Source organism: Agelaius phoeniceus, chromosome 32 (assembly GCF_051311805.1).
Source record: "Agelaius phoeniceus isolate bAgePho1 chromosome 32, bAgePho1.hap1, whole genome shotgun sequence".
In the NCBI taxonomy this organism is placed as follows: Eukaryota; Metazoa; Chordata; class Aves; order Passeriformes; family Icteridae; genus Agelaius; species Agelaius phoeniceus.
The window spans coordinates 54,342-182,382 of NC_135296.1; the positions used below are offsets into that span (position 1 = coordinate 54,342).

Below are 128,041 nucleotides of genomic sequence, written 5' to 3' on the forward strand. Positions count from 1 at the left end.
CTAGACCTTGGAGTGGGCTTGAGGTGAAGAAAGGTCCTGTGAGGAGTTCCTTCCCCTGCACAGCCCTTCGTCTGCCCCTTAAACCATGGGGTGCCAGACTTCCCTTTCTAAGGAAATTAACCGTCTTTCCTCTCTGTGTGCCCGTGGCCGAAACGGCGATTCGGCCTCCAAAACTGCAGAGAACGATTTCTCACGGACCGCGGCTGCCGACGCCGAGAACTCTCGCCGCCCTTGGAGCGCCACGTGCCTCCTGCGAACGGACGTCGACGCGCAGCGGGGGTGAGTTTGGCTTTACGGGGAAGAGGGCCGGCGCAGGATTTCTCAGGGAGCAAAGCTGCCCCCGTCGAGAACTCGGGCTGCCCTGGCAGTGCCGAGCACCTCCTGCAAACTGACATCGGGAGACGCGGGGGGTGAGTTTTTCTGTGCAGAAGTTCTCCCAGACCAAAGCTGAGAGCATCTAACCCTAACCACAACAACTTAGCTGGGTCTAAAACTTACAGCCTTTGGACTGGCAGCGTGGGACCCAACCCGCTGTGCCACCGCTGGCCCCTTGCTCAAGCATTCCCCTGCAGTCCTAAAACTCTGCATTTTCAGAGGGTGTTTCCTCTGACCCTGACCGTAATCTTCAAAATATGCTAAAGACTCATAAAATGGCTTTGAAAAAGCCCCAACAATACCCTAAGAAGTCCCAGAAAAGTCCCTTCCAAAATCCCCTAAATACCTTTAAAAGTCCTGGAAAAAAAGCCTCACAAAGACATGCTCAGTCTCCAAACTCTACCTCTTGCTGTCTAGCCCACAGATGTCGTCCCTACCTTTTTGCAGTGGGTCTGTTGTCCTCTGAGGGTTCTGTCATTGTGCTGCTGTGTGAGGGTTGCTGTCTGGTCTCGCTGTTAGGGTTGCTGGTTTGTGCTGCTGTTGGGGGAAAAGGCTGTTTTTAGGGGGGCTGCTTAGGCTGAGGTTAGGCCTGGGGTGAGGGGTGGTACAGCTGTACCGTGCACCCCTGATCTCCACTGGACTGTCCAGCCCTCAAGCCCTCTCCCTTTACCCCTCAACCGGTCCCTCTGCCCCCCAGCCCTCAGCTCCTGTGTGTCACCCTTGACCCCTCTCCTTTGCCCCTCAGCCCCCAGCTTCTCTGTGTCACCCTACAGCTGCCCCTGCCACCCTCAGCATCTCTGTGTGTCACCGGCTGTCCCCTCTCCCTGTTCCTCCCTCAGCTCCCAGCCTCTGTCACCCTCAAGCCCCCACAGTGCCCCTCAAGCTGCCCCTCAGCGTCCATGTGTTGTGCCATGAAAAACCCTAAAAAAACCTAAAAATTCCCTGAAAACCCCCTGATCTTCAAAATGTCCTATAAACCCCATGAAAACCTAAAAATAGCCTCAGGATGCTGTTAGAATACACTGGAAATACAATACTTTTAAAAAACCCCTAAAAATCCCCAAAGAACCTTTAGAAATCCCTAAATATACCCTAAATAGTCGAAAAAGAGCTCTAAAAATACCCCAACAATCCTTAAAATGCCCTGATAAGACCCTAAAAAAGCCTAAAAATTCCCTCAAAAACCCTAAAAATACCCTAGCCCTAAAAAGTCCTCCACATACCCTCAATAGTCCTAAAAAACCCCCAAGAACACCCAACCCCCCCCCCAAACAATTCTTAAAAGTACTAAGAAAGCCCTTAAAATACCCTAACAAAATCTTTTAAAAGCCCTAAAAGCATCCTAAATGTTCCCAGAAATTTCCTGGAAAACTCCTCCAAAAAAGCCCTGAAATATCCTTTTAAAGCCATGAGAAAAACCCTAAAAAAACCCCTAAAAAACTGCTCAGCCCCCAACTCCTGTCACTCTCTAGACCACGAACATCATTGCTACCTTTTTATTAGGCTTGCTGCCTGCAGCTGCTGGGAGAGTTCTGGGGCTGTCCCAGCATTGGGGTTACTGCCTTGTGCTGCTGTTGGGGAAAACTGGGGTCCTAGGGGTGCTCTTTAGGGTGACCTTGGGGTTGGGTTGAGAGCTGCTGCCCCTGTACCCTAACCCTACCTGGTACCCTGTGTCCTTTGTACCCCTAACCCTCAGTGTGAGCTCTCCATCTGTCAAGCCTCCCCCTCCTTGCCCCTCAGCCCGCAATGTCTGCGTGCCACCCCGAGACCTCTGACATTGTCCCTTGGCCCCCTGGCCTCCACCGTGCGCTCTCCACCTGGTTAGGGGTGGTTTTTAGGGTAAGGTTAGGGGTGGTGTGAGCGCTGGTTCACCTGTCACCCTCAAGCAGCCCCCACTTTGCCCCTCAAGGCATCTGCTCCCCCTCACCCTTTTCTTGTCACCCTCAAGTTCCCCACTCTCAGCCTCTCAGCATCTCTGTGCCACCCTGGAGCCCCCCAGTTGCTCCTAACGCCCCCTTCTGCCTCTCAGCTCCCCCCATCCTCTGTGTCACCCTCCAGCCCCCTCCCCTCAGCCCGCAGCCCCCTGTGACACCCTGCAGCCCACAGACGTTGTCCCTGCCTGTCTCGCCTGGGTGTTGTCCTGCTGCGAGAGCCGCGCCGTCCTCCGAGGGTTCGGGCTCCTGCGTGCTGCTGCAGGGGACTCACGGGTGGGCGGTGGGTGAAGTAACGGATGGAGCGGGAAGTGTGGTGGGACGGGTTAAGGGCAGAGTGAGGGATGGAGCAAGGGCGGGCTGGAAAATGGAGTAGGGTTAGGGGCGGAGAAGGGGACGCAGCAGCAGGGGGCTGAGGTGAGGAGGTGAGTGTTAGGAGGAAGCGTAACTCCGTAACTCCAAGACCGAGTCTGCAGCCAACGAGAACTCTGAGTGACCTGGGAGCGGTGAACGTCTTCGGCAAACTGATGTAAGGAAACTGGGGTGATGAGTTTTGTTTCCCGTGGAAAAGGGATGGCATTTGTGTCCGTGGGCCTGCACCCTGCCCAGGACCTTTGATCTCCAGTGGGCTGCCACCTCCTAAAATTCCAAACATCGCAGGTGAGACAGGGGGCTGCAAATTTTACTTGGGGTAGAAACCAATTTTGGATTTAGCTGAAGTCTGCTGGTGAAACTTGTGTAGTCTGTTAATCGGTGTGCTTACAAAAAGGCCTGCAGAGAGAACAAAGGAAGTTTGAGGATTCTGTGGGAAAAAGAGAATCTGGGTTACAACCGAGTGCACGGCCTCGTCCCTGTGTGAGTAAAAGTTTGAGGTTTTGCCGGCAGCATCGCTGAGTGCTATGGGGTCCCCTGGTCCATAGGGCAACTCGGGAGGGTTTGCTTCAGGCTTTGCTTGTGAAAGGTGTGAGAAAAGCAAGCAGCTCTGAAGCAGATGAGCCCCCTCTTGCCTGTTGAAGTGTTGCATAAATCAAAGATAAACCTCAAGGTCCCTTCCCACCCAAACCATTCCGTGATTCTTTGCCCTGGAGGCAAGGGTGCACCTGTCACCGCATTTCTCTTCACAGAGAAAAGCAAGGCACAATTCTCCCCAAGAATATGTCTGGGATTCACATTCTCTGAACCTCAGAGGAAGTAAAATCAATTCTTATCTCATTTACTGTGCCTGTGTTTGTGCCGAAGTAGAATGCAACGTGGAGATTGTTTACCCAAAGTGAGGGTGTTTTGTTTCCTTGGCCTGTCGGGGCCAAGCGTGTGTACGTGTCGGGACTCTTGGGTGACAGTCACGAGTTGTGTGCGGGGTTGAGTACTTGGCAGATTGGGTTTAGATGTAATGTAATATAGTATAATAAAGCAATTAATTAGCCTTCTGATAAGGCAGAATGCAGATGGGAAATATTTGCACATATGATCTTAAAGGACATGTGAACCACCTTTCTGTGAGACAAAGACACAAGACTTGGCCCATCCCTAACTTAGGACACAGCTAAAAAATAATAGATAAAATAATTTTTAACCTATTTTTGAAGAACTCTCTAAAACTAATGGCAGATGATATAGCTATTTTATCTGGTAAGCTTCCGTGCAAAGTTTCCTGCTGATGCTGCCTCAGACGGATGGAGATTTGGGAGGAGGGGGAAGAACAAAGTGCCACGGGGCTTTATTGGATGAGCCTTGAAAGGTTTCTGCAAGCTTCTATTGCAAGGTTGATGAACCTTGTGTTTGTTAACTTCAGTTTTGCTCAGTGTTTTAACCCTGCTTTATCTCCTGTGGTCCAGATGACACATTCACACATCGTTAGAAAATTCAGTGGGATGCTCTTCAAACAACATGTGACTTTGCACCAGTGAGGGCAGAAACTTGATGGTTTTACCTCAATCTATAGTTTTTCAATATTGCTATAGAAAGTGCTTTTCTGTGAAATGTCTACTTTGGTTAGATCATGCAAATTTAGTGCTGGCTGGTACTTCCATAAGATGAAGAGTAAGAGGGGCTAACGGGGGCATCCCAAGGGTCCCTCCAGGAATTACGGTCGGAGCATCCAGCACGGACTAGGGAGCAGCCAGACCCACCCGGGCACGGAGCATCACTTTGAGAAAATGCCAAGGGAAGAGCCCTTTTGCCCAGGGGCAGCATCTGAGCAGGCCAGGCAGCATGTGGGGTTCCATGAGAGGGCTTTCAACTTTCCCCTTTTACTGTGTCAATTACAACACTTTTTTCAGCAGATTCATCGTGTCACAAGAGGCATCTGCCCAGGGTCCAAGGTGATGTTTGAGATTGAGGCTTCAGGTGAGTTGAGGATTGTGACTGGGAGAGGGAGGGTGAGCAGGTATCCAGTTAGGAGTCATTGTTGGGGGGGTGGTTTTGAAGGCAGCAGGGTGAGAAAGGGTGTTTATTTGAGCCCCCCACCCAAGGCTTTTCAGAAGCCGAGCAGAGGCATTCACATGTCTTACAGCACACAAGGTCACCCACTGCACTCACAGGAATGCCATTTCACTTTGCCTTTCTCTAACCCAGGTGGCACTCATAATAATGGCCACAGCCTTGGAATCAGGATGAAGCTGGAGCCTGAAGGGGCCAGGCACACTCAGGAGAGGGCAAGTAGCTGACTCGCTGGGATTTGGCCCACAGAACTCTTTTCTAAGAATAACTCAGGAATGTTTCATCATTTGTCCCTGCACTGGTCAGAAATGGTAATTTGAACTCCAATCTGTAGAAATTTAGCAAAAGAAGTTGGACACTCAGAGGATAAAAATAGAAAAAACTGCATGGGAAGGATTTTTCCTTGCTAGTGAGTGAGTTTCTACCTGTAGGAGCATCGGGGGGTAGCACGGTCGGGACGGACGGAGACGAGAGATCTCTGAAGCCGGGTCGTGGAACTTGGGGTTTATTGCAAAGGGCCCGGGGGCAGGGGCCTTTTGGAACTTGGGGTTTATTGCAAAGGGCCTGGGGGCAGGGGCTTTTTGGAACTTGGGGTTTATTGCAAAGGGCCTGGGGGCAGGGGCCTGCTGGAACTTGGGGTTTATTGCAAAGGGCCTGGGTGCAGGGGCCTGCTGGAACTTGGGGTTTATTGCAAAGGGCCTGGGGGCAGGGGCCTGCTGGAACTTGGGGTTTATTGCAAAGGGCCTGGGGGCAGGGGCCTTTTGGAACTTGGGGTTTATTGCAAAGGGCCTGGGGGCAGGGGCCTGCTGGAACTTGGGGTTTATTGCAAAGGGCCTGGGTGCAGGGGCCTGCTGGAACTTGGGGTTTATTGCAAAGGGCCTGGGGGCAGGGGCCTGCTGGAACTTGGGGTTTATTGCAAAGGGCCTGGGGGCAGGGGCCTTTTGGAACTTGGGGTTTATTGCAAAGGGCCTGGGGGCAGGGGCCTTTTGGGGTTTGGGGTTTATTGCAAAGGGCCCGGGGACAGGGGCCTTTTGGAACTTGGGGTTTATTGCAAAGGGCCTGGGGGCAGGGGCCTTTTGGGGTTTGGGGTTTATTGCAAAGGGCCCGGGGGCAGGGGCCTGCTGGGAGCTGCCAGGCACAGCTCAGAGCAGGCCTGAGGGAAGAGAGGGGGAGAGAGGATGAGAGGTAAGAGAGCAAAAGCATAAGAGAGTAAAAAGGGGTAAGCGAGTAAAAGGGCAAGAGAGTGAAGTTCCCATTACAATACAATAAAGCATCTTCTGTGTTGAATATTCTAATTCCCACTAGCCAATCCAGTACAATACACAAATCCTATAGCATTTCCATACAGCCTATAAGAATCACTACATTACCATTCTGTGTTACATTTTAAACCCTAAAAGCTCCTCTTTGGACCCCTTCTGCCAAGCTGTAGGGTCTGCTCGGCCCCTTGGAGCTGTCTGCAGGCAGAGGGTGTTGTTCCATCAAAAGGGGATTACCTTCAGCTGGCCACACCATTGTTTTCCTGTTGTTCAGTAACTGAGGGATCTCAAAGCTCGCTTTCATTTCAATCTTGCTTATAGTTTCTATGTTCTCAAAATCTTTTGCCAGGCAGTCATATTTATAAGGCTTTCCTGTTTCATCTTCCCCAACATCTCTCCCCCATTCTGATGAACAACTAAGAGATAAGGCACTGTTTTACTCATAATTCTTTGCACACACTGAAGTATACAGGGTACTGCTACTAAAACTACAATGATTACTATTAGAATAATCAAGCCTATTTTACAGAGTTCCTTTAGGCAAGGTGCAAAAGCTCCGACTGTCAAACAAACTGTCTAGCCAAGATGGGTCCCCTGTTGTAATTTGGTTAGCTAAATCCTTTAGGTTCTGTAGCTGTTTATGAATGGAAGCGGAATGATCAGGTAAGTTCATACAACATAATCCTTCAAAATCTTCACAACTGTGCCCATGTGCTAGTAAAAGAAAATCAATGGCAGCTCTGTTTTGTAAAGTGGCATGTCTGACCGCTTCTTCATCTGCCAACAAATCACTGATTGCAGCAGAGGTGGCATTTACTTCTCTGCTGAGCCAGCACCCTAACTTGTTTAATTGTGTCAGTGCAGCTGAGGAACCCCATGAGGTAGAAAAATGCTGGCAACAGTTGATTTTCCAGAGTTCTGAGAGTGAAAATTGGTATCAGGGTTGCTTTCATATTAATGTCCCCAGGAGGATCTAATCTTTCTGCTTTTCTTTTTGCCTCTTGGACACTTGCTTTTCTTTTTCTTTTTGCCTCTTGGACACGGGGAGCAATTATTGTAAGTTGTCCCAAGGCACAAGGGCCACCATCAAAAGAATGGGATAAAGGGATTGGTCTATTTCCATTAAAAGAGGCTCCCATAGGAGGGGGCGGACCAGGGTTTGTAAATGCTCCTTTGACTTCGTCTGAGGTCTGAAATTTTAAGAAATAAATAAAAGGGATATTTGGAGGATCCCATAGGCATAGCTGAACAATTAGACCAATTTTTAGGTCCAAACATTTATACTTCAGAAGAGATGTGGTCTGTAATGAAAATAATATTTTTCTCAGGAAGAAAGGCAGTTAATCAGAGCAGCTGAAATAAAAGCTTAGGAAAAAAGATCATCTGCGGGGACCCCCAGAGAAGACAAAATGCCAACTGTACCTCCTGAGTGGGGTAAAAATAACGAGGAGGGGAGTAAACACATGAATAATTATTGTAATTACATAATCAAAGGAATAAATGAGACAGCATATCAAAGGCGAAATGCAAAAAAAAAAAAAAAAGGTTTTTAAGGGACAGCTTTTCGAGGGGAAAGAAATATCTATTTATTGCAACTAAATAGATAAACAAACTTAAGAGAAATAGGAAAATGGTCCTAAGTAAGCAGAAGATCTGAAAATCTTTAAAGAGATGGGCACAGAGGAGGAATAGGGAGGTCATAAGCTCTAATTTTCTGGGGGGCACAAATACCATCTGGAGCCTGTGATAACTTTAAAAGTGGGTCCTCAAGAAGAATTGGAATTTGTAATAGACACAGGGGCAGAGAGAACCTGCCTGTTAAATATTCCAAAAAGTTATAGTGTGAGCAAACATAGAGTGAAAGTAACAGGGGCAAAGAGGGAAAGTTTTACATTTCTGGTCATTAAAGATGTAGTAATTGAGGGAAGAAACTAAAATTTGGATGGGAGATGTCTTATTGGTCCCAGGGGCAGGTAGCAATTTATTGGGAAGAGTCTTACAAGTGCAATTAAGAACAGGAGTTATATCAGAAAATGGGAAAATGACAGCTAGAGTTTTAAAATTATTTAAAAGAGGATGAAGAAAAAAAAAACAACAAAGAAGTTTGAGGTGGGGAAGGAAATAGGGGAGGATTAAATATCGACCCCATAAGGGTTACAATTGAGAGAGAAGATTGTCCCGTACGTGTACGTCAGTATCCTGTATCTTTAGAAGGACGGGAAGATTTGAAGCCGGTAATAGAAGGACTAATAAAGGATGGGGCATTAGAACCTTGTATGTCTCCTCATAATATCCCTATGCCCCCAGTAAAGTCTGATGGGAGTTATAGACTAGTACAGGATTTAAGGGAGGTTAATAAAAGAACTCAGACTCACTACCCAGTGGTAAAATATCTTGGACACTTAATAAATAAAAGTAGCTAGAAAACCAACCATGAGAAAATTGCAAGAATTTTATTCATTCTCCCTCCCTCTTCAAAGAGAGAGATCAGAAAATTACCTAGATTATTGAAATATTATAGATTGAGGAGTACGCACAAGTAGGAAAATTTGTGTATGAAAAAAACGGACGGAAGGAGATGATATAAAACAGACCAAAGAAGATATTGTTAAATTAAAAGAGTTAAGTTAAAACTAGCCTAAGTACCAGCTTTAAGCTTACCTTTGTTAGAAAAGTCATTTTTCATTTATACATAAATACAGAAAATGGAGTACCTCATAAAATTTTAATTCAAGAGTAAGGAAGAGTAAAAAAATATCTAGTAGCTCATATATCAAAGATGTTGGACTCAGTAAGCCACAGCTAGCCAGTAGGTATTTAACAGCTACTGCAATCCTAGTAAAAGAAAGTTGTAAGCCTACTTTTGGAAGTAATTTAGTTAGGTTCACTTCATACCGTCTGAGGTGTGTTGAATAAAAAAAAAACAGGTAAGAAGAGAAGAAAGAGAGAAGTTGAAGTAGGGAGGTGGTTAGCAAACTCTGAGGTGTTAGAATGTGAAGTGATGACATCTTGGTGCTAGAAGAGAGCAGAAGTGTGAATGCGGGGTTTTTGCATGAAAGGCTAAAACAATTAAATTCTGCCCCAAAAGTAAAAAGCAATAGATGTGATACATCTAGTGTTAAAATTGGTCTAGTTTTTCTTATTTAACTAACTGTAACTCACAAAAAGAAGAATTTGCCTCTGCAGCTCTTAGCACAGCTGGATAGAAGAAGAAGAGGCTGCTGTTGAAAAAGCTTTTAGCTAAACCCAGAAAGTTTGGAAGAAAAGTGAATGGTAAAAGTTAATGCAGTATTATCTTGCTTTTATTACTATGCTATTAAGAAGTCCTATCCAGGTACTACTGAAGCAACAATCAGAATCACGGAAAGAGGGTGAATTCATGCCAGCAGAATCAAAGGACTTGTGAAGGAACCTGAGGAATGGACTATCGCATTTAAACAAGTGATGCCAAACTGACTTTCCAATGGGGACTGAGTGGTAATAGTTTCGAAAAAGGCAAATGATCCAAGAAATGTACAAAGAACAACACAGAATTAAGAATTAAGACAACGCTTATGCCACTGGTTTCAAGCTCTGCCTGGTTTTATTCTGGTCTTGCCTGAATAAAACATCTCCTTAGGGGAGGAATACTCCAGATAGAAGGATCAAGCCTGTTTTTGTGTTCTGACCTTAGCCTGAGAATTGTACAGGGGAGAAGGGGAATTACCATTTCCATCAGTAAACTTTATTTGATTCATTCCAATAGTGGACATGCTAGCTGGGTTATAAGTAAATGCTTGAATTGTGAGAATAATTAGTATGGAAGTTCACAACATTTTTGCTCTTATTGCAAAAAGTGTTCAAGTAATAACTTAGCTTTGTGGATGGGAATTATCAGTGCCTGGTGAATGAGAGATACCTGAAGAACGGTAAGAGACCACAGTTAAAGGGTGTCCAAACCAATTTGCCTGGAAATTAGTTAAGAGAAAGTGACAAGGAAATAGAGGGCACGACCAGATTGGCCTCTGTATTTTGCCACCGAGAAGATCAAATACACCTGCTGTGGGTTGCAACCTCACAGGCCTGGGAGGTGGGAGTATAAGCCATACTGGACCTCTGTTATTCCTGTTTCTGGCACTCATTTGTTCTCTTTTCCCTTTCGGGATACCAGCAAGATTGTGTCACAAATGCTGCAGAAAGCATCACGTGGAAAGAAACCAAAGTTCCTCTTTAATTACACACACCTATGTCAACAGCGACTGTTATAACCCATCCAAATTAAGAACCTGTAGGCAAAATGGAGTAAATTATTGGATTACAAGAAACTTAGGAAAAAGTGGTAATAGATTTGGAATTGAATGTCTAAAAGGAGAGAGATGGATTTGTTTTACATTTAATCTTGAAGATACGGTTCGAGATTTGGTAAAAAACCAAATAATAAACGAAAAAGTAAAACCAGCACAGCAACTTAACTCTGTATTGACCCCAAATTATCTATTGAGTCGTATTACAAGACTCCAAGCAGTTATGGAAATGATAGCAAATGGAGCTGCCCAGGCATTGGAGTTAATATAAAGTCAGCTAAGCCAAACAAAAACTGTAGGGTATCAGAATAGGTTGGCTTTACACTATTTATTGGCCAAAGAAGGGGGTGTTTGTGGAAAGTTTAATATATCAGATTATTGAAAATTGATGACCACAGAAAAGTCATTCTAGAAATAGCAGAAGAAATCAAAGAAGAAAAAAAAAATATATATGCATATAATAACCGAGGTACCGGTCCAAAAATTAGAAAACAATGTTAAAACCTAGCTGGTAGGGTAATGTATTAGAAGAAATTAAGATCTTTCATTTTATGTGTTGCAACTATTTTTATATTTCTTCCTTGTGTAATCCCCTGTTCTATTTTGCCCGCATAGTCCAGAAGATGCAAGTAGATAAGAAATGTTGCTCAAGCCAAAGGATTTACAAAGAATAAGAGTGGGGATTGTGAAAAATGCAGGTATTTTATGATTGGCTTTTTGGAAATATTAAACTGAATATTATATGTGTTGTGTTAGAAAGTAATGCTGTATTAATTCTCTTAAGTAGTGTGTTAAATATAGTTATAGGTAACAAAAACTGTTAATATAGAAACGATGCTATGCAAGATACTTTTTTTAAAGAAAGGACTTGCAGCGAGATAGTGGCCACAGGACACCTGCATCTTTCAGAGAAAAAGAATTTATTGCCCTCTTATCAGAAGAAACAAACTTCTTCCTGCCTCCAAGGCACTGTTAGGATTAGAAGGAAGAAGTGGATGATGACCAGACAGAATCCTGTGTTTGAATGGAATTTATGCACCATGTATGAAGTGTATGACTATGCAACAGGCTATTGCTTTTAAGGGTTAATCCTTTGTTAACGGGGGTCCTTTTTCGGGCCCGTGCTGCCCAGAAAAAGGTACCCGGACGTCCGTAACTCTTTGTTTTTGTTGTCTCATATTGTCCTAATTCAAATTGTCCAAATTATTATTACTCTAATTGTATGACTATTTTTATAACCATTTTATTACTATTAAACTTTCAAAAATTTTAAAAGCAAGTGATTGGCGTTTTTCACACCAGTCTGTTAGGTGAAAATTATCAAAAGATTTTTGTGAGTTTTCTAATTTTGGCATTAATGCTGGCGAATTTTCAGGGTTTACTGTCTAATTTTGGGTCGAGAAATCTGTCCCAAACACTGAGGGGACTCTGGAGCTATTTGGGAACAGTTCTTTTTTGAAATTCTTTTGTGTTGGGATCAAAGGGCTGGCATTTGCAGGGGCAAAATAATTCTCTGTCTGTCCTGTATTTATTAAAGCAGCTGTCATATTCCAACCTCCTCCTCCTCCTCCTCGTCGCACGGTTTGTGTGCACGGATGTGGCTGTGCAGACGAATCGTGACACAAAGCAGTCCCACTGGGTGCTAGGAGTGTGAAGGCGAAAATGCAGAGGCATTTTCGGTATCGGTTGTCAGACTTACGCGCTGCGGAGGGGGGGGGGGGGGAGCGCTCGGTGCCCGGCAGCGGCAGAGACGCGGAAGGATACGTGCAAGGCGCTGCCGTTTTCCCCTGCTGCGGTGCCGTGTACGGACCCGGTGGCGGCGGGAGCGGCGCGACAGGGCACAGGGATGCCGGCTGTGGCCGGACAGCGGCACGCAGCGGCTCGGAACCGGAACCGGGCTGTGCGAAAGCGGCGGCCATGGCAGCGGCGGGCGGCGGCGGGAGGCGGCGGGGCCGTGCAGATAGAACTGCGCATGCGTGCGGCTGATCCCGGAAGCAGCGCTGTGGTTCGATGAGTCGGCGCGGAGGGATATCGCTGGTGCGGGGCTTGTAGCAACTGCGCATGCGTGGGTTCCGTCACTGCCGCGGCGCGGGCCGGGGGGTGCGGGAGGGGGCGGAGCTGCGGGAACGGGAACGGGGCCGCGGCTGCGGCTGTGGAAGGGAACGCCGGGACGCCCGTGGCTGCAGGAGGCGGCGGAGTCGCGCCATCCGGCAGCTCTGAAGCGCGGGGCCGCGGTGGGGAAGGCGCGGCTCGCCCCGCCATGCAGCGGCGGCGGCAGGAGCGGGGAAGCGGCCGCGGGCGGCGGCGGGGCGGCCTCGTCAGCGGGAGATGATCCCGGGGGGGCGGCAGGAGGCGGGAGGAGCGGCGGGGAGGCGGCGGGAGGCGGCTGCGGGGGGGGCCATAGCGTGCAGCCGCCGGGAGCTGGGCTGGCTGCTGGCCCGGCGGGCAGGGCCGGCGCTGACGGGAGGCTGCGCTGGAGCGGCGCCAGGCGCGCTCGGCGCCGCAGAGCCGGGAGCCGCGGGGAACGGCAAAGACGCAGCAGCGACGGGACTTGGGCCACGGCCGGCCCCGCTGTGTCGGCAAAGGGGGCGAGGGGGACGTGGGGGGCGGCAGGAGCGGCCGCACTCGCGGGAAACGGTGGAGAAGCGGCGGGGGCAGGAGGGGGCGGGGCCGCGGTGACGCCGGTGGGCGGGCTCATAGAGGCGGGATTAGGGAGCGGGGCCGCGGTGGCCGGGACAGCAGGGACCAACGGGATGGCAAAGGCCGGGATGGCGGGAGCGGTGGGAGGGGCCGCGAGGTCCGGAAGTGCGGCGGGGGCCGGGGGGGGGGGGCGGCAGGGCGAACCGCGGCGAGCCTGCGGTACCGGAGCCGTGCGGTCCGGCGGGGAGGTGGGGGGCGTGTCCTGCTGGAGGCTCGCGGCAGCAGGGGGCGGAGTCGCGGCAGGAGCAGAGCTCGGCGCGGCAGCGGCTGCGGGCGCCCCCTTGCGGCAAAGAGCTCAACCAGCGCCCAGCAAGCCGGGACCGGCTCCGCGGCAGCCAAATCCCGGTGGCAGATACTATTAAAGTGCTCCCGCTGTGTCCCGAGAGTCTCTTTGCGACAGTCGCGCTTTACGACAGTTTCCATAACAGTCGCGCTTTACGGCACCTTTTTATGGCAGCCACGGCTTTACGGCGCCTTTTACGACAGTCACGCTTTACGGCCCCTTTTGCGACAGTCGCGCTTTACGGCCCCTTTAAACGACAGTTCTGCTTTACGGCGCCTTTTACGACAGTCTCGCTTTACGGCGCCTTTTGCGACAGTCGCGCTTTACGGCACCTTTTGCGACAGTCGCGCTTTACGGCAGTCTCGCTTTACGGCGCCTTTTGCGACAGTCGCGCTTTACGGCAGTCTCGCTTTACGGCACCTTTTACGACGGTCGCGCTTTACGGCAGTGTTGCTTTACGGCACCTTTTGCGACAGTCGCGCTTTACGGCACCTTTTGCGACAGTCGCGCTTTACGGCAGTCTCGCTTTACGGCACCTTTTGCGACAGTCGCGCTTTACGGCACCTTTTGCGACAGTCGCGCTTTACGGCAGTCTCGCTTTACGGCACCTTTTGCGACAGTCGCGCTTTACGGCACTACCTTTTATGCAAATTTTACGGTACTTTATGGTTTTTATTTTGTTTCTATTTATTTTTAATTAATTTTATTTTTTAATTTTATTTTTAATTTAATATTTTTTTTTCTATTTTTAAAGCTTTTTATTTTTTAGTTTTATTTTTAATTTTATTTTTATTTTTAATTTTTTTTATTTTAGTTTTAATTTTATTTTTATTTTTAATTTTTATATTTTTAGTGCTTTTAATTTTTTTATTTTATTTTTTATTTATTTTGCATTTTTTATTTTTCTAGTTTTAAAGCTTTTTTTTAATTTTATTTTTAATTTAATTTTTATTTTTAATTTTTCTATTTTTAATGCTTTTTAATTTTTAACTTTATTTTTAATTTAATTTGTATTTTTAATTTTTCTATTTTTAAAGCTTTTTATTTTTTAATTTTGTTTTTTATTTAATTTGTATTTTTAATTTTTCTATTTTTAAAGCTTTTTATTTTTTTAATTTTGTTTTTTATTTAATTTGTATTTTTAATTTTTCTAGTTTTAAAGCTTTTTATTTTTTCATTTTATTTTTTATTTAATTTTTATTTTCAATTTTTCTATTTTTAAAGCTTTTTATTTTATTTTTTTAATTTTATTTTTTATGTAATTTTTAGTTTTAATTTTTCTATTTTTAAAGCATTTATTTTTTATTTTTTATTTAATTTTTATTTTTAATTTTTTATTTTGATTGGTGATTGCTGACTGCAGCCAGGCCTGGTGAGAGAAGTGATCATGAATACACCACGTTTCTGTGTGTAAAATGAGGAGCGGGTTTGGCCCAAGGCAGGTGTCGTGGTCAGATCCTGTCTGCTCTGCACGGAGGTTTTGGTCTCTGGGAACCTCTCGTGTGGGGCAGGAGTTCACGGTGCAGCATCTCCTGCTGGGCTTCACTCCCAGATGCTCCAGCAATGACATCTGAGGGTTCTCTGGCGGCACTGGCCAAAGATGACACTTAGTGAGGAGGGAAGAAGCCACGCACCAAAATGATTCTTTTCTGAAAAGAGCTGCTGAGAGCTTCTTCTGTGCCTAGCCAAACCAATTGCTGCCTAGCTCTGAGAACAGGCATGTTAATAAGCCAATTAAAGCTTTTAAACGGGTTATCCTTAAAAATGGCACCCCAATAAGTTAAATAGCCCAAAAAACGCAGCTGTGGGAGGGCTGTGGAAGATGAGAAGGACTTCATGAATGCAGCTGCTATTCATGAAAATCGAAGCCACAAGAAAACTGTTCCTTGTAGAGAAATCTCCACAGCCATGGCAAGAAAGACTTCTCTCCCTAAGGAAACTGATGAAAGATTATTTTAGCAGAAGAAAACTAACTGAGAATACCACATTTGTCTCGGTACATTGTCAGTAGGAAAGATAAAAAGTTGTGGGGAGGAGGTGTTCCTAAAGTTTTATTCTGATTCTTACTATTCCTTCTTTTAGTCCTATTACTAAAGTTTTCTTTATACCCTTTTAAAGTTTTAAGCCTACTTTAACTTCCTCCTAATCCTATCTCACAACAAGAAACAAGTAAATAATTCTAGAGACTCTGCGAGCATTTAGCCAACACTGAACCCTCCACACCATATCACCCCACTGCTGGTCCCATCCTGCTCCCATCCCAGTCTGGATCCCATTCCCAGTCTCATTCCCTGTCCCGAATTCTCTGTCTGGTTGCCATTCCCATATTCCCTGTCCTGTTCTCGTATTCCTGGTCCAACCTTTCCATTTCCATATTCCCTGTTCCATTCCCATATTCCCATTCCCTGTTCCCTCTCACCAGGTGCCGCCGCCATCGCTCTGGCCCCTTGGATGCCTCCCTGCTGTGCTGGCCGTAATTCCCAATTAAATTCCTAATTAATCCCTGCAGGGCCTTGTCCCGGTGCTGCCCAGAGCCAGCAGGAGCTCAGGTGCACTTCCCAAAATTCTTCCTCTTGTGCCAGGACTGGGATCCATGCCCATTCCTGGGATCCGTGCCCATTCCTGGGATCTGTGCCCATTCCTGGGATCTGTGCCCATTCCCAATCTCCAGCGGGATCTGTGCCCATTCCCAATCTGCAGTGGGATCTGTGCCCATTCCTGGGATCCATGCCCATTCCTGGGATCTGTGCCCATTCCCAATCTCCAGCGGGATCTGTGCCCATTCCCAATCTGCAGTGGGATCTGTGCCCATTCCTGGGATCTGTGCCCATTCCCAATCTCCAGCGGGATCTGTGCCCATTCCCAATCTGCAGTGGGATCTGTGCCCATTCCTGGGATCCGTGCCCATTCCTGGGATCCGTGCCCATTCCTGGGATCTGTGCCCATTCCTGGGATCCGTGCCCATTCCTGGGATCCGTGCCCATTCCTGGGATCTGTGCCCATTCCCAATCTCCAGTGGGATCTGTGCCCATTCCCAATCTGCAGTGGGATCTGTGCCCATTCCTGGGATCTGTGCCCATTCCCAATCTCCAGTGGGATCTGTGCCCATTCCCAATCTGCAGTGGGATCTGTGCCCATTCCTGGGATTATCCCAAACCTTCAGGACTATTCCAAATCCCTCCATCCCCTCTGGATCATCCCAACATCTTCATCCCTTCTGTCTTTTCTTCTTTTCCATCCTCTTTTCCACCTTTCTATCTTCTTTTCCTGTTTTCCATCCTTTTTCCCCCTTTTCCGCCTCTTCCTCTTTGGGAAAACAGGCAGGAAAAAACAGGGAAAATATCAGAAAAACTCTGGAAGCGAGTAATTAAAATAATAAATTTTTAAAATAATTAAAAACCAGGCAGAAAGGAGGGGGGGAAAAAGTCATCAACTCCCACCAAAGGCCAGAGAGATTTTTTTTTTATTTGCCGTCAAAATAAAGATGGAATTTGGCCCCGAAATTCCCAAAAAAAAAATGGAAAAACCCAAGGCAGAGCAGCTCCATGCGCCATGAATCCAACGGAATTCCAGAAGAACCGAGGAGGAGGAGGAGGAAGAGGAGGGGAAAAAATTGCAGAATTGCGAGAAAAATGTGGGGGGAAAAAAAATCCTATGAGCTGGGAAAAAAATGGGAAATAAAGGGGGGAAAGAGGGAGAAATGGGGGAAAGAGGGGGGAAAAGGGGACAAAAAAGGAAAAAAGATTAAAAAAGGGGAGGAAAAAAAGGGAAAAAAGAAGGAAAAAAGAGGGAAAAAAGAGGGAAATGCAGCATAGGTACAAAATAATGGAAATAAAGCAGAATTAGAGTTTGGGACTCGCCAAGAACTGGGAATTTCCACCTCGTCATTGCGTCCCTCCGGAATTATTCCGCAGACGGTAAAGGGGAAGCGTGGAAGCGTAGAAAACAAAAAGCTGGGAATTCTCTCTCTCCCCTTGGGAATGTCCATCACAGCTCTCCGGCCGTGTTGATGACGTGGAAGAGCGTGACATTGTAGATGACCTGGTGGCCATTATTCCAGGTGTAGAGCACCCTCTCCCGCGGGTTGTAGTCCAGCATGGAAATGTGGGAATACTGATTATGGAAGGGGATATCCGTGTACTCGTAGCTGGAAGTGTTCGTGTGGTAAGCGAAATAAATCTTGGCGCCGGCCAGGTGGGAATTGGTGACGTAGAGAATCCCGCAGATCATGAAGGACTCGCCCGCGCTCCGTTTGGGGTACCCCGTATCCCAGCTCCGCAGCACTTCCAGGGTGTGCGGATCCATGCGACTCACCACGATATTCCCGGCGTTCTGGTTGGTGGTGTAGACGGCCCAGAGGCCGTTCTCGTCCACCATGAAGTCGATGTCGGAGAAGCCGCCCCAGGAGTAGGGGAAGGTGTTGTTGTAGCCAGCGCCGGCGAGGCTGCGCTGCACCAGGACGCTGCGGGAGCGGAAGTGGTAGCGGACGGCGACGTTGCTCTGGAATTTGTTGTAGTACAAGGAGCCATTGAAGACCACGTGGCCAGTGCCGGCCCAAGGGTGAGGCAGGAGGTGCTGGACGAAGTTTTGGCCGGAGACAAAGTCGCTGAGGCTGCGGAATTCCAGCACGCGCCGGCCCTTGTAGTAGCCGTCCATGTACCACACCTGGAGGGGGGAAACGGGGTTAAAATGGGGGAAAACGGGGTTAAAACGGGGTTTCGAGGTGGGCAAGGTAGGATCAAACTCCTTTCAAGGTGGGGTCAAAAGCCCCTCAGGATGGGATCAAAACCTCTTCAAGGTGGGTTCCAAAACCTCGTCGAGGTGGGCTCTAAACCCACTGGAGATGCAATCAAATCCCCCACCCAGGATTTTCTGGGAACAGTGCCCAAAAAGTACAGGGATTGTGCCCAAATCCCAAATCCGTGGTGTGGGGACCACAAAAACAACCCATGGGTTCCCAGCCTGGTGCCAAATCCATGGATTTTCACCAGAAAATTGCTGGGATTTTGCCCAAATCCCCCTCAAATCCAAGATTTGAGGACCCCAGGAAGTTTTGGGGGATGTTAAGGGAGATTTTGGGAGGGGATTTTAGATTCCCTTCCAGGTGCCAAATCCATGGATTTTCAGAGATCACCATGCCTGAAAATTGTCGGGATTGTCCCCAGATCCCATCAGATCCATGGGATTTTTTGGGAAAACCCTGGGTTTTGGGGGTGGCCCTCACCCGGCTGTCGGTGCTGGGCGTCATCGTGTCAGTCATCCAGGATCCAAAGCGCGATCCCGAGGCGCGGATGGTGATGGGGTTGCTGACCCCTGTCAGCTTCCCACAGCCTGGAAAAATTGGGGGAAAAAACTGGAACTTTGGGAAAAAACAGGGGTTTGGAAAAGCAGGAGTTACGGGAAAAATCAGGGAGTTGGAAAACCAGGGAAAAAATGGGAATTAGGGGGAAATCAGGGATTGGGGCCACAAAAGGGTCAGGAAAGCCCTGGAGGGTCTGGGAATGGAATTGTGAAGGGAAAACGGGATTTTGGGTGTGTTTTGGGTTATTTTTGGGTGGATTTTGGACAGAATTTGAGGGGATTTTGCAGAGGTTTTGGGGGGGGAGTTTTGGCAAGGTTTTGGGGGATTTTGGGATGGATTTGGGAGGGATTTTATAGATGTTTGGGGGCATTTGGAGGGAATTCTGGAGACATTTTGGGGGACTTAGAGGAGGGGATTTGGGGCAGATTTTGGGGGGATTTTAGGAGTGGATTTTGGGAGTGATTTTAGAGATGTTTTGAGGGGATTTTGGGCAGATTTTTTGTGGTTTTGGGGCGGATTTCAAAGACAACTTTGGAGAGGGTTTTTAGGCCGATTTCCACCACATTTTCTTAATATTTGAGACAAAATTTGAGATTTCTAATGCGATTTTTTTACCCAGTTTCTGCAGGCAGGCGTGCAGCCGCGCCTCCAGCAGCAGCACGCGCTGCTGCAGCTCCTCATAGTCGTAGGCTCCCATCTCCTCCTGGATGGCCAGGAGGATCCCAGAGAGGTTCCTGACCTCGTCCTTGAGGTGCACGATGAGCCGCGAGTCCGCCTTGTACTGCTCCAGCACTGGCAGCAGCGGCAGCAGCTCCCGCATCTTCTCCTTTAGATCCTGCAGGAAAAGATTGGGAAAAATGGCCCCAAAATCCTGGGATTCGCCTTTAGATCCTGCAGAAAAAAAAATGGGAAAAATGGCCCCCAAAATCCCAGGGTTCACATTGTTGTTCCTTCAGATCCTGAGGAAAAGAACTGGGAAAAATCAGTCCTGAAATCCCAGGGTTCACCTTCCAATCCTGAGCGAAAAAAAAATCGGGAAAAATTCGTTCCAAAATCCTGGGGTTCAGGGGTTTTTTTGGAAGCTGTTTGTTCCTTGGGATAAATGGGGGTGTTCAGGTTTGGGAACCCCAAAAACATTTTGGGATTTTCAGCTCTGGAAGCCCCAAAAGGATCCTGAGGCCTGATCCCATGGGAAAAATCCTGACACGTGGAAGGAGTAAACAAGCAGAAAACTGAAATACAGCGGGAATAAATCAGGGGAAAAAAGGGCTGGAACGCTGGGATTTTTTTGAGATAAAAAGTGTGAATTCCTCACCTGGAAGTTGCGGGCGTTGAGGGCTTTGTGGCCCTCAGAGGCCACGCGGAGCCGCGAGTCCAGGCCCTTCATCAGCGCCTCCGTGTTCCGCACGTACTGCAGGTCCCGGAAGGTGCGGAGGTCCAGGACTTCCATGGATTGGGAGATGTTCTGCACCTGGAGAAGTCGTTAATGGGGTTAATTATGGTAATTAATGGGGTTAATCAGGGTGATTAATGGGGTTAATCACGGTTATTAATGGAGTTCATCATGGTCATTAACGGGCTTCATCAGGGTAATTAATGGGGTTCATCAGGGTAATTAATGGGATCAACCACGGTCATTAATGGGGTTCATCACAGTCATTAATGGCGATCTCCATAAGGATCCTCATCCCTGGAATCCCATAGAGATTTTTCCCCCCCAATCCCAACTCCCCACATTCCCAACACCAATTAACCCCTCCCTTACCCACGGCAAGTTAATTCATTAACAGAGTCCACAACAATTAACCCATTCCCGTCAATTAACTGATCAATCAGCAATTGGTTCTGGACCATTTGGGAATTCCCGACCTTTTCCAGGAGCTGCCGGAGCTGGAGGCTGCGGAGGTCGCGGGAGCAGGATCCCTGCACGGGGATCACGGCGGTGCAGAGACATTTCCCGTCCGGAGCCTGCGCCGAGGTGAAAACCTGCCAGCCCTCGTCTGGGCTCTGGAAAAGGGTCTGGAAAATCGGGATCGGCACCTCAGCATTCCCAAAAAACACAGGGAGATCTGGAAATTCCCAGGTACCAGAGAATCCCGATCCCAACATTCAGTTTATTCCCATTTGTGTCTCTTTTCAGCCTCTTTCCCCCCATTTTCCCCTTTCTTCCCCATCTTTCTTCCGTGTTTTCCCCCTTCTTCCCCATTTTCCCCCATTTTTCCTTCTTTACTCCCCTTTTTCCCTTTTTTCTCCCATTCCCTGGCAGATGACGTCACAACTGCACTGACGTCACACTCCACAGGAAAAAAAATAAAGAAGGGAAAATCCCTCCAGGATTTCCCCAAAAATTCGGGATAAACCCCTCAAAAAAACCGGGATAAACCTCGGGGATTACCCCACTTGGCGCCAGCCCCAAAATCGCCGTTTTTCCACCCAAAAGGGAAAATCCGGAAATAAAAAAATTCCCAGAGAAAAAACAGGAGCGGGAGCAGCCGCAGCCCCTCCCCCAGCCTCTGGAGCCGTCATGAATCCTTAATTAGGGAGCGTTAATGAATAATTAATGAGGGAGAGTTAATGAATAATTAATGAGAGCGGCCTGGCCGGGGGAGGCGCTGGGAGGGGTTTGGGATTTTGGGGGGAAAAAAGGGAAAAAAGGGAGAATTTTCCAGGGATGGAGGCGAGATTTGGGGTTTTGGGGGAAAATGGGGAATTTCCCAGGGATCTGGGATTTTCGGGGAAAAAAGGGGGGGAACGGGAAAAAAGAGGGAATTTCTCAGGGATGGAGGCAGGATTTGGGATCTGGGATTTGGGGGGGAAAAGGGGGGAATTTGGGATGAGAGGGAAACTGGGGAGAGGAATTTGGGATCTTTGGGGGAAAAGGGGAAATTTCCAAGGGAAGGGACCCCAAATTCAGGGATTGTGTCCCAAACATTCAGGAATGAGGGACCCCAAAACCCAGGGATTCTCCCTCATTCCAGAAACCCCAAAATCCAGGAATAAAAAAAGAGGGAGCTCTTCCCATTTTTTTGGGGATGGTGTGAGAATCCAAATTTTTCTACCCAAAACCCAATTTTTTCTCCCCAGATGCCGAATCCCCGGGGCCGGACTGGGAAATTCCATCCCATCCCTTTGGGAAGGGGAGGAAAAAAAAAATTTAAAAATCCGGTTTTCCCCAAAAAACTCCAAAATCCCTGGGGGAAAAAAATAAAAAAATAAAAAAACAACCCACAAAACATAAAAGCAAACATGCAAAAAAAAAAAAAAAAAAAAAAAAAAAAACAAAAACTCCCGGGATTTTTGGGCTGAATTCTGCTCATTCCTGGTTTTTATTCCAGGGGCCGCTTCCCGGTGATAAATGAGGGACAAGGGTGGTTAATGAGGCGCTAATTAACGTCCGGCGGCCGCTAATTACCCCGCAGTGTTGATTGACAGCTGGTGGGGGGGGGGGAAGCTGCGAATGCGGTCCCAAAAATTTAAAAAATCCCAAAAAAACCCCCCGAAGTCCAAAAAAACCTCCAAAATCCCCCAAACCCCCAAAAAATCGCCCCCCCTTTTCCAGGCCTTCCCTCCCACCCCCCCCAAATTCCAATCGGGATTTCTCGGGGGGGTTCATCCAAATTGATCCCAAATTTTCCTCCTCTTCCTAAAATTCCCAGCAATATCCAAAGCTCCGCTCCCAAATTTTAGCCCCCCCCCTTTCCAGAAAACCTCTAAAAAACCGATTTTTAACCCCAAAAACCACCCCCGTTCCAATTTTGGGGTGGAGGGGGGAATAATTTTGGGAATTCTTTTTCCCCCGGAGCTGCCGCAGTCCCAAAATTCCCCCAAAATTGGGATTTTCCAGGGGCAAAATGGGATGGGGAGCCCCCAAAAAATTGCGGGGGAGGTCCGGGGATGATCCCAAAATTTGGGGGGGGGAGGATCCCAAAATTCCCGGTGGGAATTCCAGGGGGGGTTCCAGCGGAATTTTGGGAAGTGGGAGGAAGAATTGGAGGGAGAATTTCGGGGGGGGGGTCCCTAAAATTTGGGTTTTCCGGGAGGAATTCGGGGGGGGCGCCAAAACCGGGGGGGGTCCCCAGAAATCGGGGGAGGCCCGGGAGGGTCCCCGGGGGGTTCTGGGGGGGTCCCGGGGGGGGCAAAGGGAGGGTCCCCAAAATTCGGGGGAGGTTCCGGGGGGTGCCCGGGGGGGCCTGGAAAACGGGGGTGGATTTCGGGGGGGTCCCGGTGCTCCGCGAGGAACCGGGGGGTAGCAAAGGGGGGGGTCCCTAAAATTCGGGGGTGATGGGGAGGATGCAGGGGGTGCTCGGGGGGGTCCCCAAAACCGGAGGGCGGGGATTCAGGGACGTTCCGGGGGGGTTTGGGATTCAGGGGGTGGCAAAGGGGGGGGGGTCCCCAAAAACGGGGGCGTGGGGGGGCAGAGTGGGGGTCCCGGGGGGATTTCGGGGGGTCCCGGTGCACCGGGGAGGGCTCCCCCCACCCACCCCACCCCCACCTCTGCCGCATCTCCCGATCGCAGCCTCCGCCAGCCCCAAAAAACCCCGAAATCTCCCCAAAAATCCCCCGCCCAAAAAAAACCCAAAACAAACCAAACCAAAACCGACCCCTCCCGGTACCGGGGGGGTCACTCACGATTTTCTCGGATGTCCCGGCTCGGGACACGGCGGTGCCGTTGAGTCCCACGAGCGACGGGAGGGTCTGGGACATCCAGTTGGTGACCATGGCCATGGTGCTGAGCACGGCCCCGATCTTCAGCAGCGGCACCGTCATTGTCGCCGCCGCCGCCGCCACCGGCAGCGCCCCGTGCCCATCACCCCCCCCCGGTGGCACCGGGAACCGGCAGCGGCTCGAAGAGAGCTCCCCCCCCCTCCCTCCCTCCCTCCCTCCCCACCGCAGTAAAAACGCGGTACCGGGAACCGGGACCGGGACCGGTTCGAGCAGAGCCGCCCACCGAGAAAACGCGGTACCGGGAACTGGGGGTGGCACCGGGAATAGGGACCGGGACCGGTTCGAGCAGAGCCCCCCGCCGTAAAAACGCGGCACCGGGAACCGGTACCGGGAACCGGGGGTGGCACCGGGAATCGGGACCGGTTCGAGCAGAGCCCCCCGCCGTAAAAACGCGGCACCGGGAACCGGGACCGGGAACCGGGGGTGGCACCCTCAGCTCCTCCCGGCGGTGGTACCGGGAACCGGGACCGGTTCGAACGGAGCCCCCCTCGCCTTAAAAACGCGGTACCGGGAACCGGGGGTGGCACCGGGAACCGGGGGCGGCACCGGGACCCGGTACCGGCCCGATCGGAGCCGCCCCCGCGGTTTTAAAAGGGTCCCGGGGCGGCACCGGGAGCCCCCAAAGCCCCCCGGGGGTGTCGCCCCCGTCCCGGTGCCGGTGCCGGTGCTGGGCCCGCTCCGAGCCGCCCCCGCCGGGAGCGGGACCCGGGGCTGACGTCGCTGCCGCTGGCCCGGGGCCAGCCCCGAACGGCCCCGAAACGGGGCGGGACCGGCACCGGCACCGGGGGCGGCTCCGGGGCGGGCTCGGGGCGGGCTTGGGGCGGGTTTCGGGCGGGTTTAGGCCGGGATTAGCGAGGGGCGGGTTTGGGGCGGCTTTAGGGCGAGTTCGGGGTGGGAACCCCCCAATATCCCAAATTTACGGGACCAGCACCCCCAAATCCCCCCAGGACCCCCAAAATCCCCCAACCCGCGCGGTTTTGGCTTTTTGGGGGGGAATTTCGGGGTTTTTGGAGTTTTTTGGGGGGAGAATTTTTTGGGGTTTTGGGAGAAATTTGGGCGGTTTTGGGGGGAATTTTGGGGAGCTCCTTTCCCCCAGTGTCTTCGGCTGTCCCCAGAGTCCCCCCAGTATTTCCCAGTATCCCCAGCTGCCCCCAGCTGCCCCCAGTTCAAACTGGGGTGTCCCCAGTGCCCCCCCAGTGTCCCCAGTGCCCCCCCAGTGTCCCCAGTTCCCCCTCCCTCCCTCCCCGCCCCCCCGCGCTGTCCCCACCGCCTTCCCCCACGGCCACACCCAGCGCCATCCCCGCAATTCCCAAAATTCCCGCAATTCCCAAAATTCCCGCCGCCGTCGCCCCCCCCCCCCCCCAAAAATAAGCCCCAAATCCCAAAAAATTCCCCCCACAAAAAAATTCCCGAAATTCCCCCCCTTACCTGCCTGGCGCAGAGGAGGAGGAGGAGGAGGACGAGGCTCGGGGGGAGGAAGCGCATCCTGACCCCCCCCAAACCCCCCAAAATCCCCCAAATCCCCCCAAACTCCTCCAGGACCCCCGAAAATTCCCAAATAATTCCCACACACCCCCCCCCCCCCCGCCCCCTCCCCACCCCGGAGCCTCCGCGCAGCCGCAGCCTCGGAGCCGCCCAAAAGAAAATCCAAAAAAAAAAAACCCCAAAAATCCCCCAAAAATCCCCAAAAATCTGGGGAGGGGTCGGCGGGGGCAGGTGAGGGAGGGGGGAGAGGATTTTGGGGGGATTTGGGGGATTTTGGGGGGGACTTGGGGGGGGAGGTGGTGGGGGGGCGTGGTCTCGTGGTTCCCACCCCTCCCTTTCTTCCCGGCTCTCCAAATCCCCCCAAATTCTCCGAAACCGCCCCCAAATTCCGCAAATCCCCCCTAAATCCCCCCTAAATCCCCCCAAAACTCCCCCAAATCCACTCCACACCCCCCCCCTGAAATCCTCCTCCTCAAAATCCCCAAATCCTCCCCAACCCCCTCCAAGCCCCCTCCCAAAAAATCCCAAACCCCCCAAAAAACCCCAAATCCCCCCAAATTCTGCCCCTCGCCCCCCAAGCTAAAATCTCCCTCCCAAAAACCCCAAATCCCCCTAAATTCCCCCCAAATCCCTTTGATCTGGAGGATATTTTGGGTTTGGGAGGATTTGGAGGGGATTTGGGAGAATTTAGAGGGTATTTGTGGTTTTTTGGGATTACGGGGAGTATTTGGGGGATTTTAGGGCGATTTGGGGGTTTTAAGGGGGTCCCCAGGACCCCCTGCAACTGCCTCCTACATCCCATATTCCCCATTAAATAAATCCCATATTCTCCATTAAATAAATCCATTCCCTATTAATTAAATATTCCATATTCCCTATTGATAAATCCCACATTTCCCATTAACCCCATATTTCCTATGAAATAAATTCAATTATTCCCTATTAACAAATCCAATTATGTCCTACTAATAAATCCCATTTTCCTATTAAATAAATCCCAAAATTCCCAATTTTAGCCCGTTTTCTGTCCATTTTAAGCTCCAAATCCCACCAAAAAAACCAAACAAAAAAAAAATCCAATTTATTAAAAAAAAAAAAAGAGGGAGAAAGAAAGACCCAGAATTACCAGAAATTCCACTGGAGGGGGATTTATTTCTGCAGGAAAAGAGCCGGGGCTTTACAGCTTTTTTTGGGAATTTTTGCACGGATCCAAGCTGGGATTTTTGGGATTTTTCCTGGTTTTTTCCCACTGAACGAAGCAGAAGAAACAGCAGAACCAAAAAATCTCGGAAAAAACCTCCCCAAATCCAACTTTTTTTCACCCCAAACTGAAAACCTGTGGCCCCAAAAGGGCGGGAAAACAGAACTCCGGCCACTTTTTCCCAATTTCCTGTGAATTTACCCCAAAAATCCGGCGGTTTTTTGGAAGTCCAAGCGATGGTGCCAGGAAATTCCCGGGATAATCCGGACGGACGCTGTGGAGGGACACCACGGGAGCTGCCTCATCTTTGCTATTAATTAACGAGTAATTATTAATTAATGGCTTGAATCAAGCGGAGCCTTCGGATCGGGGGCGTTTTTTGGGGAGAAAAGAGCAGGAATGAGTTAAATAAACATGCAGGGGGTGGGGGAGAGGCCTGGCCTGGCACTGGCCACGGCACCTTCGGCGGCGGCGCGGTCATCGGTGTCATCGGTGTCATTGGTGTCATTGTCATTGGTGCCATTGTCATTGGTGCCATCGGTGTCAGCGGTGTCATTGTCATTGGTGTCATTGTCATCGGTGCCATTGGTGTCATTGTCATCGGTGTCATTGTCATCAGTGTCATCATTGTCATTGTCGTCATTGTCATCGGTGTCATTGTCATCAGTGTCATTGGTGTCATTGTCATCGGTGTCATCGGTGTCATTGTCATTGGTGCCATCGGTGCCATTGTCATCGGTGTCATCGTCATCGGTGTCATTGGTGTCATCGTCATCGGTGTCATCATCATTGGTGTCATTGTCATCGGTGCCATTGGTGTCATTGGTGTCATTGGTGTCATCGGTGTCATTGTCATCGGTGCCATTGGTGTCATTGGTGTCATTGGTGTCATCGGTGTCATCGTCATCGGTGCCATTGGTGTCATTGTCATTGGTGTCATCGGTGTCATCGGTGTCATCGTCATCAGTGTATTCATCACCACTGTCACTGTCATCATCATCATCATCACTGTCATCATTGTTGGCCATTGCCATGGCTGGTCATCGTTGTCATCACCGTCGCTGGTCATTGTCATTGTCACCTTTGTTGGTTGTTGCTCACAGTCACCATCGTTGGTCATTGTCACCCTCATTGGGCATTGTCATTGTCACCTTCATTTGTCATTGTCACCACCACTGGACATCGTCATTGTCACCATCATTGGTCATGGTCATGGTCATTGTCACCATCGTTGGTCACTGTCGCCATCGTTGGTCATGGTCATTGCCATCACCACCATTATCGTGGTCACTGTCACCACCACTGGTCATTGTCATTGTTGTCACCATCGTTAGTCATGGTCATGGTCACCATTGTTGGTGATTGTCATTGTCCCTGCTGTCACTGTCACTGTCACTGCTGGCCATTGTCCTTGCTGTCACTGTCACTGTCACTGTCGGGCATTGTCCTTGCTGTCACTGTCACTGCTGGCCATCGCCATCGTTGCCATTGTCACCGCCACCACCATGGGACCGCCGGGAGCCGGCTCTGGCTGACCCAACATTCCCAAAAACTGCAGGAATTCCCTGTATTTCCTCCCACCCAGGAGGGAATAATGGAGTTGTGGGATCTGGAGTTCGTGGTGGGGAGCGCAGGGCGGGATTCCCATGGATTTCTGTGGATTCCCATGGATTTCCGTGGATTCCCATGGATTTCTGTGGATTCCATGGACTCCCGTGGATTCCATGGATTTCCTGTGGATTCCCATGGATTTCCTGTGGATTCCTGAGGATTCCCACGGACCTCCACGAATTCCCATGGACTCCTGAGGATTTCCATAGATTCCCATCAATTCCTGAGGATTTCCGTGAGTTCCCGTGAATTCCTGAGGATTCCCATAGACTCCCATGGATCTCCATGGACTTCCATGAATTCCTGTGAATTCCCATGGATCTCCATAGATTCCCATGGATTTCCTGAGGATTCCCGTGGATTCCTGAGAATTCCCACAGCTTCCCGCAGAGTTAACAGATTTCTACAGATCCCGGCGGATCCCCACGGATCCCCCAGGACTTCCACGGATTCCCGTGGCTTCCCCATGGATTCCTGAGGGCCTCCATAGATTCCCGTGGGTCCCCACCGGCTCCCCGTGGATTCCCCGGAGGCCCTGCCCTGCCAAGGCACTTCACTCCGTGCGGAGGATGATGTGGATCCCGGACTCGGTGAACACGGGGCCGCTCATCTCGCCGGCCCGCAGCGCGAACGAGGCGTCCTCGAACGGCTTCTGCATCTGCCCTGCAACCCGAAATTCCGCAAAAAAAAAATTGGGATCCGGGGTGCTTCCCGAGGAAAACTTCTGCATCTGCCCTGCAACCCGAAATTCCGCAAAAAAAAATTGGGATCCGGGGTGCTTCCTGAGGAAAACTCTGGGATTTGGAAGGGGTAGGGGGGGATTGATTCCGGGAGTTTGTCCTGCTGGATTGATGCTGCATGGAATTTTGTGTCATAAAGGGAAAAAAACCCCCACATTTAGGGAGGTTTCAACCTAAAAAAAAGAGGTAGTACCACCCAAAATTCCATAAAAGATTTGGGATTTGGGGGGTTTCCCAAAGAAAAATCAGGGATTTGAAGGGGGGGACTTGATTCCAGTTGGAATTATGGGGGATTTGGAGTTTTTTGGGGGGATAAATCCCTAAAAAACTATGGATTTGGGTTTTATTGGGATGAATCCTGTGGAACTGAGGGATTTGGAGTTTTTTTGGGAATGAATCCCTGGAATTGAGGGATTTGGAATTTTTTGGGATGAATCCCCTGGAATTGAGGGATTTGGAGTTTTTTTGGGATGAATCCCTCACCTCTCCCGAATGCTCCCAGGTCCCCCCCAGCCTTGGCTGAGCTGCAGTCGCTGAACTGCGAAGCCAAAGACTCAAAATCCTCCTCTCCTGATTTGATCTTCTGGATGTAACCTGGAAAAAAAAAACCAGGAAAAACCTCAAATTTAGGCATCCAAACCCCTCCCGAAATTCCCTGGATGCCGCAAATTCCACAGGAAAGGAGACAGAGCCCCGAAACATCCTCAAAACCACCCCAAACGAACATCCCTGCAGGTTTTCTTCCAAAAAAAAAAAAAAAACCCACAATTCCCACTTTTTTTTCCCCCCAAAATCACCATTCCCAGGGTTTTTTTCCCTGGCATTCCCAGGAATTTCCAGGAATGCCCAGCACTCGCCGTTGATGAGCTCCAGCGCCTCCTCCTTGGAGCGGGTGATGCGCTCCTGCCTCCAGCTGCGATTCCCAGGATCCCCCCGGCATTCCCAGGAATTCCCCAGCATTCCCAGGATTCCCCGACATTCCCAGCATTCCCCAGACCCCCTCAGCATTCCCGGGAACGCCCAGCACTCGCCGTTGATGAGCTCCAGCGCCTCCTCCTTGGAGCGGGTGATGCGCTCCTGCCTCCAGCTGCTCGGCCGCCGCGATTGGTTGTGCTTGACCAGCAGGTGCGAGCAGCGCACGCGCCCCGGCTCCGCCCGCGCGCCCCCGCTCGGCCGCTCCCATTGGCTGGCGTTCGTCAGGTGGTTGAAGTAATACACCCGGCCTGAGGGGGTATCGATCGGTTATTGATCACTTATTGGTTATTTGTTGTTGATTGGTTACTGATTGGTATCAAAAATCCTGGTTATTGGCACCAACACCCCTCTGGCAGGCCCCCATATTGACCCCGCTGACTCGTGTTCACCAGGTGGTTGAAGTAGTACATGCGTCCTATGGGGTTATTGATCAGCTATTGGTTATTGGTTGGTGATCAGGCATTGATTTACGCTGAAAAAAACAGGTTATTCACACCAAATCCCAGCTCAATGACCCTGCTGGCTGGCGTTTGTCTGGTGGTTGAAATAGTACAGCCTCCCCAGGGAGCTATTGATCAAATATCAGTTATTGATCAGTGATTAGTTACTGATTGATGCTGAACATGGAGGTTATGGAACCCAAAAACCAGATTAAAGACCCCAAAAATCCACTGATGGACAACACAGACTTGTGTTCATCAAAGTGGCTGAAGCAATAAAACCATCCCACAGAGTTGTTGATCAATTATTGTCTATTGATCACTGATTGGTTAGAGATTGGCAGTGAAAAAACAGCTTAAAGATACAAAAACCAGATTATAGACCCCAGGATTGACCCCACCATCAGGTGGTTGAAGTAGTACACCCTTCCTAGGGGATATTGATCAATTATTGGTTATTGATCAGTGATCAACTCACCAAACCCCAAGTTATAGACCCCAAACTACAAGGTCCTGACCCCCAGAACCAAGTTTGGACCCCAAAAAATCAACTTCTCACCCCCGAAAAACCTCCCCAATTCTGAGCCCCTTCCTGCTGGGGAGTGACCCCCACCCAAATCCTCAACTGGGGTCCTTCCTTCCCTGAGGCGACGATCCCCCCCCCCCAAATTCCCGTCACGAGGGAGACCCCCCTCAAATTCCCCTCACGGAGTTGGCGCCCCCTCAAAAATTCCCTCACGGAGGTGTCCCCCTTCCCTGAGGTGAAGACCCCCCTCAGAACCCCCTGAACTGGGGACCTCCACCCAAATTTCCCTCACGAGAGTGACTCCCCCTCCCTGAGGCGATGATCCCCACAAGACCCCCCCCCCCCCCCTCAATTCGGAGCCCTCCCCCGTCAAATTCCCCTCACGCACCGCCCCCCCCCCACGCCCCCTCATCGCCTCCAGAGCCCAACGCCGCCACCCCCCCCTTCCCACCTCCCCCATCGCCGCCGCTCCTTCCCCGCGCCCTCCCCCGGTAGCCCCACGCCCTCAGGCCCTCACCGGAGCTGCGGCTCATGCGTTTCTCCCACCCCGCGGGCAGCTTCTCCTCCTCCGCCATCTTCCCTTCCCTCTGCCCGCCCTGCGCGGGCCGCCCACACCGGCGCGCGGAGGGGGCGGGTAAACCCGCCCTGCTCGCGCTTCCATTGGTCGGAAGAGACGCGGCGGCCTTCGTCGCGCAATTCTATTGGTGAAGCCACGCGTCAATCAGGCGCGCGGTGAAGTCGAGAAGGGCGCGGGAAAGGAGGGACGGTGGTCGTGGGTGGACAAACTTAACCGGAACGCAAAGACGAACTGCCGCCTCCACTCCTGCTGGTTAGGTCGTCCCGGTCCCACCGGGAATAACCACGAAATAACCGGGACTTCAAAAGCAGCTTTATTATCAATAAATTCAACGCTCCAGAACGCGCGCGGCCGGTTCAAATCCTCAGCGTGGCGCCGATTTGGTCACAGAGGGGATGGGAGGGAGAGAACTGGGGGTGGGGAGGAAAACGAAGAACACCGGGAGAACAGGGGGACACGGAGCGGACGCGTCAGCGGCTCGTGGTCGTTCATCCCCGTCCTGGATCTCATCCGCAGTAAGAATTAAGGCCAACGGGGGGTGGGTTGGCGGATTTGGGGGGGGACGACGGGGTTGCGCAGCCTCCCCCGGGACCTCCGGAGCCTCCCCTAGACCCCTCAGGGGCGTCCCGGTATTTCCTGAGCACTCCCGGTGCCTCCAGAACCCACCGGGTACCTCCAGGCCGCCATTGTGCTGGGCCCGGAACTGACATCATTGTGTATGGGACGTGACGTCACGCCGACGCCGGTTACCTGAAGCGTTGCCTGGCAGCGGCGTTTGTTGATAGCAACGGCCAAGATGGCGGCAGGAGCGGCCTGGGCCCCCCCACGGGTCGGTACTGGGGGTTACTGGGAGCTACTGAGAGTTACTGGGGGGGTCTTTGGGTTCCATGGGGGGCTCTGAGGAGCCACTGGGGACAACGGGGACTGGCAGGGGACGAACGGCGCCCAGAGCCACCCCGGCCTCGCCTTTTTCCTTCCCTTTCCCCACCTTCTTCCCGCCCTTTTTTCCCGCCCTTTCCACCGCCCCTCAGGGCCTGCCGCCATTTTGGTCCGTTTTGACCCCAAATCCTCGGGAATTTTGGCAAAGAATTCGGCCGGAATTTGGCCCTGGTGATGAAATCCAGGTCTCTGTGACCTCGGAATTGCGGGATTGGTTCCCAAATCTAAGCTTTTTTGGGATTGTTCAGATTTCCCAGGCTCGCTTTATTTCCGTATTTGTGGTTTTGATTCAAAGGAGGAGGAAAATCCTTGAAAATTCCCAAAAAATCCCCCCAGCAGCCACCAAAATTCAAATAAAAATTTGCCAAAATCTCTGAAATTCAAAGAAACGTTGCCCAAAATCCTCAAAATAAATTTAAAAATGCCCACAAATGCACAAAAATTTACCTTTTTTTTTTTAATCCAGAAAAATTAAAAAATGCGCTGCAACCCAAAAAATAACCCATCAAGATCCAAGGAATCCATTAAAATCTTTTAAATTGCCCTAAAATTTAAAAAAAAAAAATCAGAACAATCCATAAAAATCAATGAAAGCCTCACAGAAATCCAGGAAATGTCCACGGAAATCCCCCCCTCCATCAAAAAAAAAAAAAAAAACCAAAACTAAAAAATCCACTTAATAATCAAAAGAAAAACCCACTAAAAATCAAAAAAAATCCTCGGATGCAATTCTCTGGAATTGGCTCCAAGCCCAAAAATCCAGCCCCAAAAAATTCTTGGATTAAATTTTAACCCTCTGGAGAGGAAGGAGGAACTGAAACAATCCCAGGATCATCTCCGGAGTGCCCCTGTGGCCTCTGATCCAGAAAATCAAAAAAATCCCCCCAACAATCCCAGGATGGACGAGGAGGAGCTCCAGGATGAACTGCGCCTCATCCCAGGTGGAATTCCTGGATTTTTCTTGCTTTTCCAGGGGTTTTTCCAAGGGCCTTTCCTTCTCTCTTCCTCCCCTGATCAGGGAATTTGGATAATTCCAAAAATTCCACTCCGGGGAGCTTCAAATTCCTGGGAATCCCAAAACAATTCCAGAAGTAATTGGGAAATTATTAAAAAATAATTCCCTGAATAATTCCCCAACAATTCCCAAAAGAATTCGTTAAATAATTCCCGAAGGAATCATTGAAGCAAATGATTCCAAATAAAATAGTTCTGGAATTAATCAGGGGCGAATCCCTGAATAATTCCCAAAAGAATCCCAATAAAAGAAGCCCAAAACCCACGAATTATTCCTAAATTTTCCCGTCCTGGCGGCAAACTCAGAGCATTCCCGGTTATTGATTAACCCCTGGACAAACAGAGTGGGAAAAGCTGGGGGGAAATCCTGGGAAGAGCAGGGAGGGATTTTCCTTGCATTTTCCCCGAATTTTCCCCACATTTTCCTTGAATTTTTCCCTGATTTTTCCCAGGATTTTTCCCTTCATTTCCCCTCCATTTTCCTGGATTTTCCCAAAGTTTCCCTGGATTTCTTTTCATGTCCCCTCCGAATTTGTTGGATTACCCCTGGATCTATTGGGTTTTCCCCATTTCCCCCCATTTTATCTCAGTTTCATCCCATTTCCTCCTGTTTTCCTCGTTTTATCCCTTTATTTCCCATTTCCCCCTGATTTTCCCCCTTTTATCCCATTTCTTTCCCATTTTATCCCCATTTCTCCCAATTTTATCCATTTCCCCCCGTTTCTCACCATTTCTCCCCATTTTATTCCCATTTTCTGCCCGTTTTTTCCCCGTTTCTCCCCCCGTTTTTCCCAATTTCCCGTTTTTTCCCCCCGTTTTCCAGGCGCCGGGGCGCTCCCGGCGCGGCTCCGCTCCTTCCCGGCCGTGTACCTGAGCCTGGCGCTCTCCTCGCTGCTGCTGCTGGGCCTCAGCGCCCTGGCGCTGGCCAGAGGTGGGGGCCCCCCAAACATTCCCAGAGCCCCCAAAACAGCCGCCCCAAACCCCGGAATTCCTCGGCGTTCCCGGAATCCAGGCCGGGAAATTCACCCCAATTCCCATCCGTCCCGATTCCCCGAGGTCCCAAATCCTTCAATTCCCCCGATTCACTGAGGTCCCAAATCCTTCAATTCCCCCCAGATCCCATCCGTCCCAATTCCCTGAGGTCCCAAATCCTTCAATTCCCTCGATTCCCCCCAGTTCCCATCCATCCCGATTCCCTGAGATCCCAAATCCTTCAATTCCCCCAATTCCCTGAGGTCCCAAATCCTTCAATTCCCCCCAGATCCCATCCATCCCAATTCCCTGAGATCCCAAATCCTTCAATTCCCCCAATTCCCCCCAATTCCCATCCGTCCCAATTCCCTGAGGTCCCAAATCCTTGAATTCCCCCAATTCCCTGAGGTCCCAAATCCATGAATTCCCCCAATTCCCTGAGATCCCAAATCCATGAATTCCCCCAATTCCCTGAGGTCCCATCCATCCCAATTCCCTGAGGTCCCAAATCCTTCAATTCCCCTCAATTCCCCCCAATTCCCATCCGTCCCAATTCCCTGAGTTCCCAAATCCTTCAATTCCCCTCAATTCCCCCCTCTCTGTTCCCATCCATCCCAACTCCCGGAATTCCCTGAATTCCCATCCCAAGTCCCAAAATTCCCCGTAATTCCCGAATTCTGTGTGGAGGAACTCCCCCCCTCCATCCATCCCAAATCCTGGAATTTCATCCTCATTCCCTCATTCCATCCCAAGTTCCCTGATTTCCCTCATTCCCAAATTCCCTGAATTCCCTCATTCCCATCCCAATCCCCCCCAAAAAAAAAACCCCAAATTCTGTCTGGAACTGGGGCAGGAAATTCCCAAATTCCCCAAATACTGGGATACAAAGTGTTAGAAATCCCCCCCAAAAAAAGCAGAATTCCGATTTTTCGGGAATTTTTCCCTCTTTTTTTTCTCCCCCCCCCCCCCCAGTTTCCTCCATTTCCTCCAAACTCCACCAGGAGAAACAGGAGTGGAATTTTTCCAGCTGGGATTCCTTCCGTAAGTCCCGAAATTCCCCACAATTCCCTGAAATCTCCCCCTCTGGATATCCCCGGTTTCCCCGTTCCTGGGGGATTCAGGGGCAGAGGATTCCCGAGTCCCGGGCTCTGGGTGATTTTTCCCTCCCCGCGTCGCTCCCGCAGTGTTCCCGTGCGGGGCGGATTCCCGGGAATGGGAATATTTCTCTGGGAATTGTTATTATTTCTCGCTGGCTCGGCTGAGCTGGGAGCGGGCGCGGGAGCGGTGCCGGGAGCGCCGCGCCGACCTGGCCGTGGTGGGCAGCTTCGCCGAGCAGGTGACCCCGGAATTCCCAAAATAATTCCCGAAATTCCCAAAATTCCCTGATCCCAGATCCCTGAAATCCCCACTCCCCATCCCAAATCCTCACAATCCCTGTCCCTGATCCCCATCCTGACCCCGAATCCCAATCCCGAATCCCCATCCTGACCCCAAATCCCAATCCCGAATCCCCACCCTGATCCCAACCCCAAATCCCAATCCCGAATCCCCGCCCTGATCCCAACCCCAAATCCCAATCCCGAATCCCCACCCTGATCCCCATCCTGACCCCGAATCCCAATCCCAAATCCCCACCCTGATCCCAGCCCCAAATCCCAATCCCAAATCCCCACCCTGATCCCAACCCCAAATCCCAATCCCGAATCCCCATCCTGATCCCAACCCCAAATCCCAATCCTGAATCCCATCCTGATCCCAGCCCCAAATCCCAATCCCGAATCCCAATTCCAAATCCCCATCCTGATCCCAACCCCAAATCCCAATTCCAAATCCCCATCCTGCTCCCAAATCTCAAAAATCCCCATCCCCGATCCCCACCCTGATCCCAATCCCAAATACCAAAGTCCCGTGGCCAAATCCCCATCCTGATCCGAATCCCAATCCTGAATCCTGTGCCCCAAATCCCCAACTGACCCCAAATCCTGAGCCCAAATCCCAGATCTTGAAGCCCAAATCCTAAATCCCAAAGGGAATTCCCAAATGCCGCACAAACCTCGCCATCAGCGTCAGCTTCCCCGAGCAAATCCCAAATCCTAAATCCCGATCCCAAATCTGAAATTCGGATCCTGATCCCAACCCGGATTGTCCCGATTTTCCCGATTTTCCCTTTTTTCCCACCGATCCCAAAGCCCCCGGTGATCCCGGTTTTCCCCCGCTGCAGCAGTTCCTGATGTCCCGCGCGCGGAACGAGCGCTTCTGGATCGGCCTCACCGACCGCAATTCCGAGGGAAACTGGGAATGGGTCGACGGCACCGACTACAAATCCTCCTTCACGTGAGCCCCGCGTCCCAAAACCCCGGAATTCCACCCCAAAATCCCAGAGTTTCACCCCAAAACCCCGGGATTCCACCCCAAAACCCCGGAATTCCACCCCAAAACCCCAGAATTCCACCCCAAAATCACAGAATTCCACCCCAAAACCCCGGAATTCCACCCCAAAACCCCAGAGTTCCACCCCAAAATCACAGAATTCCACCCCAAAATCCCAGAGTTTCACCCCAAAACCCCGGAATTCCACCCCAAAATCCCGGGATTCCACCCCAAAACCCCGGAATTCCACCCCAAAATCCCAGAGTTTCACCCCAAAACCCCAGAATTCCACCCCAAAATCCCGGAATTCCACCCCAAAATCCCGGAATTCCACCCCAAAACCCCGGAGTTCCACCCCAAAACCCCGGGATTCCACCCCAAAACCCCGGAATTCCACCCCAAAATCCCGGGATTCCACCCCAAAATTGGGACTGGGATTTTTTTCCCCCCTCGGAAATCCCACAAATTTGGGGGGGTATTCTTGGAATTTTCTCCGCAGAAAGCGAGCCAAGAATTGGGATTTGGGGATAGCGGAGCCCAAATGTTGGAATTCTGGGGGATTCCCTCCCAAAAAACCCTCCAAATACTGGAATGTTTAGGGAGAATTTCTCCCCCTTAATGTTGGAATTTCGGGGAGTTTCACTCCCCAAAACTCGGGATTTTTGCTGAATTTCCCCCCCCCCCCCAAAAAAAATGGTGAATTTTCACGGGGGCTTCCTCCCGCCAGCCCTCCCCATCCCAAACCCCGGCTTTCCTCCCAGGTTCTGGCGGGAGGGGGAGCCCAACGACAGCGGGAAGAACGAGGATTGCGCCCACCTCTGGATCTCCGGCAAGTGGAACGACGTCCACTGCACCTTCGAGTGCTTCTTCGTCTGCGAGCGCCCCCTCTCCCAAAAATCCCCCTTCGCCCACTGAAATCCGGGATCCCCATGCCCGATTTTCCCGATTTTCCCGATTTTCCCACCCCCCTGCGGGGCTGCGGTGCGAAATTCCCGAAAAAAATGTGGATTTTTTAAGGGAATAAAAGGAGATTCCTGCTCTGGTTTGGGGCGAATTTGGGATTTTCCTGAACTTTCTCCTTGAGTTTTCCCAGATTTTGGGAGGTTTGGGGTGGGAGATTCCCGGGGCTTTGGTGGTTTTAAGGTAAAACTCTCTGGAGATTCAGGGATTTGGGAACTTTTTCGGCCCCATTCCCCATTTTCCATAATTTTCCCTAAAAATCAGCATTTCCCAAGCTTTTCCCTATTTTTTTTTTCCCTCTTTAATTTGGATTTCCAGGGGAAATTTTCTGGGGTTTTGGTGGGTTTGGGGATTCAGGTCCTGGGTGGGTCTGGGATCCCACAGGGATTTGGGAATTTTGGGAGTTTGTCCTTCCCGTACCCCCCAATTCCCTCTGGATTTTCCCCAAATCCAACTGGATCCCAAATTTCCCCCAATTCCTTTGGGTTTGGGGATGGAATTCCTGGGGTTTTTTTGGGAATTCCCATTTTTTTACGTTTGGGAATTCCCATTTTTTGGGTTTGGAAATTCCCATTTTTTTGGGGGGAATTCCCAGTTTTGGGGGGGAAAAATGGGAATTCCCAAAAAATGGGAATTCCCTCCCCCCCCCCTTTCCTGCCCCCTCCCCCGTGCGCGCCCCCGCCCCTCCCCCGGGAGCGCGCACGGCCGGGGGCGCGCCGGGCCCGGTGTCACTGTCGCGATCCCGCTGTCGCCGCCGCTGTCGCGATCGCGGCGCCGTTGTCGCCGTCCCCGTCCCGGTGTCGCCGTCGCGGTCCCGGTGAGTTCCCTGCGGGTCCCGTCGGGGCCGCCGTGTCGCGACAGTCGCGACGGGCGGGGTGAGCGGCGGTGCCGGGGCGGTTCGGGAGCACCGGGAGGAGCCGCAGGAGCGGCCCCGGGGACGGCGCCTCCCGGTTCTCCTGCCCCGGGACCTTCCCGGTTTTACCCCGCTCCCATCCCGGTTTTCCCCCGGTTTTTCCCCCGTTCCCATCCCGGTCTCTTCCCGGTTTTTCCCCCGTTCCCATCCCGGTTTTCCCCCGGTTTTTCCCCCGCTCCCATCCCGGTCTCTTCCCGGTTTTTCCCCCGTTCCCATCCCGGTTTTTCCCCGGTTTTTCCCCCGCTCCCATCCCGGGAGCTCTTCCCGCTCCGATCTCGGCGCTTTCCCGGTTTTTCTCCTCTCCGCTCCCGGTTTCTGCCCGGTTCCCCCCCGGTCCGCTCCCGCTCCCATCCCGGGCTCTTCCCGGTCCTTTCCCTCGCTCCCATCCCGGTTTTTTGCCCGGTTTTCCCTCGCTCCCATCCCGGTGCTGTCCCTGTCCCTCCCCGTTCCCGATTTCTCCCGCTCCGTTCCCGGTCTCCTTCCCGCTCCTCTCCCGGCGCTTTCCCGGTTCCTTCCCGCTTTTCCCCCGCTCCCATCCCGCTTTTTCCCGCTTTTTCCCGCTTTTCCCGGCGTTTCCTCTGCCCCGCAGCCGCCGGGATGAAGCCGGAGGAGGCTCCGTCCTGCCGGGAGCAGGGAGCGCCGCTCCCGGGAGCCGGTGAGTACCGGGAATTCCGGGAATGACACCGGGAATCCCCAAAATTCCCTCCAGCATCCCCCATTTCGGGATGTTTTTCCCATTCCCGGGTCCCTTTTCCCGTTTTTCCCAGAGTTTTCCTCTTTATTCCCGTTTTTTGTCCCGGCTCCGAGCCCCCCCTTTTCCCAATTTCGTTTTTTCTTATTTTTTTAGGCAGAATTCCCGTGTTTTTTTTTTTCATTTTCCCGGGCTGGAATCCAGGATTTCCCCGGGGATTTTTCCCTGACCCCACATCCCCAGAAATTCCCGAAAATTCGTCCTCATTCCCTCTTTAATTATTCCCGGGTTTCCCCTCCAAATTAATCAGGAATTGGGATTTTGAATCCTCGATTTTAACCCGCGGTGGGGAGGGAATGTGATTGGGGGAGTGAAAAGTGTGGGGAAAAACCTCAGGAACGGGACAAAAATCTTTGGAAAACCCCCGGGAATTGGAATTTGGAATTTCGGGGTCCAAATCGGAGCTGGCCTTGGAATTTGGGAATTTGAATTTGGAATTGAAATTGGGATTGGAATTCCAAATCAAAACTGGGACCAAAATTCCAAATTAAATCCAAGATCAGGGGCTCCCCTCATCCCCGTTTTTCCTGGGAGTTTTGGGCTCCATCCCTGGGATCTGGGGCCAGATTTTTCCCGGAATTCGGGCAGAAGAAACCCGGGAATGGCCTCGGGAGGAGGAGGAGGAGGAGGCGCTGCCAGAGAAAAATTGGAATTTTTCCCTCCCTCCCTTCCCTTTGAGGAGCTGCCAGAGATGAAAGTTGGGATAAAAATGAGGTAGAAAAATAAAATTCCCAAAAATCCGGAGTGAGGAAAAAAAAACCCCTCAAATCCCCTGGATTCCTTCCCAAAATCCCCCAAATTCCTCTTTTTGCCATGGAAAAATATTCCTTTGGATCTCTGGGAGCTCCGCATGGAATTTCCCTGATGTCCAACCCTGTTCTTCCTGGGTTCTCCCACGTTTCCCCCTGAATTTCCCTGGTTTTCCTTAAATCCTCCCATTTCCCCCGTTTTGCCCCAAATCCCCCCATATTTCTCCCGAATTTTCCAATTTTCCCCAAATTTTCTCTTTTTCCCCCCCCCAATTTCTCCCAGATTTTTCCAGATTGTCCCCCAGACTCTCCGTTTCCCGGGATTTCCCCCCAATATCTCCATTTCCCTGTATTCCCCCCAATCTCTCCATTTCCCTGTATTCCCCCCAATCTCTCTCCATTCCCCAATCTCTCCGTTCCATTTCCCCGTATTTTCCCCAATCTCTCAATTTCCCCAAACTCTCCATTTCCCCATATTTCCCCCCAATCTCTCCGTTCCATTTCCCCCTATTTCCCCCCAAACTCTCCATTTCCCCGTTTTCCCCCAATCTCTCCATTCCCCAGACTCTCCGTTTCCCGGGATTTCCCCCCAATCTCTCTGTTCCATTTCCCGGGATTTCCCCCCAATCTCTCAATATCCCCAAACTCTCCATTTCCCCATTTTCCCCCAATCTCTCCCCTGTTCCCCAGACTCTCCATTTCCCGGGATTTCCCCCCAATCTCTCAATATCCCCAATCTCTCAATTTCCCCGTATTTCCCCCAATCTCTCCCCTGTTCCCCAGACTCTCCATTTCCCGGGATTTCCCCCCAATCTCTCCCCCATTCCCCAGTCTCTCCATTCCCCCGTATTCCCCCCAATCTCTCCGTTCCATTTCCTGGGATTTCCCCCCAATCTCTCCATTTCCCGGGATTTCCCCCCAATCTCTCTGTTTCCCCGTTTCCCCCCAATCTCTCTGTTCCATTTCCCGGCATTTCCCCAATCTCTCCGTTCCATTTCCCCGTATTTCCCCCCAATCTCTCTGTTTCCCCGTATTTCCCCCAATCTCTCCGTTCCATTTCCCCGGATTTCCCCCCAATCTCTCCCCCGTTCCCCGGATTCTCCATTTCCCTGTATTTCCCCCAATCTCTCCATTCCCCAATCTCTCCGTTCCCCCTATTTCCCCCCAATCTCTCCATTTCCCCATATTCCCCCCAATCTCTCTCCCGTTCCCAATCTCTCCGTTCCATTTCCCCGTATTTCCCCCCAATCTCTCAATATCCCCAATCTCTCCGTTCCATTTCCCGGGATTTCCCCCCAATCTCTCTCCCGTTCCCAAACTCTCCATTTCCCGGGATTTCCCCCCAGTCTCTCAATATCCCCAATCTCTCCGTTCCATTCCCCTGTATTTCCCCCCAATCTCTCTCCGTCCCCAGGCTCCCGTCCCGCCGCGCTCCCGGTGCTGTGCGCGGGCTGCGGCCGCGGCATCTGGGACCGGTTCCTGCTGCGGGTGAACGAGCGCTCGTGGCACGAGCGGTGCCTGCGCTGCTCCGAGTGCGGCCGCGCCCTGCGGGGCCGCTGCTTCAGCCGCGAGCGCCGCCTGCTCTGCGCGCCCGACTACGAGCGGTGAGTGCGGCCGCTCCCGCCCATTTACCCTCTTTTATCCTGATTTTCCCCTCTTTTAGCCCGATTTACCCTCTTTACCCCGATTTACCCTCTTTTAGCCCGATTTTACCCTCTTTTACCCCGATTTACCCTCTTTTATCCTGATTTACCCTCTTTTATCCCGATTTTCCCCTCTTTTACCCCGATTTACCCTCTTTTATCCTGATTTACCCTCTTTTATCCTGATTTTCCCCTTTTTTACCCCGATTTACCCTCTTTTACCCCGATTTACCCTCTTTTACCCCGATTTACCCTTTTTTACCCCGATTTTCCCCTTTTTCCCCCGATTTTCCCTTTTTTACCCCGATTTTCCCCTCTTTTACCCCGATTTCCCCTCTTTTACCCCGATTTTCCCCTTTTTTACCCAGATTTTCCCCTTTTTTACCCAGATTTTCCCCTCTTTTACCCCGATTTTCCCCTCTTTTACCCCGATTTACCCTCTTTTACCCCGATTTTCCCCTTTTTTACCCCGATTTCCCCCCTTTTTTACCCCCATTTTCCCCTTTTTTACCCCGATTTTCCCTTTTTTACCCCGATTTTCCCCTTTTGCCCCCCAATTTCCCCCTTTTTACCCCGATTTTCCCTTTTTTCCCCCGATTTTCCCTTTTTCCGCCCAAATTTCCCTTTTCCCCCCAATTTCCCCTTTTTCCCCCCAGTTTCCCCCTTTTCCCCCAATTTCCCCTTTTTTCCCCCGATTTTCCCCTTTTCCCCCTCAATTTCCCCTTTTTCCCCCCAATTTCCCCTTTTTTCCCCCAATTTTTCCCCAATTTACCCCTTTCTCTCCTTTTTTACCCCAATTTTCCCCCTTTTTACCCCGATTTCCCCTTTTTCCCCGATTTTCCCTTTTTCCCCAAGTTTTCTCCTTCTTTCCCCCGTTTTTCCCCCAATTTTCCCCTTTTCCCCTGATTTCCCCATTTTCAAGGGTTTTTTCCCCATTTTTCAAGGGTTTTCCCCTGCTTTTCCATTATTTTCCCATTTTCCCCCTGATTTTCCCCATCTTCCAGGTTTTCCCCCCATTTCCCAAGGTTTTTCCCTGGTTTTTCCACGATTTTTCCCATTTTCCCAGGAATTCTCCCCGCTTTTCCCCCGGCTTTTTCCCAAGGAATTGGGTGAGGAGGAGGAGGATCGTTTTCCCCACGGAAACCCCAAATCCAAAGGGATTTTTCATGGAATTCTCCCCTCCCCAGGGCCCCTTCCAGAGGCACCTGTCCCGTAAATTGGGAAAAAAAAAAGAAAAAAGCAAAAAAAGGGAGGAAAACTCCCCTCGGAATCCCTTTGAAGTCAGATTTCTGGGAATTCGGGAGGGATCCGAGCCCTTGGAGCCGTTCCCGGCCTCCTCCTCCTCCTCCTCCTCCGGAATTTTTTGGGATGAACTCGCCTTGAACTCCTCTCCCAGCTCCTTTTTCCTCAGGTTTTTGAGGCTTTTCCTGGAATTTCGGGGTTTTTTTTTTGGGATCTGATCCCGCCCCATCCCCAAATTCCCATCGGGATCCCCTCAGGAATTCCCAGGAACCTCCAGTCCCGGATGTTCCCGGCCCATGGATGGGGAAAACCCCGGGAATTTGGGCCCAGGATTTGGGGAATCCTCAGGAAAACCAAATTCCCACATTTCCTCCCCTTTTTTCCCCTATTTTCTCACTTTTCCAAGCACCCAGACCCAAAATTCCCATAAAAAACCCGGAGAAAAATCTGAATTTTCCACCTCAGGGGGTTAAAAACTCTGGGATTTGGTCATTGCAGGCGTCAGAAACCCGGAATTTTGGCCATTCCCAAGGTTAAAAATGGGAATTTTGGCTCCACTGGAGCAGATCCGTGCCCTCTCCCACCCAGACGAATTTCGGGAATGGGGCCCAGGTTTGGTTAATCTTTAATTCCATGGGGGAGCAGTGAATTCCAGAGGCAAAAGCCTGGAAAAAAATCGGGATCCGTGTCAAAATCCCTGGGATTTTGGGGCCTTTTTCCCGGTTTTTTGGGGGCTTTTTGGGGATTGAGGTTTGGGAAATTTGGGAATTTGGATTCCAAGGGGTGGGGGAAAGGGGAAAATTTGGGAAACTGGGGGGAAATCCGGGATTTTTTGGGATGAAAAAGAGGGGAAAAGGGTGCTGGGTGTGGATTTAGGTGGGGAAATTTGGGAATTCTGGGATTCCCATCCCCACTTTCCCCATTCCCGTTTTCCCGGATCCTCGTGGGATGACGGATCCCGGGGAATGAATTCCCTAAATCCCATTAAATCCCCAAATCCCACTAATTCCCGGAGCCTCATTTGCATATTCCCTTCATTTCCTGGGATTCATTAAAAGGGAATTTTTTCCGTGGGTTTTTTCCCCATTCTGGGCTGGATTTTTCCCATTTTTCCTGATTTTTTCTTTCCCTGTTTTTCTTTCTTGCCCTCTTTTTTAATTCACATTTTTCTCCTTCTTTCCCATTTTTCCCCTGTTTTTTCCTTCTTTCTTTCCCTATTTCCTCATTAATAATAATTGCTAATAATTATCCAGATTAGTGTTATTAAACACTAATAATTCTACTAATTATATATTACTTATTGTTAAAATCATTTAATTAAAATTAGTATCATTGTTATTAGTTATTAATAATCACTCGTTAGTACCATTAGATTCCACCCATCTGTTATTATTCTCCTATTATTATTATTTTAAAAATTTTATTTTATTCTACTTATAATTTATTCTTATTTCTCATTGACAGTAATTGATTCAAGTTATTAGCATTATTATCAGCCATAAGTAACTATTATTAATTATTACCAATCAATTCCACTCTTCTATTATTATTAAACAAAACTCTCATTAGTAACAACAATTATCAACACTAATTATTAGTCCAGTTTCTGTTAATTATTAATAATTTTTATCACTGCTAATAAAGATTTGGATAATAAATATGATGGATTAACATCAATATTAATTACCATAAATATTAATAACTATTCTAAAAATTATTAATATCCCCTTTTTATTCCCATTTCATTCTGACTTCATTCCCATTTTTATTCCCATTTTTATTCCCATTTTTTATTCCCATTTTTCCCACTTTTCTCCCCCTCTGCCCATCCCCACCTTTAATTAACCCTCCCCTAATGAATCATTAATGAGCTCCTCTCATTAAATCCTCATTAATTCCTCCCCTCCCCCATTCCCACTTCTCCCATTTTTTATTTTATTCCAATTTTTTTTTTTTTCCCTCCCCCCGGAATGGGCAGAAAAAGCCGGAAATTGGAAAAGCCCAACAGGAAATTGAGGTGGGATAAGATCGGGAGGAGAATTCCTGCCTGGAATTTTAATGGATCCAAACCTCAGCCCAAAATCCCTTCTTTTCCCTCTTTTTTTCCCCAAAAAACCCCCCCAAATCCAGGAGAAAAAAAACATTTTACAAAACCCTAAAATTTTCCTTTTTTTCCTTCTTTCCCCCTACCAAAAAAAAAAAAAAAACAATATCTTGGAGAAAAAAAATCAAAAATAAAATCCCACTTTTAAGGAAAACCACCAAAAAAAAAAAATCCCCAACATTTCCTGATTTTTTCCCCCAAAAAACCCCAAATCCATGAGGAAAACGAGCACTAAAATTAAAAAAAAAAAAAAAAAATCAGATTTTTTAGGGGGAAAATCCCCCAAAATTCCCGGAACTCGGGGGTTTCCATAAAATGCGAGCGGCCGGGAAGGGAAACCTCCGGAAAATCCAATTCCAGCAGCGGCCCCGGCCCCCCCGGCCCCGGCGGAAATTGCTCTGCCAGAAACCCGGGATAATCGGATCAGCTCCGTTATTAAATTTTCCAGCCCCGGCTCCGTTATTAAAATTCCCAGAATTCCCAGCTCTGGCACCGAAGGGGGAAAAGAAAAAAAAACGGAAAATTTTTTTTTTTTTTTAATCCCTTTTTATTTTTTTTCCCTGCGGTTTTTATGCGGCTGGGAAAGGGGAAAACAGGGGGGGAAAAAAAATCCCCCCCCTCCAAAATGGGAAAATCCCAAAAAACGGGAGCTCGTCCCAAGTTTTCCTCCACGTGGGTGGGAGGGGTGGAAAAGGGATCCCAAAAATGGGAATTTTCCAGGTGTTTTTTTTTTTTCCATGGAAAAGCTGCTTGGAATGTTCGGCTAATCCGGCCTTTCCCAGGGAAACGGGGCCCAAAAATTGGGATTTTCATGGGTGGTGTTTCCCTGGAATGTCCAGCTCCTCCCAAATCCTGTCATTCCCCGCCAAAAAAAAGCAGGGCCCCAAAAATGGGGATTCTCCTGGGAAAAGAGGGATTTGAGATCATTCCCAATTTCCCCATTCCCAAATTTTGGGGAGCTTCTCCCCTTTCCCAAATCCCTCTGGAAAAACCCAAAATCCCTGGAAAAAAAAAAAAAACCAACCCAGCCCCCCCCGCTTTTCCCACATTCCCGTTTCCATGGAAACCCCGAGGGAATTATTGGGATTTAAGCGGATTCTGGGGATATTAAAAAACTTGGGAGAGGCTCTCCAGGAATTCCCGGGAATTTTAATCCCCACTAATTGGAGCTGACAGGGATTTTATGAGCTTGGGGTTGCTTTATTGCCAAAAAGGGGCTGGAAAAGTGGGAAAAGTCCCCCTTTTTTGGGAATTCTGGTGGGAACATCCCAAAACCCCCCAAATACTGGGATACAAAGGGTGGGGATGTCCCAAAAAAGCCAAATCCCAGGGATTTCCCCCCAGATCCCAGGATTTTCCCCCGAAATCCCAAATCCTTCCCCCCAGTCCCGTTATTTCCTCCAAATCCTCTTTTTTTTCCCTGTGAAATCCTGGGATACTTTCTCCCCACATCCAGGGATATTTTCCCCCAAATCCTGAGATATTTTCTCCCAAATTCTGAGATATTTTCCCCCCAGATCTGGTGATATTTTTCCCCCACATCTGGGGATATTTTTCCCCAAATTTGGGGGATATTCCCCCCAAACCCCAGGATATTTTCCCCCAAATCTTGGGGATATTTTCTCTGAATCCCAGGATATTTTCCCCCGAATCTTGGGGATATTTCCCCCCAAATCCGGGGGATATTTTCTCTGAATCCCAGGATATTTCCCCCAAAACCCGGGATATTTCCCCCATAAACCCGGGGATATTTCCCCCCAAACCCGGGGATATTTCCCCCATAAACCCGGGGATATTTTCTCTGAATCCCAGGATATTCCCCCCAAACCCGGGCACGTTTTCCCCCAAACCCGGGGATATTTTCCCCCCAAACCCGGGACATTTCCCCCCAAATCCTGGGGATATTTTCTCTGAATCCCAGGATATTTTCCCCCCAAACCCGGGGACATTTCCCCCCAAATCTGGGCGAAATTTTCTCCCAAATTCTGAGATATTTTCCCCCCAAATCTGGTGATATTTTTCCCCCACATCTGGGGATATTTCCCCCCAAATTTGGGGGATATTCCCCCCAAATCTGGGGAATATTTGCCCCCAAACCCTAGGATATTTTCCCCCAAATCCTGGGGATATTTTCTCTGAATCCCAGGATATTTTCCCCCCAAATCTGGGGGACATTTTCCCCCGAATCCTGGGGATATTTTCTCCGAATCTTGGGGATATTTTCCCCCCAAACCCGGGGATATTTCCCCCCATAAACTCGGGGATATTTCCCCCCAAACCCGGGCACGTTTCCCCCCATAAACCCGGGGATATTTCCCCCATAAACTCGGGGATATTTCCCCCCAAACCCGGGGATATTTTCCCCATAAACTCGGGGATATTTCCCCCCAAACCCGGGGATATTTTCCCCCATAAACTCGGGGATATTTCCCCCCAAACCCGGGGATATTTTCCCCATAAACCCGGGGATATTTCCCCCCAAACCCGGGCCATTCCCCCCAAACCCGGGGACATTTCCCCCCATAAACCCGGGGATATTTCCCCCCAAACCCGGGCCATTTCCCCCCATAAACCCGGGGATATTTCCCCCCAAACCCGGGGATATTTCCCCCCATAAACCCGGGGATATTTCCCCCCAAACCCGGGCCATTTCCCCCCATGAACCCCCCGGCCATCCGCAGGCTGTTCCCGCGCTGCTGCAGCCGCTGCCGGGGCGCGCTCGGGCGCTCCGAGCGCGTCCTGCGCGTCCTGGGCCGCGTCTTCCACGAGCGCTGCCTCCGCTGCGGCTCCTGCGGCCGCCGCCTCCGCAGCGGGGACGAGTTCGTGCTGCGCGACGGGCGCATCCTGTGCCGCGGCCACGCGGGCACCGGCACCACCGGCACCACCGGGACCACCGGGACCACCGGGCCCGCCGCCGAGGACGGAGGTAAAACAATGATTTATAATAATAATAAATTTGGGGGGTTTGGGGGGAACTTTTTGGGATTTTTTGGGGATTTTTTGGGATTTTTTGGGGTATTTTCGGGGTATTTTTCAGGAATTTTTAGAGTTTTAGTTTTTATTTTTTGGGAATTTTGGGGATTTTTTTCAGGGGGAGTTTGGGGTTTTTGGGGTTTTTTTTCGGGATTTTTTTGGGGTTTTATTTTTTGGAAATTTTTAGGGAATTTTTTGGGGTTTTTTTCGGATTTTTTGGGGGTATTTTCGGGGTATTTTTCAGGAATTTTTAGGGTTTTTGTTTTTATTTTTTGGGAATTTTGGGGATTTTTTGGGGGATTTTTTTCAGGGGGAGTTTGGGGTTTTTGGGGGTATTTTTTCGGGATTTTTTGGTTTGTTTGTTTTTTTTTTTTTTTTTTTTAATTTTTAGGGAATTTTGGGGGTTTTTTCGGATTTTTTTAGGTATTTTTGGGATATTTTTCAGGAATTGTTAGGGTTTTTCTTTTAATTTTTGGGAATTTTGGGGATATTTTTGGGGGATTTTTTTCAGGGGGGGTTTGGGGTTTTTGGGGTTTTTTTTTCGGGATTTTTTTGGGGGGGGTTTTGGAAATTTTTAGGGAATTTTGGGGGTATTTTTAGGGGTTTTTGGGATGTACTTTTTTTCAATTTTCTTAGGGATTTTTTTAATGATTATTTTCTTAGAGGGGTTTTGGGGAATATTTTGGAATTTTTTGGAGTATTTTTTTTGGGAGTCTTTTGCATAATTTTTTTTTAAGAATTTTGGGGATTTTTTTCCCCCAAAATTCTCTTTTTTTTTTTTTTTTTGTTTGTTTTCCTGGCCGCAGCTCGGAGCGAGGACGAGGAGGGCCGGGATTCCCGGTGCTCCCGGAATTCCGGCGGGAAGGACCCCAAACGCTCCAAGCGGCCCCGAACCATCCTGAGCTCCCAACAGCGCCGGGCGTTCAAGGCCTCCTTTGAGGTCTCCTCCAAACCCTGCCGGAAGGTGCCGGAACGTTCTGGAACGGGCTGGGAACGGGCCGGGAATGGGCCGGGACTGATCCTGGATTATTTCGGGATTTTGGGATGGGGTTCTGGAATCGGGATCGGGGGCTGGAATTACAAAGGATTTTTCCCCCATTCCCGTTTTCCTTCCCGGAATTCCGAGGGATTTTCCCCCCGTTCCCATTTTCCTTCCCGGAATTCCGAGGGATTTTTCCCCCGTTCCCGGTCTCCTTCCCGGAATTCCGAGGGATTTTTCCCCCTGTTCCCGTTCTCCTTCCCGGAATTCCGAGGGATTTTTCCAGGTGCGGGAGACGCTGGCGGCCGAGACGGGGCTGACGGTCCGGGTGGTCCAGGTGTGGTTCCAGAACCAACGAGCCAAGGTGGGAATTCCTGGAATTCCGGGATGAAAAAACAACCCCAAATCCCCCGGAATCGGGATTTTCCTGGGATTTTCCCGGGATTTTTCCGTGTTGTGTTTTTTTTTCCCCTCCCAGATGAAGAAGATTGCCCGCAGGCAGCAGCAGCAGGAGCAGCTTGGGAATTCCAGAGGGGGAATTCCAGGCGGGAGAGGAGCCGGGAGGAGCGGCCGGGATGGGAATGAGGATGAGGAGGGTCAGGAATGACGGGAATGGGGGTGGGAAAACGGGAATGGGAAAACGGGGATGGGGTGGATCAGGGATGGAGGGATCGGAAATTGGGAAGTCACAACATCCCCATCCCACACCCGATATCCCACATGCCGATATCCCACATCCCGGCATTCCCACATCCCAATATCCCACATCCCGATATCCCACACCTGATATCCCACACCCGATATCCCACACGCCGATATCCCACACCCGATATCCCACATCCCGACATCCCATATCCCGATATCCCACACCCGATATCCCACACGCCGATATCCCACACCCGATATCCCACATCCCGATATCCCACACCCGATATCCCACATCCCCATCCCACACCCGATATCCCACATCCCAATATCCCACACCCGATATCCCACATCCCGATATCCCACATGCCGATATCCCACACTCGATATCCCACATGCCGATATCCCACATCCCGGCATTCCCAGGCCTGCAGCGGATCCTGGTCCCGTTTTCCCGGATTCTGCCGCCGCCCCTGGAGCCCGGCGGATTCGAGGGCGAGGCCGGAACGTTCCGGGGAACGCCCCCGGAGCTCCCGCCCTTCGGTAACTGCAGAGAATTCCGGGAATCCCCAGGCCCCGTCCCGGTTTGCCCAATTTTTCCCGATTTTTCCTAATTTTTCCCACCTTTTCCCAGACTCCGAGGGAGTTTTCCAGGAGCTGGACGGGGACACCCTGGGATCCTTGGGAGCGGCCCTGATCTCCACGGAGAATTCCCAGCAGCTGATCCTCGGGAATGCCAGAATTCCCGAAATCCCCGAGCCCGGGAATCCCATGGAGCGCCTGTACTCCATGCAGAGCTCCTACTTCACCTCCTGACATCCCGGAATTCCCGAAAATCCCAGAAATCCCAGCCCTGGGAATCCCAAAAAAACTGGGATTGACCCCCCCCCAGGATTCCGCTGGAATTTGGTATTTTCCCTCTGCTCCCGTGCCAATTTTGGGGAATTTTTTGGGGGGGAAATTTTTGGGAATGCTTCCTCCTTTTTCTTTTTCTTTTTTTTTTTTTTTTTTTTTTTTTTTTTTTTTTTTTTTTGCATGTCTGGTGGGAAATAAATCCCAGGAAAAAAAAAAAAAAAAAAAGGAAAATAAAAAGAGAGAAAAGTTTTTGGAATTTGGGGGGGGTGGTGGGATTGGAATTCCCGGGAATGGTTGAGAAGGCTTCCAGAATTCCCAGAGTTTTGGGGTTTTTTTCCATGGAAAACAGTGACTCCAATCTCCGAATAATTCCGTGGGACCACGAGATTCCCAGAGAAACCCCAAAAACTGGGAGGGAGCCAAGGAAAAGCTGGAAAAGAGGGAAAAGGTGGGGGAAAAAAGGAGGAAAAGATGGGAAAAAAAAAGAGGGGAAAAAAGGAAAAAATTTAGAATGAAAAGAAGGAAAAGCAGAATTTTTGGTCCCATCCCGAAGATTCCTGGGGAGACCCCACTATAATTTTAATTTCTTCCTCCAATTTTTGGGATAAAAGCCCAGGAATCCGCAGGGAATTGCGGATCAGGCCCCACATCCCAGGGCTCCTTTCCCAGAGGGGCAATTCCCAGGATTTGGGAGGAGATTCCGGAAGATTCTGAGGCTTTCTTGGCATTCCTGGATGGGTTTTAATTCCAGGGATTCTCTGGGGAGGGAAAGAAAGGGAAAAAAAAATATATCACATTTTTATCCCAAAATTCCAATTTTTTCCCAAATTTCCTTTCTCCAGCTTTTCCATGGGGAAAAAAAAAAAAAAAAAAAAAAAGTGCCACCTGGGTGGGTTTTGGGGAATTCAAATCCCCACTTTTGTCCCAAAATTCCAAATTTCCAGCATTTCCTGAGGCAGGAGGGGCCAGGGCCATTTTTGGGGTTTAAACTTCCATTCCTATCCCAAAATTCCAGCTCCAAATTCCCTTCCAGGGGTTCCAGCCCCACCTGTGGAGGTGGCACTGGGCGCACAGCAGGAGCTGGCCGACATTTGGGGCTGCATTTGGGGTTTAATTCCCGTTTTTACCCCAAAATTCACCTGTGGAGGTGCCCCTGGGGGTGCCCCTGGGGGTGGCACTCGGGCTGTCCCCAGGGGTGACATTCTGGGTGACATTTTGGGCGCACAGCAGGAGCTGGCCGACATTTGGGGCTGCATTTGGGGTTTAATTCCCATTTTTACCCCAAAATTCACCTGTGGAGGTGCCCCTGGGGCCGTCCCTGGGTGTGTCCCTGGGTGTGGCAGTGGCAGCGTCCCCAGGGGTGGCACTCTGGGTGACATTTTGGGCGCACAGCAGGAACTGGCTGACGTGGGGGCCGCACTCGGCCGCGCTCTGGGGCCGCTCCCGCAGGCAGCGCTCGAAGGCCCCGAAGGAGTCGGAGCAATCCCGGCGGATCCGGCGCACCAGGGGGCTGCGAGGCGGCGGGAAAACAGGGGGGAAAAAGGGGAAAATATCAGGGAAAATACCGGGGAAACATTGGGGAAAATATTGGGGAAACATTGGGGAAAATATCGGGGAAAAAATGGGAAAATATCGGGGAAAATATCGGGGAAAACATCAGGATTGGGATTGATGCCACGGGACCCATCCCTGGGATCTGCCCCATGGATCGGGATCAGAGTCCCCAGTGTGCGTCACTCACATTTGGGGACACTTGGTGACAATCCCAGTGTCCCCAGTGTGTCACTCACTGGTCGGAGCTACACTCGGTGGCACTCAGGGACACTTGGTGACAATCCCAGTGTCCCCAGTGTGTCACTCACTGGTCGGAGCTACACTCGGTGACGCTCAGGGACACTTGGTGACAATCCCAGTGTCCCCAGAGCCCCCAGAGCCCATCACTCACTGGTTGGAGGCGCAGGCGGTGACGCTCAGGGACAGTTGGTGACAATCCTGGTGCCAGCTCCCGGGGCTCGCGGCCACGCAGCGCCCGTAGCGCTCCAGCTCCGGCCCGCAGAGCTGGGCGGTGACGGCCAGCGCCTCCCTGCGACAGCGAAAGTGACAGTGTGACAGGGACAGTGTGACAGGGACAGTGTGACAGGGACAGTGCCACCTCCCCGGGACAGGGACAGTGTGACAGGGACACAGTGCCACCTCCCCGGGACAGGGACAGTGTGACAGGGACAGCGCCACCTCCCCGGGACAGGGACAGTGTGACAGGGACAGTGTGACAGGGACAGTGCCACCTCCCCGGGACAGGGACAGTGTGACAGGGACACAGTGCCACCTCCCCGGGACAGGGACAGTGTGACAGGGACACAGTGCCACCTCCTGCTGACGGCCAGCGCCTCCCTGCGACAGTGACAGGGACATTGGCAATACCGGGGATACCCGGACAGCGGGAGTTGGGGCACTGAGGGGACACCGAGGGGACACAGAAGGGCGGAACCGGGTCACAACCGGTGAGGGGACACCGAGAGGACACAAAGGGGCGGAACCGGGTCACAACCGGGGGACACCGAGGGGTGGAACCGGGGACACCGAGGGGGGACAGGGTGGCCGCGAACACCGCGGGAAACGCGGGGCCTTGAAGAGCGGGAGGGACACGAGGGGACAGAGCGCGACAAGAGGGACACGGAGGGGACACAGCGCAACACGAGGGACCGGGAGGGGACACGAGGGACACGGCCCGGCCCCGCCGCCCCTCACTCACATGGCGCTTCCTCCTCCGCCACCGCTTCACTTCCGCCACTCTCTCACTCTGCGCATGCGCCCCGCTCTCACCTCCGCCACTCCCTCGCTCTGCGCATGCTCTCGGTCCCGAGGCGGGAAGCGCGGGCTCGGCGCAGGCGCAGAAGCGGAAGCGAAAGCGGAAGCGGCGCGGAGAAGGCGGAGGGAAGATGGCGGCGGCCGCGGCGGCCCCCGAGGACGAGCTGGTCTCGTCGGTGACGCTCTACCGGCGGCGGCCGCGGCTGCTCCGCGGCACCGTGCTGCCCTTCGCCGCCGGCCTCTACCCGGCCTGGCTGTGGCTGTGGGGGCCGCGGCTGTGGGCGGCGGGCGAGGCGGCGGGGCCGCCCGAGGCGGCGCTGCTGGCGCTCGGCGCCATCGCGGCGCTGCAGCTGCTGACGGCGCTGGCCGGGCTCTGGTCCGTGCACGCCGAGTGCGCCCTCAGCTGCGTCAGGGTGAGCGCGGGACAGGGACCGGGACATGGGGCTGAGGGGCTGAGGGTGTTTGGGCTCTGGGGGGATTTGGGGGCTCAGGGGATTTCGGGGAGATTTGGGGGCTGAAGGGGTTCAGGGTTTAAAGGGGGTTTGGGGCATAAATGTATGAAATATAAACTTATAAACTAAGTTAAAGTATTCCGTAGGAATTGTTAAATATGAGGGTGTTGGCTATGAGAAATATGGGGTATTAAATATGGGAGAGTGGGATATTAAAAGAAAAAGATTTGGGATGTTAGGAGTGTGAAATGTGTGGTTTTAAAGGAATAAAGTATGGGATATTAAAAATGTAAAATGTGGGATATTAAAGGGATAAAATATGGGTTATTAGAATTGTAAAATGTGGGATATTAAAGGGATAAAATATAGGTTATTCAAAGTATAAATGTGGGGTTTTGGAGCAATAAAAATTGGGATTTTAAAGCGATTGAAAATGGGATTCTAAAGGGATAAAATTCGGAGCACTTGGGGTACAAAGCTGGGATTTTGAAGGGTTAAAAATGGGTTTTTAGGGCAATAAAAAATGGGATTTTCGAGGGGTTTTGAAGGGATTTTCCTGCTGTTTTCTCCCCCAGGAGCCCTGTCCCCAAAAAGCCACCCTGGCCAAGGTGGTGCCAACCCCCAACAATGGCTCTGTGGAACTGGTGCCAATCCACAGGGAGCAGGTGAGGGAATTCCAGGAATTCCGCTGGGATTCATCCCTGGAGACCCAGTGAGCTCAGGGCCATCCAGGTGCGGGATGAAAATCCGGGAATTCCGGTGGGATTTGTCCTGGAAAATCCAATGTGTTCGTGATATCCATGGGGGAATGGGAAAATCTGAGAATTCCTTGGGATTTATCCCCGAAAATGGGGAGAACCTGGGAATTCCAGGCAAAACAGCCCTGGAAAACTTTGGGATTTTTCTCCAGGAGACCCTTGGAAATCTGGGATTTTTTTTTCCCTCGTCCAGGCTGGAAATTTTTCCAGGAATGGGAAATTTGGAATTTTTCCCTTTTTTTTTTTTTTTCCCCAGGGTGAGGATGGGCAGGAAGCGCTGAGCTTTGAGTTCCAGAAGATCAAATATTCCTACGAAATCCATGGAAAAAAGCAATTCCTGCCCGTGGCCTTCCCTGTGGAGCACCCCTTGGGATTCTACCAGAATTCCAGAGGCTTCCAGGAGGAGCAGGAAATCCGGGAGGCCGAGAGGAAATACGGGAATAACAAGTGAGTTTTTCCTGGGGGGAAATCCCGGGAAAAGAGCCCAAAATATTCGGGGAAAAATCCGTAAATATCCTAAAAAAAAAAATAATCCCAAGTGTGCTGGGAAAGTGTTCTTAAAATAGCTCAAATATCCCAGGAAGGTATCCCAAAATATTCTGGGTAAATATTCCAGGAAAACGCCCAAAAATATCCTGGAAAAATATTCTCAAATATCCCAGTGGAATGTGCGAAAATGTAGTGAAATGTACCAAGAAAATATTCCAGGAAAGCATCTCTAAATATTCCAAAATAGGCTGGAAAATATCCCCGAAATCTGGGATTTTCCTCCCTCCTGGATTTGGGATTTTGGGCTGAGGGGTCTTCTGGGAATGGATCCCAAAAATCCAATTTTTTGTTTAAAATCATCAGGAACGGGGATATTTTGGGTGGAAAAACTGGGATTTTCCAAGGGTTTTCCAAGGATTTTCCTCCTTCCAGGGCAGAAATGGTGGTGCCAGAATTCCTGGAGCTTTTCAAGGAAAGAGCCACGGCTCCGTTCTTCGTTTTCCAGGTAAAAATCGGGAATAAAAACCAGGGAAAAATCCCCCAAATCTACTAAAAACGGGAATAAACTCAGGGAAAATTCCCGTTCCTGTGAAAACCAGGGGAATTCATTCTGGGATGGATGGGGCCGGTTTTGGTCCCTTTCTCCCTGGGATTCCAGGAATAATTTTGGTCCCTTTTCCTCTGGGATTCCAGGAATAATTTTGGTCCCTTTCTCCCTTGAATTCCAGGAATAATTTTGGTCCCTTTCTCCCTGGAATTCCAGGAATAATTTTGGTCCCTTTTCCCCTGGGATTCCAGGAATAATTTTGGTCCCTTTTCCCCTGGGATTCCAGGAATAATTTTGGTCCCTTTTCCCCTGGAATTCCAGGAATAATTTTGGTCCCTTTTCCCCTGGAATTCCAGGAATAATTTTGGTCCCTTTTCTCCCTGGAATTCCAGGAATAATTTTGGTCCCTTTCTCCTTGGGATTTCAGGAATAATTTTGGTCCCTTTCTCCCTGGAATTCCAGGAATAATTTTGGTCCCTTTTCCCCTGGAATTCCAGGAATACTTTTGGTCCCTTTCTCCCTGGAATTCCAGGAATAATTTTGGTCCCTTTTCCCCTGGAATTCCAGGATTTCCGGGCCGGGTTGGGATAACTGCCATCCCATTTTCCCCGAAATTCTGGGCTGGAATTGCCGGAATCCGGGGCTGCCCTGGCGCAGTCCCAGCCCCGCGAGGATTTCTGGAGGATTTTCCCTTTTCTCCCGGAGTTTCCCCGCGGTCTCCCCTTGTCCCTTCCCGGCATTCCCGGCATTCCCGTGGTTTTTTCCAGGTGTTCTGCGTGGGGCTGTGGTGCCTGGACGAGTTCTGGTACTACAGCGTCTTCACCCTGTCCATGCTCGTGGCCTTCGAGGCCTCCCTGGTGCAGCAGCAGCTCCGCAACCTCTCCGAGATCCGCAGGATGGGCAACAAGCCCTACATGATCCAGGTGAAATCCCGGAATGCCGAATTCCAGGGAAAAACCTGGAATTCCGGGGCTCCCTGGACATTCCCAGTCCGGCTTCCTGGGGCCCTTTGTGGTGGTTTCGCTGCTGAGTTCGGCCCCAAAATGGGGATTTTAGGGGTTTTAGCCCCTGCATTTTCCTTTTTTTCCTGTGGTTCTTGCGTGGATTCTGTCCCAGGAAATGGGATTTTTGTGGATTTGTGGGGTTTTTGGGATTTTTAGGGGCATTCAGCCCAGTTATCTTCCTGTTTCCTGTGGTTTTTCCACAGATTTTTTTTTGTCCCAAAATTGAGATTTTTGAGGTTCTTTTGGTGACTTTTCCTGTTGTTTTCCTGCTGATACTGGCACAAAAACGGGAATTTTTGGGGGACCTTAGGATATTTTGGGGATTTTTTTTTCCCCCTTTTTCCTGTGGATTTCCCACCAATTCCATCCCAAAACTTGGGGTTTTTTTTTGGGAATTCCAGGTCTACAGGAACCGGAAGTGGCGCCCGATTTCCAGCGAGGAGATCATCGCAGGGGACATCGTCTCCATCGGTGAGAACGGGAATTTCCATGGAAAAACACCCCAAAAATGGGAATTCCCAATAGGAATTGCCATGAGGAGCGTCCTTAAAATGGGAATTTCCACAGAAAGCATCCTGGAAAATGGGATTTTCTTTTAAATGGGAAACGCCCTTAAAATGGGGATTTTCATGGAAAAGTCCCTCGAAAATCGGAATTTCTTCCCTCGTTTCTGTTGGAACGAAATTGAATTTTGAGGGTTTCGATTTTCATTTTCAGGGAAATCCCCTCGGAACTTTCCTGGAGTTCTGGGTTGGACTGGGGTAACTTTGAGGTTTTAGTTGTGGGATTTTCCCCTTTTCTCCTGGAATTCCCTGCTTTTCCACCATCCTGCCGTCAAACATTTTAGCTCCCCCAAACCCTAAAATTCCAGGAATTCCAGGGGCCTTTTTTTTGTCCCAAATTTTCCCTTCTCCAAACCCTCCTCCTACAGATCTGGGGCTGGAAAAGTGGGTGGGAAAACGGGAAAACCGTGGGGTTTGGAGTGGGGAAAACGGAAAAACGGATGAGTTTGGCCTGAGAATTTTGGGAATTTTGGGGATTTCTGCCCTCAGGCCGCTCCCCCCAGGAGAATTTGGTGCCCTGTGACCTCCTCCTGCTGCGGGGCCGCTGCGTCGTGGACGAGGCCATGCTGACCGGGGAGTCCGTGCCGCAGATGAAGGTTGGGAAAACTGGGAAAGAAACGGGAAAGAAACGGGAAAAACGGGGGGAAAAACGGGAACTGGGGCGTGGTCCTGGCCGGAATTCCCTGGATCTGTGTCCCTGTTCCTGGCTGGAATTCCCTGGATCCCTGCCCCTGTTCCTGGCCGGAATTCCCTGGATCTGTGTCCCTGTTCCTGGCTGGAATTCCCTGGATCCCTGCCCCTGTTCCTGGCCGGAATTCCCTGGATCCATGTCCCTGTTCCTGGCTGGAATTGCCTGGGTCTGTGTCCCCATTCCCATCCAGAATTCCCTGGATCCTTGCCCCATTCCTGGCCGGAATTCCCTGGATCCATGTCCCTGTTCCTGGCTGGAATTGCCTGGGTCTGTGTCCCCATTCCCATCCAGAATTCCCTGGATCCTTGCCCCATTCCTGGCCGGAATTCCCTGGATCCATGTCCCTGTTCCTGGCTGGAATTCCCTGGATCCCTGCCCCGTTCCCACCCGGAATTCCCGCTGTGTCCCTGTCCCCATTCCCACCCGGAATTCCCGCTGTGTCCCTGTCCCCGTTCCCACTGGGAATTCCCGCTGTGTCCCTGTCCCCATTCCCGCTGTGTCCCTGTCCCCGTTCCCACCCCTATTCCCGCTGTGTCCCTGCCCCATTCCCAGTGTCCCTGCCCCCATTCCCGCTGTGTCCCTGTCCCCGTTCCCACCCGGAATTCCCGCTGTGTCCCTGTCCCCATTCCCTGTTCCCCTGTCCCCGTTCCCACCTGGAATTCCCGCTGTGTCCCTGTCCCCATTCCCACCCGGAATTCCCGCTGTGTCCCTGTCCCCATTCCCACTGGGAATTCCCGCTGTGTCCCGCAGGAGCCGGTGGAGGGGCTGAGCCCCGAGCGCGTGCTGGACGTGGCCGTGGACGGGCGCCTGCACGTCCTGTTCGGGGGCACGCGCGTGATCCAGCACCTGCCGCCGCCGCGCGCCTCGGCCGGCCTCAAACGTGAGCCATGCCCGCCCGTCCTGGGATTCCTGTCCATCCCCTGGGATTCCCATCCATCCCGGGATTCCCGCCCATCCCCTGGGATTCCCATCCCATCCTGGGATTTCTGCCCATCCCCTGGGATTCCTGCCCGCCCCCTGGGATTCCTGCCCATCCCCTGGGATTCCTGCCCGTCCCGGGATTCCTGCCCGCCCCCTGGAATTCCTGCCTGTCACGGGATTCCTGCCCGTCCCGGGATTCCCATCCCATCCTGGGATTCCTGCCCGTCCTGGGATTCCCATCCCATCCTGGGATTCCTGTCCATCCCCTGGGATTCCCATCCCACCCTGGGATTCCCATCCATCCTGGGATTCCTGCCTTTCACGGGATTCCTGCCTGTCACAGGATTCCCATCCATCCTGGGATTCCTGCCCATCCCCTGGGATTCCTGCCCGTCCCGGGATTCCTGCTCCCCGGAATTCCCATCCCATCCCGGGATTCCTGCCTGTCCTGGGGTTCCCAGCCATCCTGGGATTCCCACCCGTCCCGGGATTCCCGCCCGTCACGGGATTCCCAGCCATCCTGGGATTCCCGCCCACCCTGGGATTCCCACCCATCCTGGGATTCCTGCCCCGGGAATTCCCACCCATCCTGGGATTCCCAGGCCCGGAATTCCCACCCATCTGGAATTCCCTCCCATCCTGGCCTTCCCGCCCCCAGAACATCCAACTGGGACCGTCCTCCAGAGGGAGCAATTCCCACATTCCTGCCCCAGATTCCTGGGAATTCCCACCCCGCAATTCCCACCCTGGAAAGGGACCATCCTCCTCAGGGAGCGATTCCCACATTCCTGCCCCAAATTCCTGGCGATTCCCAGCCCACAATTCCCGCCCTGGAAACGTCCCACAGGGACCGTCCTCCAGAGGGAGCAATTCCCACGTTTCTGCCCCAGATTCCTGGGAATTCCCACCCCACAGTTCCCAGGAGTTCCTTGGGGGTTTCCTGGGGAATTTGTGGGAATTTCCGGAGCGGGTGTCCCGGGGGATTCCCTGGGAATTCCCTGGGGATTCCCTGGGATTTGTTCCCTCCCCAGCTGTGGATAACGGGTGCCTGGCCTACGCCCTCCGCACCGGCTTCAACACCTCCCAGGTGAGCCCGGAATTCCCGGGAATTCCAGGGAACGGGGCTCGGGAGCAGGGAGGAATTGAAGGATTGGGGAGGGTTCCCAAGCTCCAAAGGAATTCCAGGCTTTTCCCAGGGCCGGAGTTCCCGTTCCGTGCTCCTCCGGACAGAATCCCGCGGAATTTTGAAGGAGTTTCCGTGGGATTCCTGACCAAAGCCGGTTTTGCAGGGAAAGCTGCTCCGGACAATCCTGTTTGGGGTGAAGAGGGTCACAGCCAATAACCTGGAGACCTTCATCTTCATCCTCTTCCTCCTCGTCTTCGCCATCGCCGCCGCCGCCTACGTCTGGATCCAGGGTGGGAATCCTGGAATTCTGGGAATTCTGGGAATTCCGGGCTTTGGGGGAGGGATCCCCGGGCGATGTTCCCTGATCCGGACTCCATCTTTATTCACTTTTTTCCCCTAATCCCGTTTTCTTCCCATTTTTCCCCTCTCTGATCCGATTTTTCCCGTTTCTAATCCCGTTTTTCCCTATTGTGATCCCGTTTTTTCCCGTTTTGATCCCGTTTTCCCCATTGTGATCCCGTTTTTCCCCTTTCTAATCCCATTTTTTCCCGTTTTGATCCTGTTTTTCCCGTTGTGATCCTGTTTTCCTGTTTTGATCCCGTTTTGATCCTGTTTTCCCCATTGTGATCCCATTTTTCCCCATTGTGATCCCGTTTTCCCCGTTTTGATCCCGTTTTCCTGTTTTGATCCCGTTTTCCCTGTTGTGATCCCGTTTTCCCTGTTTTGACCCTGTTGTTTCCCGTTGTGATCCCGTTTTTCCCTTTTTGATCCCGTTTTTTTCCTGTTGTGATCCCATTTTTTTTCCCGTTTTGATCCTGTTTTTCCCGTTTTGATCCCGTTTTCCCCATTGTGACCCCGTTTTTCCCCCTTTTTGATCCTGTTTTCCCCATTGTGATCCCGTTTTTTCCCGTTTTGATCCCGTTTTTCCCGTTTTGATCCCGTTTTCCCGTTGTGATCCCGTTTTTCCCTATTGTGACCCCGTTTTTTCCCCGTTTTGATCCCGTTTTCCCCGTTGTGACCCCGCTTTGATCCCATTTTCCCCGTTTTTTCCCGTTTTCCCCGTTGTGACCCCGTTTTGATCCTGTTTTCCCCATTGTGATCCCGTTTTTCCCTATTGTGACCCCATTTTTTCCCTGTTTTGATCCCCTTTTTCCTGTTTTGATCCCGTTTTCCCTGTTTTTTCCCGTATTCCCCATTGTGATCCCGTTTTTTCCCATTGTGATCCCATTTTTCCCTATTGTGACCCCGTTTTTTCCCCGTTTTGATCCCGTTTTTTCCGTTTTGATCCCGTTTTCCCTGTTTTTTCCCGTTTTTCCCGTTGTGACCCCGTTTTCCCGTTGTGATCCTGTTTTTCCCTATTGTGACCCCGTTTTTCCCCCTTTTTGATCCTGTTTTCCCCATTGTGATCCCGTTTTTCCCGTTGTGACCCCATTGTGATCCCGTTTTTCCCGTTGTGACCCCGTTGTGATCCCGTTTTCCCCGTTTTTCCCCGTTTTTCCCCATTTTGATCCCGTTTTTCCCGTTTTTTTCCCGTTTTCCCTTGGTTCCCAGGCACCAGGGACCCCCGTCGGAACCAGTACCGGCTGTTCCTGGAGTGTGCCCTGATCCTGACGTCCGTGGTGCCCCCCGAGCTGCCCATCGAGCTCTCCCTGGCCGTCAACACCTCCCTGATCGCCCTGGCCAAGCTCTGTGAGGATCCGGGCATTTGGGAACGCCGGGAACGCCGGGAACGCTGGGAATGATGGGAACGCTGGGAATGATGGGAGTGCTGGGAATGATGGGAACGCTGGGAACGCTGGGAGTGCTGGGAATGATGGGAATGATGGGAATGATGGGAATGATGGGAACGATGGGAACGCTGGGAGTGCTGGGAATGCTGGGAATGATGGGAACGCTGGGAATGCTGGGAATGCTGGGAACGCTGGGATGGGGCTGGGCTGGCAGGAGACGGGGAGGGACCGGGTCCCCGTGGGGATTTTTTTTTAATTTTAATTTATTTTTGGGGATTTCTTTAAAACATTTCCCCCCAGAATCCCAAATTTCCCCCCAGATCCCTGATTTCCCCTCAGCATTCCCGTTTTTCCCCCCAAATCCCCTTTTTTCCCCCCAAATCCCCATTTTTCCCCCAGCATTCCCATTTTTCCCCCCAAATTCCCATTTTCCCCCCCAAATCCCCATTTTTCCCCCCAGCATTCCTGTTTTTTCCCCCCAAATTCCCCGTTTTTCCCCCAAAATCCCCGTTTTTCCCCCAGCATTCCCGTTTTGCCCCCCCAAATCCCCGTTTTCCCCCCCAAATTCCCCAATTTTCCCCCAGCATTCCCGTTTTCCCCCCCAAATCCCCATTTTTCCCCCCAAATCCCCATTTTTCCCCCCAACATTCCCAATTTTTCCCCCCAAATTCCCAATTTCCCCCAGCATTCCCATTTTTCCCCCCAGAATTCCCAATTTTCCCCCCAAATTCCCAATTTTCCCCAGCATTCCCGTTTTTCCCCCCCAAATCCCCGTTTTCCCCCCAAATTCCTATTTTTCCCCCAGCATTCCCATTTCCCCCCCCAAATTCCCCATTTTTCCCCCAGCATTCCCATTTTTCCTCCCCAAAATCCCCATTTTTCCCCCTAAATTCCCATTTTCCCCCCCAGAATCCCCATTTTTCCCCCAAATCCCCATTTTCCCCCAGCATTCCCATTTTTCTCCCCAAAATCCCCATTTTTCCCCCCAAATCCCCATTTTCCCCCCCAAATTCCCCAATTTTTCCCCCAGCATTCCCATTTTTCCCCCCAAATCCCCATTTTTCCCCCCAAATCCCCGTTTTTCCCCCCCAAATCCCCAATTTTCCCCAAAAAATTCCCGTTTTTCCCCCCAGAATCCCCGTTTTTCCCCCCCAAATCCCCGTTTTTCCCCCCAGAATCCCCGTTTTCCCCCCCAAATTCCCCATTTTCCCCCAAATTCCCGTTTTTCCCCCCTGCCCAGACGTGTACTGCACGGAGCCGTTCCGCATCCCCTTCGCGGGGAAGGTCCAGGTTTGCTGCTTCGACAAGACCGGGACCCTGACCAGCGAGCACCTGGTGGTGCGGGGCGTGGCCGGGCTCAGGTGGGTCCCAGCCCCGGATCCCACCTGGGAATTCCATGGGAGAGCAGTGGGAGCCTTGGCAGGGCACGGGAGGGGCTGGAAATGCAGAATTCCCAAAAAAAAACCCAAAAAAAATCGCACAAGGTCTTGAGAAAATCGTCGCAAAATCCTGGTGAGAAATAAAGAAAGGAACTCCACCAAAATCGGTCTGAAAGATCTTGCCAAAAAGGATCAATGAAAAAGTGAAGAAAATTGTCACAAAATCCCACAAAATCTTCCGAAAAAATCTCACAAATTCTTCCAAAAAAATCCCAAAAAAAACCCCAAAAACCGTCCAAAAATCTCACAAAATCTTCCATAAAAATCCCCAAAAAAATCCCACAAAACCTTCCAAAAAAATCTCACAAAATCTTCCAAAAAAATCCCCAAAAAAACCCCACAAAACCTTCCAAAAAAATCTCACAAAATCTTCCAAACAAACCCCAAAAAAATCCCACAAGGTCTTTAGAAAATCCTCACAAAATCCCGGCGAGAAATGAAGAAAGGAACTCCACCAAATCAGTCTGAAAGATCTTGCCAAGAAAGATCAGTGAAAAAGTGCAGAAAATTGTCAGAAAATCCCACAAAATCTTGCAAAATAAATCCCAAAAAAATCCCACAAAATCTTCCAAAAAAATCTCACAAATTCTTCCAAAAAAATCCAAAAAAATCCCACAAAACCTTCCAAAAAAATCTCATAAAATCTTCCAAAAAATCTCACAAAATCTTCCAAAAAAAATACCCCAAAAAATCCCACAAAACCTTCCAAAAAAATCTCACAAAATCTTCCAAAAAAAAATCCCAAAAAAACCCCACAAAACCTTCCAAAAAAATCTCACAAAATCTTCCAGAAAAAATCCCAAAAAATCCCACAAAATCTTGGCAAGAAATAAAAAAAGGAATTCCACCAAAATCAGTCTAAAAGATCTTGCCGAGAAAGATCAATGAAAAAGCGCAGAAAATTCTCACAAAATCCCACAAAACCTTCCCAAAAAATCTCACAAAATCTTCCAAAAAAAATTCCTAAAAAAACCCCACAAAACCTTCCAAAAAAATCTCACAAAATCTTCCAAAAAAATCCCAAAAAATCACACAAAATCTTCCAAAAAAACCCACAAAACCTTCCAAAAAATCTCACAAAATCTTCCAAAAAAAAATTCCCAAAAAATCCCACAAAATCCTCCCAAAAGTCCCACAGAATCCCAACAAAATATCCCCCCAAAACCCCCCACAAAATTCCCACAAAAGCCCCACAAGAAATCTCTCAAAATTCCCACAAAAAATCCCACAGAATCTGTCAAAATCCTGGGATTTTTTGGGGTTCCACAAGGATTTTTGGTGGCGTTTTCAGTTGGAACTTCTTGAGGATTTTGTGAGGGTTTATTGTGATTTTTTGTCGCCTTTTTTGGGCTATTTTGTGAGGATTTTGTGCAAAGATTTTGGGGGATTTTTTGAGGTTTTTTTGTGGGGATTTTGTGGGATTTTTGTGGGATTTTGTGGCTGGATCTTGTGGAATTCTTGTGTAGTTTTGGGGGAATTTTTTTTGCTTTTTGTGGGTTTTTTTTATGGGATTTTTATGGGATTTTGTGGCTGGATCTCGTGGAATTCTTTGTGTATTTTTAGGGAGAATTTTTGTGTATTTTTAGGGAGAATTTTTTTGCTTTTTTGTGGGATTTTCATGGGATTTTATGGCTGGATCTTGTGGAATTCTTAGTGTTTTTTTAGGGGGAATTTTTTGTATTTTTAGGCAGAATATTTTTGCTTTTTGTGGGTTTTTTTTTGTGGGATTTTTACGGGATTTTGTGGCTGGATCTCGTGGAATTCTTTGTGGTTTTTTAGGGGGAATTTTTTTGTATTTTTAGGGGGAATTTTTTTGCTTTTTGTGGAGTTTTTTTGTGGGATTTTTATGGGATTTTGTGGCTGGATCTCGTGGAATTCTTTGTGTATTTTTAGGGAGAATTTTCTTGCTTTTTTGTGGGGTTTTCATGGGATTTTATGGCTGGGTCTTGTGGAATTCTTTGTGTATTTTTAGGGGGAATTTTTTTGTATTTTTAGGTGTAATTTTTTTGCTTTTTGCGGGGTTTTTTTGTGATGCCTTTTCGTGGGATTTTCATGGGATTTTATGGCTGGATCTCGTGGAATTCTTTGTGCATTTTTAGGGGGAATTTTTTTGCATTTTTAGGTGTAATTTTCTTGTTTTTTGTGGGGTTTTTTTGTGATGCCTTTTTGCGGGTTTTTTTTGATGCCTTTTTGTGGGATTTTCATGGGATTTTGTGGCTGGATCTCGTGGAATTCTTTGTGCATTTTTAGGGGGAATTTTTTGTATTTTTGGGGGGAATTTTTTGGTATTTTTAGGTGTAATTTTTTTGCTTTTTGCGGGGTTTTTTTGTGATGCCTTTTTGCGGGGTTTTTATGGGATTTTGTGGCTGGATCTCGTGGAATTCTTTGTGTACTTTTATGGGGAATTTTTTTTGCTTTTTGTGGGATTTTTTTGTGATGCTTTTTTGTGGGACTTTTATGGGATTTTGTGGCTGGATCTTGTGGAATTCTTTGTGTATTTTTAGGGAGAATTTTTTTTTGTATTTTTAGGGAGAATTTTTCTGCTTTTTGTGGGGTTTTTTGTGATGATTTTTTGTGGGATTTTATGGCTGGGTCTTGTGGAATTCTTTGTGTATTTTTAGGGGGAATTTTTTTTGCTTTTTGTGGGATTTTTTTTTGCTTTTTGTGGGTTTTTTGTGATGCCCTTTTGTGGGATTTTATGGCTGGATCTTGTGGAATTCTTTGTGTATTTTTAGGGGTAATTTTTTTGTATTTTTAGGGAGAATTTTTTTGCTTTTTTGTGGGATTTTTATGGGATTTTCTGGCTGGATCTCATGGAATTCTTTGTGTATTTTTAGGGGGAATTCTTTGTATTTTTAGGGGGAATTTTTTTGTATTTTTAGGTGTAATTTTTTTGTTTTTTGCGGGGTTTTTTGTGATGCCTTTTTGTGGGGTTTTTTTGTGATGCCTTTTTGCGGGGTTTTTTTGTGATGCCTTTTTGTGGGTTTTTTTTTGTGATGCCTTTTTGCGGGGTTTTTTGTGGGATTTTGTGGCTGGATCCTGTGGAATTCTTTGTGTACTTTTATGGGGAATTTTTTTTTGCTTTTTGTGGGATTTTTTTGTGATGCTTTTTTGTGGGACTTTTATGGGATTTTGTGGCTGGATCTCGCGGAATTCTTTGTGTATTTTTAGGGGGAATTTTTTGTATTTTTAGGGGGAATTTTATGTATTTTTAGGGGGAATTTTTTGGTATTTTTAGGTGTCATTTTTTTGCTTTTTGTGGGGTTTTTTTGTGATGCCTTTTTGCAGGATTTTTTGTGGGATTTTGTGGCTGGATCTTGTAGAATTCTTTGTGTACTTTTAGGTGTAATTTTTTTGCTTTTTGTGGGGTTTTTTGTGATGCCTTTTTGTGGGATTTTGTGGCTGGATCTTGTAGAATTCTTTGTGTATTTTTAGGTGTAATTTTTTTGCTTTTTGCGGGGTTTTTTTGCGGGGTTTTTTTGATGCCTTTTTGTGGGATTTTCATGGGATTTTGTGGCTGGATCTTGTGGAATTCTTTGTGCATTTTTAGGGGGAATTTTTTGGTATTTTTAGGTGTAATTTTTTTGCTTTTTGCGGGGTTTTTTTTGTGATGCCTTTTTGTGGGGTTTTTTGTGGGATTTTGTGGCTGGATCCTGTGGAATTCTTTGTGTATTTTTAGGGGGAATTTTTTGTATTTTTAGGGGGAATTTTTTTGTATTTTTAGGTGTAATTTTTTTGCTTTTTGTGGGATTTTTTGTGATGCCTTTTCGTGGGATTTTCATGGGATTTTATGGCTGGATCTTGCAGAATTCTTTGTGCATTTTTAGGGGGAATTTTTTTGTATTTTTAGGGGGAATTTTTTGGTATTTTAGGTGTAATTTTTTTTGCTTTTTGATGCCTTTTTTTGTGATGCCTTTTTGCGGGGTTTTTTCGTGATGCCCTTTTGTGGGGTTTTTTTGTGATGCCTTTTTGCGGGGTTTTTGTGATGCTTTTTCGTGGGATTTTCATGGGATTTTATGGCTGGGTCTTGCGGAATTCTTTGTGTATTTTTAGGGGTAATTTTTTGTATTTTTAGGTGTAATTTTTTGGTATTTTTAGGTGTAATTTTTTGGTATTTTTAGGTGTAATTTTTTGGTATTTTTGGGGGGAATTTTTTGGTATTTTTAGGGGGAATTTTTTGGTATTTTTAGGGGGAATTTTTTGCTTTTTTAGGTGTAATTTTTTTGGTTTTTGTGGGATTTTTTTTGTGATTCCCTTTTGCGGGGTCCCCCGCAGGCAGGGCCGGGAGGTGCTGCCGGTGTCGGAGCTGCCGCTGGAGACGCACCGCGCCATCGCCTGCTGCCACTCCCTGGTGCAGCTGGAGGACGGCAGCATCGTGGGCGACCCCCTGGAGAAGGCCATGCTGGCGGCCGTGGACTGGACCCTGACCCGAGGTAAATCCCAAAAAAAACCCCTCCCCGTTTTCCTGGGATTCTGGGGCGTTCCGGGCGGGAAAAGCTCAAAAACAAAGCTTGGGGGGAAAAGCGGTCGTGGGTTGCTGCGAAAAAAAAAATCCCTCCCAAATAATCTGACAGAACCTTTAATAATCCACAAAATCCCCACAAAGAAACTCCACAGAATCCCTGCAGAAAATCCCACAGAATTTCCACCAAAAAAATCTCAAAACCCTCACAAAAATCTCAAAATCCCCACAAAAAAAAAAACTCCACATAATCCCTGCAGAAAATCCCACAGAATTCCCATGAAAAAAAATCTCAAAATCCTCACAAAAATCTCAAAATCCTCAAAACCCTCTCAAAAGCTCCACAGAATCCCTGCAGAAAACCCTACAGAATTTCCACGGAAAAACCTCAAAATCCTCACAAAAATCTCAAAATCCCCCCAAAAAAAAAGCTCCACAGAATCCCTGCGGAAAACCCTACAGAATTCCCACGAAAAAAATCTCAAAATCCTCATAAAAATGTCAAAATCCTCACAAAAATCTCAAAATCCCCGCAAAAAAAAAAAACTCCACAGAATCCCTGCAGAAAATCCCACAGAATTCCCACGAAAAACCTCAAAATCCTCACAAAAATCTCAAAATCCTCAGAAAAATCTCAAAATCCTCACAAAAAAAAACTCCACAGAATCCCCGAGGAAAATCCCACAGAATTCCCACGAAAAAACCTCAAAATCCTCACAAAAATCTCAAAATCCTCACAAAAATCTCAAAATCCTCTCAAAAATCTCAAAATCCCCACAAAAAAAAAAACTCCACAGAATCCCTGCAGAAAATCCCACAGAATTCCCACAAAAAAATCTCAAAATCCTCACAAAAATCTCAAAATCCTCACAAAAAAATCTCAAAGTCAAAATCCTCGAAATCCCCACAAAAATCTCCACAGAAAATCCCTACAAAAATCCCTACAAAAATCCCACCAAATTCTCTCAAAATCCCTCCCCCCAAAATAAAAAAAACCCCACAAATTTCTCACCGAAATCCCCCTGAATTCCACCTAAAATTGGCCAGAATTACGTCAAATTCCCACCAAATTCATCCCAAATTCCCCCCAAATTCCCCCTTTTTTTTTCCCCCCCACCCCGTTCCCGACTCGCCCTTTCAGGATTTCCCGATTTCCTTTGTTTCCAGATGAGAAAGTTTTCCCGAGGAGTCTAAAAACTCCGGGAATGAGAATTCACCAGCGCTTTCATTTCTCCAGTGCCCTGAAGAGGATGGCGGTGCTGGCGTCGCTGGAGGGCGGCTCCGGGGAAACGCGGTACCTGGCGGCCGTCAAGGGCGCTCCCGAGACCCTGCGCGCCATGGTGAGGGGAAAATGGGGTGAAAAATGGGGAAAATGGGAAAAAACGGGAAAAATGGGAGTGCTCCCGAGACCCTGCGCGCCATGGTGAGGGGGAAATGGGGTGAAAAATGGGGAAAATGGGAAAAAACGGGGATTTGGGAATGCTGGGAGTGCTCCCGAGACCCTGCACGCCATGGTGAGGGGGGGAAATGGGGTGAAAAATGGGGAAAATGGGAAAAATGGGGAAAATGGGAAAAATGGGAAAAATGGGAGTGCTCCCGAGACCCTGCACGCCATGGTGAGGGGGGAAAATGGGGCGAAAAATGGGGAAAATGGGAAAAATGGGGATTTGGGAATGCTGGGAGTGCTCCCGAGACCCTGCACGCCATGGTGAGGGGGGAAAATGGGGTGATAAACGGGGAAAATGGGAAAAACGGGAAAAATGGGAAAAATGGGAGTCTGGGAGTGCTCCCGAGACCCTGCGCGCCATGGTGAGGGGGGAAATGGGGTGAAAAACGGGGAAAATGGGAAAAATGGGAAAATACGGGAAAATGGGAGTGCTCCCGAGACCCTGCGCGCCATGGTGAGGGGGGAAAATGGGGTGAAAAATGGGGAAAATGGGAAAAAACGGGAAAATGGGAGTGCTCCCGAGACCCTGCACGCCATGGTGAGGGGGGAAAATGGGGGGAAAAATGGGGAAAATGGGAAAAATGGGAATGCTGGGAGTGCTCCCGAGACCCTGCACGCCATGGTGAGGGGGAAATGGGGGGAAAAATGGGGAAAATGGGAAAAACGGGGATTTGGGAATGCTGGGAGTGCTCCCGAGACCCTGCACGCCATGGTGAGGGGAAATGGGGGGAAAAACGGGGAAAATGGGAAAAATGGGAATGCTGGGAGTGCTCCCGAGACCCTGCACGCCATGGTGAGGGGAAAAATGGGGAAAATGGGAAAAACGGGAAAATGGGAATGCTGGGAGTGCTCCCGAGACCCTGCACGCCATGGTGAGGGGGAAATGGGGTGAAAAATGGGGAAAATGGGAAAAATGGGAAAAATGGGAGTGCTCCCGAGACCCTGCACGCCATGGTGAGGGGAAAATGGGGTGAAAAATGGGGAAAATGGGAAAATATGGGAAAATGGGAGTGCTCCCGAGACCCTGCACGCCATGGTGAGGGGGAAATGGGGGGAAAAATGGGGAAAATGGGAAAAAACGGGGATTTGGGAATGCTGGGAGTGCTCCCGAGACCCTGCACGCCATGGTGAGGGGGAAAACGGGGGGAAAAATGGGGAAAATGGGAAAAAACGGGAAAAATGGGAGTGCTCCCGAGACCCTGCACGCCATGGTGAGGGGGGAAATGGGGGGAAAAATGGGGAAAATGGGAAAAATGGGAAAATACGGGAAAATGGGAGTGCTGGGAGTGCTCCCGAGACCCTGCACGCCATGGTGAGGGGGAAAATGGGGGGAAAAACGGGGAAAATGGGAAAAATGGGAAAAAGGGGAGTCTGGGAATGCTGGGGAGACCCTGCACGCCATGGTGAGGGGAAAATGGGAAAATACGGGAAAAATGGGAATGCTGGGAGTGCTCCCGAGACCCTGCACGCCATGGTGAGGGGAAAAATGGGGGGGAAAATGGGGAAAATGGGAAAAAACGGGGATTTGGGAATGCTGGGAGTGCTCCCGAGACCCTGCACGCCATGGTGAGGGGGGAAAATGGGGTGAAAAACGGGGAAAATGGGAAAAATGGGAATGCTGGGAGTGCTCCCGAGACCCTGCACGCCATGGTGAGGGGAAAAATGGGGGGAAAAACGGGGAAAATGGGAAAAACGGGGATTTGGGAATGCCGGGAGCTCCAAGTGGCTGTGCCCAGGCCCCGCGGTGAGGGGGGAATTCCAGGATAAAACCGGGAAATCTGGGAATGTTGGGAGATCGGGGAGATGGAGGGGGGGGATGGCTGTAAATTCCAATGGAATTCCCTCGAATTCCACACAGACTCTCCCAAATCCCTCCCTCCCCCCTCAGATCTCCTCATTTTTCCCCCGTTTTCCCCCAAAACCCCCCGGAATTCCCTTGGATTCCCCGCTCAGGGAACATTTTCCGTGTTTCCTCAGCTGTCCCAGTGTCCCAGCGACTACCACGAGATCCATCGGGAATTCTCCCACGAGGGCGCGCGGGTCCTGGCCCTGGGCTACAAAGAGCTGGGAGCCCTGAGCCACCAGCAGGTGAAAAAACGGGGGAAAAACACCCGGAATTCCAGGCCTGGAGACGCCGGGAGAGAGGCTGGGAAAAGGAGAGGTGGTGGGTTTTTATTTTAGGGTGGAATTTGGGGGTTTTGGGGACTTTTTCCCAGGGAAATTTCCCATTCCTGAGCCGCTTCAGAGCATCCCAAAGGAATTTTTTCCCAAGGAAATTCCCTTTTTCTTCGGGGAGTTTGGGACCACTCCGAGCTTTTAGGAGCACCAGACTCATTCCAAGGGCTGCTCCAAATGCCGGGGATCACCGGTGGGAGGGGGAATTTGGCCTTTGAAGGGGTTTGGGGATGCTGAATCCGGGGTTTTGCCGTCCAAAAGGTGCGGGAGATGAAGAGGGAATCCCTGGAATGTGACCTGAGATTCGTGGGGTTCATCCTGGTCTCGTCCCCACTCAAAGCCGACTCCAAGGCCGTGATCCGGGAGATCCAGAGCGCCTCCCACCGTGTGAGGAACGACGGGAATTCCCGGATTCCGGGGAAAGGGGAGAAAACCGGGAATCGCCAGAGGGGCGGGAGGGGCTGGAGGGAGGGGAAAACCGGGAATTTCCAAGGTGGAAAGTGGGAAAATCCCAAGTGGGAAACTGGGAAATTGCAGTCTGAGAACACTGGGAACATCTCAAGTGGAAAATGGGGAAAATCCAAGGCTGGGAGCTGGGAAAATTCCAGATTGAAAGTGGGAAAATTCCAGGAGAGGAATGGGGAAATTTCCAAAGTGGGAAAGGGGAAAGCCGCAGGGTCTGAGGGGGCTCCCAGCCCCAATCCAGGCTGGAATTTCTCCGGGAATGCCGGGATCACAGGTGGTGATGATCACGGGGGACAGCCCGCTGACCGCCTGCCACGTGGCGCGCGAGCTGCACTTCCTGCAGAAGGAGCGGATCCTGATCCTGCAGCCCCCGGAGCAGCCCGGTACCGCCGGCAGCAGAACACGGGAATGGACACGGGAATGGACGCGGGAATGAACATGGGAATGTGGGAATGAACATGGGAATGGACGCGGGAATGAACATGGGAATGGCCCCGGGAATGGACCCGGGAATGGCCCCGGGAATGGCCCTGGGAATGTGGGAATGAACACGGGAATGGCCCCGGGAATGAACACGGGAATGAACACGGGAATGAACACGGGAATGGCCCTGGGAATGTGGGAATGAACATGGGAATGACCACGGGAATACGGGAATAGCCCCGGGAATGAACACGGGAATGACCCCGGGAATGTGGGAATGAACACGGGAATGGCCCCGGGAATGTGGGAATGAACATGGGAATGACCCTGGGAATACGGGAATGGCCCTGGGAAAGGCCCCGGGAATGGCGGGAATGACCCTGGGAATGGCCCCAGGAATGACCCTGGGAATGACGGGGGCTCAGGGGTTTGAGGGGTCTGGGGAGCTGGGGTGGGATCGGGAATGGGATCAGGAGTGGGATCAGGAATGCCGGGGGTTTCTGGGATCCCGGATTTGAAGGGTCCGGGAGCTGGGGGCAGAGCTGTGGATCGGGAATGGGATCAGGAATGGGATCAGGAATGGGATCAGGAGTGGGATCAGGAATGCCGGGGGTTCTGGGATCCCGGATTTGAAGGATCTGGGAACTGGGAGCAGAGCTGTGGATCGGGGCTGGGATCAGGAATGGGATCAGGAGTGGGATCGGGAATGCCGGGGGGTTCTGGGATTCCCGGATTTGAAGGATCTGGGAGCTGGGGGCAGAGCTGTGGATCGGGAATGGGATCAGGAATGCCAGGGGGTTCTGGGATCCCGGATTTGAATGATCTGGGGGCAGAGCTGTGGATCAGGGCTGGAGCCCCCCTGCCATCCCCCCATTCCCGCAGGGCTGCCCTGGCAGTGGCGCTCCCGGGACGGCTCCGTGGCTCTGCCGGCGCTCCCGGATTCCCTGCGGGATCTGACCGGGCCCTTCGAGCTGTGCCTGACCGGGGAGGGGCTGGAGCAGCTGCGGCTGCGGGACCGGGAGCGGCTCCTGCGCCTCATCCCCCACGTCCGCGTCTTCGCCCGGGTGGCGCCCAAGCAGAAGGTGAGGAGGGCTTGGGAACGGGAATTCCTGGATTTGGGATCTCCAGGAACGTGGGGATGGCCCCGGGGAGTCTGGAGCTCGTCCCGGCTCTGAATTCCTGGGATTTTGTGGGTTTGGGAATGGGGGGATGGCCCTGGTAGGATCCTACAGAATCCTGAGCCTCTTCCAGCCCTGAATTCCCGGAATTCTGAGCCTTTTGGGATTTTTTCCCGCTTTTTTCCGGGCAGGAATTTGTGATCACGGCACTGAAGAGCCTGGGCTACTGCACCCTGATGTGCGGCGACGGCACCAACGACGTGGGAGCGCTCAAACACGCCGACGTGGGTGAGCCCGGAATTCCCGGAATTCCCGACATTCGCCCCAAATCCCAACCCCAGCCAGGCCGCTCCCAGCGTTTCCCAGCTCTTGGGAGCCGGGAAAGGGAAAAAAGAGGGAATTTCAGGTTTTCCTGGGGGTTTTCCCCTTGTTTTTCTCTGTGCCTTTCCCGTTTTCCCCTTGTTCTTTCCTGTGGGTTTTCCCTGGTTTTTTCCCCATTTTTTTCCATTTTTTCCCCTGATTTTCCCTGGTTTTTCCCTGGTTTTTTTCCCATTTTTTTCCATTTTTTCCCCTGATTTTCCCTGTTTTTTCCCTGGTTTTCCCTAATTTATCCCAAATTTTTTTCCTTGATTTGCCCCCAAATTTTCCCTGATTTGCCCCCAAATTTTCCCTGATTTCCCCCCAAATTTTCCCTGATTTCCCCCCAAATTTCCCTGATTTTCCCTCAAATTTTCCCTGATTTCCCCCCAAATTTCCCTCTTTTCCCCCCAATTTCTCTCTGTTTCCCCCGATTTCCGCTTCCCCCTGATTTCCCCTTATTTTTCCCTGATTTCCCCCCAAATTTCCCCCAATTTCTCCCCATTTTCCCCTGCCCAGGTGTGGCCCTGCTGGCCAACGCCCCGGAGCGCGTTCCCGAGCGGAAGCGGCGGCCCCGGGAGGGCGTTGGGGACAGCAGGGCCGGAATTCCCGCCGGGAATGTCAAGCCCTCGTCCCGAGGGGCCAAGCAGCGGCTCCTGGCGCAGCGGGAGGAGCAGCTGGCCGTGCACAGGGTGGGAATTCCCGGGGATCCCGGGGGTTTCAGCCCTGGCACTGAGTCGGGAATTGGGATTGAGCCCGGAATTTGCAGCCCTGGGAGCGGGGGGATTTAGGGAATGGGAATGCTGGGATGGTTGGGGTGGGGATGGATCCCATCCCGGTGCTGTCCTAATCTGTGCGCGGGGAGCTTCCCAAAATTCCAGGGGGATCCTGTGGGAAAAGGGAGGGAATCCTAATGGGAAAAGGGATAACGTGGGATAAATCCAGGAATTCTGGAGGCAGGAAGTGACCTAAAACCAGGGAATAAACCCCGGAATTCTGGGGGCTGGAAGGGACCTGAGATCTGGGGTGAACGGGGAATAAATCCTGGAATTCCGGAGTTGGGAAGGCACCTCCAACCCCACCACCCCAGATCCCAAACTCCAAGCTCTTTTCCCTCTGGATTTGCGCGGAGTTGGAGCGCGATTTCTGGCCCTCCCGCGTGATTTTGGGTTTTTTGGGTTTTTTGGGAATGTCCAATCCCGCAGGAGCGGCTGAGCCAGGTGCTGAGGGACCTGGAAGAGGAGAGGGCGCCCGTGGTGAAGCTGGGGGACGCCAGCATTGCCGCCCCCTTCACCTCCAAGCTCTCCTCCATCCAGTGCAGTGAGTGCCCGGGAACAGCGGGAAAAACCGGGAATGGGACGGGAATGGGACGGGGATGGGATGGGAATGGGATGGGAATGGGATGGGAATGGGATGGGATGGGGATGGGATGGGAATGGGGTGGGAATGGGATGGGAATGGGATTGGAATGGGACGGGGATGGGATGGGGATGGGACGGGAATGGGATGGGAATGGGATGGGAATGGGAATGGGAATGGGAATGGGAATGGGATGGGGATGGGATGGGAATGGGATGGGAATGGGACGGGAATGGGATGGGGATGGGATGGGGATGGGATGGGGATGGGACGGGGATGGGATGGGAATGGGACGGGAATGGGACGGGAATGGGACGGGAATGGGACGGGAATGGGATGGGAATGGGATGGGAATGGGAATGGGAATGGGAATGGGAATGGGATGGGGATGGGATGGGAATGGGATGGGAATGGGACGGGAATGGGATGGGGATGGGATGGGGATGGGATGGGGATGGGACGGGGATGGGATGGGGATGGGACGGGGATGGGATGGGAATGGGATGGGAATGGGAATGGGAATGGGAATGGGAATGGGAATGGGAATGGGAATGGGACGGGGATGGGAATGGGATGGGATGGGAATGGGACGGGAATGGGACGGGGATGGGACGGGAATGGGATGGGAATGGGACGGGGATGGGACGGGAATGGATGGGATGGGAATGGGATGGGAATGGGACGGGAATGGGATGGGAATGGGATGGGATGGGATGGGATGGGGATGGGACGGGAATGGGACGGGAATGGGACGGGAATGGGACAGGGATGGGATGGGAATGGGACAGGGAATGGGATGGGAATGGGATGGGGATGGGAATGGGACGGGGATGGGACGGGAATGGGATGGGAATGGGAATGGGATGGGAATGGGACGGGAATGGGATGGGGATGGGACGGGAATGGGATGGGAATGGGATGGGAATGGGACGGGAATGGGATGGGAATGGGACGGGGATGGGATGGGAATGGGATGGGAATGGGATGGGAATGGGACGGGAATGGGATGGGAATGGGAAGGGGATGGGAATGGGACGGGGATGGGATGGGAATGGGATGGGAATGGGACGGGAATGGGATGGGATGGGAGGAGACCCCAAATTGAACACCCCCGAGCTCAGAATTGCCAAGAGTGGAGCTGTGAGCTCGGGATTGGGGCCCACGGTCGTCCTTGGTCTCATCCCGAGCACTCCTGAGCCCATCCCATCCCCACACCCCCAATCCCCGCCTGTTGTTTTCCCCCCGGCGTTCCCGGGTTCCTGAGCCCCGGAATTCCCGTTTTTCCCCCTCCCAGTCTGCCACGTGATCAAGCAGGGCCGCTGCACGCTGGTGACCACGCTGCAGATGTTCAAGATCCTGGCTCTGAACGCGCTGGTGCTGGCCTACAGCCAGAGCGTGCTCTTCCTGCAGGGCGTCAAGTTCAGCGACCTGCAGGCCACGCTGCAGGGGCTGCTCCTGGCCGGCTGCTTCCTCTTCATCTCCCGGTCCAAGGTGGGCATTCCCGGGAAAAAACGGGGGGCAGGCTACGGAGAAATCCAAAAACAGTCACCAAAAAAATCCAAAAAATAAAAAAAAAAATTCCCAAAATAGAAAAAAAACCCAAAAAATCCCCAAAACAAAAAAAATCCCCAAAAAAGACAAAAACAAATCCCGTTTGGGATTTCATTCCTGTTTGTTCCAGCCCCTGAAGACGCTTTCCAAGGAGAGGCCCCTCCCCAACATTTTCAACCTGTACACGGTGCTGACGGTGCTGCTGCAGTTCCTGGTGCATTTCCTGAGCCTCGTGTTCCTCTACCAGGAAGCTCAGGCCCGCAGCGAGCCCAGGTGAGAGGCCCCGATCCCGGAAAATTCCCAAACAATTCGGATCCCGGAAAATTCCCAAAGGATTCCGGGATTGAACAAAAAATTTCCAGGGTTTCCCCCGCAGTTCCTGCTACCCCAGCATCCCCTGACCCCATCAAAATCACTCCAATGAGCATTTCCTATGGGAATTCCATCCCAAGGAATTCCGATGGATGAAAAACCCCAAATCCTCCAGGATTTTATCTATTCCCATGGATGAAAAAACCCCAAAAAACCAAAAAAAAAATTCCCGTTTTTCCGCTCCCAGCCCATTTCAGACCCAATGCTGCCCCTCTAACAGCCGGGGTTTTTTGGGGAGCGGGTCCTGGGTGGGTCCCGGTGCTGATCCCGGTTTCCCGGGGCAGGGAGGAGGAGTTTGTGGATCTGAGCCGCGAGTTCGAGCCCTCGCTGGTGAACAGCACCGTGTACCTGCTGGCCATGGCCATGCAGACGGCCACCTTCGCCATCAACTACAAGGTGGGAAACATTCCCGGAATATTCCCATTTTCCCTGCTTCCCTGCCTTCCAAAGGTGGGAAACATTCCCGGAATGTTCCCGTTTTCCCTGCTTCCCTGCCTTCCCCAAGGTGGGAAACCCGCAATGTTCCCCTTCCCACACTTTTCCCTGCTTTTCCCCATTTTTCTCCACGTTTTTCCCAATTTCTGTTCCCCGGTGTCATCAAACCCCATTTTACAGCCCCAAAGCCTCTGGGAATCAGCTCCCAGTGCCCTCCCAGTACAAACCAGTGCCCTCCCAGTGCATCCCAGTGCCCCCCAGTTCATCCCAGTGCCCCCCAGTGTATCCCAGTGCCCTCCCAGTACAAACCAGTGCAAACCAGTGCCCTCCCAGTGCCCTCCCAGTGCATCCCAGTCCATCCCAGTGCTCCCCAGTCCATCCCAGTGCCCCCCCAGTACCCTTCCAGTGCTCTCCCAGTGCCCCCCAGTGCCCTCCCAATGTATCCCAGTGCCCTCCCAGTGCCCCCCAGTGCCCCCCAGTCCATCCCAGTCCATCCCAGTACCCTCCCAGTGCCCCCCAGTCCATCCCAGTGCCCTCCCAGTGCCCCCCAGTCCATCCCAGTGCCCCCCAGTCCATCCCAGTGCCCCCCAGTACCCTCCCAGTGCCCCCCAGTCCATCCCAGTGCCCTCCCAGTGCCCCCCAGTCCATCCCAGTGCCCCCCAGTGCCCTCCCAGTCCATCCCAGTCCATCCCAGTGCCCTCCCAGTACAAACCAGTGCAAACCAGTGCCCGCCAGTGCCCTCCCAGTCCATCCCAGTCCATCCCAGTGCCCTCCCAGTGCCCTCCCAGTGCCCCCCAGTGCCCTCCCAGTCCATCCCAGTCCCTCCCAGTGCCCTCCCAGTGCCCCCCAGTGCCCTCCCAGTCCATCCCAGTACCCTCCCAGTCCATCCCAGTCCCTCCCAGTGCCTCCCCCGGCCCATCCCGGTTGCTGTTCCCAGGGCCAGCCCTTCATGGAGAGCCTCCTGCAGAACCGGGCGCTGCTCTGGGCGCTGCTGCTCTCGGCCTCGGCCGTGCTGGGGCTGCTCAGCGGCGCCTGCCCCGAGCTCAACCTCGGCTTCGGCCTCGTCGAGATCCCCGCGGAGGTGGGAGCCCAAAATTCCCAAATTCCCAAATTCCACGGCGGGGATTCTTACAGGGAGGGGGCTCCAAGATTCCTGCCCTGCTGAGACCCCGGTTCCAGGGGGAAATCCCAACATTCCGGGGAAAATTCCTGAATTCCAAGGGAAATCCCAGCATTCCAGAGGGAAATCCCAACATTCCAGGGGAAAATCCCAACATTCCAGGGGAAATCCCAACATTCCAGGGGGAAATCCCAACATTCCAGAGGGAAATCCCAACATTCCGGGGAAAATCCCAGTATTCCAAGGGAAATCCCAATATTCCAGGGGGAAATCCTGACATTCTGGGGGAAATCCCAGCATTCCAGGGGGAAATCCCAACATTCCAGAGGGAAATCCCAACATTCCGGGGGGAAATCCCAACATTCCGGGGGAAATCCCAGCATTCCAAGGGAAATCCCAACATTCCAGGGGGAAATCCCAACATTCCAGAGGGAAATCCCAGCATTCCAGGGGGAAATCCCAGCATTCGTGGGGATATGGGAGTTGTCCCTGCCTGTGGGTCGGGGTGGCATTTGGGGAGCCCCATTCCCGCCAGGAACATTCCGGAATTCCCAGGGATTTGGGGTGGGATCGGTGGCCCCGTTCCCGTGGGGAATCCCGGAATTTGCGGGGGTCGGGATGCGGGGGCGGGGTCCGGGGCCGGTTCCCGCCCGGAACGTTCCGGAATCCCCTCGTTCCCAGTTCCGGCTGCTGATCCTGGCGGTGCTGGCGGCCGATTTCCTGCTGGCCTTTTCCGTGGATCGGCTCCTGCAGCTCCTGCTGGGCAGCTCCCGCCTCCGAGTGCCTTCCTGAGCCCCCCGGCGCTCCCGGAGACCCCAAAACCCCAGGATCATGGAATTCCCACCCCTCGGAGAAGGCGGATCCCAGATTTTTAACGTCGTCTCAGCAGCTTTCAGGAGTTCCCAGAATTCCCCAGAGTTTCTTGGAATTTCCCAGGATTTTCCGAAATTTACCCGAGAATTTTTTTTGGAATTTGGCAATGGAAAAAAAAAAAATCCTGATCAAGGCTGTTTTTTTTTTTTTGGAAAGAGTTTGGAATTGTCTTTACTGGGAGAAAAAAAAAAATGGGAATGGTGGGAAGTAAAAATATTATGGATTTAGGGGCTGTGGATGCAAAATTCCCAAATACATACCGGGAATGAAATACAAAAATTGGGAATTTACCATAAAAAATCTAGGAATTAAACCCAAAAACAGGATTTAAAAAAAAAAAAAAAAAAAAAAAAAAAAAATTAAACTGCTCAGGGAGGGCTATGATTGGCTGAGAGCCCTGAGTGACAGGCAGCCGGGCCAATAGGAAGCAAGGAGGTGTCCCACACCTTTTCCCAGTCCCGTTCCCATTCCCAGTTCCCAATCCCATCCCATTTTCCCAGCCCAGTTCCCATTCCCACCCCACCATCACCACCAGCAGCTTTCACTTTGAAATTCCCGAACCGGCGCAATGAGACTCCATCAGTCAATCAATAATTAACCAATAATTAATCAATAATTAACCGATAATTAACCAATTCCCATCCAGCCGGCCTGGATTTCCGTAAGAACCGTTAAAAAAAACCCCAAAAAAAAGGAAAATTTACAGCAGCGCCCCCCCGTGGCCGGCCGGGGGGGTGGGACAGTGCAACAGTGCAGGGGGGGGGACATTGGGGACACTGAGGAGACACCGAGGGGACACTGAGGGGACATCGGGGGTCCCGGGACCCTCTGTGTCCCCCCAGGGCCTCTCTGAAGGGTGGGGGGGGACATTGGGGACACTGAGGGGACATTGGGGGTCCCAGGTCCCCCCAGCCTCACCCCAGGGCCACCTGGGCAGGGGGGGACATTGGGGACACCGAGGGGACACTCAGGGGACATTGGGGGTCCCGGGACCCCCAGCCTCACCCCAGGGCCTCTCTGAAGGGTGGGGGGGACACTCGGGGGACATTGGGGGTCCTGGGCCCCGTGGGAAAGTGCCAGAATGGGGGGGGGGGGAGCGGGGCAGGGACCCCCGAGGTGGGGGCAGGGACATGAGGAGCACCCAGGGGACACCGAGGGGACATTGGGGGTCCCAGGACCCCCCAGTGTCACCCCAGGGCCTCAGACAGGTGGGGGGACACCGAGGGGACATTGGGGGGACACCGGGGGTCCCTCAGAAGCCGTCGGGGTCCGCAGGGGCGGGCGGGGGGGTCCCAGCCGTGCTCGGGCGGTGCCGAAGGGACTTCTCCTCCTCCTGGGGGGACATTGGGGACACTGTGAGGACACGGGGGACACATGGGGGACACTGGGGACACCCTGGGGACGCAGGGACATTTTTAGACACTGGGGTGGTGGGGACAGGACACAGCACCTGCGGGGTCCAGGCTGTCCCCAAGGCCACCGGGCCCCCTTGGGACCCCAAAAACCCCAAAACCACCAAACCCCATTCCTGGGGCCCCCACGGTGCCACCCCCACACCGGGCCCAGGACCCCCTTGGCACCCCCAACCCCCCATTTTGAGTTCCTCCCCCGCCCATTTTGGGGTCCCCCCGGTTCTCTGGGGTCACCCCAGGTTTTGGGGTTCTCCCCCGGGTTTTGGGGTCCCCCCCCGGGTTTTGGGGTTCCCCCCCCGGGTTTTGGGGTCACTCACGGCCTCGGCGCTGCCCCACTCGGCCGCATCCTCCTCGCCCCGCAGCGACTCCGGGCCCTCGTCCTCGTACTCGGTCAGGTAATCGGACTCCTCTGGGGGGGGGGGGTGTGGGGTGAGCCCCCAGACCCAAATCCCAGCCCCAAACCCCAAACGCCAGCCCCCAGACCCAAATCCCAGCCCCAAACCCCAAACGCCAGCCCCCAGACCCAAATCCCAGCCCCCAAGCCTCAGATCTCCATCCCCAGCCCCAAATCCACCCCCCCCGGGTGTCCCTGCTGTCCCCTCCCTGTCCCCGCCCTGTCCCCTCCCTGTCCCCGCCCTGTCCCCGCCCTGTCCCCGCCCTGTCCCCTCCCTGTCCCCTCCCTGTCCCCGCCCTGTCCCCGCCCTGTCCCCTCCCTGTCCCCGCCCTGTCCCCTCCCTGTCCCCGCCCTGTCCCCGCTGTCACCGTCGCCGTAGCCGTCGGACAGGTAGGACTGGGCGGGCTCGATGCGCGACACGATCTCAGCCAGGTCTGTGAAACCGGCGCTCGGACAGGTGGGCACCTGAGGGGACACCACGGGGGACAGTGAGGGGACAGGTGGGCACCTGAGGGGACACCTGAGCACCTGCAGGGGACAAAGCGAGGGACAGCAGAGGGACCAGGGGCACAAAGGGTGACAGGGACAGGGTGACAGGGAGGGTGGCAGGAACAGGGTGACAGGGACAGGGTGGCAGGGACAGGGTGACAGGGACAGGGTGACAGGGAGGGTGACAGGGACAGGGTGGCAGGAACAGGGTGGCAGGAACAGGGTGACACAAACAGGGTGACAGGGACAGGGTGGCAGGGACAGGGTGACAGGGACAGGGTGGCAGGGACAGGGTGGCAGGGACAGGGTGACAGGGAGGGTGACACGAACAGGGTGGCAGGGACAGGGTGACAGGGAGGGTGACAGGGACAGGGTGGCAGGAACAGGGTGACACGAACAGGGTGGCAGGGACAGGGTGACAGGGACAGGGTGGCAGGGACAGGGTGGCAGGGACAGGGTGACAGGGACAGGGTGACAGGAACAGGGTGACAGGGAGGGTGACAGGGACAGGGTGGCAGGGACAGGGTGGCAGGAACAGGGTGGCAGGGACAGGGTGACAGGGACAGGGTGACAGGGAGGGTGACAGGAACAGGGTGGCAGGGACAGGGTGACAGGGACAGGGTGACAGGGACAGGGTGACAGGGAGGGTGACAGGAACAGGGTGGCAGGGACAGGGTGACAGGGACAGGGTGACAGGGAGGGTGACAGGAACAGGGTGACAGGAACAGGGTGACAGGGACAGGGTGACAGGGACAGGGTGACACAAACAGGGTGACAGGGACAGGGTGACAGGGAGGGTGACAGGGACAGGGTGGCAGGGACAGGGTGGCAGGAACAGGACGGTCACTCGAGAGGTGACACCGTTCCAGGGACAGTGACAAGGCTGGGGTGGCCCCTCCCGGGGCAGGTCCCCAATGGGCCACCACCCTGCGCGTCCCCCCCGTGTCCCCAGGTGTCCCCAGGTGTCCCCAGGTGTCCCCTGGCTCACGTCCATGCGTTTGCTCTCGTAGAAGTCGGCCGAGCGCCGGTCCTGGACCATCTTCTCGATGACGTCCCCGCGGCTCCAGCCCTCGAACACCAGCTTGCCGTGCTGGTACCCCACATCCTGGGGACAGGGGACAGTGGGCAGTGGCCTGGACACCCCCAAGGTGGCCCAGGACACCCCCGAGATGGCCCAGGACACCCCCAAGGTGGCCCAGGACACCCCCAAGGTGGCCCAGGACACCCCAGTGACAAGCAGGACACAAGCGATGACCAGGGCACTCAGTTAATGGTCAAGGACACCCCAAGTGATGATCAGGACCCCCAAGTGATGGTCAAGAACATTCAACGGAGGGTCAAGGATATCCAGGGATGACCAAAGAACCTCAACAATGACCAAAGGACCCCAACAATGACCAAAGCACCCCAAGAGTGACCAAAGAACCTCAACAGTGACCAAAGCACCCCAAAAATGACCAAAGAACCCCAACAATGACCAAAGGACCCCAACAGTGACCAAAGCACCCCAAAAATGACCAAAGAACCCCAACAATGACCAAAGGACCCCAACAGTGACCAAAGCACCCCAAAAATGACCAAAGAACCCCAACAGTGACCAAAGAACCCCAACAATGACCAAAGGACCCCAACAGTGACCAAAGCACCCCAAGAGTGACCAATGGACCCCAACAGTGACCAAAGGACCCCAACAGTGACCAAAGAACCCCAACAATCACCAAAGCACCCCACCAGTGACCAAAGGACCCCAACAGTGACCAATGGACCCCAAGAGTGACCAAAGCACCCCAAGAGTGACCAAAGGACCCCAACAGTGACCAAAGGACCTCAACAATCACCAAAGGACCCCAACAGTGACCAAAGAACCTCAACAGTGACCAAAGAACCCCAACAATGACCAAAGGACCCCAACAGTGACCAAAGCACCCCAAGAGTGACCAAAGAACCTCAACAGTGACCAAAGCACCCCAACAGTGACCAAAGAACCTCAACAGTGACCAAAGCACCCCAACAGTGACCAAAGAACCTCAACAGTGACCAAAGCACCCCAACAGTGACCAAAGAACCCCAACAGTGACCAAAGCACCCCAAGAGTGACCAAAGGACCCCAACAGTGACCAGAGCACCCCAACAGTGACCAAAGGACCCCAGCCCTCATCTGGAGCCCCGCAGCCCGGCGCCCCCAGCCATGGCCAGCCCCAGCTCACGTAGATCTCGTCGAACTTGCCGAAGTCCATGGTCTTGAAGCGGTCGATGGGCGGCCGGATGTACTCGCAGTAGGAGCTGGACTTGACCACCTCGAGCTGCCGCACGCACGACACGTAGGCCAGGCGGGACTGGATCTCCGCCATGTCGGGCACCTGCCGGGACCGGACACTCGGGACGCGTCCGGCACCTCGTCATTGTCATTGTCACCATCAGCATTGTCATCGTCACCATCAGCATTGTCATCGTCATCATCAGCATTGTCATTGTCATTGTCACCGTCAGCATTGTCATTGTCATTGTCAGCATCAGCATTGTCATTGTCATTGTCACCATCAGCATTGTCATTGTCACCATCAGCATCGTCATTGTCATTGTCACCATCAGCATTGGCATTGTCACCATCAGCATTGTCATTGTCATTATCACCATCAGCATTGTCATTGTCATCGTCACCATCAGCATTGTCATTGTCACCATCAGCATTGTCATTGTCATTGTCACCATCAGCATTGTCATCGTCACCATCAGCATTGTCATCGTCACCATCAGCATTGTCATTGTCATTGTCACCATCAGCATTGTCATCGTCACCATCAGCATTGTCATTGTCATCGTCACCATCAGCATTGTCATTGTCACCATCAGCATTGTCATCGTCATCATCACCATCAGCATTGTCATTGTCACCATCAGCATTGTCATTGTCACCATCAGCATTGTCATTGTCATCGTCACCATCAGCATTGTCATTGTCATCGTCACCATTGTCACTGTCACCGTCATTGCTATCATCGTCATTGTCATCATCATCATCATCACCATCATCACCATTGTCATCGCTGTCATCATCACGATTGTCATTATCATCATCCTCATTGTCACCATCACCATCACCATCACCCTTTGATGTCCCCCAGCACCTTCTCCACCCTCCTCCACCCCGAGCCATCTCCACCAGCTCGGTCCCGTGGTGTCCCCCGGTGCCACCTCCCGCTGTCCCCACCGGGGTCTCACCTTGACCTTCTCGGCCCAGGGGTTGAGGCGCTTCCAGAGGAGCCACCATCCGGACAGGGAGTCGCCGTAGTTGCACAGGTCGGTCTCATCCTGGCTGCCCACGTCGATGGCGATCACCGTCTTGGCGCCCATGTTGCGCGCGATGTCGGCTGCGGGGACGGACAGACGGACGGACGCCGGGCGGTCAGCGGCGCCGGGGGCAGGGTGGAGCTGTCACGGGGAGGGGACACGGGAAGGAGGGGGGCACCAGGGGACACCGGGGGACAAGGTGGATAGAGGAGGGTAGAGAAGGTCCTGGGGGACATCAAGGGACAATAATGGTGGTGGTGATGATGATGGAGGAAGGCGGCTTCAGACCCAAAGATGCCACCAGAGTCACCCAACGTGGTGGGGATGAGGCTGCAGGATGGAGGAAGGCCCTGGGGGCACGTGGAGGGGACAAGGGTGACCTCCCAAGGCCACCAGAGGTGACACGGAATGGCCAGAAGAGGCCTGGAGAGGACATCAAGAGATGGAGGGAGGTGAAGGAGGATGGAAAGGAGACCTGGAGATGGGAACGTCCAGAGATGGACCAAGGTGGCCCAGGAGGTCACCAAGGACACCCAGGGACAGAGCAGGGTGGAGACCGAGGCAGGTGCAGGATGGAAACCACCCAGGAAAGGACCTGGCGCCAGCACCAGAGGTGAGAGCAGGAGGTGACACCAGAGGTGACAGCAGGAGGTGACAGCAGGAGGTGACACCAGAGGTGACAGCAGGAGGTGACACCAGAGGTGACACCAGGAGGTGACAGCAGGAGGTGACACCAGAGGTGACACCAGGAGGTGACACCAGGAGGTGACAGCAGGAGGTGACACCATGAGGTGACACCAGAGGTGACAGCAGGAGGTGACAGAGGGTGGAGATGCCCCAAGAAGCTGACCAGCACTGAAGACATCAAGAGATGGTGGAAGAGGGATGGAAGATGGATCCTGTGCATGAAGAAACCTGGAATGTTCTGGAAAAACCGCCAGGCATGGAAAAAGCACCGGGAGATGGTGGGAAGATGGGTGGATCCTGACCAGGAAAATCCATGGAATGTTCTGGAAGAGCTACCCAACAGGGAAAAGGCGTCAAGAGATAATGAACAGATGGATGCTACACATGGAAAACCATGGAATGTTCTGGAAGACCACCCAGCATGGAAAAAGCACCAGGAGAAGATGGAAGAGGGATGGATCCTGACCATGAAAATCCACGGAATGTTCTGGAAAGCTGCCTGGCATGGACAAACCACCAGCAGAAGATGGAAGAGGGATGGATCCTGACCATGAAAATCCATGGAATGTTCTGGAAAGCTGCCTGGAAAAACCACCAGGAGAAGATGGATGGATCCTGACCATGAAAATCCACGGAACGTTCTGGAAAGCTGCCTGGCATGGACAAACCACCAGGAGAAGATGGAAGACGGATGGATCCTGACCATGAAAATCCATGGAACGTTCTGGAAAATCCACCCAACACAGGAAAGAACCACTGCCAGACAGGAGCTGGCCATCCCTCGCCCACTGCCGCCGCCAGACCGGGCCGGGGGCGTCCCCGCTCCGCCCCGGCTGCGTCCGTCCGTCCGTCCGTCCGTCCGTCCGTCCCCCCGCCCCGCACTTGCCTGGCAGGTTGTTGATGTACCCCCCGTCCATCAGGAGGTTGCCGTCCTTGGGGTCGCAGAGCGGGGGCAGGTACCCCGAGAGGGTCATGCTGGCGCGCACGTAGCGCCAGAGCGAGCCTGCGCCGGCCGGACCGGGACCGGGAAACCGGGAACGGAACCGGGAGACGCCGTCAGCACCGGCACCCGCCCGCCTGCTCGCCCTGCCCGCGCCGGGGCCGTCTGCGCCCCACGGGTCAGCCCCGCGGCGGGCAGAGGGACCCCTGCGCACCCTGACCGGTGGTGTGGACGCTCGGGACGTGGTTTTGGGGCGGGGTTTGGGTTTTTTTGTGTTTTTTTTTTTTTTTGTTGTTTTTTGTGGTTTTTTGGGGGGCGGCCCCGGCGAGCGAGGTGCTGACCTGGGACATTGTTAACATAGCAGCCGTCCACCAGCCAGTGGCTGTCCTTGGGGTCGCAGAGCGGAGGCAGGTAGGGGGTATAGGAGGCACTGGCTCGGACGTAGCGCCAGAGGCTGCCTGGGGACGGAGAGGACACAGTCACGGCCACCGGGGACCGCGGGGAGGGACAGAGGGACGCACAGAGGGACAGACGGACAGAGGGACGCCGGCAGCCAGCAGCGTGGGAGGGAGCTGGGTTAGAGGGGTCAGCGGGGATTAGTGGGCGTTAGAGGCAGCGGGGTGGCTGTGGACGGCTCAATGTCCCAGGCGAGCGCCAGCAGCGGGCAAGGACGAGGGGCAGCCACCACCATGGTCCCGCCACCGCCGCCACGTCCCCACCACCACGTCCCCACCACCACGTCCCCACCACCGCCACCACGTCCCCACCACCGCCACCACCACGTCACCAACGCCACCACAATGTCCCCGCCGCCACCGCCCCGGTGTCCCCACCGCCCAGCACTGCCACCATGTCCCCATGCTGCACACGGGGTTACTGGGGTTAGTGGTCAGCAGCGGTGTTAGCGCCTCGTGCAGCTCCAGCTGTCCCCTCCCTTCCCTCCCTGCTCATGTCCCCACGGTGGGGCCAGCGGCTCCTGGTGGCTCAGGAGGCCACCCCTGCCCCGTGTCCCCCCCCCGGTGTCCCCAGGGAGCTCTCACCGTCCGTGTGCACCCGCATGGCCGAGGCCGTGATGTCCGTGGTGACGTTGAAGTAGGGCAGCCACAGGTCCTGCGGGGACAGCATGGGCTGGGTGACACCGCGGGGACAGCGGGGAGGGGGCCGGGGGGCATCCAAGGGGGACACACCTCGATCTGTTTGTCCTGGAAGACTCGGTTGATGCTGGCGTTGAAGGCCGAGCCCGAGAACATGGAGGTGATGGGGTAGGTGAGGTCCAGCACGGTCTCAAAAACAGAATTCATGCACTGGGGAGGAGGAGGAGGAGGAGGAAAAACAGAAAGACAAAAGGAGCAGGAAGGAAATTAAGAAAGAGGAGGAAAAGGGAGAAGAAGGAGGAGAAAGGAGATGAAGGAGGACGAAGAGCAAGAAGAGGAGAAAGGAGATGAAGGAGGATGAAGAGCAAGAAGAGGAGAAAGGAGATGAAGGAGGGCAAAGAGCAAAAAGAGTAAGGACAAAAAGAGGAGTTGAAAAAAAAGGGGGAAAAGGAAGGAGGGAGAAAAAGGAGGAGGAGAAGGAATAAGAGAAAAAGGAAAAGGAGATGAAAAAGGAGAAAAGGAAGAGGAAGAAAAAGGAGAAAAAGACAAAAAAGATCAAAAAAAAAAAGGCAAGAAGAGCAGAAAAAGCAGAAGAAAAGAAAATGGAACAGGAAAAGAGAAGAACAGAGGAAGAAGAAGGAAGAGCAGGGAAAGGAGAAGGAAGAAGAGCAAGAGGAAGAAGAACAGGAAGAGGCCAGGTTAGAACCAGCGGGGCAGAGCTGGGCACAGGCTGAGGGGGTCCCTGGGGTGGGGATGTCCCTGTCACCACCCTGGCCGTGTCCCCTGTCACCCACCCTGTCCCACTCCCGTGTCCTTGTCACTCCCCTGTCCCTGTCCCCTGTCACCCCCCTGTCCCTGTCCCGTCACCCACCCTGGTCATGTCCCGTCACCCACCCTGTCCCTGTCCCCTGTCACCCCCCTGTCCGTGTCCCTGTGACCCCCCTGTCCCTGTCCCCTGTCACCGCCCTGTCCCTGTCCCTGTCCCCCACCCTGTCCCACTCCCGTGTCCCTGTCACCGCCCTGTCCCTATCCCCTGTGACCCCCCTGTCCGTGTCCCTGTCACCCACCCTGTCCCACTCCCGTGTCCCTGTCACCGCCCTGTCCCTGTCCCCTGTCACCCCCCTGTCCCTGTCCCCTGTCACCCCCTGTCCCTGTCCCCTGTCACCCCCCTGTCCCTGTCCCCTGTCACCCCCTGTCCCTGTCCCCTGTCACCCCCCTGTCCCTGTCCCCTGTCACCCCCTGTCCCTGTCCCCTGTCACCCCCTGTCCCTGTCCCCTGTCCCTGTCCGTGTCCCTGTCACCCACCCTGGCCCACTCCCGTGCCCGCTGCTTGGTGCGCACGGCGCTGCGCTCCTCGGCGTAGAGCGCGCCGATGAAGGCGCCGATGGAGGTGCCCCCCACGAGGTCGATGGGGATCCCCGACTCCTCCATGGCCTTGATGACCCCGATGTGTGAGCAGCCCCTGCCGGGGAGAGTGCAGGGAGAACCGGGATAAACCAGGGGCTGTGGGCACTGCGGGGTGGGAGGAGGGCGTGGTGGGGACAGGGGGGTGTGAGGACATGGGGACATGGGGATAGAGGACATGGGGACATGGGGGACACGGGGGACACGGGGACATGGGGATAGGGGATATGGGGACACAGGGGACATGGGGACACAGGGACATGGGGATAGGGGATATGGGGACATGGAGACACAGGGATATGGGGACAGGGGAACATGGGGACATGGGGATAGGGGATATGGAGACATGGGGACATGGGGACACAGGGGACATGGGGACATGGAGACACGGGGACATGGGGACACGGGGGACATAGGGACATGGGGATAGGGGATATGGAGACATGGGGACATGGGGACATGGGGACACAGGGACATGGGGACAGGGGGACAGGGGAACATGGGGATATGCAGACATGGGATACAGGGACATGGGAACAGGGACATGGGATAGGGGGACAGGGGCACACAACGGGCCATGGGGAGAGGGCACACAGGGACTGGGGATATGGGGACAGGGGAACAGGGACATGGGATAGGGGGACAGGGGCACACAATGGGCCATGGGGACAGGGGCACACAGGGACGTGGGACAGGGGGACAGGGGCACACAATGGGCCATGGGGAGAGGGCACACAGGGACGTGGGACAGGGGGACAGGGGCACACAACGGGCCATGGGGACAGGGGCACACAGGGACATGGGGATATGGGGCCAGGGGAACAGGGACATGGGAATATGGGGACAGGGATGCACACAACGGGCCATGGGGAGAGGGGCACACAGGGCCATGGGGATATGGGGACAGGGGCACACAGGGACATGGGAATATGGGGACAGGGATGCACACAACGGGCCATGGGGAGAGGGGCACACAGGGCCGTGGGGATACGGGGCCAGGGACGCAGGCCATGGGCACAGGGGGACACGGGGACGGGCGCGCCCCACCTGGCCCCGCCGCCGCCCAGCACCAGGGCGATGGTGTTGCCGGTGAGCACGCGCGCCAGGCGCGAGAAGTCGCTGTGCCGGTCGGCGCTCTTCTCGAACACCTTCTCGTACATCTCCCGCTGCGGGGCAGGGACAGAGTGGGTGACGGCGACAGCGGCCGCCCCCGGGCCGGGGCTGGCGGCCGGGGAGGGGACGCTCACCAGCTTGGCGGGGCTGCGGCGCGAGAAGACGCGGCGAGGGCAGCGGATGTGCAGGTGGCCCGAGCACCAGGTGCGCATGTTGAGCCACTCGACCGTGCGCGCCGGGCCGGCGCCGTCCTCACGGTGCAGCAGCACCAGCTGCTTCAGCGCCCGCACCGCCGTGTTCTCCAGCATCTGCTCCAGCTGGGGGGCACCGGCACCAGCCTGCGTCACCCCGCAGTGCCGGGACACCCCCAGAGATGGGGCACGGCCCCATATGTCATGTCCCTGTGTCCCCGTGTCCCCCTGTCCCAATATCCCACGTTCCCGTGTCCCATTACCAGGTCCCTGTCCTGTCCCACCTTGCCCAGGGCAGGCTCCTGGTCACCCCCCATGTCCCTGCCCCCCCATGTCCCTGTCCCACCTTGCCCAGGGCAGGCTCCTGGTCACCCCCCATGTCCCTGTCCCTGCCATGTCTCTGTCCCTGTCCCATCTCACCCAGGGCAGGCTCCTGGTTGCCCCCCGTGTCCCTGTCCCCCCGTGTCCCTGTCCCCCCATGTCCCCGTCCCACCTCTCCCAGGGCAGGCTCCTGGTCGCCCCCAAATGTCCCTGTCCCCCCATGTCCCCGTCCCCCCATGTCCCCGTCCCCCCATGTCCCTGTCCCCCCATGTCCCTGTCCCTGCCATGTCCCTATCCCATCTCACTCAGGGCAGGCTCCTGGTCGCCCCCCATGTCCCTGTCCCCCCATGTTCCTGTCCCTGCCATGTCCCTGTCCCCCCATGTCCCCATCCCACCTCTCCCAGGGCCGGCTCCTGGTCGCCCCCCATGTCCCTGCCCCCCCATGTCCCTGTCCCCCCATGTCCCTGTCCCCCCATGTCCCTGTCCCTATCCCATCTCACTCAGGGCCGGCTCCTGGTCACCCCCCATGTCCCTGTCCCCCCACGTCCCTGTCCCACCTCTCCCAGGGCCGGCTCCTGGTCGCCCCCCATGTCCCTGTCCCCCCATGTCCCTGTCCCTGCCATGTCCCTGTCCCGCCATGTCCCTGTCCCACCTTGCCCAGGGCCGGCTCCTGGTCACCCCCATGTCCCTGTCCCCCCACGTCCCCGTCCCACCTCTCCCAGGGCCGGCTCCTGGTCGCCCAGCCCCACGATGAGGACGCAGTCGGCCTGGCGGATGCAGCGCAGCGTCCAGGGGGTCAGCGTGCAGTCGGTCTGGTAGAGCACGATGCGGTGCAGGTCCTCCTGCTGCGCCAGCCACCCGGACAGCCGGTACTCCTGGATGCTGCCCGGGGGCACACAGTGGTCAGCAGTGGCCTGGGGCACGTGGCCACGCCGCCGGCCAGCGCCGCCGTTACCTCTCCAGAGCCGAGGAGCCCAGGCGGGCGCGGATGATGTCGCTGGTGAGGAGCAGCGTGGGGCCTGCGGAGGTGGGGATGGCATCATCTCCAGGCCATGGTCACCGCTGTGCCATGGTCACTACCGTGCCGTGGTCACCATGCCATGGGGCTGTGGTCACCATGCCATGGGGCTGTGGTCACCCATCACACCATCAAGTTTTGGTCGGTGCCGTGGCTGCCACCCTGCCACCATCACTCCCATGGTGCCCACCACAGCCAAGACCACCCTGAGGGGCTGCGGCCATCACCACCCCTGGTCACCAGGGTGCCACAGCCCGATGGTCAGTGCCACGGTCGGTGTCCCGTGGTCACTCACCAATGGCGTTGAGCGCGTGCTGCAGCTCCAGCGTGAAGGCTGCCATGGGCACCTCCTCGCACACGGGCAGCACCGCCACCGTCGAGAGGTTGCTGGTGGGGTTGATGGGCTCCGAGCTGGAGGTCATGCCCAGGCCAGGCCCTGGGTGGACACAGAGGAGTGGACGCTCTGCTCTGGTGACAGCCCCGCAGAGGCCACCCGGATGTCCCCAGGTCCTACCTGCGAAGGGCCCGCGGAGCTGCTGGAGGTTCCCCAGGATCTTCTGGCTCAGGAGGTGGATGAGGCGGGTGACCACCTGTGGGGACAAGGACAAGGATGGCCATCAGACATGGCAGAGACTCAACACCCCAGACCAGTGTTCTACAGCAGCCCCTGGGTGCCACCACCACTGCCTGTCCTTGGAGACCTCTGGTGCCACCACGCCCCACCCATGAGGACCTCAAGTGCCACCAACCCTCACCCTTGTGGACCTCAGGGGCCACCACCACCCATCCTCCAAGACCTCGGGTGCTACCACCCCTTCCTCCACTCTCCTCCTCCAACAGCTTCGTTAACTCCCTAATTAAAGTTGGTTTTAATTAGAGCCACCAGCCAGGCCATGGGGACACCCCCAGGGGACCCCCGGGGGTACCTGCGGGTACCGGCGCTTGATGTTGTTGAGGGTCCCCTCGGGCAGCTTGGCCAGCTCCGTGTCCCTCACCGCGTGCACCGTGGTGGCCCGGGGCTGCCGCGTCAGCGCCTCCACCTGCGGGACGAGGCCGTGGAGCCACCCGAGGACGTGCGACCGCTGTCCCCGAGCTGTCCCCGGGGTGACACTCACCACGCCCACGAGGTCGCCGCGGCCGTACTCGCCCACCAGCTCCTTCTTGCCGCTGCCCTTCTGGATGACGGAGCGCAGCCGCCCGTTGAGCACGATGTAGGTGCAGTCTGACTTGTCCCCCTGCCTGGGGACAGCAGCTCCCGTGGCACCCCTGGCGGCCCTCCCCGAGCCCGGGTGGACACCTGGGTGCAGTCCCTCACCTGTAGAGCGCCCGGCCGGCCTCCACGGCCATCCAGTCGATGGCAAAGTCCATCTGGCGCACGAAGGGCGACATGCGGGCGGCCACGGTGTGGGCCACGCTCAGCACCACGCTGGGCTGCTCCCGCATGATCCTGGGGGGGACAGGGCACCGTGCTGACCCTAAAATGTCCCCTCTGAGGTGGGGAACCCCACAGAGAACCTCAGGGAGGAGGGGAACTACCAGGATCATGGTGGCCTCGCTCAGGGCATCCCAAAATTCCACCCTGGGGCTGGGAACGTTCACTGGGGAGGTGTTCTGGTGGGGGAACCACCCCAAAGAGATGTGGGACCACCCCAAAGAGATGGGGAACCACCCCAAGGAGATGTGGGACCACCCCAAAGAGACGTGGGACCATCCTAAAGAGATGGGGAACCACCCCAAAGAGATGTGGGACCACCCCAAAGAGATGGGGAACCATCCCAAAGAGATGTGGGACAACCCCAAAGAGATGGGGAACCATCACAAAGAGATGTGGGACCACCCCAAAGAGATGTGGGACCACCCCAAAGAGATGGGGAACCACCCCAAGGAGATGTGGGACCACCCCAAAGAGACGTGGGACCATCCTAAAGAGATGTGGGACCATCCCAAAGAGACGTGGGACCATCCTAAAGAGATGTGGGACCACCCCAAAGTGATGGGAAACCACCCCAAGGAGATGTGGGACCACCCCAAAGAGATGTGGGACCACCCCAAGGAGATGTGGGACCACCCCAAAGAGATGGGGAACCATCCCAAAGAGCCGTGGGATCCCCAAGGTGACAGCGAGCACCGCAAAGCGATGGAGATCCACCACGAGATGAGGGGCACGCACCCACACCAGGTGCTGGTGGCCCCCCAAGGACACCAAAGGGCACGGACTCACTCGTAGAAGTCGGACTTGGAGATCTTGAGGAAGGTGCAGTCACGGTTGGCCTTGATGGTGAAGATGAGGGGCTCTCCCGTGAGCACAGCCAGCTGTCCCACCAGCTCGCCGGGCTGCGTCAGGAACAGGCACACGTCCTCCTCCTTGTCGATCATGCGCTGGTACACGTGCAGGCAGCCCCAGAGCACGAAGTGCAGGCTCACGTCCTGCCACAAACGCCCCCTGTCACTTGGGAGGTCCCACCAGCACCACCAGGGCGTGCTCTTCTGGTTCTGGGGCTGTTTCTGCCCCACCACGAGGGGACGATCCCCAGCACCCACCTGGTCACCCTGGCGGGCGATGACGGTGCCGCCCTTGGCGTGGTGGAGCAGGACGCGGTTGTTGAGCAGAGAAGGGTCCTGGGAAGGAGAACGGGACCATTGTGGGGTTGGGATGGGACGGCCAGGAGGCCACGGGGACAGAGAATGACCAGGAGGTCATGGAGGCCACCACGAGGAGATGGGAACCCACCACAGAGTGAGGGCTGGGGGCGACCCTGAAGCCATAAGGACCACGCCAAAGTGATGGGGGACCACCATAAAGGTGACTAAAACCACCACGGGGGACCACCAGGAACCCACCAGGAACCCATCAACGCCCTCACCTCGACCTTCATGAGCTTGATGAGCTCCCGCTTGGCCTCCTCGAAGATGTCGCTGGTCTGGCGGCCCTGGTAGGGCCCGAAGGGACACGTCCCTGTCCCCATCCCCGTCCCTGTCCCCGAGGCTGCGTCCTCCTCGCAGGAGCTGTAGTGGTAGACCCCCGAGGGCTGCTCCTCCAGCGTCACCGACTTGCGCTCCTTGGGCTCCTGGGACACCTGGGGGGTTTGGAGGGGGTTTGGGGTGGGATTTGGGGGGGATTTGGGTGGGAATTGGGTGGGATTTGGGGTGGGATTTAGGATGGGAATTGGGTGGGATTTGGGGTGGGATTCAGGGTGGGATTCAGGGTGGGAATTAGGAGGAATTTGGCTGGGAATTGGGTGGGAATTGGGGTGGGATTTAGGATGGGAACTGGGTGGGATTTGGGGTGGGATTCAGCACGGACCCCCCCGTACCTGCCCGAAGGTGCCGGTGCTGTCCTCCTGCAGGGACACCGAGATGCGCCCGCGCTCGTAGGCCATGTCGAAATCGGAGCGCGGAGCCTTCTGGATGCCTGGGGGGGTCACAGGGGTCACCAAACGGGGACCAGGCCAGGCCAGGGTGACAGCCACAGCCCCGGGAGGGCTGGCACCCACCGGAGATGTCCACGGGCATGGAGATGCAGCGGCTCAGCAGCGGCGGCGGCGGCGGCGTCTCCAGGCCATTGGCTTTCATCAGCTCAGCTGCAGGACGAGACCCCCCCCCCCCAAAACTGAGCACGGAGACCCCAGAAATGCCCGGGGTGGGGGTCTCAGGACCCTCCTGGTGCCTCACCGGTGTCCCGGCCCTCGTCGGTGCTGCCCAGGCTGCGCTTGCTGTGCCGGACGGGGCTGGTGCGCGTGGCGTGGCCGGGCTGAGGGAAGAGCCGCAGGGGCTGCATGTCCTGCAGGTGTGGGGACAGACGGACATCAGAGGGGCCGGGGGGACGTCAGAGGGAGCTGGCCCAGCCCAGGACCCCCTGAATTTCAGCCTGAACTCACGTGGCTGAAGAGCTCGTTGGTCAGGCCCAGGTAGTTGTGCAAGGCCAGGAAGGTGACGCGCTGCAGCCGCACCATGATGATCTGCGGGGGGACACGAGGCCACCGTGGGTCCCCGGCCACCCCGAGGGCCCTCCCGGGGGTCCCCCGGAGCCCAGCCCACCTGCACCACCCTGACCAGGCTCTCAGGGTACTTCTCAAAGACGGCGGAGAAGGCCTCGACTGGCAGGCGCAGCACCGTGGAGTCCTCGGCGGCACGGGCGCACACGGTGCGGTACGGCCGCTGGTGGCCCTGGGGACACCGCGGGGTCAGGGCACACCTGGGGACACCTGGGGACACCTGGGGACTGGGCAAGGGCACGGGGGGCACGGGGGTTTTGTTTGGGGTGGCCACAGTTGGGCTGGAGGAGTTTGGGGACAGTTGGTGACACCTGGGGACAGTTGTGGTAGGGATGGGGACGGCCACAATTGCGTTGGAGGGCTCTGGGCACAGCTTGGGCAGGCTGGGGACAGTCACCCACTGAGCTCGGGGGCTCTGGGGACGTGCCAGCTGGGTGTGGCAGGGTGTGGGGACAGCCCCCGCGATGTCCCCGAGGCTTTGGGGACGTGGCCAGTACCGTGATGACGTCGAGGATGCTGAGCAGGCTGTGGACGCTGTCCCCAGGGAACACCTCCTTCATCACCGTCTCCTTCCCGTCCTGCTGGGACACAGCCCGTGTCCCCTGGTGTCCCTTGAGTGTCCCCTGGTGTCCCCTGGTGTCCCTTGGGTGCCCAAGAGTGTCCCCTGCCTGCTCCCTGTGTGTCCTCGAATGTTCTTGGGGTGTCCTTGGCATGTCTCTGAATGTCCCTGTGGTGTCTCCAGGTGTCCCCAACTGTCTCTGAGTGTCTCCAGGTGTCCCCTGGGTGTCCTTGTGTGTCCTTGAATGCCCCTGGGTGTCCCCCCTGACTGTGTCTGGTGTCCCCCAGGTGCCCTTGGGTGTCCCATGTGTCCCCTGTGTGTCCCTGGCTGTCCCTAGGGTGTCCCCCGGGTGCCCTTGGGTGTCTCCAGGTATCCCCTGTGTGTCCCTGGCTGTCCCTAGGGTGTCTCCCGGGTGTCCCTGGGTGTCCCCATGTGTCCCCTGTGTGTCCCTGGCTGTCCCTAGGCTGTCTCCCGGGTGTCCCTGGGTGTCCCATGTGTCCCCTATGTGTCCCTGGCTGTCCCTAGGGTGTCTCCCGGATGTCCCTGGGTGTCCCATGTGTCCCCTGGCTGTCCTTGGCTATCTCCTGGCCATCCCTGGCCGGGCTGTCCCCCCAGGTGTCCCCAGGTGTCCCCAGGTGTCCCCAGGTGTCCCTCACCGCCTCGGTGAGCAGCAGCTCCAGCTTGCCCTCCTGCAGGACGTAGATGCTGCTGTCGGGCTGGCCGGGGCGGAACACGTCCTCGCCCTGCTGGCACTGCTGGAACACCATGTGCTTGCACAGCTCCAGGAACAGCGGCTTCTCAAAGTGCCCCAGCACCCTGCGGGGACAGCTGTGTCACCACGGGGACAGCGGGGACACCACAGGGACAGCAGGGACACGGGGACACCACAGGGACAGCGGGGACACGGGGACACCATGGGGACAGCGGGGACACGGGGGCACCATGGGGACAGCAGGGACACCACAGGGACACGGGGACACGGGGACCTGCCCCACGTGCCACGGAGAGGGGGATGCAGGGATCCCCTTAGAGGGGTGTCTAAGGGTGCAGCTCGATCCCTGCGGGCCAGTGCTGGCCCCAGGGATGGATCCTGACCCCATCAATGGATCCCATCAATGGATCCCGACCCCATCAATGGATCCTGACCCCATCAATGGATCCCGACCCCATCAATGGATCCTGACCCCATCAATGGATCCCGACCCCATCAATGGATCCCGACCCCATCAATGGATCCTGACCCCATCAATGGATCCTGACCCCATCAATGGATCCTGACCCCATCAATGGATCCAGACCCCATCAATGGATCCCATCAATGGATCCTGACCTCATCAATGGATCCTGACCCCATCAATAGATCCAGACCCCATCAATGGATCCTGACCCCATCAATAGATCCAGGCCCCATCAATGGATCCAGACCCCATCAATGGATCCTGACCCCATCAATGGATCCTGACCCCATCAATGGATCCTGACCCCATCAATGGATCCTGACCCTGATCCCATAAAGGATCCTGATACCCCAGGACAGACCCTGATCCCAGGCACAAAACCCATGGAGAGACCCCATGGACAGACTCCAGCCCCACGGACAGATCCTGACCCCACAGACAGACCCCAGCCCCACAGACAGACCCCACAGACAGACCCAGCCCCACAGACAGACCCCAGCCCCATGGACAGACCCTGGCCCCACAGACAGACCCCATGGACAGACCCAGCCCCACGGACAGACCCCAGCCCCATGGACAGACCCCATGGACAGATCCTGACCCCACAGACAGACCCCACAGACAGATCCCATGGACAGACCCCAGCCCCACGGACAGACCCCACAGACAGACCCCACGGACAGACCCCATGGACAGACCCAGCCCCACGGACAGACCCCGGCCCCACGGACAGACCCCGGCCCCACAGACAGACCCCACGGACAGATCCCACGGACAGACCCCAGCCCCACGGACAGAGCCCGGCCCCGCTCACCGGACGTTCTTGAGCATGTAGAGCACCTCGGAGGGCAGGTGTGACGAGGCCACGTCGAACTCGGTCAGGTCGGCCTCCAGCACCGAGGGCGGCGGCTCCTTCAGCTGCAGCGTGGGCGGCTCCTTCTGGATGCGCAGGAAGCTGGCCGAGACCCTGGGGACACACAGGGGACACGGTGGGGACAGCGCCATGGGGACAGCAGGGACACAGCAGGGACATGGGGACAGATCCCAACCCCACAGACAGATCCAACCCCACAGACAGATCCAACCCCACAGACTGATCCCAACCCCACAGACTGATCCCAGCCCCACAGACTGATCCCAACCCCACAGACAGATCCCAGCCCCACAGACAGATCCCAAAGACAGATCCCAGCCCCACAGACAGACCCCACAGCCTGATCCCAGCCCCACACGCAGACCCTGACCCCGCTGCCCGCTCACTTCTTGGCGATGCTCAGCATCTTGAGCTTCTTGCGGCTGCGGGGCCGCGTGGCGCCGCTGGCCGGGGTGACATCCACCAGCGAGGACGTGGACTGGGACACCTGGCACGGCGGGGACAGGGACACCGTGTCACTGCAGGGGTGCCGCCCCCGGTGCCACCCGAGGGTCACACAGAGCCACCCCCGGTGCCACCCGAGGGTCACACAGAGCCACCACCAGTGCCACCCCCGGTGCCACCCGAGGGTCACACAGAGCCACCACCAGTGCCACCCCCGGTGCCACCCGAGGGTCACACAGAGACACCCCCAGTGCCACCCGAGGGTCACACAGAGCCACCACCAGTGCCACCACCCCCGGTGCCACCCGAGGGTCACCTTATGCACAGAGACACCCCCAGTGCCACCCCCGGTGCCACCCCCGGTGCCACCCGAGGGTCACCTTATGCACAGAGACACCCCCAGTGCCACCTGAGGGTCACACAGAGCCACCACCAGTGCCACCTGAGGGTAACACAGAGCCACCACCAGTGCCACCCCCGGTGCCACCCGAGGGTCACACAGAGCCACCACCAGTGCCACCCCCAGTGCCACCTGAGGGTCACACAGAGCCACCCCCAGTGCCACCCCCAGTGCCACCCGAGGGTCACCTTACCCACAGTGCCACCCCCAGTGCCACCCGAGGGTCACCTTATGCACAGTGCCACCCCCAGTGTCACCTGAGGGTCACACAGAGCCACCACCAGTGCCACCCCCAGTGCCACCCGAGGGTCACCTTACCCACAGTGCCACCCCCAGTGCCACCCGAGGGTCACACAGAGCCACCCCCAGTGCCACCCCCGGTGCCACCCCCGGTGCCACCCCCGGTGCCACCCAAGGGTCACCTTACACACAGTGCCACCCCCAGTGCCACCCCCAGTGCCACCCCCAGTGCCACCCGAGGGTCACCTTACACACAGTGCCACCCCCAGTGCCACCCCCAGTGCCACCTGAGGGTCACACAGAGACACCCCCAGTGCCACCCCCGGTGCCACCCGAGGGTCACACAGTGCCACCCCCAGCGCCACCCCCAGTGCCACCCCCGGTGCCACCCGAGGGTCACCTTACGCATGATCTTGCGGCTGTAGAACAGGACCTTGTCCCGCTTGCGGAAGCGGTAGCGCGGCGGCTCCTGCGCGGGGACCTCTGGGGACACAGGGGAGGGGACACCGTGAGGGGACAGCGCTGTCGCCCCCGTCCCCAGGGCCGGCCCGGGCGTGGCACTTGTCACTTGTCACTCACTCTTGTGGCGCAGCCACCAGCCCAGCACGGCCACGGCCATGACGGCGACGGCGAGGGCCAGGAGGGTGCCCAGCACCTGCGGAGAGACAGAGGTGTCCCCAGCCTGTCCCCAGTGTCCCCAAAGGATGGGGACAAGCGCACGGGGTGACCCATGGTGCTGCCAGGGTGGGAGGGGTGTGGCCATGCTGGGGACCGGGACAGGGGACAAGGCTGTGTCGCCTCAGGGCATGCTGAGCAGCAGTGGGGACATGGGGACACTGGGACACTGGGGATATTGGGAACATTGGGGATATTGGGGACATTGGGGACATTGGGGACATGGGGATACTGGGAACATTGGGACACTGGGGACATGGGGATACTGGGAACATTGGGGGACATTGGGGACACTGTGGACATTAGAGACATTGGAGACATTGGGGACATTGGGGGACATGAGGACATGGGGATACTGGGAACATTGGAACATTGGGGACATTGGGGACATTGGGGACACTGGAGACATTGGGGACATGGGGATACTGGGAACATTGGGACACTGGGGACATTGGGGACATTGGGACCCTGTCGCTGGGGACATGGGGACATTATTGGGGACACTGGGACACTAGGACGTGGAGACAGTGCCCTCTGCTTAGTGTATCAGTGGGGTTGGGGCATAGTGACATGGGGACACAGGGACACAGGGGACATTGGGGACACAGGGACGCAGGGACACAGGGACAAGGGGACACAGGGACACAGGGGACACGGGGACAGGGGGACACGGAGCTCACCGCGCGCGTCGGGAGCTGCTCCCGGCTGAAGACGGCCAGGAGCCCCCTCAGCACCGAGCCCTGCGGGGACAAGGGACGGCTGAGCCCTGCCTGTGTCCCCAGCCCTGGGGACACCCACAGGGACAGCCCCTGGGGACACCGGGGTGACAGGGACGGGCCCCACCTCGGCCTCCGGCTGCGACTCGCTCTGCCCCATGGCCAGGGAGGGCTGGGCCCATCCAAAATCCTGCCAGAAACAGGGAAAACGGGAAAAAGAGGGAAAAGGAGCAGTCAGGGACACGTGGTGGCACTGAGGGACACACAGTGACAAGTGGGTGACACTCAGGTGCCGCCTCCCAGCAGGGAAACCCCGGGTGTCCCCAGAAAAGTGGCCCAAGGGGACGTGGGTGTCCCCTCCCCTGGGGACAGGAACCGTGCCCTTGTGACACCGTGCCAAGGCCACCAGGCGCTGTCACCCGTCCCTGTTGTCACTCCATCAGTGCCACCACCGGGCCCAGCCCTGCTGTGTCCCTGCTGCCACCCTGCCACCGTCCCCGGTGTCCCCCTGTCCTTCCCAAGGACACCCCGGGCAGGTGACGGCGGCACCGAGGCTGGCACGTGTCACCCCCCAACCCAGGTGACAGCTGCCCCCCTCATTGTCCCCAACAGCCCCCCCCCCCCCCCAAATTACCCCCCTGAGGTTTTATTGCCCCCTCCCAAACTTTGCTGCCCCCTCCCCAATTGCCCCCTCATGGTGTAATGCCCCCCTTTATCTTTATTGCCCCCGCTTATCTTTACTGCCCCCCCCATTTTATTGCCCCACTTTCTTTATTGCTCCCCCGTCTTTATGGCCCCCCCTTATCTTTATTGTTCCCCATCTTTATTGCGGCCCCCCCTTATCTTTTTTGCCCCCCCCAGGCGGTTCTTGCCCCCCACAACCGTTATTGCCCCTCCCGGGGCCGTTATTACCCCCCCACCAGTTAATTTCCTCCCCTCACATCTTAATTACCCCCTCACAAATCACCTCCCAGGCCCTTATTGCACTCCCCGGGCCGTTATTACCCTCTCATTAATTATTTACCTCTTCGCATCTTAACTGGCCGCCCATGAATTGCCTCTCCCAAGCCGTTATTGCCCCTCCCGGGCCGTTATTGCCCCCTCCTGTGCCGTTATTGCCCCTCCCGGGCCGTTATTGCCCCCCAGGCCCCGTTGCCTCCCCCCCCCGCCTCTCGCTCCCCTCAGCGCCCCCCCCCAACTGCCCTCAGACCCGCCCCCCCCCCCAAAACCTTCGGTCCCCCCGGACTCTCAGAGCCGGTAAAGCCCCCCCGGGCCCCCCCCAGAGCCGATGAAGCTCCCCGGGACCCCCCGGGACCCCCCGGCCCCCCTCACCGGCCGCCGGTCTCGCCCCGCTCCGGCCCTGGCGGCGGCCGCGGCCCCCGCGAGGTCATGGCCCCTTTAAAGCCTCCCCGCCTCCTCTATGACGTCACTCATCTGCGCCAAAGCCGTAGCGGCTGCGCAGCCATGTTGAGAAGGTCAAACCGCGGTGCTACAACGCGGCTGGGCGCCATCTCGGGTGTGGAATGTGGGCGTGACTCATTTAGCGCGACAGGGCGGGCGCGTGGGGCCGTGAGGGGTCGCCCCGGCGCCATCTTGGGGGTGGCGTGGGAGGGGACACCCCAAAATTTGGGAGGGGGACACTGAGGGGACACTCCCAAGGGTGGGACACCCCAGAATTTGGGAGGGGGCGACACCCTCGGGTCTGCCCCCGTGGGAATCCCGGGGGGGGATGGAGAGGGACAGCCCTGTCTCGCTGCGGCTACCCCGGGGTGGCACCTGCTGCCACCTTGTCCCCTCGGGGTGGCAGCCGTTGTCACTTTTGGCCACCCCGAGGGTGGTGGCAGCCGTTGTCACCTCTGGCCACCCCGGGCTAGCAGACGCTGTCAGGTTTGCCGCGCCACGGCCACCCCTGGATGTGACCCAGGGCCACCCCGGCGGTGACAGCCCCGCAGTGTCCCCAAAGCCGGGAATTCCCTGTCCCCAAAGGCGCCGGGTCACGGCGGGGACACCGCGACGGCGCCCGTCCCCACAGGGATGGGGGGCAGGAAACCCCCCCCGCGCTTCCTCTTCCCCCTGCAGGGAGAAAATGGGGACAAATCGGGGTTTTTTGGGGGGACGGGAGGCGACAAAGTGACAAAGTGCTGGGCTGGGGACAGGGGAGGGATCTCCAGGTGTCCCCCCTTGTCCCCAGACCCGCCTGAGACGCTCAATTTTCCCAAATTCCCACCGGGAATATTTCCCCCCCCACCCCACACCAAAATTTGGGATTTGGGGAAAGACGCGGAAACAGCTGGAAAAAAAAAAATCGTTTAATACAACGGGGGGAGGATTTTAGGGCAAATCCCGGGGATTTCGGGGGGGATCCCGGCGGATCCGGCCGCACTGGGATAAGCCCCCGGCCCCGCGCACCAGCGCGGGGGAAAATCCCGGATTTCGGGGGTCCACGGAGCCCCCCCGGGGCTATCCCGGTGTATTTCAGGGGTCCCCGGGGTTTATCCCGGGTTTATCCCGGTCTAATTCGGGGGTCCCCGGAGCCCCCCCCGCGGTTTTCCCGGTCTATTTGAGGGGTCCCCGGGGTTTATCCCGGGTTTATCCCGGTCTATTTTGGGGCTCCCCGAGCCCCCCCCCCCGGGGTTATCCCGGTCTGTCCCGGTGGGAACGGCGGCGGGAGCCGCCCACGGGCCGGGAGGGGCCCCGGGACTTGCCCGACAGGTCCGGCGGCGGCCCCGGGGCTCGGGCAGGGCGTGGGAAGGTCCCCACGCGTGTCCGGGCACACGGAGCGCCCGCGGGGACAACGACGGGGGACAGCAGGGACGGCCCCGGAGGGGGCCAGGTGTGCATCTGTACCTGGGGAAGGGCGGGGGAACCGCGAGGAACCGCGAGGAACCGCGAGGAACCGCGCCGCTCGTACCGTGGGGCAGCCCTGGGGCTGTCAGGTGCCCGTGGGGTGGCCTCGGGGTGTCCACAAGGCCGTGGGGTGTCCATGGAGTACCCACAGGGTGGCCTTGGGGCCATAGGGTGGCCTTGGAGTGGCCTCTGGGTGGCCGTGGGGGCCATGGGGTGGCAATGGGGCAGCTTTGGGGTGTCCACGAGGCCATGAGGTGGCCATGGAGTATCCACAGGGTGGTCTTGAGACCATGGGGGGGTCCACAGGATGTCCATGGGACGTCCATGAAGCCATGGGGTGTCCACAGGGTGTCCGTGGGGTGTCCACAGGATGTCCGTGGGACGTCCATGAAGCCATGGGGTGTCCACGGGGTGTCTGAGGGGTGTTGATGAAGCCGTGGGGTGTCCACAGGGTGTCTGTGGGGTGTCCACAGGGTGTCCATGGGGTGTCCACAGGGTGTCCATGGGACGTCCATGAAGCCATGGGGCATTCATGTGATGCCCATGAGGCCATGGGGTGTCCATGGGGTGTCCACGCCGCATCCCCCCTACCCACAAACCCCCCCAGTCCCCCCAGCGTCACTCCCAGCCCTCTCCCACCCTCACACGGACGTGGTGCACTCGCGGGTCAGCGGCGCCGTGGGCAGCTCCGTGGCCGGGCTGGCCGGGCCCCTGTCCAGCGAGCTGGACGTGCGCAGCGGGACCCCCGCCCGGCCGGGGGGCTGCCCGCGGCCCCGGGCACGGCCGCAGCAGCAGAGCACGCGCAGGAACTCGCCGCGCATGTCCTTGCTGCGCAGCATGTAGATCACCGGGTTGGCCGCCGAGTTGAGCGTGGCGAAGGCGAAGAAATAATTGGCGCTGTAGAGCACGCGGCAGGCGCGCACGGGGCACGAGGCATCCATCAGGAGGATGATGAAGGCGGGCAGCCAGCAGACGATGAAGGCGCCCAGCACGATGGTGACGGTCTTGAGCAGCGCCAGCGTCTGCGCCGAGGCGATCTCGGCGTGGCTGGAGCGCACGATGCAGTAGATGCGCGTGTAGAGCCCCACGATGGCCATGAGGATGAGCGTGAAGATGGTGGTGACGAAGAGCACGTAGCGCTTGGAGTAGAGCGGCAGCACGGTGGAGCAGTCGCCCAGGTCGCTGATGCAGTTCCAGCCCATGATGGGCAGGCTGCCCACGGCGCCGGCGATCACCCAGCAGGCGCCGATCAGCAGCACCATGCGGCAGCTCTTGTCGCTGCTGTACACCTTCACCTTGGTGATGGCCACGTGCCGCTCGATGGCGATGGCCAGCAGGCTGAACACCGAGGCCGCCAGCGTGGCGAAGGCCGTGCCCTCGCGCACGAACCACTGCACGGGCGTCAGGCTGAAGGTGGTGCTGCCCGACAGCAGCGTGTTGGCCATGAAGGCCGCGCCGGCCAGCAGGTCCGAGGCCGCCAGGTTGCCGATGAAGATGTACATGGCCAGGTGCAGGCGCTTGTTGCGGCAGATGGACACCAGCACCAGCAGGTTCTCCAGCACGATGAAGCAGCACAGCACGACGATGAGCACGGAGCCCACCCAGCGCGAGGGCGCCGCGGCCTCGCCGCCGTCGCCCTTGGTGAAGTTGTAGTGCTCGCGGATCTTGTCGCGGTTCCAGTATTCCTTGTAGATGCTCCCCATGGCGGTGGCAGGGGGCGGAGAGGAGGACGAGGCTCAGCGCCGCCGGGACATGGCTCCTGGGGACAGAAATGTCACCTCATTGTCACCTCTGTGTCACCAAGGACACCCCAGGCTGACCCAAGGCCAGGGACATGGCTCCTGGGGACAGAAATGTCACTTCATTGTCATCTCATTGTCACCAAGGACACCCCATGCTGACCCAAGGCTGGGGACATGGCTCCTGGGGACAGAAATGTCACCCCATTGTCACCTCTGTGTCACCAAGGACACCCCAGGCTGACCCAAGGCTGGGGACATGGCTCCTGGGGACAGAAATGTCACCTCATTGTCACCTCTGTGTCACCAAGGACACCCCAGGCTGACCCAAGGCTGGGGACATGGCTCCTGGGGACGGAAATGTCACCTCATTGTCACCAAGGACACCCCAGGCTGACCCAAGGCTGGGGACATGGCTCCTGGGGACAGAAATGTCACCCCACTGTCGCCTCTCTGCCACCAAGGAGACCCTGAGGTGACCCGAGGCTCAGCGTCACCAGGACGTGGCTCCTGGGGATGGAAATGTCACCCCATTGTCACCTCTGTGCCACCAAGGACACCCCAGGCTGACCCAAGGCCAGGGACATGGCTCCTGGGGATGGAAATGTCACCCCATTGTCACCTCTGTGCCACCAAGGAGACCCTGAGGTGACCTGAGTCTAGGGACGTGGCTCCTGGGAGCAGCAATGTCACCTTGTTGTCACCAAGGAGACCCTGAGGTGACGCCGGGTGGCAGAAGGTGACACCGAGTGCCAGAAGGTGACACCGGGTGGTGGCAGGAGGTGACACGGGGTGGTGGCAGGAGGTGACACCGGGTGGTGGCAGGAGGTGACACCGGGGTGGCCGAAGGTGACACCGGGGGGTGGCAGGAGGTGACACCAGGTGGCAGGAGGTGACACCGGGTGGTGGCAGGAGGTGACACCGGGGTGGCAGGAGGTGACACAGGGTGGTGGCAGGAGGTGACACCGGGTGGTGGCAGGAGGTGACACCAGGGTGGTGGCAGGAGGTGACACCAGGTGGTGGCAGGAGGTGACACCAGGGTGGTGGTGGCAGGAGGTGACACTGGGTGGTGGCCGGAGGTGACACCGGGTGGCAGCAGGAGGTGACACTGGGGTGGTGGTGGCAGGAGGTTGCAGACATCCCGAGGGGGGGGGGAATGGGGCGGAGCGCCCGGGGGGCTGGACAAGCGCGGGGTGGGGACACCGGGGATGTCACCGCCGGTCCCCGTGTCCCCCCCGCCCGGATTTCGGGACGGGACCCCCGGTAAGGGCTCCCCCCCCGTTCCTCCCGGTGCGGGACCCCCGAGGGTCCGGACAGGACCGAGCGCCGAGGCGGGGCAAGGAGCCCCGGGGCCCTCCCAGGTCCCGGGGGCGTCCCGGAGCCGTCCCGGTACCGGCGTCGGTCCCGTCCCGGTGCCCTCCCGTGCTGGTGCCGTCCTGGAGCCCTCCCGGTCCCGGAGCTGCCCCGGAGCCTCCCCGGTGCTGTCCCGGAGCCGTCCCGGTCCCGTCCCGGAGCCGTCCCGGTCCCAGAACTCCCCCGGAGCCGTCCCGGAGCCGTCCCGGTCCCAGAACTCCCCCGGAGCCGTCCCGGAGCCGTCCCGGTCCCGGAGCTGCCCCGCTCCCGTCGCGGAGCCGTCGCGGAGCCCCCGGTGCCGTCCCGCCACCGCCCGGTGCCTCGCGCAGCCGCGCCCGGTGCCGGGACACCGCCCCAGGCTCCCGCCGCCCCCGGGACGCCCCAGGGCCCCTCCGGCCACCCCCGACCCCCGTACCGGTGCCGGTAGGAGCCGCCGGTGCCGGTCGGAACCGGCACGGAGCATCCGCCGCTTCCCCTTCCCCTCGGCCGCCCGCCCCCGGCTCGGAACCACCCGGGCGGAGCCAGCGCGGGGAACGGGCGGGGCCGGGGGCGGCGGGACCCCCGGGAATGGCAAACCGGGATCCTAAACCGGGAATGGCCCCGGGAACGGGGCCCCGGGAACGGCACCGGGATCCCAAACCGGGAACGGCTCCAGAAACGGCCCCGGGATCCCAAACCGGGATCCCAAACTGGGAACGGCCCCAGGAACGGCCCCGGGATCCCAAACCGGGATCCCAAACCGGGAACGGCTCCAGGAACGGCCCCGGGACCCCAAACCGGGATCCTAAACTGGGAATGGCCCCGGGAACGGCCCCGGGAACGGCTCCAGGAACGGCACCAGGATCCCAAACCGGGAACGGCCCCGGGATCCCAAACCGGGATCCCAAACCGGGAACGGCCCCAGGAACGGCCCCGGGACCCCAAGCCAGGAATTACCCCAGGATCCCGAGCCGGGAATTGCTCCAGGAATTATCCCGGGAATTGCCCCGGGAATTACGCCGGGAATTGCCCCGGGATCCTGAACTGGGATCCAGCACCGGGAATTGCCCCGGGAATTGCCCCAGGACCGGGACTGGGATCCCGAACCGGGAACTGCCCCGGGATCCAGCGCCGGGACCGGGGTCCTGTCCTGGGGAATCGCCCGGGATCCGGAGCCGGGGGTCCCGCCCCGGGATCCATCCCCGGATCCATCCCCGGATCCATCCCCGGGATCCATCCCCGGATCCATCCCCGGATCCATCCCGGGACCGGCCCCGGGACCCCCGCCCCGGGAGGGGGAGGCGGCGGCGGGGGGGGGCCCCGGGGGCGCCTCCATCCCGAAATATCCCGGAGCAAATTGGATCAGGGCGGACAAAGCCCAGCTTAGAGCCGGGTTTAGCCGCGGGGGCGGCGCCCACCGGGGCCGGGAGGGGCCCCTGAGCCCCCCCCGAGCCCGAACACGGGGACACGGCGCCCCCCGGCCGGGCGCTGCCACCGTCGGGGTTTTGGGGACCCTCAGGGTTTTGGGGACCCCCCCCCAAGGGCAGGATCCCCCCCGCCAGCTGCGGGCCAGATTTTGGCGTGGCCGAAACAGCTGGGCCGGGACAATGTGGGGGAGGCGGCACGGCTGGGGGGGACCCTCACCCGCGGGGGGCGGCGCTTGAGGCCCCCCCGCCCCCTGGGGACCCCCCCAATGTGTCCCCCCCCCCCCCTTGGGGACGCCCCCGAGCCCCCCCCAGACCCCCAGACCCCTCCCCACGCTTGGGGCCGTCCCGGGGGTCCCGTTCTGTGCCCCCCCCCCCAATTCGGGGAGTCCCGGGGGGGTCCCGGGGGGTCCCGGGGGGGTCCTGGGGGGGTCCCGGGGGGGAGGAGACCCCCGGGGGGGGGCACGGGGGTCTCGGGGGGGTTTTTGGGGCTCTTACCGGTCCCGGGGCCGGTCCCGGCAGCGCTGAGCGCCCGTCCCGGGTCCAGCATGAGCGGGGGGGGGCGGACGGGGAGGGCGGGGCTGGGGCGGGGCCACACACCCGAGGGGCGGGGCCAGCGTGTGACCTCCCACTCCCCCCCCCCCCAGGGCTGGGACCCATCAAAATGGGGAGGGGGACCACAAAAAACGAGAAAAACGGCAAAAACCCACAAAAACCAGCAAAAAAACCCAGCAAAAAAACAGCAGCCCCCCCCCCCCGTGTGTGTCCCCCACTTTGGGTGGGTGACACCCCCAAAATGCGGCGGGGGGGGGGGGGAACAAACCCCTCCCCCTTCTTCTTCCTCCCTCCCTCCCTCCCCCCCAGGAGGATTTTGGGAGTTTGTTCCCAATTTTGGGGATTTTTTGGGGGGCTGGGAAAACTTCCCGGACTTTCCAGGGCTCATCCCGAGGGGAATTCGGCGGTGGGGGGCAGAATTTTTTTTTTTGGGGGGGGGGGTTGATAAGCCCCCCCCCCCCCCAAAAAAAAAGAAAACAAAAAAAAAAATCCCAAATTTTGAGCGCTGGGAGGGGCCAGGGGCCGGAGAAGGGATTTAATGAATTTGGATTTAATTGGAACCAGGCGCGGGGTCGGGCTGGGGTGGGCGGGATGAGCTCCCCCCCCCCAATCCATGCGGAATTCCCGCCCCCGGACCCCCGGGATCGGGCGGGGCTGTGGAAAAACGGATTGGGAAAAAAAAAAAAGGGGAAAGTGTCCCAACAATCCCGGAAAAATGGATGGGAAAAAAAGGGGGAAAAAAAGGGGGAAAAAAGGGAATTGTCCCGACAATCCCAGCCCCGCGAATTCCGGGCGGGAATTTGGGGGAGATCCCCGAGGGGGAAATGGGAACTGGGAAATGGGAATGGGAAATGGGAATGGGAAATGGGAATGGGAAATGGGAATGGGACTGGGTGGTGGGGCTGGGATGGGGAACTGGGGAGGGACAGGGACACTGGGGAGGGACAGGGACACTGGAAATGGCACTGGGGAGGGACAGGGACATTGGGGAGGGACAGGGACACTGGGGAGGGACAGGGACATTGGGGAGGGACACTGGCAATGGACAGTGATGCTGGGAAGGGACAGGGACACTGGGGAGGGACAAGGGCCACTGACAGTGATGCTGGCACTGGGAATGGACACTGGCGCGGGGAGGGGACAGGGACATTGAGGAGGGACAGGGACACTGGGAAGTGGCACGGGCAGGGACAGGGACACGGGGCAGGGACACTGGCAATGGACAGTGATGCTGGGAAGGGACAGTGATGCTGGGAAGGGACAGGGACACGGGGCAGGGACACTGGCAATGGACAGTGATGCTGGGAAGGGACAGGGACACGGGGCAGGGACACCGGCACTGGGAAGTGGCCCGGGGCAGGGACGGTTGGATGCGCGGGCGCTGTTGGGGCTCTCTGGTGGTGACACCGGGGGGGCGGGGTTTGGCGTTGGGGACACGAACGGGGGAAGCCCCGTCCCGTCCCCGCCCGCCCCCCCCTTCCTCCTCTTTTCCCGCCGTTCCGCCCCCGCCGGAAGTGGCGCCGCGCGCGCGCTGTGACGTCACCGCGCCCGTCACCGCCCCTCGCCTTCCCGCCATGATCCGCGCGGGGGCGGCCGCCCTGAGGGCCTGGAGCCGGGGCCGGGGCTGGGCCGCGGTGAGAGCGGGGCCGGGAGCGGGGCCGGGCCGGGGGGAGAACGGGCGGGGAGCGGGGCCGGGAGCGGCCCCGGTACCGGGATGGGAACGGGGGGAACCGAGCGGGGGCGGGGCCAGAGCATAGAGGGCGGTGAGTGGGCGGGGCCAGAGCATAGAGGGCGGTGAGTGGGCGGGGCCAGAGTATTGAGGGCGGTGAGTGGGCGGGGTCAGTGCGGTGGGTGCTGTGAGTGGGCGGGGCCATCGCTGAGGGGCGGGGTTGGGGCGGTACCAAGTGGAGCTCGGCCCGGGGGGGTTCGGGGGGTCCCGGCCGGTCCCAGGAGCGGGGCTGGGGGGTGGGCGGGGGTCGTGTCCCCCCTCCCCTCAGCCCGCGGTTGGTCCCGCCCCCCTGGGGACACCCTGGGCATTGTCCCCAATGTCGCCGTCCCGCAGCTCTCGACGGCGCCGCCGGCCCCGCCCGCGACCCCCGAGACCCGCAGGGGTGAGTGCGGGGCTGGGGACACCCTGGGGACATCCTGGGGACAGTGCCAGGGGTTGGGGACATCCTGGGGACATTGGGGAGGTGCTGGGGTCACCCTGGGGACAGCGGAGAGGGGTGGCCCTGGGGATGGGGACAACCACGACCCTCATGGGGACATCGTCGACAGGGCCACCACGGGGCTGGGGACACCTGAATCACCCTGGGGATATCGGAGCTGGCTGCCCGTGCTTTGGGGGATGCCAGGGCCACCCTGCGAGTGTCCCCAGAGGAGCCCCCGGTGCTGAGGAGCTGCAGCGTCCCCGTGCTGTCCCAGTGTCCCCACGTGTCCCCCTGTCCCCAGGCCTGGCCCCAGAGGAGCCCCCGGTGGCGTCCCCGGTGCTGAGGAGCTGCAGTGTCCCCGTGCCGTCCCCGCTGTCCCCCGTGCAGGCCTGGGTGGGGTCCCTGCGCCACCCCCAGGACGCGCTGCGGGGCCTGGCCGACCTGCACCCCGACGTCTTCGCTGTCACCCCCAGGTGGGGACACCCGGGGGGGGCTCTGGGGACACACTGGGGACACTCCCGGGGGCGGCTCTGGGCCAGTGTCCCCCTCCTGTGTCCCCTCCTGTGTCCCCAGGCTGGACATCCTGCACACGGTGGCCACGTGGCAGAGGAACTTCAGGAGGATTGTGAGCGTGGGGAGGGGGATTTGGGGGGAAAAAGGGGGATTTGGGGGCAGAAAATGGGGATTTATGGGGAAAAAAAGGTGATTTGGGAGCAGAAAAGGGGGATTTGGGGGCAAAAAGCGGGGATTCGGGGTGGCAGGAGAGCATTTAAGGGTGTAGGGGAGGGATTTGGGGGTGCAAAAAGGGGGTTTGAGGGGGCAGAGGAGCTTAAGGGGAGGGTCCCAACAGAGCTTCGGGGGGTCCCAGGAAGGGTCTGGGGGCTCTAAGGACCTTTGGGGGCTCTCAAAACCTCCCTGGGTGCCCTGAGGAGCTCTGGGGGGGCTCCCCAAACCCACTGCAGGTGGGGCTGGGGGGGGGGGGTTCATGTGTGGGGCTCGGGGGTGACCGTGTCCGTGTGTCTGTCCGTGTGTCTGTCCCCAGAGCCACGCCCGGGTGCGCACCCGAGCCGAGGTGCGGGGCAGGGGGCTCAGGGTGACCATGTCCATCTGTCTGTCCGTGTGTCTGTCCCCAGAGCCACGCCCGGGTGCGCACCCGAGCCGAGGTGCGGGGCGGCGGCCGCAAGCCCTGGCGGCAGAAAGGCTCCGGGCGCGCCCGGCACGGCTCCATCCGGTCCCCGCTGTGGAGGGGAGGTGAGAGACACCAAAAACCAGGGGACAGGGACAGGAGGGTCGGGGGAAACGGCCTGGGAGCGGGGACAGGGGGGTGGGAATGGGGACACGGGGCTGGGGACAGGGACACGGGGCTGGGGACACTCTGGGGACATCATGGGGATGTCTGGGACTGCCCTGAGGGACCACCCTGTGCACCCTGGGGACATCAGGAACCACCCTGGGGACACCCAGGACCATCCTGGGGACACCAGGCCTGGCTGCCCCCATTGGTCTGGGGTCTCTGGGGTCCCTGGGGACACCCAGGACCATCCTGGGGACACCAGGCCTGGCTGCCCCCATTGCTCTGGGGTCTCTGGGGACACCCTGGGGACATCAGGAACCACCCTGGGGACACCCTGGGGACACCCAGGACCACCCTGGGGACACCAGGCCTGGCTGCCCCCATTGCTCTGGGGTCTCTGGGGCCACCCTGGACCATCCTGGGGACACCAGGCCTGGCTGCCCCCATTGCTCTGGGGTCTCTGGGGACACCCAGGACCGCCCTGGGGACACCAGGCCTGGCTGCCCCCTCGGCCTGGCCCACGGGGGTGTCCCCTGCCCGGGGCTGTCACCGAGTCCCCTCCTGGCAGGTGGCATCGCCCACGGCCCGCGGGGCCCCACCAGCTACTTCTACATGGTGCCCATGAGGGTGCGGGTGCTGGCGCTGAAGGTGGCCCTGAGCGTGAAGCTGATGCAGGTACGGGGGGGGCCCGGGCGGGCCGGGGGACGCCCGGGGCTGGGGACAGGGTGACAACGGCCCCGGTGTCCCCCAGGACGAGCTGCACCTGGTGGAGAGCCTGGAGCTGCCCAGCAGTGACCCCCAGGAGCTGCTGGAGCTGGCACGGGCGCGGCGCTGGGGACACTCGGTGCTGGTGGTGGACACGTGAGAGAGGGGACATGGCTGGGGACATTGGGGACAGGGATGGGGACAGGGCTGGGGACATGGGGACAGGGCTGGGACATGGGGACAGGCATGGGGACACTGGGGACACTTTGGGGACACGGCTGGGGACGTGGGGACAGGGCTGGGGACAGGGCTGGGGACAGGGCTGGGGACACGGGGGACACTGGGGACAGGGCTGGGGACAGGGCTGGGGACATTGGGGACACTGGGGACATGGGGACAGGGCTGGGGACCGGGCTGGGGACTGGGGACAGGGCTGGGGACATGGGGGACAGGGCTGGGGACAGGGCTGGGGACACTGGGGACAGGGCTGGGGACATTGGGACAGGGCTGGGGACATGGGGACAGCGCTGGGGACATGGGGACAGGGCTGGGGACATGGGGACAGGGCTGGGGACAGGGCTGGGGACATTGGGGACAGGGCTGGGGACATGGGGACAGCGCTGGGGACACTGGGGACACTTTGGGGACACTGGGGACAAAGGGAATGGGATGTTCATGAAGCTGGGGACACCCTGGGGACATCACGGACAGATCACCACGAGCCTGGGGACACCAGGCCTGGGTGTCCCTGCTGTGGGGACACTTTGGGGACACCCCAGGGACACTCTGGGGACACCCCGGGGACACTTTGGGGACTCCCCATCCCTTTCCCCCCCAGCAATGAATTCCCAGAGAACATCAGCGCCGCGGCCGAGGGGCTCAAATCCATCACCCTCATCCCTGCCCTGGGTGAGCCCCAGTGCCCTCGCTCTGACCCCCCCAAAACCCACCCAGAGACGCTCTGGGGACCCCGCTGGCGTCCCCAATGTGTCCCCAACGTGTCCCCAACGCGTCCCCACCCGTCCCCACGCAGGGCTCAACGTGCACAGCCTGCTCAAGCACCGGACGCTGGTGCTGACCCTGGACGCCGTCACCTTCCTGGAGCAGCGGCTGCTGTGGCACGACTCGCGCTACGCACCCCTGGTGCCCCTCTCGCTGCCCCACCGGGACCCCCCCCCGGCTGCCTGAGCCCCCCTTGGGCGGGATTGGCCCCTCCTGGGTGGGATTGGCCCCTTCTGGGTGGGATTGGCCCCTCCTGGGTGGGATTGGCCCCTCTGGGTGGGATTGGCCCTCCCCGGGTGGGATTGGCCCCTTCTGGGTGGGATTTGTCCCCCCCATGGGGCAGGACCCGGCCCCGATCCCGTCGGGAAAGGATTTGGGGACACAGGGGCACAACGAGGTTTTGTCCCCTCTCCATGTCCTGGAGCCCCCCTGGATGGAATCTGCCCCCCCCGGGTGGGATTTGCCCCTCCTGGGTGGGATTTGCCCCCTCAGGTGTGGAATTTGCCCCTCCTGGGTGGGATTTGCCCCCTCAGGTGTGGGATTTGCCCCCCTCAGGTGTGAGATTTGCCCCTCCTGGGTGTGATTTGCCCCTCCTGGGTGGGATTTGCCCCCCCTGGATGGGATTTGCCCCCCTCAGGTGTGTGATTTGCCCCCCCTGGGTGGGATTTGCCCCTCCTGGGTGGGATTTGCCCTCTCTGGGTGGGATTTGCCCCCCCCCGGGTGGAATTTGCCCCCCCCGGGTGGGATTTGCCCTCCTCAGGTGTGGGATTTGCCCCCCCAGACCGGATCCAGCCCCCCCAGCCGGGAATTCGGGGCTGCTGTGGCCGTTAAAGGGATTTTTTTTCCATTGTTGTTGTTTTTATTTTGGGCGGAATCAGGGGGCTCCCGCCTCCTTTTTGGGGCTCCCCCCGTACCCCAATCCCTCCGGGGTCCCCCCCCAAGCTCCAGCTCCTCCATCCCAGCCCCCTCCCCAATATCCCGACCCCTTTTGGAGCCCCCCCCCCAGAATCCCAAACCCTTTTCCAGCCCTTCCTCCTCCTCCTCCTCCTCACCGCAGGTTTTCCCACGGGTTTTGTCCTTTTGGGTGGAATTTGGGGGATTTCAAGGTCGTGGTGGCAGAGGGATTTTTATTTGTGTGTCCCCAAGTGTCCCCAAGTGTCCCCCTCTCCTCCCACACCTCGGGAAGGTGGGAGCCGGAAAAGGAGGAAATTCGGGAAGAACAAATTCTGACCTCACCCAATTCCTGGGAAATTCGGAGCGGGGGAAAACGTGGGAATGCCGAGAGGCCCCGCTGGGAGGGGGGGGTCAAGGTTCTGGGGGAATTTTGGGGGTCCCGAGGGGAATTTTAGGGATCCCCGTGGTCCTCTTGGGGTCCCGGGGGTGCTGGCGCCGGTTTTGGGGGAAAAAATCGGGAAATTGGGAATTTTGAGGGGGCCAGGGACCCAACTGGGGGGGAACTGGGGCGCAGCTGGGAGGAGCTGGGACCTTCCTGGGTGTCCGGGTACCCCCAGGAGCCGCTGGAATTCCGCACCTTCCTCCTCCTCCTCCTCCTCCTCCTCCTCCTCCTCCTCCTCCTCCTGCTGGGTTTTTTCCGGGGGTCTCCCGGCCGTGCCCATCCCCATCCCGGTGATTTTCGGGGGGTTTCCCCAGTTTTTTCCGGTTTTTTCCCGGTTTTTTTCCCCAATTCCGGGAATCACTCCCGGCTCTGGGGCAAATCCGGAGCTGCTTCCTGAGGCGACAGGAGGGGACAGGAGGGGACAGGAGGGGACAGGGGGGGACAGGGACACTGAGAGGCCGCAAATGGGGCTGGGGGGGACACGGGGACACCCCCGGAACCACCGGGGACAGCCCGGGGCACGCAGGGGGGATCAGGAAGAGGCCGGAGGGGACGGGGCCCCTGGCGGACGGTGACAATGGCACGGTGACAATGGCACGGTGACAATGGCACGAGGGACGCTGGCCCCGGGCCATGTCCTGCGGGGGAAGGTGGCAGGGGTGGCGCGTCCTGTTGATTCGGAGCTGGCAGCGCCTTTGTGTCCCCTCTGTCCCCAGCCCTGCTGCCCCTGACCCCAGCGTTCCTGTTGTCCCTGCTGTCCCTGCCCTGTCCTGTGTCTCCCCTGTCCCCCCATTCCCCCAGGCCCTTGGAATTCCATCCCCGTGTCCCTGTCCCCGTGTCCCTGTCCCCCCATCCCTGTCCCCCCATCCCTGTCCCCGTGTCTCTGTCCCCCGTGTCCCTGTCCCCGGTGTCCCCGTGCCTCCCGTGGCCTCCAAACCGCGGCCAGGCCCGCGGGAGGCTCCTGGCATTCCCGAAATTCCAGGGACAAGGACAGTGCAGGGAATGGCAGCGGGGATGTGACAGCCCCGGGCTGCACAAGGGAAACTGTGACAAATGTCACCGGCCTGGTGGCCCGGAGGTGACAGGAGGGAGGGTGGCAGGGCTGGGTGCCACCACTGGGGACACCGTGGGGACATCAGGGATGGGTGCCCTGGGGCTGGGGACACCCTGGGGACACCCTGGGGACATCAGGGATGGGCATCCTGGGGCTGGAGCCACCCTGGGGACATCAGGGATGGGTGTCCTGGGGCTGGAACCACCCTGGGGACATCAGGGATGGGTGTCCTGGGGCTGGGGACACCCTGGGGACACTCTGGGGACATCAGAGATGTTTCCCACGGTGCCAGGGGTGACAAAAAGTCCCCTGATGTCAAAAAGCGACAGAATAGAGGAAGTCGCAGCCCTGGTGACAACAGCACCCAATCAATGGTGGCCTCTGGAGCCACCGCCGGGGGTGACAGGCGGGTGACAGGCGGGTGACAGCCCCGTCACGAGCCGGGGGTGGCACTTCAGGGCCTGGGGGCTCAGAGCTGAGGATCCCCCCCGGTTTGGGGACACAGGGTGACAAGGAGGGGACAAGGGGGGACGGGGCAGGAGGGAAAGAGGGGCAGGGAAATTGTCCCATCCCGGGAGAGGGGACAGGGAAATTGTCCCATCCTAGGACAGGGAAATTGTCCCATCCTGGGAGAGGGGACAGGGAAATTGTCCCATCCCGGCACAGGGGGACAAGAATTGCCCCGGGGTGGGGCAGGAGAGGCCGGAGCCCTCCCCGGGCAGCCCCGCGGGCCCCGGCGCGAGTCCCCGCAGCCCCGGAAATCCCCGGGGGCGGGACGGGCACGGGCCGGGGATAAAAGCGGCGGCGGGCGGACAGACAGACGGACAGAGAGGGGAACGCACGCAGGGACGCGCCCGGAGCCGACCCGGAGACCCCGACACGGACGGAGCCGGAACAGCCCCAAAGGACCCGTCCCGGAGAGCCCGAACCGAACCTGCCCGGAGAGCCCGAACCGAACCTGCCCGGAGAGCCCGAACCGAACCTGCCCGGGGAACCTGAACCGAACCTGCCCGGGGAGCCCGAACCGAAACTGCCCGGAGAGCCCGAACCGAACCTGCCCGGGGAGCCCGAACCGAAACTGCCCGGGGAGCCCGAACCGACCCATCCGGAGAGCCCGAACCGAACCTGCCCGGAGAGCCCGAACCGACCCATCCGGAGAACCTGAACCGAACCTTCTGGTGCTCCCGGGCAACCCGAACCGGCCCATCCGGAGAACCCGAACCGAAACTGCCCGGGGAACCCGAACCGACCCATCCGGAGAACCCGAACCGAACCCTCCCGAGGTCCGGACCGGCCCCAGATCCAGCCCAGAGACCCTGAACGCGCCGACGCCCGCCGGGCCCCCCCCGGTGTTCCCGGCGCGCCCCCCGGCCCCGGGAGCGGCCGCCCCCGCCGCGATGGCGGCCCCCGCTCTGCTGGCGCTGGCCCTGGGCGCCCTGGGCGCCGCGGCAGGTGAGGGCACCGGGCGGCACCGGGCACCGGGCACCGGGCACCGGGCCGGCCCCGCCGCGGGATGGAGCGGGGGGTTCTGTTGAATTCTTGCGAAATCCGTAAAAGCCGTCGGGATTTTTCTGCCCCCGTCCCTCCGTCCCTCCCTTGCTGAGCCCATTCCGGGAAAGGGAGGGACGGTCCTTGCTCAGGGGGGCCGGAAAATCGCGGCCCCGCCGGGGAATCCCCCCGGCCTCGGGCGGGGACTCGGCCCGGGGGGCTCCCGAGGGCCCGCGGGGGCTTCCGCAGCAATTCTGGGGCTTCCTCAGCAATTCTGGGGGCTTCCTCAGCACTTTTGGGGGCTTCCTCAGCACTTCTGGGGGTTCCTCTGCACTTTTGGGGGCTTCTTCCACACTTCTGGGGGCTTCTTCCACACTTTTGGGGGCTTCCTCAGCACTTCTGGGGGCTTCTTCCCCACTTCTGGGGGCTTCTTCCGCACTTCTGGGGTCTTCCTCCACATTTTTGGAGCTTCCTCCACACTTCTGGGGGCTTCTCCGCACTTTTGGGGGCTTCCTCCACATTTTTGGGGGTTTCCTCTGCACTTCTGGGGGCTTCTTCCACACTTTTGGGGGCTTCCTCCGCACTTTTGGGGGCTTCTTCCGCATTTTTAGGGGCTTCTTCCACACTTTTGGGGGCTTCTTCCGCATTTTTGGGGGCTTCTTCCACACTTTTGGGGGCTTCTTCCGCATTTTTGGGGTTTCCTCTGCACTTTTGGGGGCTTCCTCCGCACTTTTGGGGGCTTCCTCCGCATTTTTAGGGGCTTCTTCTGCACTTCTGGGGGCTTCTTCCACACTTTTGGAGGCTTCCTCCGCACTTTTGGGGGCTTCCTCCGCACTTTTGGGGGTTTCCTCTGCACTTCTGGGGGTTTCCTCTGCAGTTTTGGGGGTTTTTTTCTCCGCTTTCCCTGCACTTTGGAGCCCACTCAGTCACCCTGGGGGGTTTCCTCTGCTTCCTGTGGGAGCCTCACCCGAATTTTGGGGGCTTCCTCAGCACCTCGGTGACGTCGGCCGGGGGTGTTTTGCTGGGAAAAACACCGAAATTCAGCCTGGGAGATTCCCCCACCCCCAAACTGCTCCAGGAACTGAGAATCCCTGGCTGAGGAAGCTCCCGAGGTGCACAAAGGACCCCCAGGCCCCCCCAGGAACCCCCGAGATTTCTGGATTCCTTCTCCACGAGGAGCTCAGGGGTGCCTGGGTCTGATTTTTGGATTTTTTGGCCCCCGTGTGGGGCCAGGTGTGGAATTCTGGAGTCAGGGCTGGGGTTTTGTCCTGGTGGATGAAGGGTGGGAAATTGATGCATTGATAGGAAAACGAACCATTTGTTAAGGTAAACCTTTAGACAAAAGGGTTTAGTCAGAATTGTTTCCTGTGTGGGATAGAAGATTGGATTATTAGTATGGGATGGGATGGAATTTTCTAGCCATTTATTTAAAACTGATTTGATAGGGATTTTTTTGGGGATTTCACAGGGATTTAGTTCAGGCTCCTTTCACCACAACCCTCCCGAGCTACCCCACCCCATCCCAGGGCTGTTCTCCTGCTGTTTTCCCCGTTTTTCCCCGTTTTTCCCCATTTTTCCCCGTTTTTCCCCATTTTTCCCCGTTTTTCCCCGTTTTTCCCCATGTTTCCCCCCGTTTTTCCCCGTTTTTTCCCCGTTTTTCCCTGTTTTTCCCCGTTTTCCCCTGTTTTTCCCCGTTTTTCCCCGTTTTTCCCCGTTTCCCCCCGTTTCCCCCGTTTTTCCCCGGTTTTCCCCGTTTTTCCCTGTTTTTCCCCGTTTTTTCCCCGTTTTTCCCCGTTTTTCCCCATTTTTCCCCATTTTTCCCCGTTTTTCCCTGTTTTTCCCTGTTTTTCCCCATTTTTCCCCCGTTTTTCCCCCATTTTTCCCCGTTTTTCCCACCATGGCTCACCCCAGTGTCCCCTCCCCATGCCAGTGCCCCCCGAGGGTCCCCACATGTCCCTGTCAACCTCGGACCCGATGGTGAGGAAGCCCTTCAAGGTCACCTGCGGCATCAGGGGCGCCGTCCCCGCCACCAACGTCACCATCACCGCCAACGACCGCGCGTTGCCGGCGGCGCTGAGCCAGGACGGCCTCCAGGCCACCGCCGAGGTCACCGTAACCGAGGAGGGCGATGCCCGGCTGGGCTGCACCGTCCTCGTGGGCAGCAGGAAGCTCCAGACCGGCCGCACCGTCCAGGTCTTCTGTGAGTGCCCCCGGTGCCACCGCGGTGCCACCAAACCCCAGCCCTGCGAGAGGAATTCCCTGGTGGCTGTTGTCACCACACGGTGCTGTCACCCACAGATGTCCCCATGCCGCTGTTGGACGTCGCCAGCGCCACCGAGGCTGGCACGGAGCTGAGGGGAAGGTGCTCCATGCCGCCTGAAGCCGGCAGTGACGTCCAGGTGAGGGTGGTGGCACATGGCCCAGGGGACCTGGTGGATTTTACAAAGCCCCCGGTGAACTTCAGCCTGACCGCGACGGAGGAGGACGCGGAGGGGGAGCTGGTGGTGACCTGTGAGGCCAGGATGCCTCCCTACTCCTCGAGGAGCAAATCCCAGCGGATCCGTGTGCTGGGTGAGAGCCGCTGCGTGCCCGGCCCCTGGGCCTCCTTTTCCTGGTCCCCATCCTGGCTTTTCCTGATCCTTATCCTGGCTTTTTCCTGATCCTTATCCCAGCTTTTCCTGATCCTTATTCCGGCTTTTCCTGATCCTTATCCCTCCTTTTCCTGGTCCCCATCCCGGCTTTTCCTGGTCCCCATCCCGGCTTTTCCTTGTCCCCATCCCTCCTTTTCCTGGTCCCCATCCCGGCTTTTCCTGATCCTTATCCCGGCTTTTCCTGATCCTTATCCCTCCTTTTCCTGATCCTTATCCCACTTTTTCCTGGTCCCCATCCCTCCTTTTCCTTGTCCCCATCCCGGCTTTTCCTGGTCCCCATCCCGGCTTTTCCTGGTCCCCATCCCTCCTTTTCCTGATCCTTATCCCACTTTTTCCTGGTCCCCATCCCGGCTTTTCCTTGTCCCCATCCCGGCTTTTCCTTGTCCCCATCCCTCCTTTTCCTGGTCCTTATCCCTCCTTTTCCTTGTCCCCATCCCTCCTTTTCCTGATCCTTATCCCTCCTTTTCCTTGTCCCCATCCCGGCTTTTCCTGGTCCCCATCCCTCCTTTTCCTGGTCCTTATCCCGGCTTTTCCTGATCCTTATCCCTCCTTTTCCTGGTCCCCATCCCTCCTTTTCCTGATCCTTATCCCGGCTTTTCCTGGTCCCCATCCCTCCTTTTCCTTGTCCTTATCCCTCCTTTTCCTTATCCCCCCTTTTCCTTATCCCCATCCCTCCTTTTCCTGATCCTTATCCCTCCTTTTCCTTATCCCCCCTTTTCCTTATCCCCATCCCTCCTTTTCCTTGTCCCCATCCCTCCTTTTCCTGATCCTTATCCCACTTTTTCCTCGTCCCCATCCCTCCTTTTCCCGGTCCTTATCCCACTTTTTCCCGGTCCCCATCCCGGTTTTTCCTGATCCTTTTCCCTGCTTTTTCCCGCAGTCAAACCACGGCTGGACATCGAGCTGTGCCCCCCGCAGCAGAACTGGACAGAGGGGCAGGAGGGGACCCTGAACTGCAGCGCCAAGGGCACACCTGAGCCGCGGGTGAGCTGTTCCAAGGACGGGCATTCCCTCATCCCTGGCTCCATCCGCCCGGTTTACCGCGCCCACGCCGGCACCTACCTGTGCCAGGCCACCAATGAGCTGGGGACAGCCGAGCGCAACGTCACCGTCTGGGTGCAGGGTGCGTCGGGGCCGGGGCTCCGGGGGCTGCTGGGGCTGCTGGGGCTGCTGGGGCTGCTGGGGGTCTTTGGGGTTCTGGGGTCTTTGGGATATTTTGGGTTCTTGGGAGTCTTTGGGGTTTTGGGCTCCTGGGGGTCTTTGCGGGTTTTGGGCTCCTGGAGTCTTCGGGATATTTTGGGTTCTTGGGGGTCTTTGGGGGTTTTGGGTTCTTGGGGGTCTTTGGGGTTTTTGGGTTCTTGGGGGTCTTTAGGGGTTTTGGGCTTCTGGGATCTTTGGGATATTTTGGGCTCCTGGGGGTCTTTGGGATATTTTGGGCTCCTGGGGGTCTTTGGGATATTTTGGGCTCCTGGGGGTCTTTGGGATGTTTTGAGTTCTTGGGGATCTTTGGGGTTTTTGGGCTCCTGGGGGTCTTTGGGGTTCTGGAGGTCTTGGGGCTTCTGGGGGTCGTGGGGGTCTCAGCTCCTGGAGATCTTGGAGGCCTTTGGGGTTTTTGGGCTCCTGCTGGTGCTGGGGTTTTTTTGGGGATATTGGGGGTCCTGGGTGGCCTTTGGGGTTTTTGGGCTCCTGGTGGTCCCGGGGCACAGCAGCGCCCTCCCCACTGACCCCGGCCCCGTTTCCCCCCAGATGTCTCGGATGTCTCGGATGTCTCGGTGCCGCTGCTCCCGGTGCTCCTGGGGACGCTGCTGCCGGTGGCCGCCGTCCTGCTGATCCTGGCCGGGGGCTACTGGCTCTACCGCCAGGGCAAGATCGGCGAGTACCGGCTCTGGAAGCGGCAGCCGCCGCCGGACGCGCAGCCCCTGCGGCCCCAGGGCAGCTCCCAGGCGGCCGCGGCCGCTCCCAACGGATGCGCGGCCCCGTAGGCGGGGAGAGGCCGTGGAGGGGCGGGGAGCCCCTGCCCGTCCCTCCGCCGCGGCCACCGAGGGGACGGCGACAGCGGACACCGGCCAGGGCCAGAGCGGTGGATGCGGCTCCCGGGCTGGGATGGACGGAGATGGACTGGGATGGACTGGGATGGACCGGGATGGACTGGGATGGACCGGGATGGACTGGGATGGACTGGGATGGACCGGGATGGTGAGACCCAGCCGGGCCCCGGCGTGGATCTCCGGGTTTCGCTCCAGATTTTATCCCTCGAACGTTTTTTGGGGTGGATTTGGTGACTCTGGAGGTCGCGGAGCTGCCCGGGCGGAGCATCCGGGTTGCATCCCGCGCATTTCGGAGCTGGCGGGGGGACAGGAGCAGGGAGGGAGGGGGACAGAGAGGCGACAGTGGCGCGTCCCACCAATAAACGCTGCAGGTGACAACCACCGGGGCCAGCGCTCTGCGGTTCCGGGGCTTTTCCCGGAGCCCGGGCCGGGCAGGGGCACGGGGGGGGGGGGGACCGCCCCCATGTCCCGCCCGGCGGGGCCATCGCCGGTGTCCCGGTGTCCCCCGCCCCCGGCGCTCCCGTCGGTCGCTGCCGCTTCGCCCACGCGCGGCCCGGAGCCGCCCACGCGGGGAGGGCTCCGGGGGCGTTCGGGGAGGGGCCTTTGGGGGGGGGGGGCGTTCGTGAAGCGCCGAGCACCGGGCGGGGGTGGGGGGGACTGGGGGGGGGGGGGTCGGCGTGGGCGGGGGGAGGAGCAGCCCCGCGGGACCGGCGGCGCGCGCGGCAGCGGAGGAGCCGCCTTCGGCCTCGGCCGCCGCTTCCTCCTCGCCCCTCATCCTCCTCTTCCTCTTCTCCCTTCCCCATCCTCCTCCGCTTCATCCCCTCCCCATCCTCATCCTCCTCCCCTCCTCCGCTTCATCCCCGTCCTCCTCTTCCTCTTCCCCCCCCCCGGCCCTCCCCGTCGCCTGCGTCCTCCTCCGCTTCATCCCCATCCTCACCCTCATCCTCCTCCTCCGCTTCATCCCCTCCCCATCCTCATCCCCCCTCCCCATCTTCATCCCCCTCCCCATCCTCATCCTCCTCCTCCGCTTCATCCCTCCCCATCCTCATCCCCCTCCCCATCCTCATCCTCCTCCCCATCCTCATCCTCCTCCCCATCCTCATCCTCCTCGCCGTCTCCATCCCCCTCCTCATCCTCCCATTCTCCCCTCCCTCCTCCTCCGCTCCATCCCGTCCCCATCCTCCTCCTCCTCCTCCTCTTCCTCCCCACCCTCCTCCTCCTCTCCCGATGGGCCCCCCCGGCCCGGCCACGCGGCTCTTGCCCCCCCTCGTTCTGGCGCTCGCAGGTAAAGCGGGGGGGGGGGGGCTCGAGGGGTTTTTTGGGCCGGCGGGGGGACCCTCCAAAATGGGGAGGGGGCGTCTCTGGGGATCCCAAAAAACAGCGACCATTCATTGGAGGAGAGGAGAGGAGGGGGAGGAGCCCGAAATCAGCAGCGACTTTTATTGGGGGAGGGGTGGGGGGGGGACACGACCCTGGGGACCCCCAGAGACCCCCCCCCAAACACCCGAGGCCCTTTAGTGATTGGGGGGGCACACAGGAACCCCCAATTCCATAGCGGGACCCTTAGGACTGGGGGGGGTCACACGCAGGGACCCCACAAGCCCCAAATCAGAGGCACCTTAGGGCTGGGGGCGTTGGGACACACGGGGGGTCTCAGTCCAGGTTCCCCGGGGTCCCCCCAGCCGGACCCGGGGGGACACTGCCCGTGCTGGGGTCTCGCAGGGGTCGCCCGGGGCACCTTCACGGTGGCGGCCTGGCCGCGGGTGGCCGTGGTGGCCTTCGGGGGCTCGGTGACCGTCAACTGCAGCCGCAGCGCCTGCCCGGGGGACAACGCCACGCTGGGGCTCGAGGCCGCCCTGCCCGCGACCCCCCGGGCCCGGGGGGCTCCGCTGGCAAAGCTTCCGGCTCCACAACGTGTCCCGCTGGAGCCCCGGCCCCGTCACCTGCTCCGGCCGCTGCGGCGCCGCCGAGGCCAACGCCAGCGCCGGCGTCCTCGTCTACCGTGAGTGCCCTGGGGAGCCCTTGGGGAGCCCTTGGGGAGCCCGAGGTGGCACCGGCTCCGTCCTCAGAGCTGCCGGAGCGGGTGGAGCTGGAGCCGGTGCCGGCGGCGGCCGTGGGGGACAGCCGGAACCTGACGTGCCGCGTGCGGGAGGTGGCCCCGCTGCAGAACCTGACGGTGACGCTGCGGCGCGGGGCCGAAACGCTGCGCACCGAGAGCTTCGGCCACGCCGAGGGCAGCGCCAGCGTGGCCGTGAGCCACCTGCTGACCGTCACCCGCGGCGACCACGGCCAGGACGTCACCTGCCACGCCGAGCTGTCCCTGCGGCCGCACGGGCCCCTGTTCGCCCGCGCCGCTGTCCCCGTCACGCTCTCGGTGTTCGGTGAGCGGCGGCCGCGGCGTCCTCGTGTCCTTGTCGCCATCGCGGTGACCTCGCTGTCACCCCCGCGGCCATCGGGACCCCGTCCCTGCCTCTGGGGATGTCCCAGTGTCACCGTGTCCCCGTCCCGGTGACCCCGCGTCCCCCCCGTGTCCCCGCAGCTCTCCCGGAGCCCCCCCAGCTCCAGGCCCCCGCCATCCTCGAGGCCGGCGCCGTGGCCAACGCCAGCTGCCGCATCAGCGGCGCCTTCCCGGCCGGCGACGTCCGTGTCACGGCCGCGCTGGACCAGGAGCCGCTGAACGTCACGGCGGCGGTGGCCGGGGACACGGTGACGGCCAGCACGGCGCTGTCCCCGCGCAGCCCCGGCCCGCGGGAGCTGAGCTGCACGGCCGCGGTGGCCACGGCGGCGCGGACGGCGCGGAGGCAGCTCCACGTTTACCGTAAGGCGCCGGGGAGGGGGCGGCGGGGGCACCGCGGGACCCCGAGATGGCCTCGGATCCATCCGTGGGACGTTCCCGCAGGATTCCCCGCGCCCGCCCTGGAGCTGAGCCCGGCCCCGGCCGCGGCGGGCAGCGAGGTGACGGTGACGTGCCACGCCGGGGCCACCGAGCCGCCCGAGGCGCGGCTGCAGCTCCGCGACGCGGACGGCGGGGTCCTGGCCGAGGGCCCGCAGCCCCGGCTGCAGCTCCGGCTGCTGGCCCGGCGCGACGACGACGGCCGCGAGTTCCGGTGCCGGGCCCGCCTGGCGGTGGGCGGCAGCGTGGTGACCAAGGACGCGGCCGCGCGGCTGGCGGTGCTCTGTGAGTGTCGCGCCAGCCGCGGCCCCGCCCGCCCCTCCCGGCATTCCCCAAATCCCTTCTTTTCTCCCCAGATCTTCCCGAAATCCCGGCCAGCGGCTGCCCCGGTAACCGCACGTGGGTGCGGGGAGCGCGGGAAGCGCTGTCCTGCCGCGCCACCGGCAACCCCGAGCCCACCGTGGTGTGCGGCCGCGACGGCGTCGCCGTGGCCACCGGCGAGCCCGAGCCGGTGACCCGGTCCCGCGCGGGGACCTACGTGTGCAACGCCACCAACGCGCTGGGGACGCGCAGCCGCCGCGTCACCGTCCGCGTGGAGTGTGAGTGGCGCCGGGGCCGGGGCCCGGGGTCCCCTCGGCGGCCGCCGCGGTGACCGCGCGGCCTCTGTGTGTCCCCCCCTCAAGATGAGCCCACGATGTCCGAGTCGGGGTGTCCGGCACGCCGGGTCTGGGTGGAGGGACAGCGGCGGGAGCTGGAGTGTCGCGCCGACGGGGACCCCCCGCCCAGCACGCGCTGTGCCCGCGACAGCGGCCCCCGAGACGGCGGCACTCGGGATGGTGGCACTGGAGACAGTGGCACTCGGGATGGTGGCACTCCCCACGGTGGCACTGAGGATGGTGGCACTCCCCACGGTGGCACCCGAGACGGTGGCAGCCACCACGGCGGGGCTGCCCGCGGCCGCGTGGTCACCCGGGCCGATGGCGGCCGCTACGTGTGCAGGGCCAGCAACAGGCACGGGGTGGCCGTGCGGAGCGTCCTTGTCACCGTGGAGTGTGAGTGTGACACCGGCGAGGGGACACCGGGGTGCGCCGGGGCCGGGGGGACACAGGGGTGTCACAGGGGTGGGACAGGGAGCTGGGGGACACAGGGGTGTCACATCCATGCCCGGAATTCCAGAGCCGTGCCGGGATGGATGGGATGAGGATGAGGATGGGGATGGGATGGGGATGGGGATGAGGATGAGGATGAGGATGGGGATGAGGATGGGGATGGGGATGAGGATGAGGATGGGGATGGGGATGAGGATGGGGATGGGGATGAGGATGGGATGGGGATGAGGATGAGGATGAGGATGAGGATGAGGATGAGGATGAGGATGAGGATGGGGATGGGGATGGGGATGGGGATGAGGATGGGGATGGGATGGGGATGAAGCCGAGCCCGGCTGTGCCCGGGCCGTCTCGGCAGCACCGGGGGCTCTCCCGGTGGGTCCTGGGAGGGTCGGGGCGGTCTCACGGGGCTCCCCCGGCCCCATCGCCCCCATCCCCGCCGCCTGCCCCCGGTTTTCCCAGACCAGCCGAGCCTCGGCGAGCGCGCTGCCCCGAGCGGCGGCGGTGGCTGGAGGGGACCCCGGCCGAGCTGGGCTGCGCCGCCACCGGGAATCCCCCGCCCCGCGTCACCTGCGCCAAGCTGGGCGACCCCGCCAACGCCACCGAGCTGGGCCGGGACGGCCGGGATCCCGCCCGGGGCCCCCGCCAACGTCACCCGAGCCCACGCGGGCACCTACCAGTGCCGGGCCACCAACAGCGCACGGCTCCGCCGTCCGCAACGTCTCCGTGGCCGTGGAGTGTGAGTGCGGGGGCGGCTCTGGGGCAGAACCCGCGCATCCGGGGCGCCCTCAGCAGCCGCCGCTGTCGCCCCGGCGCAGACGGCCCCGCCGGCGTCACCGTGCGCGTGCTGCCCTCCGCCAACGTCACCCGCGGCAGCGGCTTCACCGTGGACTGCGGCGCCGAGGGGGGTCCCGGCGCCCACCTACACCTGGGCGCTGCCGCCGGCCCCCAACCTGCGCTGGGCCGCCGACAACCGCTCGGTCACGGTCACCGGCGCCACCACGGCCAACCGGGGGCTCTACACCTGCACGGCGAGCAACCGGCACGGCCGGAGAGCCGGGAGCGTCGTGGTGCGGGTGGACGGTGAGCGCAGGGCGGGGGGGAACGCGGTGGGCGGCGGTGATTCCGGCCCTGCCCCGGTGATTGCAGCCCTGCCCCGGTGATTTCGGCCCTGCCCCGGTGACACCGGCCCTGCCCCGGGGGGCGGTGGTGATTGCGGCCCTATCCCGGTGTTACCGGCCCTGCCCCGGTGATTGCGGCCCTGCCCCGGTGTTACCGGCCCCGCTCCGGCTTTACCGGCGGCCCTGCCCCGGTATTACCGGCCCCCTCCCCGGTGTTACCGGTGGCTCTGTCCCGGTGTTACCGGCGGCTCTGTCCCGGTGTTACCGGCCCTGCGCCGGGGTTACCGGCGGCTCTGTCCCGGTGTTACCAGCAGCCCTGCCCCGGTGATTCCGGCCCTGTCCCGGTGTTACCGGCGGCCCTGCCCGGTGATTCCAGCCCCGTCCCGGTGTTACCGGCCCCGCCCCGTTTTTACCGGCGGCCCTGCCCGGTGTTACCGGCGGCCCTGCCCGGTATTACCGGCCCCTCCCCGGTATCACCGGCCCCCTCCCCGGTGTCACCGGCCGCTCCGCCCCGCAGAGAGCTGGCTGGTGCTGCTGGCGGCGCTGGGGGCGCTGGGCGCAGGGCGGCGGCGCTGGCGCTGGCCGTGGCCGGCGGGTGTTACCTCAGGAGCACGGCGTGCAAGAAGGGCGAGTACAACGTGCGCGACGCCGAGGGCTCCTCCGAGGCCGCCTGCCTGCACCGGCAGCGCGAGCCCCGCGCCGAGGTGTTCGGGATCCAGCTGGGCCCGCCCTGAGCGGCGCCGGCACCGGCACCGGCACCGGCACCGGCCCGCCGGGAGCCCCGGAGCCGGCCCGGCGGGATTTGGGGTGGATTTGGGGGTTTTGGGGAGGGTGAGGATGGTGAGGATTCCTCCGGAGGTGCTCCCTGGCACCGGGCACGGCCGCGGGGAGGGTTTGGCATCCGGGACCGGGACCGGGACCGGGACCATCCCCATCCCCATCCCTGTCCCCATCCCCATCCCCGTGGGGTTTGGGGACCCCCCCGCCCCACCCCAGGGGTTTTTGGGGGGATTTTGGGGGCTACAACATCCAGGACCCCCGAGGGTTCCTCCCTGCCCACCCCGGCCCGGTGGGAGGGGGTTTGGGGGTCCCACAGATCCGGCCCCACCCCGCGCTTCGGTGCCGAGGGGATTTTGGGGCGATTTGAGGGGTTTGGGAGCGCGGAACAGGCACCGCTCAGGGCTGGGTGCTCCGGGGAGGGGGGCACGCCCAA

At 56.7% G+C, this 128,041-nt stretch overlaps 12 protein-coding genes and 1 long non-coding RNA gene across 21 annotated transcripts; 7 read left to right on the forward strand and 6 right to left on the reverse strand.

Annotated features, from left to right (window-relative positions):
* Positions 1–10,249: 10,249 nt before the first annotated feature.
* On the reverse strand, positions 10,250–13,966 carry LOC143696295 (uncharacterized). The gene is made up of 2 exons (XM_077192311.1): positions 13,735–13,966; positions 10,250–13,517 (listed from the first exon to the last, which is right to left on the reverse strand). Exon 2 carries the CDS (start codon positions 12,983–12,985, stop codon positions 11,930–11,932), a length of 1,056 nt encoding a protein of 351 aa, XP_077048426.1. The 5' UTR covers positions 12,986–13,517; positions 13,735–13,966; the 3' UTR covers positions 10,250–11,929.
* A 2,749-nt stretch (positions 13,967–16,715) lies between these two features.
* Positions 16,716–24,830, reverse strand: OLFM2 (olfactomedin 2). Of its 2 annotated transcripts, none has more exons than XM_054653522.2 (6): positions 24,726–24,830; positions 20,442–20,591; positions 19,888–20,043; positions 19,188–19,407; positions 18,495–18,601; positions 16,716–17,935 (listed from the first exon to the last, which is right to left on the reverse strand). In XM_054653522.2, the coding sequence occupies exons 1-6, from the start codon at positions 24,780–24,782 to the stop codon at positions 17,258–17,260; spliced, it is 1,368 nt and encodes a 455-aa protein (XP_054509497.2). In that variant the 5' UTR covers positions 24,783–24,830; the 3' UTR covers positions 16,716–17,257. The 2 variants fall into 2 exon arrangements, with proteins under 2 accessions (XP_054509497.2, XP_054509496.1); XM_054653521.2 differs by lacking the exon at positions 24,726–24,830 and adding an exon at positions 23,202–23,436.
* A 2,536-nt stretch (positions 24,831–27,366) lies between these two features.
* Positions 27,367–30,928, reverse strand: PIN1 (peptidylprolyl cis/trans isomerase, NIMA-interacting 1). The gene is made up of 4 exons (XM_054653523.2): positions 30,793–30,928; positions 29,366–29,557; positions 28,818–28,928; positions 27,367–28,257 (listed from the first exon to the last, which is right to left on the reverse strand). Exons 1-4 carry the CDS (start codon positions 30,848–30,850, stop codon positions 28,148–28,150), a joined length of 471 nt encoding a protein of 156 aa, XP_054509498.1. The 5' UTR covers positions 30,851–30,928; the 3' UTR covers positions 27,367–28,147.
* A 656-nt stretch (positions 30,929–31,584) lies between these two features.
* LOC129133850 (hepatic lectin-like) lies at positions 31,585–37,213 on the forward strand (the record flags this gene model as incomplete). Its single annotated transcript, XM_077192214.1, has 6 exons — positions 31,585–31,681; positions 33,629–33,736; positions 34,750–34,818; positions 34,962–35,113; positions 35,999–36,111; positions 36,909–37,213. Coding segments are annotated over 6 exons (693 nt in total), but the record flags the coding sequence as incomplete, so codon positions are not given.
* LOC143696303 (uncharacterized) lies at positions 33,756–34,589 on the forward strand. Of its 3 annotated transcripts, XR_013185737.1 has the most exons (3): positions 33,756–33,861; positions 33,896–33,946; positions 34,007–34,589. It is a non-coding gene; the product is annotated as an uncharacterized LOC143696303 (long non-coding RNA). The 3 variants fall into 3 exon arrangements; XR_013185736.1 differs by having other exon boundaries at positions 33,896–34,589; XR_013185738.1 differs by lacking the exon at positions 33,896–33,946 and having other exon boundaries at positions 33,757–33,861; positions 34,041–34,589.
* A 155-nt stretch (positions 37,214–37,368) lies between the features above and the next one.
* Positions 37,369–50,157, forward strand: LOC129133851 (LIM homeobox transcription factor 1-beta-like). Of its 2 annotated transcripts, XM_077192368.1 has the most exons (9): positions 37,369–37,924; positions 38,610–38,675; positions 40,935–41,124; positions 47,191–47,435; positions 48,289–48,446; positions 48,748–48,825; positions 48,940–49,057; positions 49,533–49,649; positions 49,741–50,157. In XM_077192368.1, exons 1-9 carry the CDS (start codon positions 37,735–37,737, stop codon positions 49,920–49,922), a joined length of 1,344 nt encoding a protein of 447 aa, XP_077048483.1. In that variant the 5' UTR covers positions 37,369–37,734; the 3' UTR covers positions 49,923–50,157. The 2 variants fall into 2 exon arrangements, with proteins under 2 accessions (XP_077048483.1, XP_077048484.1); XM_077192369.1 differs by lacking the exon at positions 49,533–49,649 and having other exon boundaries at positions 37,800–38,675.
* A 353-nt stretch (positions 50,158–50,510) lies between these two features.
* On the reverse strand, positions 50,511–52,829 carry CHCHD5 (coiled-coil-helix-coiled-coil-helix domain containing 5). Its single transcript, XM_077192398.1, has 4 exons — positions 52,714–52,829; positions 51,907–52,044; positions 51,254–51,471; positions 50,511–50,719 (listed from the first exon to the last, which is right to left on the reverse strand). Coding segments are annotated over exons 1-4 (375 nt in total). The 5' UTR covers positions 52,716–52,829; the 3' UTR covers positions 50,511–50,702.
* A 26-nt stretch (positions 52,830–52,855) lies between these two features.
* ATP13A1 (ATPase 13A1) lies at positions 52,856–78,778 on the forward strand. The gene is made up of 26 exons (XM_054653511.2): positions 52,856–53,182; positions 53,797–53,886; positions 54,236–54,426; positions 54,901–54,973; positions 55,783–55,938; positions 56,421–56,490; positions 57,072–57,178; positions 58,024–58,153; positions 59,226–59,281; positions 59,484–59,610; positions 60,872–61,009; positions 62,291–62,411; positions 66,765–66,922; positions 68,119–68,291; positions 70,376–70,486; positions 70,835–70,960; positions 71,313–71,421; positions 72,344–72,543; positions 72,771–72,867; positions 73,456–73,628; positions 74,142–74,256; positions 75,590–75,786; positions 75,977–76,119; positions 76,503–76,614; positions 77,591–77,734; positions 78,455–78,778. Exons 1-26 carry the CDS (start codon positions 52,901–52,903, stop codon positions 78,563–78,565), a joined length of 3,510 nt encoding a protein of 1,169 aa, XP_054509486.2. The 5' UTR covers positions 52,856–52,900; the 3' UTR covers positions 78,566–78,778.
* A 447-nt stretch (positions 78,779–79,225) lies between these two features.
* On the reverse strand, positions 79,226–101,510 carry PNPLA6 (patatin like domain 6, lysophospholipase). 2 transcript variants are annotated; one of them, XM_077192348.1, is made up of 36 exons: positions 101,413–101,510; positions 100,208–100,270; positions 100,045–100,104; positions 99,269–99,344; positions 99,090–99,172; positions 97,992–98,092; positions 97,546–97,698; positions 96,210–96,369; positions 95,492–95,572; positions 95,038–95,166; positions 94,878–94,958; positions 94,672–94,780; positions 94,494–94,580; positions 94,314–94,411; positions 93,864–94,076; positions 93,541–93,618; positions 93,221–93,426; positions 92,315–92,446; positions 92,115–92,238; positions 91,926–92,039; positions 91,514–91,589; positions 91,295–91,435; positions 90,937–91,000; positions 90,695–90,863; positions 89,604–89,786; positions 89,404–89,522; positions 88,258–88,414; positions 87,047–87,163; positions 86,900–86,969; positions 85,806–85,922; positions 84,164–84,312; positions 83,149–83,301; positions 81,930–82,046; positions 80,821–80,917; positions 80,376–80,467; positions 79,226–79,979 (listed from the first exon to the last, which is right to left on the reverse strand). In XM_077192348.1, exons 2-36 carry the CDS (start codon positions 100,238–100,240, stop codon positions 79,899–79,901), a joined length of 4,020 nt encoding a protein of 1,339 aa, XP_077048463.1. In that variant the 5' UTR covers positions 100,241–100,270; positions 101,413–101,510; the 3' UTR covers positions 79,226–79,898. The 2 variants fall into 2 exon arrangements, with proteins under 2 accessions (XP_077048463.1, XP_077048464.1); XM_077192349.1 differs by lacking the exon at positions 85,806–85,922 and adding an exon at positions 86,201–86,317.
* A 2,058-nt stretch (positions 101,511–103,568) lies between these two features.
* S1PR2 (sphingosine-1-phosphate receptor 2) lies at positions 103,569–107,981 on the reverse strand. Of its 2 annotated transcripts, none has more exons than XM_077192379.1 (2): positions 107,921–107,981; positions 103,569–104,686 (listed from the first exon to the last, which is right to left on the reverse strand). In XM_077192379.1, the coding sequence occupies exon 2, from the start codon at positions 104,628–104,630 to the stop codon at positions 103,569–103,571; it is 1,062 nt and encodes a 353-aa protein (XP_077048494.1). In that variant the 5' UTR covers positions 104,631–104,686; positions 107,921–107,981. The 2 variants fall into 2 exon arrangements, with proteins under 2 accessions (XP_077048494.1, XP_077048493.1); XM_077192378.1 differs by lacking the exon at positions 107,921–107,981 and adding an exon at positions 106,435–106,527.
* Positions 107,982–109,489: 1,508 nt separating this feature from the next.
* Positions 109,490–113,975, forward strand: MRPL4 (mitochondrial ribosomal protein L4). 3 transcript variants are annotated; one of them, XM_077192395.1, is made up of 11 exons: positions 109,490–109,611; positions 110,040–110,088; positions 110,429–110,600; positions 110,701–110,752; positions 111,261–111,378; positions 111,990–112,096; positions 112,173–112,282; positions 112,965–113,035; positions 113,160–113,381; positions 113,441–113,661; positions 113,889–113,975. In XM_077192395.1, exons 1-9 carry the CDS (start codon positions 109,552–109,554, stop codon positions 113,312–113,314), a joined length of 894 nt encoding a protein of 297 aa, XP_077048510.1. In that variant the 5' UTR covers positions 109,490–109,551; the 3' UTR covers positions 113,315–113,381; positions 113,441–113,661; positions 113,889–113,975. The 3 variants fall into 3 exon arrangements, with proteins under 3 accessions (XP_077048510.1, XP_077048511.1, XP_077048509.1); XM_077192396.1 differs by having other exon boundaries at positions 113,441–113,620; positions 113,910–113,975; XM_077192394.1 differs by having other exon boundaries at positions 113,441–113,975.
* A 2,130-nt stretch (positions 113,976–116,105) lies between these two features.
* On the forward strand, positions 116,106–121,647 carry LOC129133875 (intercellular adhesion molecule 1-like). The gene is made up of 5 exons (XM_077192370.1): positions 116,106–116,970; positions 118,937–119,206; positions 119,305–119,577; positions 120,538–120,780; positions 121,404–121,647. The coding sequence occupies exons 1-5, from the start codon at positions 116,916–116,918 to the stop codon at positions 121,637–121,639; spliced, it is 1,077 nt and encodes a 358-aa protein (XP_077048485.1). The 5' UTR covers positions 116,106–116,915; the 3' UTR covers positions 121,640–121,647.
* A 126-nt stretch (positions 121,648–121,773) lies between these two features.
* Positions 121,774–127,705, forward strand: LOC129133852 (intercellular adhesion molecule 5-like). The gene is given in 14 exon segments (XM_077192350.1): positions 121,774–122,990; positions 123,513–124,086; positions 124,245–124,523; positions 124,605–124,883; positions 124,955–125,197; positions 125,282–125,650; positions 126,170–126,190; positions 126,193–126,344; positions 126,346–126,402; positions 126,404–126,446; positions 126,526–126,611; positions 126,613–126,790; positions 127,346–127,389; positions 127,392–127,705. Coding segments are annotated over 14 exon segments (3,696 nt in total). The 5' UTR covers positions 121,774–121,790; the 3' UTR covers positions 127,563–127,705.
* Positions 127,706–128,041: the final 336 nt, after the last annotated feature.

Bases quoted from the DNA above. Each gene is read 5' to 3' on its own strand.
- LOC143696295 (XM_077192311.1), bottom strand. From the start codon at position 12,985: ATGAGCCCGCCCACCGGCGTCACCGCGGCCCCGCCCCCTCCTGCCCCC.
- OLFM2 (XM_054653521.2), bottom strand. From the start codon at position 23,339: ATGACGGTGCCGCTGCTGAAGATCGGGGCCGTGCTCAGCACCATGGCC. The intron at 19,408-19,887 runs GTGAGGAATTCA...CTTTTCCTGCAG, and splicing joins TCAACGCCCGCAACTTCCAG to GATCTAAAGGAGAAGATGCG. The intron at 18,602-19,187 runs GTAAAAAAATCG...CAATTTTTCCAG, and splicing joins CGCCTGCCTGCAGAAACTGG to GCTGTGGGAAGCTGACAGGG.
- PIN1 (XM_054653523.2), bottom strand. From the start codon at position 30,850: ATGGCGGAGGAGGAGAAGCTGCCCGCGGGGTGGGAGAAACGCATGAGC. The intron at 29,558-30,792 runs GTGAGGGCCTGA...ATACCCCCTCAG, and splicing joins ACGCATGAGCCGCAGCTCCG to GCCGGGTGTATTACTTCAAC. The intron at 28,258-28,817 runs GTGAGGGATTCA...TTCGGGTTGCAG, and splicing joins CCTGGGAGCATTCGGGAGAG to GGCAGATGCAGAAGCCGTTC.
- LOC129133851 (XM_077192368.1), top strand. From the start codon at position 37,735: ATGGGAATTCCCTCCCCCCCCCCTTTCCTGCCCCCTCCCCCGTGCGCG. The intron at 47,436-48,288 runs GTAAAACAATGA...TCCTGGCCGCAG, and splicing joins GCCCGCCGCCGAGGACGGAG to CTCGGAGCGAGGACGAGGAG. The intron at 49,058-49,532 runs GTCAGGAATGAC...CGGCATTCCCAG, and splicing joins TGGGAATGAGGATGAGGAGG to GCCTGCAGCGGATCCTGGTC.
- CHCHD5 (XM_077192398.1), bottom strand. The intron at 51,472-51,906 runs GTGAGTGATGGG...GCCGCCTCGCAG, and splicing joins ACCGCCTGCGCCTCCAACCA to CCCCCTGGTGCGCCGGATCC.
- ATP13A1 (XM_054653511.2), top strand. From the start codon at position 52,901: ATGGCGGCGGCCGCGGCGGCCCCCGAGGACGAGCTGGTCTCGTCGGTG. The intron at 61,010-62,290 runs GTGAGGATCCGG...CCCCCTGCCCAG, and splicing joins GATCGCCCTGGCCAAGCTCT to ACGTGTACTGCACGGAGCCG. The intron at 70,487-70,834 runs GTGAAAAAACGG...GCCGTCCAAAAG, and splicing joins GAGCCCTGAGCCACCAGCAG to GTGCGGGAGATGAAGAGGGA.
- PNPLA6 (XM_077192348.1), bottom strand. From the start codon at position 100,240: ATGGGGCAGAGCGAGTCGCAGCCGGAGGCCGAG. The intron at 94,959-95,037 runs GTGGGCTGGGCT...GTCCCCCCGCAG, and splicing joins GCCTGGTCAGGGTGGTGCAG to ATCATCATGGTGCGGCTGCA. The intron at 84,313-85,805 runs GCAAGTGCGGGG...CCGTCCCCGCAG, and splicing joins GTACATCAACAACCTGCCAG to CCGACATCGCGCGCAACATG.
- S1PR2 (XM_077192379.1), bottom strand. From the start codon at position 104,630: ATGGGGAGCATCTACAAGGAATACTGGAACCGCGACAAGATCCGCGAG.
- MRPL4 (XM_077192394.1), top strand. From the start codon at position 109,552: ATGATCCGCGCGGGGGCGGCCGCCCTGAGGGCCTGGAGCCGGGGCCGG. The intron at 110,753-111,260 runs GTGAGCGTGGGG...GTCTGTCCCCAG, and splicing joins AGAGGAACTTCAGGAGGATT to AGCCACGCCCGGGTGCGCAC. The intron at 112,097-112,172 runs GTACGGGGGGGG...GGTGTCCCCCAG, and splicing joins TGAGCGTGAAGCTGATGCAG to GACGAGCTGCACCTGGTGGA.
- LOC129133875 (XM_077192370.1), top strand. From the start codon at position 116,916: ATGGCGGCCCCCGCTCTGCTGGCGCTGGCCCTGGGCGCCCTGGGCGCC. The intron at 119,207-119,304 runs GTGAGTGCCCCC...TGTCACCCACAG, and splicing joins CCGCACCGTCCAGGTCTTCT to ATGTCCCCATGCCGCTGTTG. The intron at 120,781-121,403 runs GTGCGTCGGGGC...GTTTCCCCCCAG, and splicing joins CGTCACCGTCTGGGTGCAGG to ATGTCTCGGATGTCTCGGAT.